The 144,179-nt window shown below is 38.2% G+C and overlaps 1 protein-coding gene across 1 annotated transcript; it reads right to left on the reverse strand.

Moving 5' to 3' along the window:
- Positions 1 to 25,991: 25,991 nt before the first annotated feature.
- On the reverse strand, positions 25,992 to 106,685 carry IL15 (interleukin 15). The gene is made up of 7 exons (XM_039248221.1): positions 106,602 to 106,685; positions 40,060 to 40,158; positions 39,001 to 39,098; positions 37,346 to 37,430; positions 32,105 to 32,149; positions 29,574 to 29,711; positions 25,992 to 26,399 (listed from the first exon to the last, which is right to left on the reverse strand). Exons 2-7 carry the CDS (start codon positions 40,069 to 40,071, stop codon positions 26,289 to 26,291), a joined length of 489 nt encoding a protein of 162 aa, XP_039104152.1. The 5' UTR covers positions 40,072 to 40,158; positions 106,602 to 106,685; the 3' UTR covers positions 25,992 to 26,288.
- Positions 106,686 to 144,179: the final 37,494 nt, after the last annotated feature.

Here is a 144,179-nt window from a genome sequence, read left to right on the forward strand (position 1 = left end):
TTATTAGGAAGCAAAGATTCCCATATGTTTCCATGTAAGACAGAATGACTCAGGCGTTTTATATTTAATGCACCCTTGGATAGCTGCTTTAGATTTTATATGCTGGTACAAGAGCATAGCAATCAACTGTGACACCGTCTGTTGATGAAATGTAGAGAATGGCCCTGGAGACAGAATTTTATGTTCTGGTTGAAAATATGCAGAAATCTGAAATCTGTTCAGTGCTATTATTTGCCAATATCTCTCAAATGGACTTTTGGTTCCAGCGCTAAATCTAATCAAATGGGATTGCTTTGATCAATGTAGAGATGAGATATAAGTTGCCTATCCCCTAAAACTTCTCATCAGCCAGCAACATGTTCTAGGAATTTAGAAACAGCTCTGAAAGAAAGAAGTATATGAGAGAACATCCATTTTTCTCAGGATGAGGTCAGCCAACAATACCTACAACCACTTTCTTTTCACTATAGACGGTACCGTCTATACATTCAGGGAAACTTGGAGGTGTGTGATTTGTACAGGCCTCCAAATATCAACCCAGAAAAGAAAGTTAGGAGAAAGATGTAATTATCCATCTCCTTTTTCATACACAAACTTTTTATTCTCTTCATCAGGATTTTTAGTACCTTTCACCCAGTCAGAAGTTTGATTGTTCACTCATGTTTTCTGAGATTCATTCTCCAAACACATCTTTAAAAATCCATGGTCTCCAAGTCTTCTAGGCTCTACTCTCTATGTATTCATTTCTGTGTCTTCCTAATTTCTTAAGGGAGTTTCAACAGCTCTGTCTGGATTATCGAAATAGATTCATAATTAATCACTTGCACCCAATACCCTCTCCCCCTTATCCATTATTTATAGAACCATTGTCAAGATTGGTGTCAAAGTAAAGAACTGAACCAGACAAAGTTAACAGGAAAGGAAGACTTTATTCAAGACTATTTCAATAAGGAAGAGAGACTGAATTCAACTCTGCTAAAACAAAAGCCTGGAGATTTTTGAAGAGCTGGGATGGGAGGAATTGTTTGTCACCTTGTCACCTGGGTTTGCTAATTGGCCTTACCCCCAAAGAAGTAAACTTTCTCTTACCTACTGATAAGAAAGGTTTCACAATTTGGAGCAAGTAGCCCATGGAGACTGGGAGATAGGGGAGCAATCTTCCTTGAAGATTACATTTCAAAGCGATGGCTCCTAGGTCCTTGAGAAAAACATTCTCTGGATTGTAAAACTGGCAAGAGGCTTTTAAGGAGATTTACATACATTTCAAGGGGACAGAGAAAGAAATTCCACAATTACAAGTTTTCTAAAGTAAATGCTCCAAGAAAAAGGAGGTCAGGGGCCTATAGAGAGAAAAACATCAATCTAAAGTTTAGTCAGGTTAAAGAACTCTAAGTCCTTCTTGTGGCAGTGGAGTGATGTTTCCAAAATATAAATATGGAGATGGGAGCTCTCTGCTTAAGAATATTTGCTTCTTGTTCTCATATAGAATAAAACTGAAACTCCTAACTTGTCTTATAAGACCATCTTCTACATCTCACACCCTAGCTACTTTTATGTACCCCCAGGCCCCTGACATTGGAGTCTTTTCACATCTCTGAATATAGCATACTTTTCTTGGCTCCTTGCCTTCATGCCATCATACATGCTATTCTCTCTGTTAGGGACCATTTCCCCTGCCTTGTTTGCCTACCAAACTCATAATCCTTCTTTGTTACTGCCTCTGTGAAACTATCCCAGATTAAATTATTTACTCCTTCACTGACCACATAGCAACTTTTATGTAATTCTAGCATGGACATATAAAATTATATTATGATGGGGTGTTTCTGAATCTCTTGAGGGCTGGAACAGTTGTAGGTAGAAGTTGTGTAGTTTTTATATTATTTTCCTAGTACCCATCATAGTGCCAATTACCTTGAAACTAGTTATTTAATATTTTCAACTAAATTAAAGATGTAGTTCTTAGAAATAACACCAAAACCTACAAATGGAGCTCTTAAGTGTTCTCAATAGGAGCAAATCACCATCTTTGAAGGAGACTATTTTTAAAAATAATAATCGGATATAATTTGGAACTATATTTGGATAAAGCATATAGTTAACCCAATTGTTAAAAAAGCTGTAATAAGTATTTTTGTGTGTTTTTTCAAGATTTTTTTAAAAATGTAAGACAGTGTTTACCAGATTTTCTTCTTGTTACTGTTATTTTTTTAATTAGTGTTCAAAATTTTAAGCAAAAACATATAATTTTAAATGGGGACCTAGAGCCAAGGACTCACAAGGACAACACTGACTTAGATAAATGAGATTGATATGTTTATTAACAAATTAGTCTCAGTGTTCTATTGGTGTTTGCAAAGCAGCCCTGGGTAGGGTTATGTCCTTTGTGAGTTCTCATCAAAGCTATGTTGACTGAATATTTTGGATTATTCCATTGTTTAGGCATCACAGAAAAACAAGGATTAAGTCCTCTGGCTGAAAGCTTAACACATTTGCAGCACCGTGAAATCATGCTCCATGAGATAATGAATGCATTGGTCAAGCTTCTTGTAATGCTCAGATGCTTCCCCACTGGACAGCTGCCTTACACTTGTTAGTGAATGAACTTCAATTCACTAAGTGGGCTTAGTTCAATTTAAAGTTGGTTCATATCTGTTAACATGAGTTATTTAAATCCCTAAAGTCTTTGGGTGGAAAGAACAGTCATTAAATTTCTTTAAAAGATAACTCAAATTTGGCTACATTAAGTTAACTCCATAGAGTGGAAAGTGTATCGGGCCATGTCTATTTGATAAAAGATACGAATGAAAAACTTAAAAAAAAAATGTTGTTGTTGTTGTTGAATATAATTTACATCCAGTGAAATCTTAAATGTACATGTCAAAGATTTTGACAAATGCATACATTAGTGTAGTCCACACATCTATCAATGCACAGAATATTTTCATCACCATGGACATCTCCTTCATGCCTTTTCTCAGTTAAAGCCCCACCTAAAACAAATACCATACATTATTTTGCCTGTCCTAGAAGCTAATTTAACTAGAATCTTCCAATAAATACTTTGTTGGGTCTCTCCTCTTTTATTTTAGCATAATGGTTTTGGTGAATTTTATAATGATGAATCTCAAGAATTATTCATATCCTTGCTCATTTCAGCAATTTGTTCTTTTTAAATTACTAAGTAGTATTCATTTGTGTGACTATACCACATTTTGTTGAACTGTTCTCTTATTGGTAGACACCTGGCCTGTTTTCAATTTGGGACTATTGTATATAAAACTGCTGTAAAAATTACTATAACAAAGGGGGCAATTGCTGAGTTGTTTGAAAAGTATATCCTTAGCTTCATAAGAAAATGCCAATTTGTTTTCCAAAGCTGTTACACTATTTAACACACTCAGAGCAATAAACAGAGTTCTAGTTGCTCCACATCCTTTCTAATATTTGGTGTTACCATTCTTTTTCAATGTAACCATTCTAATTGGTATATGGTAGATTCTCATTGTGGTTTTGAATTGCATTTCCCTGATGAGTAAAGGTATTGAGTACCTTTTCATGTACTTATTGGCCATTTATATATCTTCTTTGGTGAAATGTCTGTCAAATCTTTTACATGTTGGATTCTTTATTGTAAAAGTTCTTTATTTATTCTGGGGGAAAATCCTTTGTCAAATATTTGCATTAAGAATGCTTTCTCTTATCTAAGACTTGCCTATTTATTTTCTTAATGGTGAGTTTTCATGAGCATAAGTTTTAGTTTTGATGACATGCAGCTTATCAATACTTTTATAATTAATGCTTACTGAATCTATTCTAACAAAGTTTTGCCTAGGGGCACCAGGGGGGCTCGGTGGATTAAGCATCCAACTTTGACTCGGGTCATGATCTCGTGGTTTGTGGGTTCGAGCCCCATGTCAGGTTCTGTGCTAACAGCCTGGAGCCTGCCTCAGGTTCTGTGTCTCCCTCTCTATTCGCCTCTCAAAAATAAACACAAAGCTTTAAAAATCTATACAAATAAAAAACAAAACACAGAAAAGCTTTGCCTAGATCACAGTAGTGAAGGTCCTCCTATGGTATTTTCTAGAAGTTTTATAGTTTTAGCTTTAGGTCTAGCTATATAATCCATCACAAGTTATGTTTCCTTCATGATGTGAGATGTTCTTTTTTTGTATGTGGATATCCAGTTCCTCAAGCACTAACAGTTGAAAAGATTTCAGTTTCCGCATCGAATTGTTTTGGTCTCCTTTTCTGAAACCATTTGATCTATACCCAAGCCTGTTTCCTACCTTGACAGTGGTAGAAGCCACTGCTTGATCTCCAGTGTCAGAGCCGAAATGCTGGGGTTCTCCTCAGTTTCCTCCTTCACCATAGTGCCTCTTCACTGAGGGTTTCCCTCAGCCCTTGGTCTTCCTTCAGAATTTGACTGACATTCCTTAGAACTGGTAGGAGGTTTGGAGTTCCTGTGAAGTTTCTCTCAGATCTTTTCCCCGTCCTCATAATTAGGAAGGCTCCATATGTGCTACCTCAGAAGAGTCTTTTTCAGCTATCCTGTTCCTGCCCCCAGAAATAGTTTGCTATCATCTCAGTATATTCAGTATAAGGGTTGGAGTGTGGGAGATTCCCTCCCAGTTCTTTTGTTTTGTCCTCAGACTACAGCAGGCTGGGGCACTAGTACCATAGAGGGTTCTCGCCATTCTCCTGCCTTGCCACCAATCCCTCTGCTGAGCACTCAGTGAAGGCCTGAGTTAAGGAGATGGCGAGGTAGTGTGGATTCACCCATGTATGCGACCCTCAAGATCTCCAAACTCTTAGACCAACCGATACTCAACCTTCAAAAATCCTTATAAGTTCACTTATTTTCTTCCCATTGTTTTATGGCAGTTTTCTCTTCTCCTCTGCTGGAGATGAAAATATCCATGGGTTCCAACTCTCCTAAAGGAACTTGGCATTTCTCATATTTTAATTGATTATGTTATTTTGAGAACTTAGGTCTTTGATGGGTTTTAAAAAAAATTAAGTTCTTTTTTTAAGATGATCTGAGTTGATCTCATTTTGTGAGTGATCAATTTCATCAAAATTAAAAATATGATACAGGAATAGACTTCTCCATCAATATTTTTTAATACCAGAGGAAATGTCGTCCACACTTAGCTTCCCAAAATACTTAATATAATTTTGTTAAAAACTGTTGAAAGTTTAGCAGTTCTTGCACCCAATAAACCAGCAACTTCTTGCTCCAAAAAAAGGTATTTATAGGATTCTCAGTAGTTTTGTGAAGTACTTCTGTTATACTGAGGTTTTGTTTTATCTGTGAGTTTACCCCTTTTTTTTCCCTAGTGGTTTCAAAATATTAATATTCTGTGACAAATATCATATAAATCATATGACTTCTGAGTTGTACTGATATCATTCACCTGTTACTGATGCTATTTGAGCTAATTTTCCTCAAAACAAACAACAAAACATGCTCGTTAGCAAAATAGATTGCACTATTGACTCTTCAGTGAATAGTGTCTACTTAGTCATAAGAGTTAAACCCTTGTTATTAATTTAACCAAAGATTTTGGAATGCTGTATTTGTATGAGGAGAAGTATATGGTGGGAAAATGAAAGTGAAAAATTCCACCTTCCAGAGAAAAGAATTACTAGATAATATCTAGATTTAAAAGTTCTATTCTATTTATATATACCACATTTTCTTTATCCATTCATCAAACGATAGACATTTGGGCTCTTTCCATAATTTGGCTATTGTTGATAATGCTGCTATACACACTGAGGTGCATGCATATACAATGGGATATTACTCAGCCATAAACAAAGAATGAAATTTTGCCATTTGCAGCAAAGTGGATTGAGCTAGAGTGTATTATGCTAAGCTAAGTAAGTCAGTCAGAAAAAGACAAATACTATGTGATTTCGCTCTTATGTGGAATTTAAGAAACAAAACAGAAGAATATAGGGGAAATAAAGTAGAGAGAGAATGGGAGGCAAACCATAAAGCACACTTATAACTATGGAGAACAATCTGAGGGTTGCTGGAGGAGAAGTGGGTGGGGGATGGGCTAAATGGGTGATGGGTACTAAGAAGGGCATTTGTGCTGAGCACTGGGTGTTGCATGTAAGTGATGAATCACAAAATTCTACTCCTGAAACTAATATTACACACATGTTGACTAGTTGGAACTTAAATAAAACTTTAAAACATTTTTAAAAAATCCATTCTTAGAAATAAAGTATAAATTTAGTACTTAGAAATATGAGAAGAAACATAAAAGTGTTAAAATTATTGACAGTGGATGTGACCTGGGAGCAGGACTCAGGCATGGGCAGGGGAGAGCATTTGTATCAATCATAAGACTGTTTGTGGTATTTGGCTTGTGAAAAAAAATATGTCCATAAATTATTTTTATTAAAGAGAGAAAAAAACATACATACACACGTATTTAATAGAGTAGAACCTTCAGACAGGGGTCTTATAGACAAATCTGTATAAAGTTACTTTTTTCCCTGATAAATTTTGTGCCGAAACATAATTTATCAAATTCTGATATTAATGAAATTTTAGTACATTATTTGAAACAAAAACATGATCTATAGGGAAAAAAATACACAAACAGGCTGAAATGTACTTAATTTTGTAATACCACCTCCCAAGATTAGATAATCACAAATAACATATCACTCCAAATAAATGGTCTCCTCTTTTGAATACTTTTGTACAGGTGAAAACACACTCAGGGTAACACTGGAAGAGAAACGAGCCATGATATTAGCTGAAAAGGCACTCAATATGGGGGTGGGGAGTAGACCAATCATCTTTGACTTAGTGAGAAGAAAAATTAAATAGGTTGGACAGAATGAAAAGAGAAAAGAGAAGGGGTAGTTCATTATCTAGTGAGAGACTTTTTCGTGTCTTCTGGGGATACTAACCTGTTACAAAGCACCATCACTCCTCTCCCCAAAGTTTAAGACCTAAAGGAACACATCATATTTCTTTACCCTCATAACAAATCTTTAAAAATAATTTCCACTTTTAGCAGATCACAGAGGAAAGAATTTGAGAGAAGACATTTACTTTTAGAGCCATCACTTCAAACTAGATTGTCTCAAGAAGAAAAAAAAAGATTTGCAATGAAATTTCCATTTTTCTTCTCTTCCGACCTGATGGATGGGGAATTGCTAAGTCATTAGATTTACTCATTTGATTTTCCAATCAAATCCTGAAAAACAAATTGAATAGGATTCTTTTACATATTGAATCCAACTTTTCTTTTTTTGAGTGGTTCACCAGTTTTTACTTAAACTTAAGGACATGAAGTTGATGCAATGCAAGTGGCCATGACCACATATGATTTCCTTGTTTTTGTTTTTGTTTTTTTCCGAGAGGTGTTAACACATTTTAAACTTGAGGATGCTTTCTTGGCTGTAAATAATTAATATCTGTGTCTTCTTATTTTAAATCTTTCTTAAAATCATTTGGGTGTCCCAAAGACCCTATTCTCTTGCCATTTAAAATGCAAAAATGTGGGAATGAACTGTAATTCACGGAAATAAAGAAAGTGTGTTATTAGGTATCTAGATTATTTCGTTCAGCCAAGACCAGTGTTGAATATTTGACTAGTATTATGTAAGTCTTATTAGCTCTGCTCATAAAAAATTACTTAGTTATTATGCTACTTCTATATGTGCAGACCCAAATTTCAATGATGCCAAACAAACAAGTTCAGAAAAGGACAACAGTGAAAAAAATTTACAATGAGATGTATAACTGCCAAGGGACCAGAAAAATGCATCCTCAGGCCAGCACCTCCTCTCTCTGTAGGCAAACCAATAGGAAGCCAGCTTTTATTTAGAGGGTTGCCTATTGAACAGCAGATCGGAGCAAGAGAAGAAGGTAAAATCCAAATATTTAGTGAAGTTCAGATTCTGAGAGGCTGGTACATGTCTCACTATGAGAGGAGTATAGTTAGTTATCTCTGACACTGATAAGTCAAGTCTTAAGTCACAAAACCCTTTTCCCAGGGAACAAAAACATGACCTTTCCCTGTATTTGCTTGTTTCTGTGGATCTCATCTTTGTTCCATTTATGACCAAAGCTCCTTTTATTCCCTCTCTCTTCTTGTATTTTTATTTTATTTTATTTTATTATTTTTTTTTACAAATAGTTTATTGTCAAATTGGTTTCCATATAACACCCAGTGCTCATCACCACAAGTGCCCTCCTCCATGCCCACCTCCCCCTTCCCCCCCAACCCCATCAGTCCTCAGTTTGTTTCTCAGCATTCAAGAGTCTCTCATGGTTTGCCTCTCTCCCTTTCCCCCACCATTTCCCCTCTTCTTCTCCCCCATGGTCCTCAGTTAAGTTCCTCCTAATCCTCCTATACGTGCAAACATGTGATATTTGTCCTTCTCTGCCTGACTTATTTCGCTAAGCATAACACCCTCAAGGTCCATCCGTGTTGCTACACATGGCCAGGTTTCATTCTTTCTCATTGCCATGTAGTATTCCATGGTATAGATAAACCACATCTTCTTGATCCATTCGTCCATTGATGGACATTTAGGCTCTTTCCATGTTTTAGCTATTGTTGAGACTTGCTATGAACATTGGGGTACATGTACTCCTATGCATCAGCATTTCTGTATCCCTTGGGTAAATTCCTAGCAGTGCTATTTCTGGGTCATAAAGGAGTTCCATAGTTAGTTTCTTGAGGAACCTCCACACTGTTTTCCAGAGAGGCTGCACCCGTTTACATTCCCACCAACAGTGTAGGAGGGTGCATGTTTCTCCACATCCTCGCCAGCGTCTAGAGTCCTCTGATTTGCTCATTTTAGCCACTCTGACTGCAGTGAGGTGGTATCTCAGTGTGGTTTTGATTTGTATTTCCCTGATGAGGAGGGATGCTGAGCATCGTTTCATGTGTCTGTTGGCCATCTGGATGGCCTCTTTGGAGAAGTGTCAGTTCATGTCTTCTGCCTGCTTCTTCACTGGATTATTTGGTTTTTTGAGTGTGGAGTTTGGTGAGTTCCTTATAGATTTTGGATATTAACCCTTTATCTGATATGTCATTTGCAACTATCTTTTCCCATTCTGTTGGTTGCCTATTAGTTTTGTGGGTTGTTTCCTTTGCTGTGCAGAAGCTTTTAATCTTGATGAGGTCCCAATTGTTTATTTTTGTTCTTGATTCCCTTGCTTTTGGGGATGTGTCAAGTAAGAAGTTACTGAGGTGGAGGTCGAGGAAGTTGTTTCCTGCTTTCTCCTTATCAGAGAGACACTCCTTTTTAAGTTATATTAGCTTTATCCATAAAGTTATATTCCACTCAGTTCCCCTTTAAACAAGGCTTTGCAAAACTCTTAATTCACCATTCTGTGCAGAGTGAAACTTGTCCTTAAATGTTCATGAAAATCTAATCTTTAATGTTATTTTTCCACATGTTTATTTAAATATTTAATATTTAAGACTAGCAGAATGTTACATGGCCAGCTCAAATAACAAAAATAACAGACAGAAGGGAAAAAAGGCAGAGAGAGAGTCTAGAAAGGGATCTAAGTATATATGTAAACGAATAATCATTTAATAAAAAGTGATTGGTTAACCTTCAGGGGAAATAATGATCTGAGGTTCTCCCCCCACCCAACTTCATGCCTTAAACCAAAATGAAGGTTCAAATGATTTCAAAACCAAAACGAAACCAAAAAACTATCTGGAGGAAAGATTCATGGACTTTCATTTGGGCTAAGGAAAGACTTTCCAAACAGGATACCAAGGGCTGAAACCATAAAAAAAGTATTTGATTGATTTTACCATGAGTACATGGACATTAAAAACTTCCTGCCAGGGGCGCCTGGGTGGCTTAGTCGGTTAAGCGTCCAACTTTCGCTTAGGCCATGATCTCGCGGTTCATGGGTTCGAGCCCCGCGTCGGGCTCTGTGCTGACTGCCAGCTCAGAGCCTGGAGCCTGTTTCAGTCTGACTCCCTCTCTCTCTGACCCTCCCCTGCTCACGCTGTCTCTCTCTCTCCTAGAAATAAATAAAACATTTAAAAAAGAAAACTTCCTGCCAAAAACATGACAAACGTACTTGATAATACACTCTGAGTCTTTCTCATGCCCATAGCATTTTCTTGAGGAAACAGACATAGATTTTTTTTAATTTAAATACTCACCTACTCTTTGTTCTAGGTTTTACTAATGAGAGAAGATGCACAAAAGAAATGATAGAGAAGTAAAGTGCTGTTCTATTTAATATTGGCCAGTGCTTAATACTACCCTGCCTTGATCCCCTTCACATACACATTGACACACTGGAACTAGAAAGACGGCTTCGGCCCGGAGTCTTAAGTAAGACCTCTTATTTCTTAATCCTTAACCTTTGAACCTAACTCTATTTATCATCCCAACCAAAAGAATCTGGAATCAAGAGATAGGATTAAGGTTTCAATTTATCCACCTATTCAGTCACAGAACAAAGAGTGTATGGCTGGGCCAGAGAGAGTTAGATAGATGGTCAGGCCCAAACCACAGTACAAGATACTGGAAGTAGGAGACAAGGCAAGGGGCATGATGCACTCAGATCTAACTTTTAATTTAAGAATCATAACTTCTAGTGGAAAGAGCCCTTTGTTCAATTAGAGTAGCCATTCTTCGTCCTGGGAGAGGGTGGAGAATGGGATACAGAAATGTCAGATGTATTTATATTTAAGAAGTGTACACATACAAGAATGGAACGTTAGAAAAATAATTGTTCATAGTGATTGTCTGTAAGTGGTAGTACTATGTGTGATTTTAATTATTTCTTTATTAAAACCTGAATTGTCTGATCTTCCCATAGCAAATATATAATATGAAAATTAATAAACAAAGAAGAGTTCGTTGGGACAATCACTATGAAAGACACAGCTATGTCACGAATCAACAGAGTATAAATATCTGGTTTATGCAGGAACCATTTCCCAGTAACTCAATAATTGATCCAAAATCCCCATTTTGGGTCTCTTATTAGAAGTTGCTATGTGTCTCTTCCATGGGTTTCTTCTAAAGTAAATGTTAACTGGTTTTGTCTTGCCTATTTGACCTTACATTATTCACTCTCCCCTGCAGATGAACTAATTTAGATCTGCAGGTTCATTCATCTATCTAGTCCCACACATTTGCAAGTGGAATGAATGCATGATTTACTAGTGCCCTAGAGATGCAAAAAAGATAATAATTCCTCCTGAGAGAAACTTTCTGCAAACTTGATGCCTATTCTGGGAAACAAATTTTACCAGCTTGAAATAACTTGATTACACTCACAAGATAATATGATAATGCGACATGATGCAGAAATTTTCACAAAGGACTGTGGAGTTGGACAGATCCAAATGTCCTACCAAGCCATGCTAAAAGATTCTTAGGGAAGAATCAACTTACCTTGAACCTTACAGAGTAAATGGGAGTTGAATTTACAGGAAGGAGGATTTCATTATTTTAGGGCATCAGAAACGATGAGGTTAGTGAAAGAGGAAGTTTAGAGAACTAGAGAAATGGGGCTGGAAAACTAAAATAGAACCATTTGATGGAAAATCCCAGAATCCAGACTGATGATTTTTTTTTTTGCTCTCAAATATTAAGAAATTAAAGAAAAAACTGACGTTCATAATTCAAGTCACTATAATTCTCCCCAAATTTGTCTATGGTGCCCATTGTTTGGCTATTTCTAGGCAATAGCAACCCCAACCAACAAGATCCTGCTCAGGATCACTGAAGAATGCTAAGCACCTTTCTCCAGCCATACAGGAACATCCTGTAAACCCTAAGACATAGCAGGTTTAGGCTCAAAGTTGTTATTTTAGACCATTGTGCTAAATAGGACTAGTTATGGGGGAGAGATTAAAGATTTTAGTCTTTGTGTTGGTGTGGGTGTAGAGGGAGGCCTTTTTGGCTTTCTTTTTTCACTAGAGACTCTCCACTTCTCATGGAACCAATAATGTTATTAGCAAGAATTCTATGACTAAGAGTAGTGAGGCTGACTCTCCTCTCTCCAAGGATTAAGGAAATGTTCTACCCCTTGTTTTTCATTATAGTTTATTTTCACTCTCTTGGCCTTGGTGCTGAGCTTTGAGATTCAGGGGATGAGCTTATAGTATCAAAAGCAAGAGCAACCATCATTGCCATCAAGTAGCAGAGGTCAAAAAGATTCCATACTGGGACTTGGAGCTGGCAAAACAAGACACAAGTTGTATCTTTTGTACATGCATCTATCTCAGAAATCTCTCTGGAAAAGGTAGCACTAGCCAGGATTTGTGTTCTGACACCATGGTTTCTAAGATGACCACATGATATAAAATATAAGTGTCAGGATCTACCAGTGGTTGTAAAATCAAATAGCAGCAGAGACCAGGGAGTTACACAGATGTAAAAGCCAGGGAGGCATGTGGAGACTGTGACAAAAGAGCGCCTATCCCACTGATGTAAGGAAATTTGGACTAAGCTGAGTATTTTATAAAACTATAAAGTGACTTCAAATCATCACCCAACTCTCTCAGAAATGTCTGAAATGTCAAGGAAAGACACAAAAGAATCTAAGTTAATCTCAAAGATGACCAGAAAAGACAGGAGTCATGCATTCTTGATAATTCTTTCCAAAATATTACAGCCCCTGTATTGGGTGAGCTACCAAAATTCCCTGGCAATTGTTTAGGATGAGTCTCTCAGTAGATTCTGCCTTATTTTTCAAACACAAATCATCATTTCAGTTGGATTAATTTTCCTTATGTGATTGCTAGGACATTAAAGCAAGATCATCCCAAGTAACAATTTTGTTCTTAAGTTTTCGGGAAAACAGCTGTACAGAAAAGGTTAAATTATTAGTGTTTGAGGAAAATGATGTGGGGAAAAAATGAAAAATAATTTTGTCTTTGTTCTAACAGAGAACAATCTGTGCAACATTTAAGAACAAAAGATCACAAAAACTTTCCTCTAATATGAGCCTGAAATGAGAGAGGCACTGAACAAAGTGTATACCTTCTTCCACCCTTCTGTAAGAGCGAGGAAGATTGAGATGGTCACAGGGGAGGGGAGAAAATATCCAAGAGGTGAAAGTGGTGGGGGGACAGCGGTGACAGCAAAAATTCTGAGGTCAGGGAAGTGGTATTGGCATGTCCTTGTCCATCCACCTCTTCTGGTCAATTTCTACTCATCTTTTCAAGTCTTTATATTACCTCTTTCAAGAGATATGTTTTAACCCCTGTCAGGCTCCTTTCAAGACTCTAGAGTTTTTATAGCACTCCCAAGAATATATCTAATGATGCACTTCCATTTAGTACTCTATTGAGATAGAGATAGATAGAAGTGTGACTCTGCCTCTTTTTGCCTCACCTCATCCTCCTTGAGGTCTGGGCAATTTAGCTGTGAAAGGTAAAAAGCAGAGTTATGACACCCAAAATTCTGTAGGACATATGGAAGAGACAAAGGTAAAATGCTGTGTGGTTTTGCATTTGCAAAGTATGTTCAATGGTAAGTTACCTATTCATTGGCCATGCAACAAATTCTATTAGCCATCTTAATGATGGTTTCCATAAACTTTACTTACTTCTAGAATAAAAGAATATTCCACTGCCCCAATTCATGACTAAGAGCAATCATCTGGTTCCTTCTTGTCATCAATTGGCATAGTGAGCAATTTGTATCCTTGCCTTATCAATGTGATAATTGTGTTACTGAAAAATTATATGGTATTTCTATAAAGTGTTTTATTCCTAGCGATTTATTCTTAAAATGGTTTTTTTTTTTTTTTTGAGGTTCTATCAATAAATTCTACTCTGTTGTATTTTTTTTTCTTTTTGTGTCTAGCTGCCAATGGCTAGCCACACACCTGTCCTCCATATATACATTAGGACCAAAACAGAGTTAAAGATATTCATGCAGAGGGGTCCCGGGATGACTCCATTAGTTAAGCATCCTACTCTTGGTTTCGGCTCAGGTCATAATCTCACAGTTCGTGGGTTTCCAGTCCTGAGTTGGGCTCTGTACTGACAATGTGGAGCCTGCTCAAGATTTTTTCTCTCTACCTCTTTCTCTGCCCCTCCCCTGCTCTCTCTCAATATCTCTCTCTCTCAAAATAAAAAATAAACTTTAGAAAGAAAGATACTGATGCAGATCTCTTCAATATATCTGATAGCCAAAGTCACTTGGGAATATCAAAACACCCTGGAAAGGAGAACTAACACCTAGGAATTGGGTAGATAAGTCAAATCCTTTCTTTTTAGACAAAAATGCTAAAATTAAAAAAGAAAAGTATTAGAAACAACAAATCCCTCTCCCCTGGATAAGCACCCAGAATCTCCTTCAGGAAAAGGGAGGAGAACACTCAGACCCATGTCCCAGAAAAAAGGAAATTAACTCTTTTTTTCTTTTTTGGGTGGTATCAATCAACTTAATGGCTACAGCTTCCAGAATGATCTCAGAGACAACAATGCATCATCACTGATGCGCTTGCTAGCCAAAGAGTCCCCATGGAAAGGGTGTTCATTTCGTAGCTAATGTAAATTACAGTGCCTGTCTTTGTATTTCAGTGATTTGAAGTGACATTCTATTAAAGGTACTCCTGATATAAACAGGATTAGATGGTAATGGGAGAATTAAACAAGAATTATGCTTGGCTGGTAACCTTGAGACTAACGGTCTTCAAGAATAACACAAAAGTCTTCCTTTTTCTCTATTTTTTTATACTGTGATTTCTCTTTACAAGTGGCAACTTCAAGAATTGAAAAATTATAGCTTAAGACCTATTTTCTATGACATTTATTTACTACCATCTGCTTAGAGACTTTATCAATAATGAGAATTTGATAGTAGGTCAATCTAATGTAAGTTCCATGTTAATCGCGACCTTGATACTTTGGTAATAAAAAAAAAGTACTGACCAAATTGCCCTGCCTTTGCTTAACGAGAGTATGAAATCGTTCATTAGCAAGGCAGTGAACTAAGCTATGAGAAAGAGTAACCATGACCTATTCGAAAGCATTTCAGCCTCAGCTTCACCTGGCACTTGGGAGCTGTGATACAATGCAACCTAGACATATTTGCTTATTAACAATCTGAGGACAAAAAAAAAAAAAGATGAGTAGCTAAGGCAATATTTCAGATCAAAAATTAATATAAATAATACAAGCAATTACATTCAGCAGAAGTGATGGGGTCAACACTGCAGGTCGTATGGTAGGAAGATGGGTGAAAACCAGCAGATAAAAGAGCTTGAAAATGAGTTGGGAGAGAGGATAAGAATTTGGAATATCACAGTATTCCCTGTAGTAGGTGACAATTAACCAAAACAATTTGCACAAATGAGTGTTAAAAGTTGAAACAGAATTAGGAGAGGACAATGGTCGAATTAGCTTAAAGGCAGCATTTCTTCAGGGCAACCAATTGCTACGCCAGAAAGCCTAGCAAATAGACACTTTGTTTTGAGACTTTACTGATGAAATCTGATAGGTATAAAAGATTGGAACTCTAAAATTCTGCTCTTTCAAGTCCAAGAGGTATTAAAATAGAACTCTTTCAAGGAAATTCTGGACATATGTAACACTGTAGGGGCTTTTTTTATCCTGAGGCTATTCTCAGTTTTGCTGATTATAACTCTGGAGTAATCGCTTCACTAGAATAACACGAAACCACGAAGTGCTCAGGGTAGGAGACAGGGAACAAAGTTATCTAGTAGTACTCGGTACCAAGAACTGTAGTCAGCAGCTAACTTAATTCACAACAATCCTGTCGGATAATATTGTTATTGCTTTTTTAGAAGCAAGAAAATAGGCTCAGAGCGGTCAGGCAACTTGCCCAGCATCAAAGTGACGACGAAGACCACATCTCCTTCCTTGACTCTGTAGGTGATGTCCACTCAGTAATGGCACCTGGAATGATGGCCTCCTGGAAGAGCTCAGAGGCAGAAGCTCTCCTATGTCACATTTTATGAGTATTATACCTTTGTTATTCAAAATGTGATCCTTGGATCACAGCTTTCACTTCCTGGGAGTCAATGAGTCACAATCTTCATTTTAACAAGATCCAGAGATGGCAGTAAATTACAGTCCAAGCTTTACAGGACATAGCACTGTCTGACCCCTTGGCTTAGTAAGGAGAAAAAAAGGTTCCTAGAGAGAGGCAATGTTAGCATCCTCTGATTCATGGAACACTCCAAGAATCTGATGAAAACTATAGACCTTCTCCTAAAAATCAATATATGCACACTGATAAACACACTTATTTCCTGAGTAACTATTTTTAGTGACTCCCTGAAACCCATGCATGTACAACCTAGGTGTCTGTAGATGCTAGGTTAAAAATGCCTTTGAGAGGTGATTAAAGTAACAGGGAAATCTACACAGCATGAAAAGTTTGGTAAGTGAAAAACCATGGCCAAAAGAAAGAAGTTTATTCTTTTAATCATCAGCAGTATGATTATATAAGTTGAGCCACATACATATTCCTAGAAATTGGCAGAACATTATCTTTAACTCACTTACATGGACACAATTGATTTTCCTAGAAATTTTGCCTCCAGTTCTTTATTTATTCATTTCTTCTCAATGGACTTGATCAATAGTTATTTGGAGTTTCACTCCCAATGCTAAGATCTTCCATATTGATAAAATGTGTTTTTCAAAGATGTTTGAATGTTACATTATTCTTGGGGACTTTTGGATATAGCTTCAACTGTGATTTCAAAACCTAATTTCCATAATTTTGTAATTATGTAATTTTGTATTTGTAGTTAGTTATAAAGCTGGATATTCCAGCTTTTGTATTATTAACTATAAGTCTGCAGCAAAAACACAAATAAATAGTAAATAAATAAATAACAAAAAAACAAAAACAAAACAAAAAACAAACAAAAACAACCACAAACAAATATGTATTTTTTATTTTGAATAGACTCTCCAAGTTCTCAACTCTTTTTCACCATTTTGTAAATATTCCTAAAGCCATAAGGTCATAAATGTTCTCTTCCTCCTTTACCCTTTTCTCCCTTTCCTTTGGACTTTAGAGAACAGTTATTTTTATCTTGAAGAGTTCAGTTCCTTCCTAGCCAGATTAAGTTTCAAGTCATCTGGAACTGCTTCTGGACAAATAGTAATATAAACATAGATTATCATCTATCCTCTCCTCTTTAATAAAGTTTTGGTCTTATCCAAGCCTTTACTAGTGTCTTGGCCTAGTCTTACTTGGCTTTTTCTAGTGCCTTTTTCTTTCCCATTAAAAAACAGAAAAAGAAAACAAAAAAGAAAACTCTTGATTTTGAATTTTGCTAACAGAGAGGGAGGGAGGCAAAATATAAGAGACTCTTACATGCAGAAAACAAACTAAGGTAGATGGAGGGGGGAGTGGGGGAGAGAGGAAAATGGGTGATGGGCATTGAGGAGGGCACTTGTTGGGATGAGTTCTGGGTGGTATAAGCCAATTTGTCAATAAATTATATTCATTTAAAAAAAGAAAAAAAAAGAAATAACTGACCAGAAACTAATCAGTAAATTTTAATGAAATTGTAACGTCTGCAAAAGACACAATTTTGACATTGTCTAAATAAATCATACCACGAATGACACTTTTTATTTTCTTCCTTTTTTTTAGTTTTAAATCAAACAATTAACATTTTAACAAAATCAAATTTCAAGGTTAAATATAATTAGTCACATTCAGAAAACTATTTACTGAGTGAATTAAAATCTGAATTTACTAAACTATTACACCTCACGGTTTGCTCTTTTCCTCAGGTTTAAATGCTAAACACAAATCAAAATTGAGGTAATATTTTGTTTCTGAATCTTCACAATCACTATGTTATCCTTGTTTATTTCAGTCTGCTTAAAGAATGTGCAAGACCAAAGCAATGAGAATACCAACTGCACTCAAAGCCAGTGTGAGCAAGCCTGAATACTCTAAAAGTGGCTGTCAATTGAATCCACTAGAGTTGATGGCCAGCCAGGTAGCTGAGGTCTCCAAGTTAGCTTCCATGTAGAATACAATGTTTATTAAAGGATAAGTAATAAATATGTGCCAATTTGCAGATCACATGTCTATTATTAAAAACAATGTAACCTGAACAATTGTTTAACACTTGGGCTTCCAAAAAATATTTTTCAGGGAAGGATATTTTACCATTGACATTGTTTACAATCACCGGCACACAGTGATCAGAAAACCAAACAGACTGTCAGTTTGATTATTGATTTTCAATTCTCTACGCACAATGCACCCACTTGAGGCCTACCCCTGGGGCTTCTCTGGGCAGCCTTAGGTATACTTTGCAAATAGTATACTGCCTGCAAATATTTATTCCTCTGAGCATATTTTATGTTTGTTGTTTGAAATAAAGATGACTAAGAAATGAAATAAATCGTTAGGGACAAATCAGCTTGCCTGAGAAACACTATGGTCTCCTGGGAAACCAAGTTCCTTCAAACAGGAAAAGTCTGAAGCCCAAATGCCTTGCAGAGTTATGATCTCATTGTGTTGACAGGCTATACTTCCTCTTCTGTCTTCTGGTTCAGGGTTCAGACGACTTCTCTGTGAGGAGAAAGAATTCCTCTGCTTTGTAAACCTACCCTGTCTTACCAAAGGAAAAAAAAATTCCTTCTGTATTAGCCATATTACCCATCAAAAAAAAAAAACAAAACATTCAACAGAAAAACAGGGAGTAGCATCATCGTGTCTAAATCTGCGACTGCCTGTTAACTTTCTGTTTCCAGGGAGAGTGTCTTTGATAATTTCCAGATGCTTAACCTGTGAAACACTGAAGAATCAGGGCCAAATGACCAGCACAAACAATAACCATTTAAAAAAGTACTGCCTTACATCTGCAATTTGAATTAAATCCTTCTTCTACAGAAGAAGTGTGATATTTTTCTTATCCTGCAGTACAGATAACAGGTCTGTGGTTTTCATAAACTCTGGGACACCAGGAGCTTATATTATATTGAAAATAGTGGATTTCTTTTCACATGGGATGTTTAAAGCAATGCTATTAATAATTCTGTGTATAACAGCTGCCTTTATTTATTCATAAATACAGCACAAACATCTTACTTGTCACAAGGAGAGGATTTTCTTTTACTATAAAAAGATAATTAATTCAGGCTGAATAAACTTAATGGTGCATTTGCCATCTGGGCAAAGCAAACAAAACACCAGAATAGAATTATGTGAGGAAAAAATAATCAAAACACGGAATAAAAATACATGCTTAAGCTCTGTTTTGATTTCTTTAACAACAAATAATTTTCTACCCCAAGCATTACGCTCCCACTTATTTGAAAGGAAATATAAAAGGCAATAGGGCATTTAAAAATACAGAGCTGAAACACGGACAAAATTTCAGGTGATTTCTTTCTTCCTTGGTTTTTCACACATCAGCAACATAAGCAAAGTGTTTCAGGGGCTTGGCATCTCTTCTCCTCTTTCCCCATGAGGGACAGAAACTCTTATCGAATAAAATCATATAGATAAAAGCATTTTGTGGATTTTAAAGAGCCATAAAAGTATAAGGGGATTAATATTATTTCCATCAGCCTGGTGTGCCCTTAGAGAGCAGAACTCATAGACACACTGGGGGCTTTGACTTTATTAAATCTACTCTGGAAAGTGAACTTTGCTGACGACCATGATCTTTAAAAACTCTTGAGAAGATGGTACTTGTCATGTGGAGCCATCACTATCCTGGCATTCTAGTCTCACCTGTAGGCTCTTAGCTGCTTATTCAGAAATTTGGCTTCTTTCTTATCCTCTCCTTAAACATCTCAGATTCGTCTCTACTCAATCCTTGTGCAGCCTAATCCCATGAAGCCTTGATTATATGTGTGTAGCTGTGCTTTCAGAAATCCCCCCCACCCAGGCTCACCTCTCCTGCACCTTTCCATTCCCTTTTTTTTTTTAATTTTTAATGTTTTTTAATTTATTTCTAGGAGAGAGAGAGAGAGAGAGAGAGAGAGAGAGAGAGAGTGAGCAGGGGAGGGTCAGAGAGAGAGGGAGTCACAGACTCTGAAACAGGCTCCAGGCTCTGAGCTGGCAGTCAGCCTTAACTGTGCCTTGCCACCAGACAGCAGAGGATCATTATTACGTCCTGGTGCCTTCCTCTATTCCAGTTTTCTTGCTGAAGATGATCGGTTTTTCTTATATTAAATAGTTCTCATTAAAAAGTGATTTTAGGGGCGCCTGGGTGGCTCAGTCGGTTAAGCGTCCGACTTTCGCTTAGGTCATGATCTCGCGGTTCGTGGGTTCGAGCCCCGTGTCAGGTTCTGTGCTGGCAGCTCAGAGCCTGGAGCCTGTTTCGGATTCCGTGTCTCCCTCCGTCTGCCCCTCCCCAACTCATGCTCTGTCTCTCTCTGTCTCAAAAATAAACTATTAAAAAAACATTTTTAAAAAAGTGATTAAAAAAAATCCTTTTTCTCAAAAAGGCTTCCAGGTGTGAAGATTCTGACCACAGATCAATTCTGACTGGCCTCAGAACCCAGCACAGGATTTACATGTTAATCCTGAGACCTTGGCCTCTCAAGACATATGTACTGCAAACAGGTTTGTTGTACTTGACAGTGAATGAATAATTACTTGCTGAAGTTGGTATCCTTTAGGTGTTGCAAGGAGTCCATTAATGACTACAATAATAAAGCCCATGGAAGATGATGCTATTAGAAATAACTTTATTATCCTAGGATTCAGCAGTAAGGAGATTTTGACTTCAACTCTTTTCTCAACAACAGAAACAAAGCCTGCTATATTTTTATACATGTCAGAGGAAGAGTCCCTTTCTTTTGGAGTATAAAACAAAATTTTTACCACCAATATACTTACCTGGCCTATGAGACCAGTTGATATTTATCTTATCAGCTTCTTTCATTGCTTCCCTTGACCTTACCCTAGCCACTCTGGCCTTCCTTCTGCTCTTTGAACGTGCTGTAATCCTTCCTTCCTCAAGGTTTCCGCAGGCTGTTTCTTGGATTGATCCCTCTGCAACAAGACTTTATAGTTCATAGCAGAGCTCAGATAACACTGTTTCAAAGAAGCTCTGACAGCCGGAATGAATTTGCCTCTTCCTTTATATGCTCACCTCGTGCTCTTCATAGAACTGATAATAACTGAATCAGCACGTGATTTATTTGATAACATGACCCTCCTCCTAGAATGTAAACCCCATGAGGGCTGAACTTATGGCTGCCTTGCTCAGACTTATAAACCACAGCACCTGGCAGAAAGTTTGAACACAGCGGGTTTTCAATAAATGGGGTTACAATATGGCCAGAAAAGTGAATTGTTTAATGATAGTGAGGATGATGAAGACAAATTGCCTTCAGGGTAACCCTGGAGTCCCTGGTAATGTTCTTAATGTGTTGATACAGTTTGTAAAACCTAAATGTACAATATTCAATCTGGCTTCTGTGTAACAAGTTTTTCTTCAATTCCTCTAGTAGGTAACTTATTTTGAAATCCAGGATTAAAGGGGCGCCTGCATGGCTCAGTTGGTTGGGTGGCCGACTTCAGCTCAGGTCATGATCTCGAGCCCCGCGTCCGGCTCTGTACCAACAGCTCGGAACCTGGAGCGTGTTTCAGATTCTATGTCTTCCGCTCTCTCTGATCCTCCCTCGCTCACACTGTGTGTCTCTCAAAAATAAATAAACATTAAAAAAGAAAAAAAGAAATCTAGCACTAAAGAGCTAAAATATAGGACTGCCAAAAGTTCAGAGATAACAGAAATAAAACCAGTGAATCACTGAAGTAGTAATTAGTAAAAGTTTATTGTGCACACACCAAAAAGTTTGCCTACCAGCAGCACTCAACCCAAAACATGGAAGGCAGCTTAGGGGTATATTGTGATAAAGCAGTTTGTTTAGCAAGAAGACAGACTATTTATTCTTTACAGTGATTGGCTATAATATTAGAATTTTCTTAAAAGATAGGGAATTGGTCAGTAGTTACCCATATCCATCTTGAGAAATAGCTTAGATTTTGCTTATGGTTTTCAGAGGCATAAGCAAGAATTGACCCATTAAGGTTAGCCTTGCAAAATAAGCTAAATTAGGGTTTGTTTGTATGACTAAACTGATTTTGTCTGCTCAGGGAATTTTCAAAGCTGGTCTCCATTTGTTTTTTAACAAGGGCAAAATCACAACTCTTTATTAACGATTCATTAGTTTTTCTTCTATGTTGCATTCGATGGATTATACAATTAGGGGACTTTTCAATGAAGCTAAAGTTTGCTTGCATAATAAATTCCTTAGTGAAGATAAAATTCAATCATCAGACACATTCAGAAGCATTGAACTAAATCTCTATGGAAATGGGATTTCCTCTGGGCAAAATATTTATACATGACATGCATATGTTAACTGTGACTCATATATGAATGCAGAGAACTTACCCTAAGCCTGATCTGACACAGACGAAGGAACAAAAATGCATTTTCTAGTATTTCTGCATGCAGGGAAAGGGATCAATCACATACTTCGTTTTCGTATTGTGTACGTTGGCTTGACCTTATGAGCCTTTGAATTTGATGGACAGGAGCAGTAACACATCAAAAAACATAATAAGGCTCTCTTAAAACAACAGTAATAGCAGCAAAAGAAAATAATTCCATCAATTCTCTGTTCTAAGGTAAAAAAAAAAAAGTGAGAGTATGTAAAACTAGGCTTGTTACCCAGTTTTTAAAAATCTCTGCACTCACAAATTATGTATTGGTTCAGTTTGCATTTTCATGTCCTCTGCCTTCTAACCCTTTTTGCTTATTGCAAGAGAGAGTGTAGAAATAATATTCTCTCATATCTTTTTCTTTCTTTATCTGAAATTTTTAAAAGGTAAGGATATAAGCCACCAAAATGATATTGGACTGTAAACCTAACTTTTATTAGGCTTGCCTTTTTTATCTAGGGTTTGAAGTCTATGGATTTGCGCTTGATTATATGTAGTGTAAGACCAATGCTCTCAGCATATAGGGCCATAGGTGAGACACAAACACTATAGGTTAGTCTACACAAATAACATTAAGCTGGTTTATTACAGAGGACAGTTTAAGAAGGCAAAATTTTGAAATATAAATGACAAACTGATTTTGTTAAGAATTCAGGCATGAACAAAAAACTTAAGTCGTTTTACATGATTAGTTCTTAATTTAGCTAAGAATGTTTTAAGAAGCTGCACATCTTTGCCTTGAGTTCCTTAAGATTAACTGAAGTGACCCATACTAAGTAGCTAATGTGGGAGGAATTCTAATTTTGAGTGCTGGAAACTGACAAATTAAAAAATTTTTAATGTTTATTAATTTTTGAGAGAAGAGTGCGAGCAGGGGGTTAGTGCAGAGGGAGACACAGAATCCGAAACAGGCTGTAGGCTCTGAGCTCTCAGATGAGCCGAAATCAGAGGCTTAACCAATTGAGCCACCCAAGTGCCCCTGGAAGATGCCAAATTTTAAATCCACTTGTGTGCTTACATAACCAGAATGGATCATTGGTCACTATAAAATATTGGTGATGTGACTACCATTATGATTTTCCTTCCTCATCTCAACAAACACTGAAGGAGGCTAACTTTTGTCTAAGGGTTGGATTGGCAACTTACAGTTAAAAATGGTGCATTTTTCCTATTCTCCATCAATAGAAAAGCCAGGAAAAAAAATAAAATGTAGAGTTTTAAAAACCCATTTCAGATGAAATTAAAACAAATAAACCAAAAGCTCTGCCACAGTCTCAATCTCAACTTTAAACTCTTTGAAAGTCAAACAGGACTTTCAAACAGGTTTCTCCAAAACCATCTGGAAAGAAATGCTTAAGCATACATTAACTAGAGCAATGGAGATACATGAGCATGGGTGGGGTATTGGAGATAAAAGAATGTTTCAACAGAAAACTGGTTTGTATTGTGAAATGGAGAGAAACTGAATTTGTAGATCAGCTCCTACTCTGGAGTCTATCAGTGAAGAACGGACCCACAAATATATGGCCAAATAATTTTTGACAAAGCAGGAAAGAGTATACAATAGAAAAAAGTCTCTTTAGGAAATGGTGCTGGGGGAACTTGACAGCAACATGTAGATAAATGGAACTGGACCACTTTCTTACACCACACACAAAAATAAATTCAAAATGGATGAAAGACCAAAATGTGAGACAGGAAACCATCAAAATCCTACAGGAGAAAACAGGCAGCAACCTCTTTGACCTTGGTCACAGCAACTCCTTCCTAGACGTGTCTCCGGAGGCAAGGGAAGTGAAAACAAAAATGAACTATGGGGACCTCATCAAGATAAAAAGCTTCCGCACAATGAAGGCAACAATAAACAAAACTAAAAGGCAACCGACAGAATGGGAGAAGATATTTGCAAATGACATATCAGATAAAGGTTAGTATCCAAAATCTATAAAGAACTTACCAAACTCAACACCCAAAAAACAAATAATCCAGTGAAGAAATGGACAGAAGACATGAATAGATATTTTTCCAAAGAACACATCCAGATGGCAAACAGACACATGAGAAGATGCTCAACATCGCTCATCATCAGGGAAATACAAATCAAAACTACAGTAAGATACCACCTCACACCAGTCAGAATGGCTAAATTAACAACTCAGGAAACAATAAATGTTGGTAAGGATATGGAGAAAGGAGAACCCTATTGCACTGTTGGTGGGAGTGTAGCCACTCTGGAAAACAGTGTGGAGGTTCCTCAAAAAATTAAAATTAGAACTACCCTACAACCCAGCAATTGCACTACCAGGAATTTATCCAAAGTATAAATTTTATCCAAAGGACACAAAAATGCTGATTTGAAAGGGCACATGCACCCCAATGTTTATAGCAGCGCTATCAATAATAGCCAAAGTATTGAAACAGCCCAAATGTCCATCAACTGATGGATGAATGATTAAGAAGACGTGGTATATATATACAATGGAATACTGCTCAGTGACCAGAAAGAATAAAATCTTGCCATTTGCAACAATGTGGATGGAACTGGAGGGTATTATGCTAAGTGAAATCAGTCAGTCAGAGAAAGACAGATATCATGTGATTTCACTAATATGTGGAATTTGAGAAATGTAAGAGATGACTAGGCGAAGGGAAGGAAAAATAAGATAAAAACAGAGAGGGAGGCAAACTATAGGAGACTCTTAAGTACAGAGAATAAAATGAGGGTCCTTAACCCATTATAGGAAAAATAAGCCTAAATCAGATCTCCCAGTTCTCCCAGGTAGAAGAGTGTGTTAAATGGGTGAGGGCATTAAGAAAGGCACTTTTTGTGAGGAACACTGGGTGTCCTGTGTAAGGGATGAACCACTGGGTTCTACTCCTAAAACCAAGACTACACTGTATGTTAATGAACTTGAGAAAAGAAAAAAGAGAAAACAATACCCAAAGTGAACTAGGTGAAAGAAATGGTGATAGGACAAAAATATTTCATTTTCGTCATAGTTTTATTTAAAAAAGACCTTGCAAATTTCAGACAGCATATTGCAAAAATATATTAACAATTACTTTATGTCAGATAACATTGGCTTTAACAAACCAGCAGATTTTTTTTAATAAGCATGGCAAAAAAATGTGAAAATAAAATACCCACCCTTGGGAAAGCATGGAGTATAGTTTCCTATAAACTATTCTATCTATCAGTGGAGCCTTATTATCACCAGACCCACCTAAGATTTGCTGAAGCACATTATCTTCCAGGTACGTGTGCCTTCTGCCTTTTATAACAGGTGCTTTATATACCAATAACTAAATTACAGAGTAAAACACCCATCCTTCCTTTCTCATTGGTAGTCAGTGCTTCCTCCTTGTGCTACGCCTAATGGAGAAGTGAGTGAAGGCTGGTGGTCAGTGGTCCCATGCTGGCTGGAACATACAGTTCCCTGCCCCTGGAGTGCTCAGCACCCCCACTTGTACAATGTGACTATTGCCCTTGAACGAATGTTCCCTATTTTCTTATAGGAGGCAAATATGAGTACAGTTTTGAAGGATAAAGTATAGGCACAACTTTATTCAATACTTTATAGTATGCTACAAATATGTACAATTTCAGTAATAAATTAAGAATAAATGAATGAAACAACTATGAAGACAGTTCATAGACTCCATGTTACTCAATGACATTTTTCTGCCTTCATTCCTGAAAGTTCGTGCGATCCAAGATTCCGGATCATCCTCTTGGTTAAAAAATCTGTTTGGCAGCACAAGTGAAATGCAGAGTTTCACTGCCTCTAAGCCACAGGAAGATCTTTGTTAACAGCAGAAGTGCTGAAGGAGATCAATGACAATTAAGAAGAGTTGATGAACATTTGTACAATATGTACAAAACTCTGCAGAAACTCTTGAATGCTTTTTTCCTCCAGTTCCTCGCATTCTTTGCATCCCGTTTCAGTTATATTCTGGCAAATGAAAAGAAAGGATTAGATTGCAAAGACTACTATATCCCCTTAGTGGGAATATCACATCACTTGAACCATACGGTCAGGTCTTGAGACATAAAAACTTCGGCATATTAATACATTAGGAAGAACCACTGGAAGAGAGAACTGGGAGATCCGTTTAGGCTTATTTTTCCTATAATGGGTTAAAGACATTGGAAAAATAAGCCACATCTATCGGACCATGGACTTCCTGCCTCAAGCCCTTCAGTATAAAGACCATGCCTCCCTGCATGGGACACAGGCCCTCCTTGAGGGGTTCTTCACCTGTTTTCTCACCTGTCCCCATCACCACACATGACATAACCTAAGTACAATGAGCTCATACCTTTACCCTCACATACACATCATGCTATTAGGTGCCCTACTGCCTTTGCTTTTCTCTCTGCATATTCCACACTTACTATTTTAGCTACCACTACTCAGGCTAAGATTACTCAGGTGCCATCTCCATTAGGAAGGCATTCCTGATCCTAAGAGTTTGCCAGCCTGGTCGAAATGTTCCATCTCTACATTCTCAGAACTCTCCCTCATCTCTATCATATATTATATTGATATTAAGGTCCCGTATGCTTTTTATAACACTAGCTTATAGGATTTTCTAAGAGCACAAGGGCATACATTATTGTTTCCCTAGCATTTAGCATAGGGCTTAGCACATAGTATTCACCCAGTCATTGCTGGTTGAATTAAACTATTTAGGTGAATACCACAAGTTGTAATTCAAACACAGTTTCATGGATAACTAGAATATTCCAAATGTAGTAATCATAAGTAAACTATTTAGGGATCATCCAAACCATGAAAGCTGTACCAGCAAAAATCAAAATTAGATTTTGTATCCATTAAGTATTTGAAATGCAGATCCACCAGCATTTATCAAGCACATACTCTATGCCAGGGCCTGTCATATTATATCTAGCAGTGCCCTATTTGAAAATAATCGTGTCAGATAGCAAGGCAGAGATAGTGCACAGTGCATCTCAGTTGATGTAATCAATGAAATGCTCCACGTCCAGCTCTTCTGACTGCTCTGTCTTGCCCACTCTTTCTACTGCACGTGCAACACACCTCAGGCCATGCTGAGGGTGACTGTGAACATACCCCCTGAAGAATTCACCACTGATGCTGTTGTGAGTTACCTGTTGCACGGCTCGGTCTTTCTAACAATAACACAGAGATAACCTATCACAAGAGTATTTTAAACATCAGTATATTCACTTCATAAATAGATTAAGTGTCTAGGCTATGCCAGGCATTGTGACGGGAGGTGGCACACAGCTCTAACACGTGCATGCGAGCACACACACACACACACATACACACACACACACAGAAATGCCTGCCCCTTAGAAACTGACATTCTGGTAGGGAAAAGAAGACAATATCCATTAAGTAAAATGTCAGATAGTGGGGCATGCAGAGAAGGGGACAGAGCGTGGGGATGGGTTGCTCCTGTGAAGAGGTAACATCACTGAGAGGGTGACATTTAAGCAAAGACCTAAAGCAACCTGGCATTTTTAGGGAAGTTCAGGGTGTCCAGCCATACTCACTCCGACGGTCTTGGCACATTCCGCTGCCTCTGCCTAAACATACTTCCCCAGATACGAGGCTCATTCCCTCAGGTCTTTGCCAAATGTCAGCTGAGTAGGTAAACCTCTAAAGTAGAAACCCCAGCCTTCTTACCTGCTTTTTTGGCCATTGATTTAATAAATAATTGAATTATTATTCATTTCCTTTTGATTGCTTTATTTATGCTTTATGTTTTATTTATGCCCTTAACAGCAGACACCATGTGTGTTTTTTCACATCTATTATCCTAAAGGCCTAAAACTCAGCCCCAAAGTTATTTGTTAAATTCACGAATTATTATGATGCTTTCTTTGTTTGTGAAACTTCTTTCTATGCACTCTGCTTTGGCCACTAGTGTTTTGCCATGAAAGCCATTGTTTTTTTTTTTTTTACTTCAGGGCCTTTGCACAGCTCACCCTCAGGCCTGCTGTGGGAATCCCTTGCATTTGCCTCCTAGAGCCATACTGCTCATGGTGCATGGCACAGCCCAAATTCTACTTGAATTTTTTTTTTAATTTCTTTAATGTTTTATTTATTTCTGAGATAGAGAGACAGTGTGCACAGGGGAGGGTCAGAGAGAGAGGGAGATACAGAATCCGAAGCAGGTTCCAGGCTCTTAGCTAGCTGTCAGCACAGAGCCCGAAGCGGGGCTCGAACCCACCAACCGTGAGATCATGACCTGAGCTGAAGTTGGACGCTCAACCAACTGAGCCACCCAGGTGCCCCTCTACTTGAATTTTTAATATATTTATTAGTATCTTCTTGTGCCATTTATCCTTACAGTGGCTAAGAAGACATCCCCTGGAGAAAAGCCACTTGAGTATGAATCAGGCCCCCCATTTTACCAGTTGTGTGAATGGGAAGAAATGATTCAAGCCCTTGGTGCTCCAATTTTTTCAGCCTTAAAACAGAAACAAGGAGGGGTGCCTGGGCAGCTCAGTCGGTTAAGACTCTTGGACTCTTGGTCTCGTCTCAGGTCATGATCTCACAGTTCATGAGTTTGAGCCCCACATCAGGCTCTGCGCTGACAGCAGTGTGGAGCCTGCTTGGGATTTTGTCTCTCCTCCCTTCTTCCCCTTCCCCTCCTGCAGTCTCTCTCTCTCTCAGAATAAATAAATAAACTTAAAAAAAAAAACAAAACAGAAACAAGGGTTCAAAGCTTCAAAGAACAGTGTCTGGCATAGAGTAATAACTGAATAAATGTGAACTATTATTGATGCTGAACACTTAACTATGAAATTAGATTGATGTCTATCCACTGTACCTGGTGATAACCACCTTGTGGCCAATGACCTCACTGGTTCACTGCTTTCACTCTAGCACTAAAGTGCACTGCCTGGCATCATGCAGTAAATGTTTGTTGAATGAATAAATTGATAGACCAGTTTAGGACTGTGTGCACGCTAGTGATGGTGCCAGTTCTGAATGCCACTCTGCTGGCCTCACCCCCTCCCCCGGCTGCCTCTTTGGAGGCTCTGCTTGTTCATTATATCCAGCTAATGACTTCTCCCAGCCAAGACAGAAACATCCGGTGTAGCTCTGTATGACCATTGGGTAACTCACCCCATTGGAAGGTAAACCGCTGTTTGCTAGGATAATGATGTTTTCTACTGTTTCCTTAATGGTTTCATTTTTGGACTCAACCGAAATAACATGTAACTCCAGGAGAAAGCACTTCATCGCTGTTACTTTGCAATTGGGCTAAAAAAGAAAAGGAGAGAGAGAGAGAGAGTTAGAAAGAGTCACTTTGAGGGGCACCTGGGTGGCTTAGTCGGTTAAGCGTCCGACTTTCGCTTAGGTCATGATCTCGCGGTTCATGGGTTCGAGCCCCACATCGGGCTCTGTGCCAGCTCAGAGCCTGGAGCCTGTTTCAGTCTGTGACTCCCTCTCTCTCTGACCCTCCCCTGTTCACACTGTCTCTCTCCTAGAAATAAATAAAACATTTAAAAAAAAAAAAAGAAAAAGAAAGAGTCACTTTGAAAAAAAATTGTCTTTCCATTATTCATTTTTACATAGGCACAATTTTGATTTTTTTAAAAATGTTTTATTTATTCTAAGAGAGGGAGAGAGACAGCGTGAGCAGGGGAGGGTCAGAGAGAGAGGGAGACACAGAATCTGAAGCAGGCTTCAGACTCTGAGCTGTCAGCACAGAGCCCGACGTGGGGCTTAAACCCATGAACCGTGAGATCATGACCTGAGCCAAAGTTGGACGCTCAACCAACTGAGCCACCCAGGTGCCCCACAATTTTGATTTTTTTTAAAGTAAATCCAAATATTTTATAAAGAAACACAAACCCTCTAATAAGTTTTACACAAGAGGCAATTTTTTTGGCTTTGAAATCAAAACCAAGACAAATGGACAGTAAAACAATCTAAAAGAATGGCAATGGTATATAGAAGAAAGAACATAAAGCCAGAAAACATGGAAATAACAGGCAACTTTTTCTCACCGAGAACATCTCCTCTTTGTCAAAGGGTGATAATACCAACCTGAGACTCTCAAAACATGAGTATAGGTAGTCTGCTAAAAGAATTTTTAGAGTCAGATTGTACTGTTAACATTTAATACAGTGACAGCTGCTGGTTATGCTAGTTTCACAAGTCCCAAAGTTCCAGGGACAGAAGTAATTCTAAGAAATTTATTAGAAAAGTCAGCAGAGGACTGTTGCCCATTCACTGGCTGGTCACACCAGAAAGGTACCTTTTAGATACCACAAAAATATGTTTCCCACAACAGTTACTTTAACAAAATCCTCAGCTTAAAAGAAAAGAAGCATTAATGAACACTTGAAGATTTGACCATGAAATGTCTGACTTTATGTTCTCACTGCCTTGTACGGGCCTACAGGCACTTCTTGGATGCTTACTGAATGGATGAAGGAAGGAGGGAATACACCCATGTGCAGCTGCATATCCATATGCATACATCCATAGCAGCTGCTCAGGATTGAAAAGGTAAATACTGTCCCCACATGGGTAGGTAGGTAGGTAGATAAAATAATAAATGAAACTGACGTTCAGAAATGTTTAGTGACTCCTGAGGAAAGCAGCTAGGAAGTGGCTGAATCAGAGTTTACGTCTAAATTTCAACCTCAGCTTCTTTCTGTAAGCCATGAGTTACAAGCTTATCTTCTTGTAAAAAAGCAATCTCAGGATGCTGAGTTTGGGTGGTTAATTGACTGCTCTCTACCTTAAAGAAAAATGGAAAGCATCCTAAAGCCTAAGGAGGAAGACAATTTGTATGTGTAGTACCACTATCTAAATAGTTGATGAATATCTGTTTTTTCTAGTTTGTGGTGAAGACCTCTTCTCAAAGCTGAGAAAGGCTTCACAGAAGCAAAGTCTTCTATTTCAGAGAAGTTCTAACTGAGCAAACACTCGGAGTGGACTCACTGTTCTGCTTACACATGACATAGAGTTTGTTTTCCACGAGGTAAAGAAGTCAGGGATTTGTTTCTTGTGTTTTTAGTAGCCAACCCAGAGGGAAAAACCAGAAACATAGCTAAAATTACACATGCCTTAGGCAATGCCAGTGCATTAATGAAACAAGTTCAAGATCATTTTTTAATTCTGATAGGTTTTATGAATTGTGGTTATTTCTTTTCTCACATCAAGAGTAACCAGCCATAATTCCTTCTGACAATTGTAGAGATTCATGCAAAGTGTAGAACATGAGTGCATGTAAGCCATTTGTAGAAAATATAATTAAGGGTGGTAATACACTTCAGGACTGGACACAAGGGTTATGGTGGATAGCTTTAAATCGAATCTGTTAACCTGATTTTTGCATTTAATTGCATCATGATCTAACTGCATCGCAAAATACATATATATTTTGTTTGGCACTGATGGAAAAGGCTGTTTTATATTTTGATTTGGTAGCATTATGAAAATAGCACCTATATAAGCTCTTTGTCCCCAAGTGCCACAACCTCAACAATTACTTACAAAACGCATTGATCATATGTTTTTAGGACACAACAAAAGTTAGACTTAAAAACTATACATCCTTCAGTAAATTTATGAAAATATACTTCAACTTTTGAAAAGTGGAAAATATATTAAAAATATTCAAAAAAAAACCCTCTACTCACACGAACATCACTTTCAGTATACAAAGTGGCATCAATATGTATGGACTGAAAGAAAACAAAATTAGATAATATGAAAAATTATGACCTGCTTTAGATATAGTGAAAACAACTTACTGAACATTAAAACGTTTTAAATTACATTTTTAAATTTTGAGATAATTTCAGCTTCATATGCACTTGTAAGAGAAAATGCATAGAGATCCCATGCACCCTCTGCCATTCCCCTGATGGGAATATCCCAAATGCCATAGTACGATATCGTAACAAGGAAACTGATACTCATACAATCCACATACCTTGTTCAGATTTCACCAGTTCTACGTGCCCTAACGTAGTTATGTAGTTCCACTCAATTTTACCAGATGTGTAAATTCATGGAACCACCTCCAGTCAAGGTACAGAACTGTTCCATCACCTTTAAAATCCTCCTCCATGTCTACCATAGCCCGAACCACTTTTCTCCCTACACATTCACCCTTCACCTTTCTAATTCCTGGCACCCACTTCTCTCTTCTCCATTCCGGTATCATCTCAAGAATGTTATATATAAGTAGAATCATATAGTATACAACCTTTTGATCGGCCTTTTGAAAAAGTTAATAGACTATTCTTTGGGCAGTTGTAGTTCTGCTTTGAACATGAGCAGAAAGTACAGAGACTTCCCAAACTTCTTGTCTCCCTGCCACAGTTTCTCCTACTACTAATATTCGGCATTAGCGTGGTACATCTATTACAATTGATGGTATTACAATACCAATGCATTTGTAACAAGTTTATAGGTTACATTGGGATTCACTCTTGGTGTTGTATATTGTACGAGTTTTAACCAATATATAATAACATGTATCCACCGTTACAGTATCACACGAAATAGTTTCATTATCATAAAAATCACCTGTGCTCCCGCTAGTCATCTCTCCTTTTCCTCTGACACCTGGAAACCACTGATGTTTTTACTGTATCCATAGTTTTATCTCTTCCAGAATGTCATAGAGTTGGAACCACAGCATGTAGCCTTTTTAGATTGGCTTTTTTTTCTCTCAGTGATATGCTTTTAAGGTTTCTCCATGTCTTTTCATGTCTAGAAGCTCATTTCTTTTTATTGCTGAATAATATTCTATTATATGGATGTACCCCAGTTAGCTTATTCAGACTGGCTCTTATTCACACAGCATAATAATACTTTGGAGAGCCATCCAACTAGTTGTATCAGTAATTTTATTTCCTTTTATTTGCTCAGTATTGTTCCATGATTAATATATCACAGTTAATTCACCTGTTGAATGGCATTTGGGCTGTTTTCAATTTTTAGCTATTATAAATAAAGGTCTATGAACATTCATGTGTCTGTTTTTGTGTGGACAAAGGTTTTCATTTCTCTGATAGAAATGTTCAAGAGTGCAACTGCTGGATCACATGGCAAATGTATTGTCTGTTTTATAAAAAAAACAGCCAAACTATTTTAGAGTAGCTGTAAAATTTTACATTCTTGTCAGACATATGTGTGATCCAGTTTCTCCATATCCTTGCCAGCATTTAGCATTATTACCTTTAATTTAAATATTCTTAGAAGTGCATAGTGATATGTCATTGTAGTTTTAATTTGCATCCTCTAAATAATGTGCAGCAATTTATTGGTACTTTCTTCTAGAAGTCTTGGGGTGATTTATAATTTCTTCTTTTCTAATCTGCACACTTTTAGTTCTTTTTCTTGCCTTTCCAATTTAGCTACAGTTCCAATACTGTGTTGAATAAGAGTGGTGAGAGATGACATATTTGCCTTGTTTCTAAGCTTAGCAGAAAAACATTCAATCTTTACCCATTATGTATGATGTTAACTCTAGGTTGTTTGTACATGCTCTGTTTCAAGTTGAGAAAGTTACTCTTCTATTCCTGGTTTGCTGAGAACTTTTCCTAGGAATAGGTATATTTTAAAATGCTATTTCTCCATCAATTGATCTGATCGTATAATAGTCTGCTTTAGCCTGTTGATAAGGCGGGTTACATAGACTGGTTTTCCAATATTAAGCAGATCTTGCATATATGGAATAAATCTCATTGGTCATGGTTTGTAATTTTTTTTAATACACTGGTGGATTTTATTGGCTAATATTTTATTGAGAATTTTTGCATCTAGGTCATTAGAAATATTTGTTGCTTTCTCTTTTGGTACTGTCTTTGTATGGTTTTAGCATTAGGGTAATACTTGCCTCCTAAAATGAATTAGAAAGTGTTCCCTTTTCTTCTGTTTTTGGAAGAGATTGTAAAATTGGTGTTCATGTTTTCTTTAAGTGTTTGGTAGAATGCTCCAGTGAAATCAGCTGGGTGTGAGGATTCATTTGGGGGAGCTTCTTTATGGTAAATTCAGTGTCTTTTAAGAGTTACAGTAGTTTGAGGATTGTTTATTTCACCTTCATTACATTTTGGTAGTTTGTGGCTTTTGAGGAGTTGGTCTCTTTCTTCCAAATAGTCAAATTTAGAGAATAAAGTTGTTTATAGTTTTTCTTTATTATCATTTTAATGTCTGCAGATTCTGTAGTGAGAGTCTCTCATTTCAGTCTTGATGTTAATGGTTTATATCATCTCTCTTTTAATCTTTGTCAGTCCTGCTGGAAGTTTATCCATTTTATTGATTATTTTCCCCTAATAATGAGCATCATGTTTCATTAAGTTTCTCTGTTCTTTTCCTGATTTCATCAATTTCTGCTCTTATATTTACTTTTTCTTACCTTCTGCTTGTGTTAGGTTTATTTTGTTCTTCTCTCTCCATTTTTTTTTTTTTTTTTGAGGTGGGAACTTACATAGTTGATCTGAGATCTTCCCTCTTTCCTAATATTATCACTTAGTTTTATAAATTTCCCTCTCAGTAATGTTTTACCTGAATCCTACAGATCTTGGTACGTTGTATCTTCATTTTCATTCATTTCCAAGTAGTTTTTATATCCTTTGAGACTTAATCTTTGACCCACAGAATACTTAGAAGTATATTATTTAATTTCCAAGCGTTTGGAGATTTTCCTGCTATATTTATGTAATTGACTTCTACTTGATTCCACTGTGGTCAGAGAACATACTCTGCATGATTTCATTTCTGATAAATTTGTTAAAGTTTGTTTTATGGACCATGATGTTGAGTCTTGGCGAATGGTGCCTGAAAAAGTCTTAATTTCCTATTGGTGGGTGAAAGGTTTCATCTATGTAAATTAAATATTGTTGGCAGACTGTGTTGACCAGTTCTTCTACATCCTTTCTGATTTTCTGTCCAGTCGTTCATTTGTTACTTAGGAAGTGGTAAAGCCCTCAACTATAGTTGTGAATGTACTATTTTTTCCTTTCAGTTTGATTAGTTTTTGCTTCTTGACTTTTGAGGCTCCGTTGTTGGGTGTGTACACATTTAAAATCACATTTTCCTGGTGGTTTAATATCTTACCATTTTGTAATATACTTCTTGATACCGGTAATTTTACTTGCTGTGAAGTCTACTTTATCTGATATTAATACAGCCACTTCTGATTTTTAAAATTACTGCGTGCATGTGCATCAGTTTCCTAGAGCTGTTGTAATAAAATATCAAAATGAGGGCTTAAAATAACAATAATTTATTCTCTTATAGCTCTGGAAGCGAGAGGTCCAAAATCAAGAGGTCAGTAGGGCCATGTTCCCTCTGAAGGTTCTAGAACAATCTTTGTTTACCTCTCCCAAGTGTCTAGTGGCTCCTGGCAATCCTGGGCCTTCTGTGACTTATAACTGCATCATTCTAGCCTCCTTTGGCTTGTAGCTGCCTCCAATTTCATAAGGCCTTCTTCCCTGTCAGTCTATGTTCTGATCTCTTCTTTTAAGAACAGCTAGACATTGGAGTTAAGACCCAACCCACCCCAGTAAGACCTCATCTAACTAATTATATTTGCAAAGACCCTATTTCCAAATAAGGTCACATTCTGAGTTTCCCAGTAGATATGACTTTTTTGGGGGGAGTGGAGGGACACTATTCAAATCATTCTAAGATGATATTTTTTTCTCTTTTCAATTTCAACCTACTTATGTCATTGTGTTTGAAGTGAATTCCTTGTAGACAGCAAAATGGCAAAATGTGGTTGGTGTTTTGTTATCAGTTTGGCCAATCTCCCTCCTTTAACATATTCTCTTGCTCATCGCTTCTGAGATGCTAATGATAAGAATGTTGTATCTTTTATTGTCCCAAAGATCCCTGCGGCCTTTTTTTCCCATTCTGTTTTTTCTCTATTACTCTATCTTCAAGTTCACTGCCTTTCCTCTGTCATAGTCCTTCCACTCATGCATGGCTCTCTCCAGTTTGTTTTGCGTTTCAGTTATTGTATTTTTCAGTTCTGTCATTTCCATTTGGTTCCTTTACTTGTTGCATTTCTTTGCTAAGACTTCATTTTATCTGGTTGTTTTCAAGGGTATTTTGTAATTGCTTGTCGGTACATTTTTATGATGGCTGCTTTAAAATCCTTGTCAAATAATTCTAACATCTAAACCATCTCCATTTCAAAGACTATTTCAGAGTCTTTTCTCATTCCAGTTGTGTTTTTCCTGCTTCTTGGTACAATGAGTGATTTTCAGCTGTATTAGGATATTTTAGCTTTAGGTTAGGAGACCCCAGTTCCATTTAAACCTTCTATTTTAGCATCCGGGCACCCTGTTTGGGTTGAAGTTCTGACTTACATATATTTGCTGTGGTTCCCATGACAATTTAGTTTTCAGAATCTCTGTGGAGCTAATTGGAAATGCGTGGTTCACCTGGTGCCCCTGGGATTCCCATGGGCCCTTGCTCTATCACACAACCGGAGGAGGAGGTCGATTCTCTGGCCAGTTGTCAGCGGGGCTCTTGTTCTCCACCCTCTGCTGGTTCTGCCAGGCCAGCTGGTGTCTCTAGGTGAGAGATGAGGTTCTTTAGCCACAGGACAGAGAGCACTTTCCTGGGCCAGGCCATTCCCCCTGTAAGTGCCACCTAGTTGCCCAGTTTCTTTGGTAGGAGTGGGAGTCTCTGGCTTGTAGTGACAGAGAGCTCTTCATACTGGGTCACTTCTAAATTGAGTTTTAAAGATAACTATGACCTGAAAATTGTTAAGTAAAAGCACTGAAGGTTTTCCCAGGCTCATGGATTTCTACAAAAATATTGTTTCAAGTGAGATTTCATTAAGACTGACAGCAAAACACAGGGAGACACATACTCCACGGCAATCATACCAGAGAGCTTATGGAAAAATGAGTACTCACTTGAATAAGCTTGTCAATTAATTTCAAATCACTTATTACATACTGCCAGTTTGCCTCTGTTTTAGGAAGAGCTGCACTGATACAGCTGAAAGCAAAACCAAAGAGCAAAACATTTTGAATAAGCATAATCCAGGCTTGATGAATACTATAGGCAAAAGAGCAATCAAGATTTTCTTATTCTGATCAGTGAAAGGATAAGTGCTATCCTTGCCTTTGTGCATCCAACAGCTCTGTAGATGAATATAAACACCAAACATATAGTACAACCCCTTGATACTTTAGGCTAATTTAAGAACTGACCAACAGGGATTAGGGAAAAACTCAGTTTGGAAGGATAACTATAAATAACCTGGTGCAACTTATCACAATGGAAAACACACAGCACCTGATGTGTCATAGTGCTCAGTAAATGTTTTTGAATAAACTGCTGATTTTCTTTAAGTGGAAGATCCATCAGACTTTAAGTGTATTCAATAGGTGCAATTCTTTTTTATTATTTTTTAATGTTTATTTATTATTTAGAGACAGAGAGAAACAGGACATGAGCAGAGGAGGGGCAGAGAGAGAGGGAGACACAGAATTCGAAGCAGGCTCCAGGCTCTGAGCTGGAGCCTGACACGGGACTCCAACTCACAAACTGCGAGATCATGACCTGAGCCAAAGTCGGATGCTTAACCAACTGAGCCACCCAGGAGCCCGAGGTGCAATTCTTAAAATAAGCAATCATCGTTTTCATGGAATTACTTTGATAGTAAATATTCTTTACCATAGATTCAACATGCACCTTGCACATTGCTCACGCTATGACTATGCTTGCACTAGCTTTCTTCATAAATATTACAGACTTATGCCAAATCTAGTCTTGAGTGATCCTATACTTACTCATTTTGGTAAAACTGAAATTTAACATCAGGACAAAAGACTCATCATACACTGACCAAGTGACTGCGGAATGAGTCTTCAAGCTCCAGGAACCACTAGCTGTCCCTGATGGATCTTGTACAGAAGCAAGATAGCCAACATGAATCTTTCCTGAAAGCGAGATGAACTACCCACATCCACGGCTCCTCACACCAGGAGGGCGTTAGTAGGGGAAAGTGAGCTGAGAGTCATATTACATAACTACAGGTTGGGTGCTTTGGGCCAACTGTGTACAGTGTGTTAGCTGCATCTAAGAGAGAAGAAAAATAAGCACAGAAATGTCTGAGTGTTTACGAGGACGAAAGTCAGAAGGCCTAAATAAAGAAATGTTTCAAATTGAAGGAGGATAAGACTCAAAGGACAGGAGACATCAGTGCCAGGGATAGATAACAAAGTAACATGGACATGCCCTACGTATCTATTTTTTACTGTTGTGAAAATCATGTAAGATGTTAATACGGAATGTACTTCCAAGTTTAGGTAAATATTAAGAGGTCCAATTTATTGGAAGCATATAATACTCATCTGGGATATTATCAGAATGTAGAAATGTTCAACTGGGTGTTTACCAAACCTCTTCTTAGTGTTCAAGATCTGCCCTCTACCATTACCCAAATACTTAGAGCCTAACGATTTAAGCGAACTGAACACAAACCAATTTAATAGAGAAGATACTGAAGAACAAAGATCATAGCCATTAACATAATAATACTTATGCTGAATGATAAAATTACCCCAAAATGAAGACATGAATGCAAGCTTCAGTTAAAAAATGGCTGTTCAGAAGTAAACACAAGTAGCACTGGATGGAAGTACTTCTCAAATATGGTTTCTGAAAAATAGAATCATACACAAAGTGGTTAAAACATTTTTAGGTAAAAAATGATATACATTTAAAGTAATATTTTATCATATTTTAGGTTACAGAAGGTAAATTGGTCAAAATGTTAGAATTAATGCTCTTTATTAGAATTAATGAAGCTAGAATTTCTCTTTCCTGCTTTCTCCCCACCTCCAGCTCTGTCTTCTATGTGCAAAATTCTTTAATATATGTTTTTCCAGATGCATTTCAATGATGATCATTTTAAGAAAATTCTTGTATTTACTAATTTACATATATACTAATATCACTACTTTATTTCTATTATCCTTATTCTCACTCTCATCTTTTGTTTACTTTTTAACAGTTCAACATACATAATTTTTGGTTTGCCCTTAATTCTCTATGGCATGTTCTTTTTTTTAAATTTAGGTGTCAGTGACAATAGTTATAGACCTAACTAAAGATACTCCATGCCATCCTAACAGATGATTTATAATCATTTTTCTTGGTGATTTAGAGAAAGATATATAAATATTCATCTTAGAACTTCTCAGAGTTTTGATACTTTTGCCTGCCTCTCTCACAGTGTCAACGCCTTTACAGTTTAGGAGAGCCCTTGAACCACTAAGAATCTGTGCTTCATAGAGTCTACACTGAGAGGATGAATAATACCAAGACCTTGCCATCAAAGACTACACAATTCATTGAGTAGAGGAAAATTCAAAGAACCAAATAGGGTGAGAAAAGTGAAATGATACATTTACAATGGCATGAAGAGCCCATCTGGGTGTTAACAGATTTCAAACACCTATTCCATTGACTTTCAAAATAAGAAGAGTCCACACATGAACAGACACCTAGGACACCCCAAGATCTTTGGGGAATTGTCATATAACTTATTATGAAGTATCTGAGATTCAAGTGATCTTTTTGAAAAGTCCATATACTATCTCTATCTAATTTCTCTTACCGAAATTCTCATTACTCAATGCCAGGATAAATCCTTAAGTGTTGAAGAAGAGCTGGTTATGACAGTGGGTTTCCAACAGCCATCCATCCAGAATACTTCCTACAATACAATCCAGGGTTAGGAATGATCCATTAAAAACACAAGTGGACTAGTGGGGGAAAGAAAGAAAGGAAATTAATATTCACTGAGCACTCACATTTTCGTGGGTACTTATCAGTCACTTAATATATACACCACCATCAATCCTCACAACAGCGCTATGGGGTGGGGTTAGCAGCATCTGGGAAAGCTGCCCAGGCCCCACAGCAAGTCCAAGACAGTCAGGATTTGAGACCAGGTCTGTCTGATGACAAAGCCCAAACACATTCCACTATAGTATGTGCTCGAATTGGCAAACTCCAAAGTTGCATATTTACTTAGTAACCAGTAGAAGTCACCAAATACCTGGCTTCATATAAACTGCTGTTAATTTAATTTACAACAGATGTATCTACTTCTACAGACATTGAACAGCTGTTTTCAGTCTTTGAAATAAATCAGAGTTAATTGAAACGTTATTTGAGAATTTCATAAGTAACAAATTCTATTTTTTCTAATTCAAGGCAATGAAGAATGTGAGGTTTACACAGTCCCATATTCAACTCCATTTTATTAAAGTAAAAATTAAAACCAAGATATATAAAATATAAACAATTATTTTTGCCATCCTTTAAAAATAGTATGTATTTGTTGACTTAATCTGTCATGCCCCTGACATAAATATTCACTGCACTTAAATTTTGTAAACTCAATTAATTAAATTATTTTATTTTTCAGATGACTGTTTTATGATATATGATGTATAAATCTTTATTTATTTAATGTTTTATTTATTTTTGAGAAAGAGAGAGCACACGCATGAGCAGGGAAGGGGCAGAGAGAGAGAGGGAGACAGAAGATCCAAATCAGGCTCCAGGCTCTGTGCTGACAGCAGAGAGCCTGATAAGGGACTTGAACTCATGAACCGTGAGATCATGACCTGAGCCAAAGTTGGACACTCAACCGACTAAGCCACCCAGACACCCCTGATGTATAAATCTTTAAAACAAAAACTAGCATTTATCTCGCTGTTAAATAAGACTATGTGAGAGTACATTCAACAGGAATGCCTTTCTTTCAATAATAACATAGTAAATTGAATCCTTCTGTTGTAAATTGAATCCTTCTGTTACATATGACCTGAATCATATGTATGATTTTAGTTGAAGCAAACTGCTTATTCCTCTCATGTAATAATCATTCTCTTTGTCTATATTATCTCAATGCTTCAAATGTTTACAAAACTTCATAATCATCGAAAGCCTCTTAAATTCCCTCCATCTTTTTGAGGAGTGGTATCCCAAACTTTACATTGTTCATGTAACAGTATTTATTGACTTGGGACTGAGCGGTACTGAGGGGGACAGAGGTGTTAATGAGGCCTGAATGAAGCTACTTCAGTAAGCAACGAGGACTTCACTTCTGGGCTAGTGTGGCAGTGAGCCTCCACGCATGCAGGCTGTCAGGCTCTTACTAGTGTCCAGTGGACTTGGACTGCCTGGCCCAACCACCTCCAGCTGGCGTAGGTCAAGGAAGACTAAGAATGGTGCCCAGAATGCTCCCGCCAAGCATGGTGGAATGCAGCAGAAAACCACCTCCAAAGCTTCAAGTGGAATCATAATGATAGAGGCCAATGGAGCTGAAAAGGAAAGTTTTACAACTTTGCCACCAACAAAAGACCTGATGTGGTTTCCTAGGCTAACAGCAAGGAATCTGGCTTTCATAGCAGCTTTGGAAGCATTCAACCTGCCACTTAGTAGTTCTGTGGGCCAGTAATTTTATTAAAATATGTGTGAGTGCAAGCGTGCATGTGTGTGGGTCAAACATCAGTGTGGATCTTTAAAACTGAAAAGGTAAAATACTCTATTCCTTTCTCTTTAGCCAGGACTCAATGTTAACTATTAAATAATTAATATTAATGATGGTAATATCATAATACATATTGTTACTTGGTGCTTTCAGGTTTATAAAATTATTTCCTATAAAGTACTACATTCCATCCTGGAAATATCATATAGTGAGAGATATAACTCTTATTTTACAGTGACAAAATTGCGCTTCTGAGAGGTTAAATGACTTGCTTCGGGTAAATGTCATGCATGTGGCCATGAAAATTTACCTCACAATCCAAACTGGGCAGAAGGAGGAGGGATGCAAGACATTGAGAAGTGTAAGCCCCTTAACATAGGAAGTAGCTGGGGCACCTGGGTGGCTCGGATGGTTAAGTGCCTGACTTGGTTTTGGCTCAAGTTATGATCTTGGTGGTTCGTGGATTCAAGTCCCACATCCAGCTCTGTACTGGCAGCATAGAGCCTGCTTGGAATTCTCTCTCTCCCTTTCTCTTTGCCCCTTCCCTGCTCTCTCTCTCAAAATCAATAAGTAAACATAAAAAATAATATAAATAATTATATATATAATATATTAAATATATTAAATACTATTAAATATAATAATATTATATTTATAATAATAAAAATACATATGTGAATATATATACATGTGAATAATAAAAAGCCACTGCTCTCTGACAGTTTATAAACAAGTCTTTCACATTTCTTGTGTAAAACAGAACTCAAGCTCTTCCACATCCATTATCCCATGAGATTCTCATAAAACACTTGTTAGAAGTGGCTGAAACCCAGTTAATTACTTTCTGAGACATCAAGTAAATTATCCACTTGCCTTTATGTCATATTGTTGGAGAACTAGGAAAGCAGTGTTTAATCCTGGCATACTCACTGCATACGGTCATGAAATGCCCTCACAATCAGCGTCTTTGGTTTGTCCTTCATTCAACTGGGTGTGTGAATTCAGGAATTAAAAATAAAAAAAGACTAAATCCCAGCCCTACATTCAAGTTGCTCACAAAGTTTGAGCAGGAATTTTTTTGTGATCTTGTGATTGGGTGTCACTGCAGGGTGGCTGTTTTGCCATGCTAGCAGAATGGCACTGCCCAGGGGTAAGACACTGGGAAGAGCTAACAAACCAACACAGTTGGGCAGCTCTAAGAGCTCTAGTTCTGGATCGACTTGTAGAAAATAACTGTGCACATCTTGCATTCCATACCAATATTGTCATCCTTCCTGGTGAGGAAATACGACCTAACACACTGCCATTTTGTCTTGTTTCATTCTGTTTAATTATTTACTCACCTCGTCACACATATAAAGTAAATTTTAAAAGGCTTAGCACACAAGAAAAGCTGTAAGTATTGGTTAATTTGGTAAACACACTAATCTATTCACTCAAAAAAAGTCTGAAAATGAGGGCGAACCAATGTTGCATGTATATGTGGAATATAAAGAATGGAAGACAGCATTGCTGCCCCTTACTCATCCAGTAAATATTTATTGAGCAGTTACTATGTGCTAGGCACTTCTCTATGACCTTGGGGTGCAACCTTGATTTTAGGGAGAAAGAGACCATTTATAAACACATGAACTAGTTAATAATATATTTTATTAGAGAGAGGTAAGTGATATAGGAAAATGAAAACACAAACTAAGGCAAGAAGGATGTGGTCACGATTCTGAGTAGGTGGTCAGAAGAGACTTCAGAGAGATTAAAATCCGATCAAAGATGTAGGGGCACCTGGGTGGCTCAGTCGGTTGAGCCTCCAACTCCAGCTCAGGTCATGATCTCGTGGTCATGAGTTCAGGCCCCACGTTCAGGCCTGCTTCAGATTCTACGTCTCCCTTTATCTCTTTCCCTCCCCCACTCATGCTGTCTCTCAAAAAAATGAATAAATGTTTAAAAAAAAAGAAAGAAAGAAAATCAGATCAAGGAGGTAAAGGCAGGAAGGGAATGCACCCTAATACACCTGAGTAAAGAGCATTCAAAATGCAGGGAGCACAGGCACATTGGCAGCTGCATGTCAGTGAGTCTGAGGATCAAAAAAGAGGCTGAGAGAGTGAGCAAGGCGTATTCTGAGTATAGTCTGAGATGGGGTCAGAAAGGGAGACAGGCAGGGGAGGCTCAGATTGGGCCCTTTCAGCCATTATAAGGGTCTGAAGTGAGAAATCACTGCAGCATTTTCAGAAGATAATTAATACCATGTGAATGACATTAAAAAACATCTGTCTTGGTCCCTGTGTTAAGTACAGTCAAGGATGGAGGCAGAGGTCCTGGGACTATGGGAATGCCGGCGAGACACAGTGGTGGCTGCAGTGTGGCAGGTGGCAGTGGGGACAGGGACATGTATGTGGAGTCTGGACACATTGATACGACAGAACCGAAAGGATTTCCTGACAAACGGGATGCAGGCCGTAGGGGAACGAAACACTCCCAAGTCTTTTGCCCCGAGCACCTGAAATCTGAAGCTGCCATCAACTGAAACAAGACGGACTGTGGGCGGAACGGATGCTCTGAAAGGAGGGCACAGATCGGGAGTTTCATTTTGGACACGTGGAGTTTGTGAGAGGCCTCCTGCACAGCCACACAGAAATGGCAAACAAGCCATTGGATGTAAGAATCTGGCATCTTTTGGATGCAAGAGTTCAGGAAAGTGGTTTGAGCCTGAAATTGATATGGGATTCATGATGCTGGTGGAGTTCACCAAGGGAAGGTAGAGAAGAGGACCGAATCTGAGCAAAGGTTTTTTAATATTAATTAGTCGGGGTGGGGGTGGGGAGGAAGGACCAGCGAAGAAAATCTCAAAGGGAAAAGGGAAAGAGTGAAAGGGGGAAAAGGGAGAGAGTGAGATGTTCTAGAAATCAAGGAGAATTATATCCAGGAAAAGAAATGATGATCACATCAAAGGTGCTGAGAGGTCAAGGATGACACAGACTGAGCCCTGACCAGGGAGCTTGTAACCTGGGGGTCACGGGTGACTCTGACAAAAGCACTCTCAGTGGAGCAATGGAGACAGAAGCCTGCCTGAAAAGGGCTGAGGAGAAGGAGGAAGGAAAGAATTTATGAAATGCTAACTATAGTCAATGTTTTGTCGAATACTGCTCCAAAAGGGAGAAAGAAAAGATGGTGGTACTAGGTATTAGAAGGTAAAGGTGTGCTGAGGGAAAAATTGAGGATGTTAATGGGAGAAAGGACCATTTCCAAGACCATTGCCAGATGATGTTCTTGAATAGGCAGGTGAGGATGTTCTTGAAAGGGACTTCATGCACAAGTGGGGTGGTGCCTGGGTCACCCATTGTCGTGGGAGGAAGGCCGAGGGTCAAGGTGGTGCAATGGCTCCGTGGTAGATAACTGTGTATGTCCTCCACTACTGCCTCAATATTCTCAGTGAATCAGGACAAAAAGGCATCAGCAGAGAGTGAGGACAGGGAAAGGGGTGTTGGGGTTGAGGACAGAGGAAAATATATGACACAGGAGAATGACAAATGTGAGTACGGTTTGAGAACCAAGCCTATTGGACATCCACGGCTGTGAGCGGACAGAAAGTGAGATTCATCAGCATGTGCGTGTTTTTTCCAGCTGCATTAAACTGCAAGGCTCAGGCAGGCCTGCAGCAGGTGGAGAACTGTATTAAATCGTGGTCACGTATGCCAGCAGGCACAAATGAGAGAGAGGCGAGGGACTGTAGAGTGTATGTGAGAGAGTGTAATGGAGATACGTCCAGGAAATCTCATTTTCTGTTTTTATTGTAAGACTTCACGGAGGAAGTGTTCCTGGAATTATACCTTAAAAATGATTAGACTTTAGATATGAGTAAAGAGACAGAGACAACATTCTAGGTTAGGTAGAGGAAAGTGGCTGAACAAGGACATATGCAAACAACTGCAGTGTGTATTCAGAGGAAAGTGTGTTGTTTGATAACAGTGTGAAAGCGGTGATAAGGATGAGTAGACAAAACTGTTGTGAGTATATAAAGCAGGGATTGACAAACATGTTCTCTAAAGGGACATGTCAGCATTTGTCTTGCATTCTCAGTCACAACTACTTAAGCCCGCTATGATAGTGGGGAAACAGCCAGAGATGATGTATGAATGAATGCACTCAGAATAGACAGTTGGTGAATTGGACACACAGGCTATCGTTTACAGACTTCTGACTCCTGGGGAGCTCTTAATCAGTCCCAACCGGAATACAGTTGAGAAAGCAATATGTTTAAATGTCTCAAATTGCCCTATCATTAACGGTACCAGCATTTTCTTCAGTAATTGCTTTTTAGCTGTTTTCAGTAGACACTAATATGAAATTTTTGGATACCAATTTTCATTAAACATGGTCTCTGTTCATTAGTAAGATTTAAAAAACACCCAATATGAACTATGTTACCATGGGTTACTGCTTTTTTTTTTTTTTTTGAGAGAGAGAGAGAGGGAGAGGGGCAGAGGGATGGAAGGAGTCTTAAGCAGGCTTCATACTCAGCACGGGGCTGGATGCAGAGCTCAATGCCACGACCCTGGGATCATGATCTGAGCTGAAATCAAGAGTCAGACACTCAACTGATGGGGCGCCTGGGCGGCTCTGTTGGTTAAGCAGCCAACTCTTGATTTTGGTGCAGGTCATGATCTCATAGTTGTGAGTTAAAGCCCCACATCCAGGTTTGCGTTCAGAGTATGGAGCCTGCTTCAGATCCTCTGTCTCCCTCTTTCCGCCCCTACACTGCTCATACACTCTCTTCCCACCCCCCTCCCTTAAAAATAAATAAAAGTTAAAAAAATTTTTAACAAAAGTCAGAGACTCAACTGAAGGAACCACCTGGGTGCCCCATGTAAGGTTACTACTCTGACTTTTAAAACTTAATTCATATAAGATCTGAAGCTGGTATTTAATTCTCTCATAAGGCCCCACAACATGTTAACACAGAGCCTGCATATCTCACAATTTATCAAAATAACAAAATAAATGATTAGGTAAGATGTTTCTTCTTAAAATACTACTTCATATAAGGGGTTTTTTTTTTAATGTTTTATTTATTTCTGAGAGAGAGAGGCAGCATGAGCACTGGAGGGTCAGAGAGAGATACAGAATCCAAAGCAGGCTCCAGGCTCTGAGCTAGCTGTCAGCACAGAGCCCGACGCGGGGCTCGAACCCACAAACCGTTGAGATCATGACCTGAGCCGAAGTCGGACACTTAACTGATTGAGCCACCCAGGCGTCCCCATATAAGGTTTACAAAATACATATTTTTAATATATATTTTTAAATAAAACAATGTTTAAATTTTCAGGAATACAAGACAAATTGGTTAATTATATTGAAATGCTTCCCATTGAAATGCATAACCATTTAAATGTCTATACTGCTAAGAACAAAAGCAGTAATAAAATTTGGACATCTTAGTTACCATGACTACTCAAAAAGCATTAATTAAATAGGTGGTATAAAAAATGAATATAGAAACACTTCAGGTAGTTTATCATCTAAGAAAGACGATGATGCGTATATGTAGCTGGAGGGCATATACGTCCTTCCCATTCTCTGATCATAGTTCCATGTAGCAATATGTTCATGTGCTTTTTTTAATCATATGGTGCAAATGTTCTTGAAAAATGTGTTGTGTAAGTGTTTTTGAAAAATGCTAGCTAGTATAATTCTCTAGGGCAGGTACAATGGACAGCTTGCCCAGAATAGCACAGCTATAATATTTAACCTACTGCTTGGAATAGTTAATGAGATCTAATCCTCTAGCCGACTTTCCAAAAGTACTGCATTCAGAATGCTTGGGAAAGGTAAATAAATTCTCCCAAACCAGAGCATAAAAGGACAAAAAGATGGAAATTATGAGACAGATTTAGAATCCAACATAGTACTGTTACTACAATACTTCAGAAAGAGCAAAGAGAATGGAGAGGAGGGAATAATTACAAAATGAATTTTTACAAATTCTACAGAGTTGAAAAAAGACACTAGCTTTTACATTGAATGGAGCATAAAAAGCATAGATGAAAAGTATGTTATTTTTAAATTAAATTCTCTAATTCCAGGATAAAGAAAACCATGCTAATAGTATTCATGGAGTAATACCAAAAATCAGAATGAATCTGATCATGGTACTTACAAGAAAATAGAACTAACCTTCAAACTTTAATGGAAAATGGATTTGAACCTAGGAAGATATTATTATTTAAGAAGGAGGGCAAAAAATACTCTTTCATACCAAAACCTTAGAAAATGTAAGATCCACAGAATGTGAAAAAATAGCATGAAATGCATTTTGGGACAATAAAAATGTCCAAACAAAAATAGAAAATGATGTGGGATGTAAAAATATGAAGCATGAAATGAATAACATTTATATTTGGGTCTAAATAATGGTCTAATAATACTTATTCTGAAGTACGTGGTTTTTTATCTACTTTATTCATTCATTTATTTTGCAAAACTGTGAGATTCTTGGGGCACCTGGGTGGCTCAGTAGGTTAAGTGTCAGACTTCGGCTCAGATCATGATCTTATAGTTCATGGATTCAGGTCTGCGTTGCACTGTGCTGACAGCTCAGAGCCTGAAGCCTGCTTTGAATTCTGTGTCTCCCTCTCTCTGCCCCTCCCTTACTGGTGCTCCGTCTCTCTCTCTCTCAAAAATAAATAAACATTAAACAAAATTAAAAAAATTTGAGACCCTTGTGATAGAAACCCTATTGATCTTGTCCGTTGCTGTACCTCCAACACATAAAAGTATACTAAGTACATAATAAGCACATATTCTATGTTTGTTGGATTTGATTTTTCATTTGTTTGCAATTACATTGTTCTTGTCCTCATGATCATCAACCTCTTCAAAGCACTGGCTTCCCCATCCAGATGTCCCAATTAGTCAGTCTATTAGTACACTAAATGGCATCCTAAGTTCCCTCCAACATTTCATCTTTCTGCTATTTTTATTCTGCTATTTCAAATTACAAGCTACAAAGTACTGCTGGAAAAAATGCACCACCCTAACTTGAGAGCCTCTGATGGGCCTTCTCTACCTCCTGCGAATAATCTCTTGCTCTCCTGGACATTCTCCACCATGCTTTTAAAATCTACCTTATTGAGGTATAATTGCAGCATAATAAAATACACCCAGTTTAGGTATACAGTATGCAGGGTTTTAACAATTGTATACATCTAAAATCACCATGGCAACCCTAAAACACACGGATAAAAAACATATACATATAATCACAAAAGTTCCTTTCATGCCACTTTACGGTCACTCTATTCTCAAACCCAATACCAGGTAACTACTGACCAGTAGGTACTTTCCCAAATAGTGGTGTGGAAGGAAAAGTACAGATAATCTTTACATGGGAAAAGAAGAGGAAGTAAACACATGTTAGGATTATTATTTTACTTAGAGAATGTAAAACACATTCATGGTGACTAATTACAAAAAAAAAATCAAGATAAAAGCTTACTACAGAAAAAAATATATACATTATCATTATAATTTCCAAACTCCTCCCTCCAAAAAAAAGAAAAATAAGGCAAAGGAAACTTGAGGAATCTAACAGAAGACAGTGGAGGCAGAAAAGGAAAGAAATAGAGGAAGTATAGTAAAAAATACAGAGTACAGTGGCAATAGTAAGTCTAAACATACAAGCACATACCTCCATGCATGCAAAGATGTGATAAAAACTACACCTGCTTTCTAAAAGAACACACACTTCGGTTGAGTTTAAAAAGTAGAGAGACAGAAAGACAGACAAATTTTAAAATATGCCATTTATAATAAATGGAACAAAAATAAAATGGCACAATGAGCTTGAAAATGAAAGAACAAAAAATGATATGCTAAGCCACTATGATTATAGTAATAATAATTACAGAAAAATTAGAATTCAAGTGACAACTACTAAGCAATACACTGGATAAAGGTTATAATCTATAAAATATATAATAATCATGAACCTTCATGCGCCTAACAACATAGTTATAATTTGTATAAAGGAAAAACTAATAGAAAAACATAGAGGTTATTAAAGATTTTAGAACACTTTTCAGAAATTTAAATATGAAAATGAGTAGGCCTATGGTCTGTGGTGTACAAGTAAGCTGGTTCTTAAAAACAAACAAACACAAAAAAACAGTGATTTGTAGCATTTGCCAATTTCTGTTGTGCAAATACCCAATTGTTCTGATTTCAAGCCAGCAGTGGTTTAACAACTAGCTCACTAAATGCCTAACTGGTTAACCACTGGTGTTCACAAGCCAGTTAGAGTTGTCTCCAGCACACCACTGCCTATGGCAGAATTTAAAAACACAATGAATAATGTTTCATGTAGTATTTATGTATATTAGATTAAATAGATATAGATAGATGAAAACATTCTACCCTATAGAATAGCACATAAAATATTCACAAAAGTTGTCCGTGACCTAGATCTAAAATGTCTATGTGCCAAACCTAAAATAAAGCCTCAAAAATTATAAAAATCTGAAATCATACATGCCACATTATATGATCACAAATCAATAAATGTTGGATTACTAAAATGAATCTTATTGAATTACAATATTAGTAACTTCAAATCAAAATCAATAATAAAAAGAATTCTAAAATCTGTCCACTAAAAAATATAAAATAATACTTTTAAATAATGCTCGTATAAAAGATAAAGTACATATGAAAAGTACAGTTCATTAAAAAATGGGGGTACCAAAATCTGATGTCAATACTAAGTAATAGTATCCCAAAAACTAAAATTATATGGAAATCTCTTGTGAACACAGACCCAACTTTCCAAAATAAAAAAAAAACTAACCAATTCAGGGGTGCCTGGGTGGCTCAGTCAGTTAAGTGTCTGACTGTTGATCTCAGCTCAGGTCTTTATCTCATAGTCATGAACTCAAGCCTCACATTGGACTCCATGATGGGCATGAAGCCTACTAAATAAATAAATAAATAAATATCAAATTCATCAAGCAGTTTTTTAACAGAGTACAATTAAATGGCTAAGTAGTAATTCTTGAATTGAAAGGATGATTAATATCAGGAACTTTATTAGTGTACTTGATATATTAATAGACTAAAGAAGAAAATTCATATGATTGCCTTCATAGATAGGACAAAATTCAGCATAAATTCCTAAAATAAAAAATGTCAAAATATTCTCCAACTGATAAAGACTGTTTAACACAAACCCGCAGGATTCCTTTCTGGGGTCATTTTCATTATAGGCACAGAACAAGGAGGCCCACAATCAGGACTGCCAGTCAACACTGATATGTGATCACAGCTATGTGGGTTCAAATCCTGGCTCTCTCACTTACTATCTGTGTAACCTTAAGACATGTATATACCTTGGTTATTTTTTTCTAAGTCAGTAAAATGGGAGATAATCTCAGAACATACCTCATATGATTATTGTGAAGATTAATGCTTTACATGTAAAGCACTTTAGACATTGCTTGAGAGAGGAAAGATTCATGAAAATATCTATTAATATTACCTTGGCAACTCATCAAGAACCTTTGAGAAAATATGGCAGTCATCATTATTACAAATTAAACATTTTTAAAGTAAATCACAAATAAAGAAAGTAAAACTCAGAAGTTAAGTAATTTGCCCAACATCACACATGCTACGAAGGAAGTTTCAGAGTTTAGTTTTGGTTCCTTCATTCACTTATACATTTATCAAATATTTACTGAGTCCCTACTATGTGTCAGTAATTCTTCTTCTAAGGACACAGCACTGAAAAAATAAAAAAACCAGAAACAGAAAATGTATAATTCTAAAGTTTGACTGACAATGCCCTCCATTACTATGGAGAAAAATAAACACAGCTTGTGTGAAATTAATCTCTATTTTGCACAGGATGGCAAGAAAGAGCTCACTAGTATGGTGGCATTGCATTTAAAGAAAGAGAGTCAGCAAACAGTATGTGAAGAAGTAGCTTTCTAGGAAGAGGCAACAAGAAATGCAAAGACCTTGTGAGAGAAGTATGCTAGGAATAGCAAGGAGGCTAACTGAGACAGAAATTCAAGAGGTAAGGTCAGGGTTAGGGGAGCGGAAGGAAGTGTGCCATCAGGTAAGGACTTGGGTTTAACTGGTGTGTGAAGCATCTTGAGCACTGGAAGGATGTGAATCCACTTAGCTGTTAAAGGCCACACTCTGGTTGCCATATTGAGAAACGCCACACAGGCAAGCATGGGCACAGGGAGACAATGTGAGAGGTTGCTACAATAATCCACGGTAATAGTAATAGAGATGCAGAGAGATGTATATCCTGATGAACGGAATGTTAGGTATAAAAGAAAGGAAGGGTCAAGGATGAATCTGAAGGCTTTGACCTGAAATGGCAGAGGAGCGTTACCATTTACTAAAACAAAAGAAGCTGTGAGAGGAACAGGTCTGAGAAAAGAGTTAGGAGTTTGGTTTTGAAAAGATTGTTTCCTGGTTATTAGATATTCAATTTTATCAAGGCATTGGGAGGACAGCTGGATTTCAGCCAGAGATCCCAGAAAGAATTATGGGAATATTGATAATATACCAAATAAGCAATGAATCAGTGAATGCAAAGGAAACCAGAGGCCTACTGGTCTGAATAGTAAAGGCTATTCAGTTTTGTAGAGCACACATTTACTGGGTGTTCCCTGTGAGTCTGGCACTAGGGTTCCAAAGGAGAATAAGCATAGTCCTTGTTCTTCAGGAAGTTACAGAAACACACGCATACATCCATTATATCATAAATACTAAGACAGTTGGGGTGTCCAGATTTTTAGGTTGACATAAAACATCCTAGAGGAGATGACAAAAATCGATTCCCTGAGAGGATGAATAAAGTTGGCCAATCCAAGGAAGAAGAAAAGGACTTTCCAGGCAGAGGGGAAATAATGGGCAAAGGCACAGAGGTGTGAAACAATAGGAAGCATGCGGGTAAACTCCAACACTATGATTTTCCTAGCACATCAAGTTAGAGAAGAGGAGTGGTAGTGGGATAGTAAATGATAAACGGGTTAGGTCACGGGGACCCTGCCTGACAGAAGAATTTGCTGTTCGCTGTGTCCACGAGCGCTGCGGCATGATTAAATAAGCATTGGATATAGATCATCTTGACCACCGTGCAGAGGGTGTGTAAAGGAAGCAAGACTGAAGGTAGGACAATTAGTCCATTATTATTACAGTAGTCAATATAAGGGCCTAAACTGAGGAAGAAGTAATAGGAATTGAAAAGTAATAATATTAGTTATCGTAGTAATACTTCCTGCAAAACTGGCAGGTCCTGTTGGCTGTCCGAGAATATAAGGCGAGGCAGGGAGGAAGCGTCTAGGATGGCTAATGGGTTGTATGCTTTGATGTCTGAGTAGTGGGATCGCTAATTGAGAATGGACCCAGGCTGGGCGCATTTGAAGGGAAGATGACTCACTCGGTGTTGGAAACGTCAAGTTTGGAAGGCTGGTGGGATACCAAAGAAAATGTTCAGCAGACAGATGAATATGCAAATCAAAGCTGAAGAAATGGCAAGGCTGGAGACAGAACGTATTGGCTTCAAACTCCGAGTTCGGAGGAGAGCAAGCTAGGAGAGCATGTAAGGAGAAAACCGCAGTGAGAAAAGAGAGAACAAACATCTTTAACCTTTCTTTAGATAATGGCTTCAGTGAAAGGCTCCTAATTGCTGCAGGTTATTGGTCACAGCTAACATGATCACACAGCAAGCAATTACAGTACTCTCACGGGCTCTGATGGCACATTTCCTTGAACGTAAGAAGCAAGTTTTTTCAATGTTTCTGAAGTAGGGTCACGTCTTATAAACGATCTCATATCCTCATCCTCAGAAGAGCTGTTATTAGAAAGATCGTGCTTAAAAAGTTGACAGTGTTTCACTGCCAGTACTCTGGAAAGGGGACTCTGAGGGATTTCTGTGCAGGACGTATATTGAGAAGTGCCTTTAGGGTCAGTATCTGTGAGGGAAGAGAAAAAAGCTCAATGGGGCAAAGGGAAAAGTAAGGCCATCACCACCTGGGCTTCATGGAGCTCTAAGGCGGAGATAGCTCTCTGGAGGAGCACCTAGTTGGGGAAAGGAGGGCCTTTATAACACTCCCTTCCTCCCAAGAAACCCTGGACGCAGGCTGTCCTTGGGGAGCAGGTGTGACCTTGGACAAGGAGAGTCTCTCCCAGAGAGGACTGTCCCCTGATACTCAAGCATGCAGCCCTCCCAGCAGCTAACGTAATAAACTCTTCATTCCTTAAGGTAAATATACTCCCGGCATGGCATCCATTCCAAATGATATTTAAGAAGGAAGGAAATACAGCATTTTTTTCTCAGTATGATTTGATCTTGCTATGATCATGAAGTATTAAACGTAAATTTTCTCTGGTACAATCCATTTCAAAATCAGGTTTACTCAAAATACAGGTCATCTGAAATCCTGCCCCGTTTGGAAATAAAGTAGAAAAAGAGCATTATTTCTGAAAATTAAAAAAAAAAATATGTAAGGTCGAAAAAGACATCCACTGCAAAATTCCTAGGGATTTCCCGAAAAAATATTTGGCAATGAAAGAGCAAATTAATAATGACAAGTGTTAACCTCCTGAGCACTTAGAATGAGAGGCAGATTTACCACGAAATCAGCGATGCTCCAACACCTCTGTCTTGCATTGCCAATGGTCCTCCCAACGGTCCTGGCCCTGTAGTGGGGGCACACAGCGTGGCCCCCGCATTTGGTCACCTTCTACCTCCTAGAAGTCATACAGGGTCTGCAAGCAGGTCCTACTTGCAGGCAGGCTGCCTGCACTTCCTTCAATCTGTTGGACCCTAATGATAATCTAGCCCCATTGGGCTAGTCCTCATGAAGAATCTGGACCTTATCTGTGACTCTAAGGATGTGAATGCCACGCATCAGGGCCACTGTGGGTCCCAGGTTCTCAGCCACTTTATATGCCTGCCTCTATGTCTCACAGCAAGACCTACCCACAGGGTAGGAATGGGGAGCCAAGTGGGAACAGAAAGGACCTGGCCAAGCTGTGAAGGCATTGCCTGTCTGAGATCATGTCAAGTGAAACCCAAAAGCTGGATTTCTCCATAGTTTCCCTCCAGACAAGAAGGACTGCCTGGGCATGACTCTGTGGAAACAGAAATATAGTATCTGGTAATATGTTACCAAGGGAAATGAATACTTCTTAAACCATCAATAATAAGAAACAAATTTCTACCCACTCTGCTATAGAAACAAATAAGTTTTCTATCTGCTTTATAAAAATATCAAAAATCATTATCAGATAAGAGAGGAAATCTGAGTGTATGCAGACAAAGCTTTGTAAGAAATAAAGTATATAAAGATGAGTTGGGGGGCCGCCTGAGTGGCTCCGTTGGTTAAGCATCCCCCTTCCGCTCAGGTCATGATCTCACTGTTTGTACATTCTAGCCCTGCATTGGGCTCTGTGCTGACAGCTCTGAGCCTGGAGTCTGCTTCAGATTGTATCTCCTTCTCTCTCTGTCCCTCCCCTGTTTATGCTGTCTCTCTCTCTCTCAAAAATTAATAAACATATTTAAAAAAAAGGATGAGTTAGGAAGTTTATTACCAATGATAAAATATTTTGTGATGTTTGTGGTACTTTTCTGTTTTTTAAAAAATATCTGTAATTTCTGATTCTTTTCCCACTCTAAACAGATACCAAAAAAATATTCTAGTCGATGAATTTTGTGTTCATAATTTAGTACTCTTTTTCTTAAAGAGGACCCGGACACTGTAAAAGCGTGAGGTCCTCCAAACCTGGATTCGCTCTTATTTATGATATGCTGGACACTTTTCCAAGCACTCAATTGTTTTAACCAGGTAAGTGTATGAGGTAGACGCCTTCGTTAGATGAGAAAGTTGAGGGAAAAGACTATAAGGACCATGCCAAACATGACTCACAGAGGACAAGGCAGTGTCAAGATTTGAACCCATTTCACTCCTGAGCTCATGTTCTTTAAACCCTATGCTATGCTGACATAAGCCATTTATAGATTCTTTTGATGCACCTTTATACATAGCATTTCATTTATCATTCAACATTCATTAAGCCCCTTTTTTCGTTAAGGGAATGTACTAGATGCTGGACAATATCAGGCAGATATTATATAGTCCCTACCCCCACAAACCATAAAGAGTAATAAGGAGACCCAAAATGCTGCAACAGAAAGCACAATAAAATGCAAGGTATTAAAAAGTGCTACAAATAAATAAAGGAGAAGTAATGAATTAAACATTCTCATCTGCCAAGTGAAAGAGTGTGAGCAATGGTGTATGAACATAGGATAAGTTTTCCTTTCATTCATGGAACATTGGGGAGCTAATGTTACAATATTTTAAAATTTCAACTCAAAATAGTGGATATATTTGGGTAACAAATTTTTAAAGTTTTGTTTCAGGACTAACAGATATTTTCTGAGTATCTATGATGTGACTGACATTTTGATAGGTATTTAGTGATCACATTGAGAAAAAAAAATTTATATCTGGAAACAATAACAGAAGTCCTATAATCTTCTTTTCTGTAATGAGGAAGCTGAGGCCAAAAAGATAAGTGGCATATATTCCAAGAGTTGTCTTTTTCGGGAAGCCTTTCCCTAAATGACCACAAGCAGCTATCATTTTACTTTTTTCTAAACTCAGCACAGACTATTGTCCTTCTATGGCTCCTGTCCTTTAGCTGGGTATTTGTTTTATATATATGGAGATCACGAGCTTTTAAAAAAATCTTTTTAATGATCAATGATACCTTTAGATACATAGCATCTAAAAGCTACACACTTTTTCCTCAGAAAAACGTGCATAAGCACATATCCAAAAACTTAAATAAAATCATCTTAAGATTACAAATTCAATACTCCAGAAGTCTCAGGATCCCAGGTTAAGGATCTTTCTTCTAGACTGTTGGCTTTATGAAATGATTTTTTCTTATCTATGCCCACATGCATGCATAAAATATATTTAGCTATGTAGCTCCTATAGTGCTTAATGTTGCAATCAATATGATAGAAGCTTAATAAATGTCCACTGATTTAAATTATCCAAGCGCTAAATTGTAGCCAACTGAAGACACAGAACCAGGCTCAATTTCCTGCCTGGTCATGTCTTATACTATTTCATGATTTCTCTTAAAAACGAAAAATACCTAATCATTGCCATTGTGGGCTCAGTTTTACAGTGGAGGTAAAATAAACATCCAAGTACCAACTGAGTGTAACTGCTTAGATATGACTATACATGAAATAACAATTCACATTTATGAAAAGACAGCACCTGTACCATAGAAAGTATTCAGTAAATATTTGTAGAGTGATTGTGAATCCATGAATAAATAAATAAGAAATAAGAACGAATAAATGCTGCTGCAAATGGAGAAAGCTTTCGGATGAGGTGGTGATTGTGGTTACTATTGAAGAGTGATCTGTGATGAGCACCAGATGTTGTATGGAAGTGTTGACTCACTATATTGTACACCTGAAACTAATATTACACAGTATGTTAACTGGAATTTAAAAAAAAACTTTAAAAAAAAGTGAATAGAATTTGAAAAGGAAGGAGGCTAGCCTAGCTGATATTGACCCAGCATAAATAATAACACCTGAATATGAGAAAACCTAAGAGGTCCCACTGAACAGAAAGTATCAAAGGGAGTCAAAGGAAACTGTAGAAAAGCAAAATTTGTCATCCCAAGATGTGTCTCTTTGGCATGTAGATTATTTTAAGCTGATTATTTTTAAGAAACAGAAGCTTCCAGAAAAATTGTTGGCCTTCCCCCAACTGCCTAAAATAATTTAGAAGATCCACGTTGGGAAGGGAGCTACCACCATAGACAACAACAGTACAATATGATCTAGGAGTGATAGACGGGGGAATTTAGCAAAATCTGTTGGAAAAATTCCTCTCTATGTCTCATTGCTTCTGCATGGCCTAGCAAATATTTGTTTATCAAACATTTGCTCTCTTTTCATCTCCTGTGAATTGTCTTCCCTCCCTTTGAAGTCCCAGACCTCATCTTCTTCTCCTTAGCTCTGGATGGCACATAAACCCAAGTGCCTGACTGCTATGGGCCTCATAATCTTATGGAACCCCCTTACATAATTCAATTTTATTTTCTCCTGTTAATTTGTCTTATGTCAACTTAATTCTTAGGCCAGCTACCAGAATCTTGAAGGGCAGGGGAAATTGTTTCACCAATAAAATACATTTGAATAGTCAGGTTGGTATAGGATTACATATGACCTACAAAATGAAGCTGAGGGATCTGATTTGATTTTCTAAGCAATTGGGACACTACTTTAGATTCTTAGACAGTAATGTTACCTAACAGTTGTCCCTGACAGGAATTAGTAATTACATGCAAAACTGAAGAGAAAAATGTCACGTGTCATTTTTTTTAACATCAGCTGGTATGAACACTCAGACCAGCTGTTCATCTCTTAAACTATTACCTTGATCTGATAAATAGTCCTACTTTAATAAATACATTTGTGATTCCTGGTAATTGACAGTCATCATTTTTACAGGAAAAGGAAAGACTTGATTTTTCAAGAGGGAGAATTTGGAACTGATTTAATGTTGAGCCCATGTGTTAATTATTAGCTGAGTAGTACAGGGCTGAGTCATAATTAGTTGGTATCCATATCTATATGAAATTTTCCAGCCTCCTCAGCACATATGCCTAATAGGTGCTCTCTTCTGGATTGTGGTCCTCTTTGGCTACTAATGCTCTTTATTATTTAGTCTCTCTACAAATCCATTCATGGTATAATTGAGATATAACCCCCTCTAGAACTCTAGGAAACCAGCATCCATCTTGCTAACCCAGATAGAAAGAGAGAAACACTAGAGATCCTATCACCCCCAATGCATGGCCAGACCAGCCAAGGAACACACAGGCCCAGGCTCAAGGAGCAGGGAATCTTACTCACCATTCAAAGTAGCTGTAGGACAAGTAGTTAATCATCACTAATGAAATCTCTCACATACAGAACGGAGTCTCAGATTCCAAGTTTATGAGACAGAACAGACCTCCCAAGGACCAGATGGAGTGGCACCAGAAGTTATTAAGTAGCATCTGCTAACATGACCCTCAGGGCCTCTGATCAACAATGTCCACCTTCTCAGGAAACCCTGCTCCAAATTTTGCCCTTAAAAACACTCACCTCCAAGGCATCAGAGAGTTTGGGACTTTTCAGCGTTAGCTCAAAATTTTCCTGGGTGCTGCCACACCAATAAAATGTTTGTTCATTGTAAACGCTCATTGTCAGTTTTGATTGGCTTGCTGGGCATTAAGTGGACAAAGTCTCATTTGGTTCAGTTACAAAACTTTGGTGGGAAAAAAAATCTGTAACTTTATTGAAATTAATTTTATGGGTGGAATTTAATATTTTCCAAGGTTAGACTCAATAAAGAAAATTCAGAGTTAATCACTGTTAAGTAAAGTTTCCCTAGTGTTCACATTTTATTTCAACAATATGGATTTAATTTAAGAAGAGGGAGGTATATATAAGAAGAACAAAGCTGGATATTAACCTATTAATAATGTATAAGAGAAGCTAATAGTTAAACTTGCCCTTAACTCTGAACAAATGTTCAGAACTGCCCCCCCCTCCCCCACAAGTTCAGCAAAAACTATTTTGAAGGAGGAAGGACACACAAAAAGAATAAAGTCTTGCCTTAATAATCTCTATGGCAGAGTACACACCATATTCAAATGTGGTAGCTACTGTTGTCTCTTCATCAAAATTTTTGAACAATTGTCTAGAAAAATCACTTCTCAGAAGAAATTACTTCAATATGAGCTATAAGTTTGTGAATTAAATTGAAATCCACAGTCTGTATGGTGCCAAAGGAAAATAATGAGTCTTGGCCTCAGGAACAACCAAATGAGTCACTTAATGTCTGGGAGTTACATACAGCAAATGGAGAGAATAAGCCTTCTGTACTAACAACCCTTATCAAGCCAATTAATGACAACTTGAGCACCCGAAGAGATTCGGTGGGTTATTATCTGAAAAGAAAGAAGGCTCTCTAGTAGGGTAAAAAGTCCATGCAGAGTAAATTGCCTTAGGAAAAAAAAATGTTTTCTCAGTTTCCAGTAGAAATACATGAAACATAAATTATATGGGAATGAGAAATATGTTAAGAATCCTGTTATTTCACTTTGATTCCCCTGGGCACCCATTATCATGCTAGAACTGAATATTTACATAAAATAAACATCATTAGCAGAAAAGAAGATAATAGAAAATTCTTTTCCCACTTAGAGCATTTCAACATCTGGGCTACCATGGGCCATTAAAGCACAATGAAACAGCCTGCCTGGACTGCCACATACCTTATTTATTTATTTTTAAAGCAAAATTTATTATTATTTATTATTTATTTATTTTTAAAGCAAAATGTGAGAAAACCTCTGTATAGTTTAGACTCCCTCTGTACACTGAGCAACCTGTTTCCAGGCAGAGCAAAACATTTCTATGACTTCTAGTCCTCTTTAAAAAATGTCTTCTCCTTTTAACTCAAGTTAATTAAACATGCCAACTTCTATGAAAAAAGAGAAGGAAAGAAACCATGTTTCACGGTGTATCTCATGTTTGAGTTCAGAGCAAGAATCAAAAGGTGCTTCGAGGAAAGAAGAAAAATATACAGTAATGGAAAACAGGCAGTCTCTCAGTCTCTGCCTAACTAAGGCAAAATAAGACCACTAATAAGTTCCAGAATTACAGGGAGAATTTAGGTGTGTACTGGCTGGGCTGAATATCATAGGAATACAAAGATAGGCTACTTAATAGCTTCTGGCCACAAAATGTGAGTGGAGAACAGAAAGTTTTAATACAGAAGAACTGGCATTAAAGAATTTTCCTTTTAATTAAAAAATCTCTCCAAAATGTTCAGTTAATACTCACTGAGGACTCCCATGTGTGAAGCACTTCTTGGGAGCGATTTATTCCTAGAGTAATAAAAGAGGGAATTACTGAACATAAAGGATATTTGGTCTTTGACAATGTAAATATCCAAGGAAGACACCCAGAAAGCTTGGTTCGAATGTACACCACGGATGAGTTGAACAAGACTGGAGTGTGGTGTTTTGGAGAAAGAAAGCAGAAGGATGAAGGATGTGTCCAAATATACTGGGTAAACACAGCTCTGAGTTAAAACTAACACTCAGGTTCTGAGCTTTTAATAGCACATGGGGCGGCAACCATAAAGATAATTTCTGATCACATATTATAGGACTTTCCTTTATAGCCAAGACATAAAGCCATCTCCATAAAGGAAACTTGGCAACAAAACTTTCCATCAAGTGTCTGACAGAAACAGAACCAAGTGACAAGTCTCTGATATTCAGAGAACAACGACAACAACAACAAAATAAAAACAGTAAAACAATATTCATTCAGTAGAATGAAGCACATAAAACACAGGAGATAGCTCACTTCTGGACATGGTATTGGTGGCATTAGGCTTCCTGCCTTGAACACTTAGAGTCACACTCTCCCTCCAGCTATAATAAAATATTGCTATCCAGATAGAAAATCAACACATTGGCTTCCAAAGCACATGGACTCGGTAGTTTCCTATCAGAATCCTACAGCTTTATGAAGCCACGTACTGATAGAATGGCAGTGTAAAAAGAAAATAAAACTGAAAGAAAAACAGACAAACAGCTGTTTCCCTTGCACTAAGGCATCACTGCAAACGTATTGTAGGATAGGCTCTTACATAGTGAAAACTCTTTTTGTTCTCTACGTACTGAATGACAGCATGAAGAGTTTTGTTCTGTTTTCGTTGCTATTTTCCAAACTTTATTACCAGAAAAATCATTCCCTATGTGCTAGTTGCCCATAATATCTTCCCTTCCAGGGAAAGAAGTTATAGCTCAGACCCCATTTCTAATTTAACTGTTCATTTAATTTTCTTTAACACTTTAAAATATCAACTGGATGCTTTGACTTGTCACAAGTGGGCCATCAAGTTGGAAAGAGAACCCGTAAGAATGACAATACCAGTGTTTCATACAACATAGTTCACAAAGAAAGGGAAAAGCAACTTTACCAAGACAAAGCATAACAACTCTGCGCATAGTCTGCTATCACGTCTGTGCTTTAATATTTTGGCATTTTATCCTAGATAGAAGAAGCATCTCATTAAAGAACAATCATGCATAAATTGTGACCAATAATCTTCCAAGTATAAGAGATTTCTGGTGAAATAAGAAAGGAAAAAAACAGAACACTTATTTAAGAAGACCAAAGTGTGCATAAAAGCTGGAACCCAACAATGTTTTCTTGTGTAAATCCTATAATTTAAGTATGACAAACCCCAAACACATGCCAATGAACTGTACTATAATACTCATGCAAGTTCAAGTGTAACATGTTTTCAAATGTCTTTATGAGATCCAGCAAACAAATTCCTAAGCAGTCCAACCAAAATAAATCAAAGATTTCTGGCAACTCAAAAACACCAAAATATGTCACAAATGTGTTTAAAATGTAATAGAATTTTAGAACTGCTTATTTCAGAGAGGTTTAGTCATCCCAAATTACTGAGCTATTGAGAAAACCAGGATTGGACTTTTTTTACACACAAACTGCACTGTTCCTGATATAATTTAGGTTATGGTCCGTAAGGCTCTGCTTGACCAAGTAAATCATGAAGAACAAGGAAGATGCTTATTAGTGTCTTGGGGGGGGGGGAGAGAAGATTCAAAGCTGCCAATAAAGAAATCAATGGTTCTCTATAAAAATGTTAACTTCAACAGCCTAAGAAATATATGACACATAATTGTTTATGTTCTTTAAAATCAACCGAATAACACTTATCTGTTTTCCTTTATTGTGGTATACGCCACTTCAAAGACTCTGCTTCATAAAGCATGCTTCATGTGTTCTTCAGTCAATGGTAGCTTTGTTTGATCAAGAATGGGATTTTTTTTTAATTGACTTTATATCTTCTGCAATTAGTTCCTTTAGCATATTGCTATAGGAATTATAGTCACTCAAATTAATTCTTAAAAGTATATAAATAAGGGGCACCTGGGTGGCTCAGTCGGTTAAGTGTCAACTTCGGCTCAGGTCATGATCTCACGGTTTGTGGGTTCGAGCCCCGCATTGGGTTCTGTGCTGACAGCTAGCTCAGAGCCTGGAGCCTGTTTCAGATTCTGTGTCTCCCTCTTTCTCTGACCCTCCCCTGCTCATGCTGTCTCTCTCTCTCTCTGTCTCTCTCTCTCTCTCAGAAATAAATAAAAAAAAACATAAAAAAGGAAGCACTGCTTTAACAGAAAAAAAGTATATAAATAAAAGGAAAAAACCATTATTGTGCTCAAATTTCCAAAAGAAACAAAAATGAGCCTGACTCTCAGTTAACCATATCTTTAAAGTGTGTTTATAAGGTACACAATGGGAATACAGGGTACAAAGTAGAAACCAAAGCTTGAAATCAAATAAGGTAGACTAAACAGACATTAGTGCAAACCACAGAAATATGTAGAGCATAACAAAACCTAATTTATGTGATTCTTGACCATCTGCATCTCTTATTTTACAGGACCAGTGTGCATGTAAAGCTTGTGTTGGAACCCTCCAAGGCAGTATTTTTTATAGCAGTATGTGACACCAACACAGTCTGGCTCTACAGCAGTATGACTAGTCTCCATAATGCCTATGAATAAATCAACCCTATGATCAATGTGATATAGGGACAAAGGTCTGTCATTCAGCCAAAACCCAGGCTTGACCTTCAAATCTGTTAATTACTGTTTTGAGTATAGGATGTGGTGACCAGAATTATACATCCCACCCTACTCACCCAGATCCCACTCCAGATGAGTATATGATGAAATAGCATATCCAGAAGTTGTGTTACATTATGTGGTCACAGTCGACCTTAATAGGGAGATTATTGAATGGGACAATGGTGTGGGGGGTGAGTGGGAAGGAGGGAATGGTGGCTAATCTAATCATACGAGTCTTTAAAAACTCTTTCTGCCTGGCATAAGAAAGGGAAATCAGAAAGTCTCAGATCATAAGGACCACACATGCCTTTGCTGGCTTGAAAATTGAGGGAGCCATACAAGAGGGAATACTCAGGGCACCCAGGTTAAACGTCTGACTTCGACTCAGGTCATGATCCCATGGTTTGTGAGTTCAAGCCCCATGTTGGGCTCTGTACTGACAGCTCAGAGCCTGGAGCCTGCTTCAGGTTCTGTGTCTCCCTCTCTCTCTGCCCCTCCCCTGCTTGTGCTCTATCTCTCAAAAAGAAATAAACATTACTGTGGAGAAGCTTTTAATCTTGATGAGGTCCCAATCATTTATTTTTGCTCTTGATTCCCTTGCTTTTCGGGATGTGTCAAGTAAGAAGTTGCTGCGGTGGAGGTCAAGGAGATTGTTTTCTGCTTTCTCCTCTAGGGTTTTGATGGTTTCCTGTCTCACGTTCAGGTCCTTTATCCATTTTGAGTTTACAATCCATAAAACTAATAGGCAAGCAATGAAATAGGAAAAGATAGTTGCAAATGACATATCAGAGAAAGGGTTAATATCCAAAATCTATAAGGAACTCACCAAACTCCACACCCAAAAAACAAACAACCCAGTAAAGAAATGGGCAGAAGATATGAGCAGACACTTCTCCAAAGAGGACATCCAGATGGCCAACAGACACATGAAACGATGCTCAGCATCCCTCCTCATCAGGGAAATACAAATCAAAACCATACTGAGATACCACCTCACGCCAGTCAGAGTGGCTAAAATGAGCAAATCAGAGAACTCTAGATGCTGGCGAGGATGTGGAGAAACGGGCACCCTCCTACACTGTTGGTGGGAATGTAAACTGGTACAGCCCCTCTGGAAAACAGTGTGGAGGTTCCTCAGGAAACTAACAATAGAACTCCCCTATGACCCAGCAATAGCACTGCTAGGAATTTACCCAAGGGATACAGAAATGCTGAGGCATAGGAGCACATGTACCCCAATGTTCATAGCAGCACTCTCCACAATAGCTAAAACATGGAAAGAGCCTAAGTGTCCATCAACAGATGAATGGATCAAGAAGATGTGGTTTATCTATACCATGGAATACTACATGGCAATGAGAAACAATGAAATCTGGCCATGTGTAGCAACATGGATGGACCTTGAGGGTGTTATGCTGAGCGAAATAAGTCAGGCAGAGAAGGACAAATATCATATGTTTGCACGTATAGGAGGATTAGGAGGAACTTGACGGAGGAACAAGGGGGAGAAGAAGGGCGGAAATGGTGGGGGAAAGGGAGAGAGGCAAACCATGAGAGACTCTTGAATGCTGAGAACAAACTGAGGACTGATGGGTGTGGGGGGAAGGGGAAGGGGGGAGATGGACATGGAGAAGGGCACTTGTGGAGATGAGCACTGGGTGTTATATGGAAACCAACTTGACAATAAACTATTTGTAAAATAAATAAATAAATAGATAAACATTAAAACAATTTTTTTTAAATAGGGAATACTGATGGCTTCTAGGAATGGTGCATGACCCCTGTTGACAGCCAGCAAGGAAATAAGGACCTTACTCCTATGACCACAAAGGAGTAAATTCTGCCAACAAGCTGAATGAGCTTGGCATGGATTCTTTCCAGAGCCTCCAGATATTAGCCCAATCTGGCGGAAACTTTAATTTCTACCTTGAGACCCTGAATAGAATACCCAGTAGAACCTGTCTGACTTTTTATCCCCAGAACTGTGATATAGTTAATGGGTGTTACTTTAAGTCACTAAGTTTGTAAATATTTATTACACAGCAAAGAAAACTAATATATCCCTAGATATTTATTTATTTAACTTCCAGAGCTTCTGAAAAACATAATAATACAAATAATAAATGGTTGTAATGAGAAGTAATGAGGTCCTGCATGCAATGTGCCTAACACAGTATTTAAGATGCAATTACTGTACCTTTTTATATACTTTATTTTATGAAACGTCAGAGATTTATGACCCATTTTATAAGTCAACCTTTCTGAAATCTGCTGCAAACTCATTTGGGTAACACTTCTGCCTTCATTCTCCTATACACTGAAGAGATATACAGATTTTTGAAAGCAAAATGAATTTTAATAGGAGATATCACAATAAAATAATCAGAGGATTCCACAAAGCACATGTGAAAATCAGTCTCGTTAATTTGTATTGTGCATCCTATGCATGCTACATTTCAGTTGACCATAAAACAACAACAACAACAAAAAGGATTCACATCCCAGTAAGTAAACAGAGGTCAGAAGTGCTCTAGGCTGTGGTTTTATACCACAACAAAGAACACCCAGAAGACCACCTGAAACCTAACACAAATCTAGTATCAACTATGCTGGCCCCCAAATAGGAAAGACCAAGTGCTATGTGAATGTTCAATTTACTCACTTGTTCAACTGACCCACATTATTTGGAGCAACAAACAAACAAAAAAATCCCTCCCCATTTCCACTCTATGCTCTATAAGCCTTAGTTATGCACTAAGATGGAAAAAAAAAGCTGAATTAAAATACATTTATCTTTCTGTCATTGAGCAATAAACGTGACAGCTATTAACAGATGGCATTTATTTCCTATTGCTAAACCACTGAAGATAGTATAATGATAGCAACTAAGACTTTGAATCTCTCCAACTAGTACACTTCCTCATAGACACAAAGAGATCATTCACTCAACACATCAGTTAGAAGCAGCTGCAAGTTTTTTTTATTTATAACCAATTACTAAGAGCTGTACAGAAGGCCACTGTATCTTATCTCACATTATTATTTGCTAGTAATGATTACTGAAGTATAGAAAAAAATATACAACTGTTAGCCATTGTATATAGAAAAATATTTACATTTTATCCAATGTGGAATGAAAACGCACCATATTACAAACATGGTACTAACAATCCCTCCTGTCCCTGTGCCCTTATTTCAGCACTCCTCCCATCAAGAGCTGGAATCTATTTTCCCTCCCATGAATGTGGGCTGGTCCTGTCCTATAACTTTCTGTGACTTAGAAGATGTGGAAGAAACAATGGGTAGTCTCCAAGGGTAGGTGCTAGAGGGCCCTGCTACCCTATTGCCGCCATCTTGGAATGCCCCTGTTCATATGAAAGAAAATCCAGGGAAATTACTAATGAAGCAGCTACATGGAGAGAAAAACTCAGACCACAGCCAGACTCAAGTTCCCAGACATGTAAGTAAGTAGATCATGAATAAGACCGGACAAGACCAGCAGAAAAGCTGCTCAGTCAACAGACAGAATCATGAGAAATAATAAAATGTTGTGGCTTTAATAAAGCTATTAAATTTTGGATGTTTTGTTATATAGCAACATATAACTGATTCACTAAACATAAATTTTTCAATCACGAGATTTAGAAAATATGAGTTAGTAATTTCTTGTCAACATACCCTTCAGACTACCACATGAAATCACCTAACCTTCCATAGCACTCTGAAGTACTTTCCACACCCTCATTTTTTCCTCACATAAGCTATGGGCTAGTTATTATTAATATCCAGATTTAAGGAGGAGGAAACAAAGACTGGTTAGTTTACCTAGCTAGTAACCCACAAAACTGAGTCTCCCCACTGGTCTGTGAGCTTCTTTAGGTAGGGGTTGTCCTATGCATCTTTGTATCTCAAGCATATGCATGGTGACCAAAATAAAGAAGGTTAGTTTCAAAACATTTGATGGATAAATGAGTGGATAAATAGATGGATGAATGGATGAATGCATTCATCTGCTGCTTTCTCTGCTATTTTAAATATTTGAGAAAAATGATATACAGGTAGCCCAACCCCACACCCAGCCCCTCCAAGGTTTTTCTTTCCCATGCTAGTTGTTTTGGCTATTTTTCACCCAAGTTAGTACCTAGATACTTTATATTCTTGGTTGCCTTCTCTAAGTCAAATTCTATTTATCAATGTTTCCCTCAGAAGTTAGAACCTGAAATTGAACACAATATTGAGTTTATCTAAAAACTATTTTTTTGCAATCTGAACTCTGCAACTGCAAGAGAGTAATGTTCTTTGTAGATTTCAAAAGTTTATCTGAAATAAAATATCACCTTAAAGAAAACAGAATAATTTCTGGATTTTAACAGGAAAAGATTCAATCTCTCTAGAAATCCATTGTAAAATGCAAAATGCCTTGGCTAAATTTACAATCAATCAAATTCAGTTAGGAAAATGTACTTACTCTGTGGTAATCTACTTGAATCAAGGGAATAAATGGACTCATTAATTTTAGCTATCTTAAAAACATTCTTTGGATTATACCATTGATTTTGATTAATTTGTATATAATAAAAAAATTCAAATTATTTTATTAAATTCTTTCTATTATGCACTTATTTTGGTTAGTTTTAAAAGAATAAAGCTCCTTCCAACCCCACAGTTAAAACATAAATAATCCCAATGCCTTGAAGCCGAATGCACCTAGTTACCATCCTTATGTCCTGTTTCATTCTATAATTTATCATGATAAGAGGCAGCATAAACCAAAAGCTTCACTTTTCATCTCTGTAACACACAGTAAGTCAAACATTATTTTGCATCAATTTCCATGGAACTATGAACTTAAGAATTCTCTGAAACAGTTGTTTAACTGTTAAGTCCTAATCAGTATTTTAAAAACCTATTTATATTAATTAAACTGAACTTACTTTTGGATATGTTGATAGACAAGTTTTTACAAAGTAACTTTACAGAACTCACAAAATTTAGAACACAATTTTGTAAAATCTATTTCTAGGCAAAAGTTTTTTCACACTAAATATTTATATAATTTTATTTTAACAACAATGTTCAATTTTAATTAGAATACTATAGATAGTATCCATGCTCACTAATGATTTCTCAAATCACATCATGCTAAAGATGAAGAAATCTTAAATCTCTAACCCCATCAACTCTGCCAGGGTTCTGTTATTTTGCAGTAAATTATAGCAGGGGCTGGCAAACTACATCTTTATGGGGCAGATCAGGTTGCAACTTGTTTTTGTTCTACATTTTTACCTTTTAAAAAAAATTTAAAAAACTTAAAAAAATTAAAAAGATTATATGACAGATTCCATATCTGGCCTACAAAGACTAAAATAAGTGCCATCTTGCCCTTAACACAAAACGTTTGTCAACTCCTGCCCAATGGATATTTCTACCTGAATAGCCTATCACTATCTCAAAATTAATCTAAAAGCAAAATTTGGGGGGAGGCTAGGTGGGTCAGTTGGTTAAGCATCTGACTCTTGATTTCAGCACAGGTCACGATCTCACAGTTCGTGAGATCGAATCCCACATTGGGCTCTGCACTGACAGCATGTAGCCTGCCTGGGATTCTCTCTCTCCCTCTCTCTCTGCCCCTTCCCTTCCCTCTCTCTCTCTCTCAAAATAAATATATAAACTTTAAAGAAATAATAAAATAAAATAAAAATTTTTCTGCCCAGGCCTACAAAAACTCTTAAGAGACTATAGCAGAGAAAGGAATACTTCCCAGCATACCCCTCCCCCCGACACAAAATTCTTCCAGACAATATCCTCTTCTGACAATTCTCCATTTGTCTGAAATTCAGCATTGGCGAGAACCTCTCCCTGACCCCAGATGGCCCATCTCTATGTTTTCCTGTATCCCTGCTGCTATTTGTAACAACTTAATCTAGACATGTGTGTCCTGAAGACTGAATTGCTTTAACTACAATCTCTCACTCTTTGCTTCTATTCTTTGTATTCTTTATGGGTTCATGTGAAGCAACATTACTGTTACCCAAATTTTATCAAATATTTCTACTGCTTACTATTATATGTCTAAATTCTACGGCACTTCCAAAGTCCTACTTAATCAGGCACCTGAATTTCCAAATTTTCCATTTAGTTTCCAATCAGAAGTTACTTATCTCCCTGCAGTTAGGTTGATCACTTTACCAAATTATACTTATGTTCCAATGCCTTCAAATATATTAAAGAAGGATAATTTTTGAACTGTGATTAACAATATTAAAATAATAATTGCTAACAAATATCAAGTACTACTTGATATTCTAAGCTATGCATATATTTTTAACTATTTTTTTTGGTTATGGAAACTTTATAAGGAAGGTAATGCTATTATCATAATTTTATTTTATTTTATTTTATTTTTTAACATTTTATTTATTTCTGAGAGAGAGAGACAGCGTGAGCAGGGGAGGGTCAGAGAGAGAGGGATATACAGAATCTGAAACAGGTCCAGGCTCTGAGCTGGCTGTGAACACGGAGCCCGACGTGGGGCTCGAACTCACAAACCGTGAGATCATAACCTGAGCCGAAGTCGACGCCTAACCGACTGAGCCACCCACGCAGCCCAATTATCATCATTTTGAAGATGAGAAATCTGAGGAACAGAAAAGTTACATAAGATGCCCAAAGTTACACAGCTAGTAAGTGTCAGCACTAAAGAGCAGGAAACCAAGCAGCCTGGCTTACAGCCCTGTTTTTACCACTAGGCTACACCCTTCTCAATTAAACCAATGTTTACTCCTGTTTGGAAGATCCCTACCACCTCGCTTTCTGGAGGCTTCTACCTTGAACATGAAACTTGGTCTAGATAGAGTTTCTCCAACAGTAAAGAGTGAAAACACTATGCGTAAATGTCAGACAACAGGTTGACCTCGGGATCCGAAAGATGCGATGCAAGTAGAGGTTTCAATCAGGAGGGTAAGAAGGCTAAGAGAAACAGAGGTTGAAGAAGACGTGTGTGCAATAAATTCTCCAGCCAGGGTTAGATATCTTTGGGAAAGTGGGTTGAGAGTGCTCTTGGTCTTACCTCCATGCTTCGAAATTCCTCATGGATACCAATGTGAAAGGTAGCAGCATTCAGGGTGCAGCCCAATGTGACGGAAAAACAAAGGTGAGGATTAGCTAGGCAGAGAAAAGCACTGAGGTAACACAGCCAAGCCTCCTCTCTGGAAGGAATTCAGAAGTGTCTGCCTAAACCCACAGGGGAACACAGAAGCTGGCTGAGAAAGAGCCAGCAGCTTGCTCAGGAGAGGCAGTGTGGAGGCAGCTCGCCCCAGTACAACAGAGATGGCTTAAAAGCATGGCCCGGTAACACAAATGGAGGCTCCAAGGATCTGTGGCATCTCTCTTTCCAAAAGACTTCCATTTTATTTAATTTATTTAATTTTTTAAGTTTACATCCAAGTTAGCTAGCATATAGTGCAACAATGATTTCAAGGGCTTCCATTTTAAAGAAAATATCTCTCTGCAAGGGCATGCTTATATTTTTGGGAAAATGTGGCACTAAGTATTATCTCTATCTCAAAGCAGTCACTTAGCAAATTTTAATAAAATTACAACCACAGTTTTAAAATATGTATTAATAAAAGATATTCATACATCCTATATACTCGTTTAATGTACAGATTCCATCTTTGTAAAGTGAGTTCTACTAACAACAAAGACAGCAGATCAAGCTTCATCTCCCATAAAATGTTAACGTCAGGTTAGCTTTTTCCATAGAATATTTAAATAACCTATTGCATCAGAGAATTAAAATTGAGATAGAGAATTAAATGAGCTTACTAAGTAGGTGATGAAAATGAGGTTCATGCTAATATACGTATATGACCAGCCCTCAGTATATATGTGTATATGGCTAACCCTCAGAGTGTTTTTGACAACTTTCTAAATTATGTGCACTATAATACCAAGACAAAAATAACATCTTTCCCAATATCACCCACTATACGAGAACTGAAAGAAATAAAAGTGTTTGGAAGACTAGTATTTGATTTAACTCCATCCTTCCTTCATATAACTCAGTAAACAGAGTCCTGAAAAGTAGAAGACAAACTTGTTTCCTAATCCTGCTGACAAAGCAAGCATATTTTTTTTTCCTAAGGTGAGTGGCATGTTGAGAGTGAATAAAAAAGGGTGTGAGTCAAACCACAGGTGTGCAAACACAGGGTGGGCAGATGTGTGCTCTCTAAGGTCACTGCTATCTAAGATTCTGATCAGACTCGCTTTGCACAAGTTCCTTCACTGTAAGTTATCCCATAGAAATATCACACATCATCTCAACAAATGGCGATAATACTCATTGCTTACTGAGTGCCAACTATATTCCCAGGGCAATAAAAAACACATTAAAGGCTTTAGCTCATGTGTCATTTATAGAATGCCTATGAGGCAGGTAGGACTGCTATCTGCACTGAATAAATGCTGACACGATTGTGTAAGCAGCTAGCCCCAGGTTGCAATGCAATGCTGTACTAAGCGGTAGAGCAGGGCTTCAAATTCCATCAGTCCAAGCTCTTAAACACTGCATCAGGTGTGCCCTAAAAATACCTTTGACAAAATTCACTACCCATCCTTTTTAAAAAAAAAAAAAAAAAGTAAATTTTAGTAATAGGAATAGAATAATTTCTTAATATAATCAAATCTTCCTTAAACTAATATCAACTTCAAGCCAATTAGCAAATCACTGTAAGTATCCCCATTGTATTCAAGAATAAGAATAGATACTCTGGTGGTTATTTTTTGGCACTTTCCTGAATTTCTAATTAATACAAATAAGGCGTAAAAATAAGAAACTACAATTCAAACTATTCAAAAACATAAAAGCATTACTTGTAGATTATATAACTATATTTTTAAGTTTTGGGTTTTTTTTTTTTTTTTTTTGAGAGAGAGAGAGAAAGAGAAAGTGGGAAAGAGGCAGAGAGAATGGGAGAGAGAGAATCCCAAGCAGGCTCTACAGTTATTGCAAAGCCAGATTCACGGCTCAAACTCACAAACCATGAGATCATGATCTAAGCCCACACCAAGTCAGACGCTTAACTGACTGAGCCATCCAGGCACTCTTCTACAATTTTTTTTTATTCTACAATTATTTAATTGCGAAAGCTAAGCAAATTACCTGAGACGTCATATTGAACTAAAACAGCAAGTTTTTTTTTTTTAATGTTTATTTAGAGAGAGAGAGAGAGAGATAGAGAGTGAGATAGAGTGAGCAGGGGAGGGACACAGAGAGAGAAAGAGAGAGAGAGAGAGGAGAGAGAGAGAATCACAAACAGGCTCCTCACTATCACCACAGAGCCCGATGTAGGGCTTGAACCCAGGAGCCATGAGTTCATGACCTGAGCCAAAACCAAGAGTCTGACGTCTGACTGACTGAGCCACCCAGGAGCCCTTAAAGTAGCAAGTTCTGTGAGACAGTTTCTAACAAAATGAACGAAAAATAAAAATGAAATAACTACTTATTTTCATGCTCATCATTCTATATCTTAACAAGATAAAGAAAAAATTATCTAATTCACAAATTAGATATCTAAATTCATTTAGATAAAATTCAATTTTATCTAAATTCATAATTTAGACAAATTCCAGTGTGTAAAAAAAAGACATCTAGAAAAAAATATATAAGTAAGCATCTTATTTCTGGATGGGCTTAAAGCAATTTTTAAAAACTCAACAAAATAAGATTGATAGATTTGACAAAATAAAAATAATTAAGTTCTATAAATTAATGCACAATGAATAATAGGGTAAACAGACTAAACATGTAGAAATAAATATGTTAAAATGTAATGGTTCCTTATGTATTAAAGGATTATAAAATTTGGTAAGAAAAAATCTCTACATAACAAATGAACTCTTGAAAGAATTCAATCTACAGTAATCAAGAATGAAGGGTAAAATGTGATTAAATTTCTCACCTTACATATTCTAAGAAAATTACACTTTATTTTTTCTAGAAAGGTAAAATATTCATATGGTTGAATAATAAAACAATATGAAAAGGTATTCAGTTAGAAATTGTACTGTGATTCTTTTCCCTGTCTACTCTATAGTCCCTCCACTTTCTTCTCTTTATTTAAACAACCATTTTTATTAGCTCCTATGAATCCTTGAAAGTGTCCTAATGAAATGCAAGCAAATTGAGAAACATATACTTATATTCCCATATTCCTTGAATAAAATTAAAAAAACAACTAAAAATTTGCTTGAGGTTACATATTTTTTATGAAATGAAAGACTACTTAAGGGGTGCTTGGGAGGGTCAGTCGGTTAAGTGACCGGCTTTGGCTCAGGTCATGATCTCACGGTTCCTGGATTTGAGCCCCGCGTTGGGCTCTGTGCTGACTGCCAGCTCAGAGCCTGGAGCCTGCTTCAGATTCTCTGTCTTCCTCTCTCTCTGACCCTCCCCTGTTCTCACTGTCTCTCTCTCTCAGAAATAAATAAAACATTTAAGACATTTTTTTCAAGAAATGTTCTAAAAAAGAAAGACTACTTGCATTTCTTGTTATGCAAACTGTCTATTCATGACCTTTTCCCATTGTTTTATTGTTTTTATTTCTCCCCAACCCCACAATTTCTAAAATACATTAGAGAGACAACTCTTGGTGATTTTTTCCAACTTTATCATTCTTTTTCAGAGGAATGATAAATACTTTTGCCCAGTTTATTATTCTTCTTGAGAATTCCTCCAGAGTCGCTGCTTTTCAGTTTTGTTGTCAACCAAAGGATTAGGTAAGTCATATTTGCCTCTTTTTTTCTCCTTTAGAGGTTAGAATCAAGTCATAGTTAGAAATCTTTTTAGTTACATTCTTTGGGATTTTCTAAGTCATCTACAAATAAGTTTCTCTTGTCTAGTTTGGTTGATTAATAACTCTGGCATACTATTACAAGTAGGCGTGAGAGCTGTGTGCCATTGTCTTATTTGTCTTTTAGCAGAAATAGCAGAAGTGCCTCTAGCATTTTGCCATTAATTATTTTGCTGTCTTTGGGCTGAGTTTGTGTGTGTATGTATGTGTGAGTGCATAAATAGCTTGTCATGGTTACAAAATGTTTAACTCTTACCGTGTTAAGTTGTCTCTTTAAAAAAATAATATCCAGAATGGCTATTGAATTTTGTCAAATGTACACTCGGCATCTATAGAGATCAACATATAATTTTTCCCTTGATCAATTAATATGATGAATTATTTTTAGTAGAGGTCATCATTTTTTGTTCCTGGAATGATCTCTCCTTCATCATGATATATTACTCCTTGAGTGAGTTGCTGGAGTCTTTCTCCTGATAATTTTCTGAAGAGTTTGCATTCCTGTTCATAAAGGAAATCATGGATAGTGTTCTTGTGAAATTTTGACCAAGCTCAGGTGTCAATGATATTATCGCCTCATGAAAATTAATTTAAAGTTTGTATTACTGTGAAAGAACTGAAATCATCACACTTCTTGAAAAAAATCACCAGATAGAATATTATAAAAATGAATATCGGGGTGCCTGGGTGGCTCAGTTGGTTAAGCGTCCAACTTCGGCTCAGGCCATGATCTCACAGTCCATGAGTTCGAGCCCCGCATCGGGCTCCGTGCTGACAGCTCGGAGCCTGGAGCCTGCTTCAGATTCTGTGTCTCCATTGCTTTCTCTGCCCCTCCCTTGATCACATTGTCTCTCTCTGTCTCTCAAAAGTAATAAATAAATGGTTAAAAAAAATTTAAAAAGAAAGACGAATATCATAATACCAAGTTAATATCTAGAGTAACAACTTTAAGAAGATGCATGTTGTTGGGGTGCCTGGGTGACTCAGTCAGTTAAATGTCTGAGTCTTGATTTCAGCTCAGGTCATGAACTCAAGGATCATGAGTTTGAGCCCCATATTGGGCTCTACACTGACAGAATGGAGCCTGCTTGGGATTCTCTCTTTCTCCATCTCTGCCCCTCTCCTGCTTGCTCTCTTTCTCTTAAAATAAATAAATAAACTTAAAAAAAATAAAAATTAAAAAGGCACACATTATAATATTTAAGGTTCCATATAAGAGTAAAATATTAACAAATTAATAGAGGAAAAATGGATAATAAAAGCCACCCAAGGGCAAGAAAGGAGAAAAAAGCTACATGAAGAGATGGGTCAAACAAGAAACCATAGTTGGATGGTAGCTATAAACACAAGCATATCAGTAATTATCTCAAATGAAAATGGTCTAAATACTCTAAGAAAAACTAAGATTGTCAGGTGGAATTAAAAACAAAAAATATAAAACACAACTACATGTTGTTTGCAACAGACACACCTGTAACATTAGGACAAAAACATGCTGAATGTAAATGGAAGGGAAAATATAGATCATGCAAATATGTTGGAAAAAGCAGACGTTAAGCCAAATAACTTTTTTAGAAAGATAAGAGGGCATTTCATACCCCTGGAAAGGCCCACCCACCAAGGGGATATCACAATCTAAAAGATAACCTTCTAAAATCCTAGCTTTAAATTTTATAAAGAAAATTAATAGAACTAGAGAAAAAAATAGGCAGCTGTACCATTACTATGGTTGATTTTAAAATACCTCTCTCACAAGTTAATAGATTAACAAGAAAATAAAAATTCTGGAAGGATAGGGTAGGTCTGAAAAAAAAAAAAAACAAGTAATAAACTATCAGACACATATGGTGCATTGTGCCCAACAGTGGCAAAATTCACACTGTTTTTCAAGTTACTACTGGAATATTTGCCAAAATTTACCATATGCTGGCCCATTCAGCAAGTCATTACAAAATTAAAAGGACCAAAATTATTCAATGTTTATTCTCTGATAGATTTCTGGCTGCAAAATCAATAACAAAAAACAAAAATAAAGATAACCAGGGAATTCTTAACTACTTGAAAAACAAGCAGTATGTTTTGTGAGTAACAAGTGAATCAGAGGAGAAATCCCAATGGAAATCAAACAACGCTGAAATGACATCATCATTAGGCACAGAAAAAGTGTGCCATTAAAGAGCGCGATTCCGGGCAAGCGGGAGGAAGTGAAAATGGGAAAGAAGCAGGAGGGTGAAAAAGCCAACACAAGGGCTACCGTGAGGCGGCCATTTCTAAGTGCACACAGTGACACAAGCCATATCTTACAGGGTTATTCCCACGCAGAGAAAAAGGGCAAGAATCTGTTATTAACCCCTGAATCACACTGATCAAAGATGAGCTACAGAGTCTGTTAATGTGCTCACATTTTCATGTCAGGAGGAAAGCCCAGACAAGAAGCCCCTGCATCTTGGGGAGTCCCTAGGAGTTTACAGGAGACGGCCATGCATCTGTTCTGAGCTTCTCCAGCTTCCTCACTGGAACCTGGCACGGAGTCACACTGCCCCTTCCTTCGGACCGCATTCCACTCCCTTTTGAAAGATGTGCTCTATGAGATCTGCTACCAGTGGAACAAAGAATCTTTCTCCATTTCGTACAGCAATGACTTCTTGCTGGGAGCTTAGTTCCCACTCAGAACAGGGTTCTTTCCTTGTTAGCCTACTAATCTGCCAGTGACTGTTGACATCTGCCACCACAGGGCCCCTCCCATATTGCCATTCCTCTGTGTCACTCAGCAGGGCTTCCTGAACAAAATTCTGCTGGCCTCAGGTGCTTTTGCCTATACCGATACGTGATTTATTTTACGATTTTTTGGCTTTTCACGGTCTTTGGGGTTTGGGATAGACTTAGTTTGTGAGTCTCCCTGGCAATTACATTCCATATGATTTCCAGGAGGAAAATTACCTTAGACCCAAATTACTGCCCTATTCGTCATGGAACCAGAAAGAATTGTTTTAAAACTTAAATGTCAGTGCTTGCGAGGATGCAGTGTCACTAAGACTCACAAAATGGTGACAAAGGTCTAAATTAGTATGTATTTATTGGAATATGTGTTGAGGCCCGTTAAAATATTTAAGATGTCAGACATCTTAATTCTCCTCTTACGAAAATTTTTTAACACAATTGTCAGAAATCTGGACAGCATTTTATTCAAAAATATATTCACATAAGTATTATTTTTAATAACCACAAATTAAAATCATAATGGATTGTGAACATTTTATGTCATTTTATTTATTTTTTAAAATTTTATTTATTTATTTTGAGAGAGAGAGTGCACAAGTGAGCACAAGCAGGGGAAGGGCAGAGAGAAAGGGAGAGAGAGAATTCCAACCAGGCTCCGTGCTGTCAGCACAGAGCCTGACATGGGGCTCGATTCCATGAACTGTGAGATCATGACCTGAGCTGCACTCAAGAGTCCAATGCTTAACCAACTGAGTCACCCTGGTGCCCTTTTTTTAAAACAGAGTATTATACTCATATTAAAAATAATACTTACATTACTTATGTAATGTCACAGGTAAATGTCACTATCTGTTGTTAGAAAACAAAACTATAAGGCAAATGTTCAAACCTTTTTATATCAACTATGTAGAAAAAAATAACGATGCAACAAGTTGCCTCTTAGTAATTGCCTTGCTGGTGACATTTCCCCCACTTTACAGTTTTCTGTAGTGTTCACTCTTACTATAATGAGCACATATTACTTTGATAATCAGAAAAAACAGTAAGAAAAATTTTTTAACTTGACATAAATTGAGTTAAATGATGTTGACTCAATACCACCCAAGCCTGGAGGTTGCAGCCCTGACCAAAGTAAAAGAGGAGGGGGCTTTGGGTGAATGCATGCACAGATGACATCCTACCTAACCTAGTTTGTACACAACTTCATTTTCCTAAATGCGTTTATTCTCAGAACATAAGAAAGGAAACAAAGATATGATAAATACTACAAGAGATTCAGTTAGCATAAACGTCAATGCAGCCCAAATCTCTTGAGCATAGGGTCTAGTATGCTTCCCAATGGATTATCCAAAACAAAAGCTACCTTCAAAGGAACATCCCATAGAAATAAAACCTCTCTGGATCCTTGTTACAGTAACGCAGGTGCTCATAAAGGAGCTTCTGAAAATTGATGGTCTTTCTTTTGCTATGCAAATTGTAAGAGACATACCTTTATTTCTACCTAGACGTGTATTCTTCTCAACCCTCCCTCACATCAGACAAGAACATCTGTCACAGGCCTCCACAAAATACCCACATCAAAATGCTTCTGTTTTGATGTACCCCGAAAGAAGCCATCATTAAAAAATCTAGGAATCAAGGAGAATCAGAAAAACAGAAAGCACATGACACTTTGCTTATGATTTCAAAACAACTGAGGGGGGATGCCTGTTTAGTTTCTTGCATGCTGAAGTATGATTTCCTTTATAGAAAATTCACCTGTTTCTTGCCCCAGCATTGCCCATAATGGCATTTTTAAAAATAATTTATTTATTCGTTTTCAAATATCTTATAGTGACAAGACAACTGAGAGCTATGTTGCTACGGTAAGAATGTCACAAGTTCTACTTCTCAACATCCAAAATGTTCTCCTGCTGCTTCTCTGAGCTCCGAATGGTGGCAACACCTACTATGTGTCTACCCTAAGACTGTCCGTAAGTTGTTTCTTGAATTTGGGGAACTCATTTTTTTTAATGTTTATTTGTTTTTGAGAGAGGGAAACAGAGCACGATCAGGGGAAGGGCAGAGAAAGAGGGGCAGACACAGAATCCAAAGCAGGCTCCAGGCTCTGAGCTGTCAGCACAGAGCCCAACCAACATGAGGCTCGAACTTGTGAACCGTGAGATTCTGACCTGAGCTGAGGTTGGACGCTTAACTGACTGAGCCACCCAGGTGCCCCTTGAATTGGGGAATTCATAATAATTCTAGGAAACAGAGCAGTTTCAAGGAAGCAAATGAAGCATGCCCTTCTAACTTTTTCTTTCAGTTTACATTTCCTTTAATTTCTGACGGCAGAAATGATTGCACAAGAAAGGAATTACCTTTTTCCTCCTAAGATTTTTGTAGAGTTGTAAGTTTTATAATCATTTTTACTTACTCTATTGTTTATCCTGATCTGTACACATGCCCCAGGATTTCTTCTGAAGGAATAAATGTAAATTATGACTGAAAGTAAAAATGAAAGGTGTGCTTTCACTTTATTCAAAAAGAAGTCAGTTCCTTGAATTTCCATTTCTGTGACGTTCTTTTGTTTCATTCCTGAGACTGAATTTGACTTCACGTTATTCTCAATATTTTTTCAAAGGTTTCACTGAGTCATTCAAAAAATCTGATCTATGTTACTGTATAATTTCCTTACATTAGTGAAATCATTCAGAAATTGGGTGGTTGGATTACATATATTGTCTAGTTTTGAGAACCTCAGTTCCTTTAAAATTAACCTAATACTACAGCAGAAGGTGAGATACAGAATGTCTTATATGCTGAGGTTAGGCAAGCTATGACCCACAGTCCAAACCTCATCCCCCACTTGTTTTGTAAATAAAGTTCTATTGAGAAAGAGCCAGGGCGCCTGGGTGGCTTAGTCGGTTAAGTGTCCGACTTTCGCTTAGGTCATGATCTCGCGGTTCGTGGGTTCGAGCCCCGCGTCGGGCTCTGTGCTGACTGCCAGCTCAGAGCCTGGAGCCTCTTTCAGTCTGTGACTCCCTCTCTCTCTGACCCTCCCCTGCTCACACTGTCTGTCTCTCTCTCTCTCCTAGAAATAAATAAAACATAAAAAAAAAAAATTAAAAAAAAAAAAGAGAAAGAGCCACACGCATTCACGTCTATTGCTCCTTTCCAGGAATAAAAGCAGAGTTGAGTAGTTTCCATTGACCATTTGGCTCATAAAGGCTAAAATATTTACTACCTGGCTCTTTTCAGGAAAAAACCTGCCTGCCTTTGTTAGGTGCAGTGATTTCTGTCTTCGGAAAACGCTTTAAACATTTTATGACAGACAGCATTTCCTGATATAACCAAGATGTTCACGTTTAACATTCTGAGGGTTCTGTGTTTGTGTGCATGTATAAAACTTCAACTGGTTTTTCACATCTTCCTTATTATTAATTACATTATTACATAAAGGAATCTATATTATATGACATAATTCTTAAAAATTTATTTACTTATCCTGTGGGCAGGCTGTGTGCTAATATTGGTTTATTTGCGTCCTTTGACAAAACCACATGGCACATGATGGGACATTGCTTTAAAAAGCCATGTGGCAATATGTAGGAATGCATTCTGTAGGTGTCAAAGGTAAGGATTAGAAGATTTAAAATTACATATTGAATACTACTTCTTTCTTTGGATTTATGATTACCATACCTGATCATACTAGAAAATACAGGAAGTCTCATATGGAGAAAGCTTCAGAAGTCCACAGGAATTTTTATTAATCTTTCCTAACATCTTCAAACTCCCCAAATTTAATTCACATCCACGCTGACTATAGATAGCTACTATATTTTAGTAGACAAATAATCATGCATCATTTAAAATAAGCTATAATTTTTCATGTAGTTTCTAATAAAAGTTTTTCATTTCCCCAGAGCACAAAACAAATGATGCCAAATGTATCTGTGGACTTGATACCAAGTCACTGACCAACGCCAAGGAAGATACTGAAAATAAGTTACAAATATCTATTCTAAGAATCAAGTAACAAAGTCTCTACTGGGATACCTCAGTAGAAAAACACAACCATATAACATCCTATTTTCAAGGGATATATGATTTTGAAGGGGTCTGAATATGCCAACAGATTGCATCATCAGAAAACCTTAAAGTAAGATATTTCCTAATAAAAAAAAAAAAAACAGGTAATCAAACTTGTGTCATTTTTAAAAGTTAACCAAAATTCAGTATGGCCTATAATGTAAAAGATATTTATGTTAATAATAATAATAAAATTATCTCTATCTTATATTTTACTATTACTGATTTAATAAAAATTTCATTAAATGTAAGTTAAAGGTTTAATCACTCAACATACATGCCTGTATGCTGGAACCTTCCTGTTTTCTTTAAAATATTTATTCAGGGGTGCCGGGGTGGCTCAGTCAGTTAAGCGTCAGATTCTTGGTTTTGGCTCAGGTCATGATCACACGGTTTGTGAGCTTGAGTCATAAATCAGGCTCTGCACTGGCAGACAAAGACTGCTTCGGATTTTCTCACTCTCCTCCTCTGTGTACCCCTCCCCCTCTCACACTGTCTCTCAAAATAAATAAACAAACTTAAAATAAATAAATAATAAAATATTCATTCAAAACTTATCATGTTTACGGACCTAGTAACCGGTTTTGATTCTTGAGGAACTCACCAACCGGTGGGGAGAAAACTGCGAACAACTAATCGTCTTTGTGCTTGAATAGAAGAATAAAGAAAGGCCCATGTTAAAACACAGTGTGAGGTAATTAATTCTGAAGAGATGAGGGAGATGAGGGATTTGGAAAGACTTCAGTGAGTGGAGTGGGAACCTTTGAGCTAGACTTTCTGAATGAGCAGTGTTACTCTAACAAAGGGAATGCTGCCTGCCGAAGCTCAGAATTCAAGAAGGTGGGTGAGGAATGATATTTTAAGAGGATTTTGAATGTGTCTTTACTCTTGCCCTGGAATTAGTGAATAGAACCCAATGTTAGGGATAAAGAAGCATTATGTTACCTCCTGTTCTAAAGAGAGTTTTACAGCTAGGTCCAGACATTCATTCCAGTGCTAACTCAGAGGTGGACAAACCCTTACTACTTTTACTTCCTCCAAACCACCTACTCCACCTCAAAATCCCTTCCCAAGTCCATATACAGAAGACTAAAATACCAGGAAGGAAGAGAAAGGCAATGGTTGGAATCACCAGCCAGGGGCATAATGAGAAATGCTTTTGGGACTATACATAGAGGAGACTATGCTATAGTCTGAATTGTTTCCCCCCAAATTCTTATGTTGAAGCCCTAACTCCAATGTGATGGTGTCTGGAGATGAGACTTTGGAGATGTAATCAGGGTTAAATGAGGTCATAAGGGTGGGGCCCTCATGATAGGATTAGTGGCTCTCTAAGAAGAGACACCAGGGACCTTATTCCCCCTGCCACTCCCCCCCTTCACCATGTAAAGACACAGCCAGAAGGCAGCCATCTGCAAGCCAAGAAGAGTCCTCACCAGGGAAGTGAATCCACTGCCACCGTGATCTTGGACTTCCCAGCTTCCAGAAGCCCAGTCATGGTATTTTGTTATTATAGCCTGAGCTGAGTAAAACAGACTGGCATCTCATTTCCCGGGTACACATCATATCAGCTCAAGGGATGCTGATTTGCTGTTAAACCTACCTGACCAAAGGGAAAATACAATAATGAAGAAAAGCATCAGATTTTATTTCCAGTATTTCATTCAGCAAAGCTGTGGATCCAAGCTGGCCTCCTTGCAATGGGGCCCAGATCATCAGACCTGGTGGGCCATACCATTAGAGGAGGGGGGTGAGAGGGTAGGAAGATCTTAAGGCTAATTATGTACCAGGGGCCCATGTAGAGACCACTGTACATGTGAAGAACTCACACATGTCTCATAGAAATGACCAACTTTGGAGCCCTCCTACACAGAAGGTATCCATGGTTAGTTACCATCAGCAGGAAGAGAAGCAACAACCAACAGAGGATGACCTCAAATCAGAAAATATCTGGCCTTTTGGCCCTTGCCCCCCTCTCAGTCCCAACTTCCATCAGTGAAAAACAGAAGGAAGTTAAAAGGCAAGAAAACATGAACCACACTCTCTTCTTCCAACTGGCCCCACAGGTCTAACTTCAAAAGGCAGAACGTAAGAAGATGACATAGACATTTTTTAAAATTTTGTACAGTTTATTTATTTATTTTGAAAGACAACATATATGTGAGTGAGGAAGGAGCAGAGAGAGGGAGAGAGGAAAAGAAAATACCAAGTAGACTTCAGGCTGTCAGCCCATAGCCCAACCCGGGGCTCAAGCATAGGAACCATGAGATCATGACCTGAGCCGAAACCAAGAGTCAGATGCTTAACCAACTGAGCCGCCCAGGTGCCCCAATGACACTGGCATTTAAAATGGACTCCATAGTTGAATAGTTGGAAATGACCAGCATGCTATAGGATCTGACACTTTGCAAACAAACCACTGCAAATGGATGATAAGGGCAGTGGTTCTAGAAACATTTCACAGTTAGCATAAAGAGATCTTATATAGCATCTCTTAATAGAGGAAAAGGAAAGAGTCAATAATTGGTCAGAAAAGATTAATTTGTTTTGGATCTATTTAAGGCAAATTCCTTTTTAAAAATTTTTTTAATGTTTTTATATATTTCTGAGAGAGAGAGAGAGAGAGAGAGAGTGAGCAGGGGAGGGTCAGAGACAGAGGGAGACACAGAATCTGAAACAGGCTCCAGGCTCTGAGCTGGCTGTCAGCACAGAGCCCGATGCGGGACTCGAACCCACGAACTGTGAGATCATGACCTGAGCCAAAGCCGAATGTTTAACCGACTGAGCCACCCAGGCGTCCCTATTTAAGGTAAATTCCTATTCCATCATTTCCTTCCACCCTCTAACAATATCTTTTCTAGTTTGTTCCCCTTCAGATTCCCTTTTTAACAATCTCTCACCTGATCCATTACCATAGTAATAATAATAAGCATAATATAATAAGCATAACAAGAATTCTTATTATTGTGTTAAAGGAAAAGATTAAGATTTTTGAGAAAAGTGTTCAATTTGAAAGTTAATCTTAGACACAGCCATCAATCTTAGAGTGTTTCCTTTTTTTCTTTTCCATCTTCACTTGTGCATCATGTTCATATAACAACCAACTCCTTAATCTTGGTTTTACTTCCCGTATCACTGTCTCCTCCATTATCTTGTAACAGCTTCTTTGGGAATTTTTCTTAGCTATTTTTCCATCTTCTCTATGAAGCTCCATCAACTCTCTCAGGCACACCTAAGAGAGTCCATACCTTGGACCCTCTTCCCTCTCTGATCAGAAAACAAGCTTCCGTAAGAGCCAGCACAACTGATGAATCCGGCATCAGGCATGAGAATGAAATTAGCAAATCTGCTAACAAGCACAGGACGGGCACTCAGACCCATGTGATTTTCAAGCAGAATGCCTGTGGGAAACTGACATGGCTTTTTGGCTATATCTGGGTACCCCGTGAGCTCCAAAAGGGAGGATGAGTAAGAGCTCCTAAAACTGTGGTTTAAAGCTGGTTGTATGCCTGACAGTCTAATCTTTCAACTATGAGCAACATGGGCTTAATGTTTCTAGGGAGATGGCGGGCTAGCTTCTTCAGGAAACACCTACCAAGAGGTAACAAAAATATTTAAAAAACAAAAGAAACTAACTCAGCTCTCATGACATTTTGCCCCAAGAATCTGCCTGAAGTTAAGTGGCATACTCTTAACAATGCTTCAACAATGAATCTTCTCCATAAATGCACAGCAGTGATACCAGATGATTAGGACTGACTAGCCAGGTCGATGGCCTCTACGTGACCAAATACATGCTTAGGAAAACTTGCCCCTTCCCTTGGAGCCTAATTAGTACATATTTAAATGGAATTATAGGCAAAGAATGTTAGATATCCCAAAAAACTTTCAGCTGGGCATCCATATTTCATAGAGAAAGAAAGCGTTTCACAAAGAAATCAAGAGACTTATTCTGAACAGCAAAACTATGAAGGAATTGATACTCCTTTCCACAAAGAATGTGAAGGGTGCTATGCAGAGTTGTAGTGAATACTGAGGCACTCATCACCCCAGCTGACAGCTCAGAGCTGGGTCTCTCCCGAGAAATGCCCCTCCCTCAGTGGAAGGGAGCTGCCCAGGGCAAGGTCACAACACCTCCCTGCAGGGGTCTGGCCTCCTTCCCTGGAGTTGGACCATCCCTAAAGGGCCATCCCAGCTTGAGGGCACACACTCTCCATAGCGCCCACTGTCTGAGGCCTCTGTGCTCCCTCTGCCTAACTTACTTCTATCCCCACTCCCTTCCATCAGGTGTCCTTCCTGAGAACACGCCTGGGTAGATCTCTTGCATGTACATTTCTAGCTCAGAGTCTAAATCCCAGGGAACACAACCTACAAAAACAGTCTATTCTACTGCTTGAGAAAATTGAAGCCTGTAAACACTTGGATTACATTGACATAGATTACTATGGGATGTTCTTCACTTCAACAAGGTGCACTATGGATCCCCAATGAATATCCACAGTTACCAGAAGAACAGTTAGCCAGAGAACCCTCTATTTATATCGAACATCTTCTCAGACTGTTTGTGGAATCTGCTCGGGGAAACATGAATGCAATTCACTCTAGCTCACATTAGAATATAATTGCTAAAGTTACTCTTGTCAATATGTCCTGTAATAGTAAGAGACTGGAAATGACTTAAATGTCCACAGAGTACTGCTTAAATAAATTATGATATATCCAGATAATGGAATATTATGCATCCATAGGAAAAAATGAGAAGGTCTTTAAGCACTAGTAAGAAAAGGTATCCAAGGTGTATTATTCTAGGTGCAAGAAGCAAGGTTACTCAATAGTGCATATCTGTTTTTAAAAAAGAATTAACCATATGCTTTATTTCCTCGTGTATGCACAAAATATAAAGTCATGAACTAAGAAGTGCTAACAGTGGTTGTTTCTATAAAAGGGAATTAAAAGCAACTTGGTGCCCTCTGAATTTTCAACCATAGGAATGGATTCCCTTTTGAAAACATGTAAATTTTAAAAATTAAAAGGAAAACATTGCAAAGTATTAAATAGCAGGTATTTAAAAACTTTGTCTAAACATGTGAAGAGGCTCTGGAAAAAAATGTATAGCATATCTACAAAGTTACTTAGATTATGAGCTCCTTGAAGACGGGAACTGTATCTTCTTATTCATTTATTCGTAATCCCCAAAGGCTAGCAGAATGCCTGAAGCAGAGAAGGCAGTCAATAATTTGTTTCTTAATCCTGTTGATTCCACACAGCAACAGATGTAAAAAAACTTTTCTTTCTTTCTTTTTTAATATTAAACGTTCTTTTTTAACGTAGGACGCATGGGGCACATGGGTGTCACAGTGGGTTAGCATCCAACTCTTGGTTTTGGCTCGTGTCATTCAAAGTTCATGAGTTCGAGCCCAGGTTGGGCTCCCCAGCTGTCAGTGTGCAGTCAGTTTGGGATTCTCTCTCTTTCCTTTGCTCTCTGCCCCTCCCCCGCTCATGCTGTCTCTGTCTCTCTCAAAGTGAATAAATAAACTTAAAAAAATGTAGGATCCAGGGAAACTCTACAAATGTGAGAAAGAATATCCCATTCTTTTACACCTGCTTTTGGTTAGCCTGTAGTCAGCAACATCTAAAAAGTACCTGGAGTTATGCTGTCCAATATAGTAGCCGCTAACCATATGTGGCTGTTTAAACATAAATGTAAATTTAAAAACATAAAGCAAAGGGGCTCCTGGGTGGCTCAGTAGGTTAAGTGTCAGACTTCTGCTCAGATCATGATCTCACGGTCTGTGAATTCTGTGAACTCCAGTCCCATATTGGGCTCTGTGCTGACAGCTTGGGGCCTGGAGCCTGCTTCAGATTCTGCCTGCCTGTCTCTTTCTCTCTTTCTCTCTCTCTCTGTCCCTCCCACGCTCATGCTGTCTCAAAAATAAACAAACATTAAAAAAAATTAAAAACAGAAAGCTAAAAATTCACTTCCTCAGTGGCCCTCGCAACATTTCCAGTGCTCAAAAGCCACAGAGGGTTTGTGGTTACCATACTGGACACAGCGTCTCCCACTGCAGAAATGTCTTTTGGACGGCACTCATGCAAGGTAGGGTAGACACTTTGGTCTCAGCCATATCTGGATTGAGGTCCAACTTAGCCAGTTACTAACAATAAGGTTTAGAGGAGATGAATTTATCTCCCAGGGCCTCACTTTCTTCATCTGTAGAATGGGGAAAATGATAGTGCCTGCCCTCACTGGGTCATTGTAAGGGTCAAGTCAGCTCATTCCCCAAACCTACAGAGAACAGGCTCTGACACACAGTGAGCCCTCAAAAATGTGACCTTTTAGTGATTATCACCATGAATGTGACTCCTCACCATGAACCAGTAATTATATCCCTCACAATCAGGCTGCTCCTCCCCTCCCACAGTTCCCACAGAACAAGGAGCCATTAGCACCCTTAGTGTCTAGTTCAGTGTTATTAAAGCACCTGTTTACAGTGAATAAGACTTACCCTAATTCCTCCTCCAGCAAAGACTTGCTGTGAAAAACATGTCAGGTGAACTAAACATGTGTGCTACTGATGGGGTGAATTTACATTCTGGTGCAAGCTCTGTCCTGGGTCAAATACTAGAAACAAACACTTCCATATTGTGGATTTCAATGGTCTAGTTGGATAGGTCTTTAAAATTCTCACAAAGAATACAGCTGTCACACTTCGCCATGAAAAGGGTGACAACTAATACAGCAAAACTGAAAGGGCAGAGGCAGCTGGGTCAGTCAAGGTGAGGTTTTTATAGCTGGCTAATGTGAACTAAGTTTTGGAGAACATAAATCATGATCAGAGAAGAGAGACAGGGAGAAGAATGGCAAAGGAACAGTAATACCAAGAGAAAGGAAAGAGAAAGAAAGGAAAGCTTGTAGCTTTAGGCCTTCAAAAATAAAGAAATATTCCCTTTTATCCCAAAAGCCAGGCCATTTCCTTGTTTACTTGTGGCTTCAAACAACAGAAAACCAGATAGACTGGAATCTACTGGGGGACAGTTTGGGCCTCTTTCGTGCTACCGTGCAGTACCTTCATATAATAGAAATATTAAATATATATAATTTTAAACTCTAAAAATACATATGGAAGCTCTTGTGGTAACTTTCTGATCCTTCAAACATTTGCAGTTAAAGATAAATGAGCCATGGGGCACCTGGGTGGCTCAGTCAGTTAAGCGTCTGACTTCAGCTCAGGTCATGATCTCGTGGTTTGTGGGTTCAAGCCTCGCATTGGGTTCTGTGCTGACAGCTCAGAGCCTGGAGCCTGCTTCAGATTCTGTGTCTCCCTCTCTCTTTCTGCCCCTCCCCCACTCATGCTGCGTGTTTCTCTCTCTTAAAAAATAAATAAATATTAAAAAAAAAGGTAAATGAACCAAAAAAAAAAACAACCCAAAAAGTGCCCATGTGTGTTTTAATTAATGTTCTTGTTTTTAATTCTTCAGGTATTTATATAAAAAGACATATAAAAATTTATCTTCATCATAAAAATCAGTCAATTATTACTAACCAATTTTCTAGTACAGCCACTATAGATAATTGTTTAACTATTGAAGTGTATGTTATTATTTATAATGGCCATAATGGCACCAGTTTCTACATGATTGCTCAGTGTTGCCACAGAAGACATACCTTATCTGCCGTAGCATGAAATGTTGTATGACAGTTTATAATGACACGCACTTCTTATTACCTGCTGATAATAACCTATCAGGAAAACAACAGCTTAATTATATAGCATATCTCCTGCTGGCAAATAACTGGATTCAAGCATTTCTATGGCTTCTCACAAATCCCTTATAGAAGCCACGAGGAACGATTAACACAATCCTCAGCAATAACACTAATAATTAAGTTAAAAAATCTACAGCAAAGTTGATCTTTTATTAAATACAGATGCACTTTAGCCCACAAATCCCTCAGTCTCCCGTCTCCAGACAGCTTCACCAGAGCTGACTGTCATTCTTTCAATGTTTTATTTCTCTTGCTCATTAGGCCTTTGGTATCTTCCATTCCAAATAGTGGGCTTATTATGAGATGCATCAAGCGATTTACTCTGAGCACTGGATCTCTGAATCCACACGGTGGCCACAGATTGGCTGGAGGAGTCCCAGATGTCTTCTTGCTAAAGCATTGCTTGCTGAGCTCCTTCCAGACAAGTAAACTAAACTTCTCAAGTCTCCACAGCAAAGCAGTAAGTGTTTATAAAACTGGTAAGAGGCAGACTGTCTCTATTAATAAAAGTTATTTCCGATTAGCAGGGCGCTTGGATTCTTGAGTTCCAGGCTGGTCCATGTCATGCCTGGCTGCAGAACTCAGCTGTCTTTTACAGCGGTACTGGTTCCCTCCTCTCCACCAGGGCTCCGTGTAATTATCCAGGACACAGCAAACAGAGTGCCTGTCCCCAGATTAGGACACTTCATCAGTTTTAGTTCTTTATCTCCTCTTTCCCTGGTCTCACTAAATATTCTTATTCAAAGAGTAGTTACCAAACTACTACTACGACTAGATTGCCCTTCCTTTATTCTTTCTAATCTTTGCTTTTCATTCTTCTCTGCTTTTTATCACTTCTTCCACGCTCCTCAGCTTTTGTGCAGAGAAAAATGGGTTATACAGACATCATCGAACACTCAGTGTGCCCCATTTCTTTCTATGGGATTACACGTTTGTTGCAGTGTTTAACATCCTAGCCCTTTCTTTTGGGTGTGTTTGTCCAGAATACCCCCAAATGGCTGTATTTTTGTAGTCTACAATGTCCCATTTCTTTTGAAGTTTCTTTTCCCCCTCAGAGGTGGTTATGGAAAGGTAATATAGGTGGCTTGCTTCTTTGACCAGAGCCATCTCTACATGACAGAGACTGTCCTATTAACTTAAATGACCACATTACTAATGAGAAGATTTCTGACAAATGTGGAATGGGAACAAATAAAAACTGCAGAGTCTTATAGAACATATCATCTAGGATAAGAAAACAACACAAGAAATCATCTCCATTCAATTACAGAACATAGCCCTCCAGGCAACTACCATTAAATGTGTCACTCCATGTGCTGGGACCACAGACATTCATTTCTCTAGACAGAATTTCTCTCTTTGGACTTGTGTAAACAATGACAGTGGCATTCACCGTCTTTTCTTTTACTAGACTCTATGCAGACTACCATCTTTACAAACTATTCATCGTTAGAAAATGACAATTTCCAAAACTATGGTTCATGTAACATTGAGATTGAGGGCTTCCTGATAAAATTGGGAGCCTCCCTAATCTTACCAAAACCACGGAATGGACTGTCAGCTTAGAGAATCAAACTCTGGGCCTGGTTGTTTTTAGACAGCTATGTGACCTTAGCCAAGTATGTCTTTATCTTTAAAATAAACAAACTAGACTGGAAGGTGTCCAAAGTCTTCCCCAGTGTCAAAGTACACCTATTAAGGTCACAGGTAGCTATGAGCATATGGTCAAATTCATCCATATTATGTTAATCATCTTTACTGTCAGATTTGACACCTGAGAGAATTCCTCTGCTTTAATCACCTTAGTTTTTCAGAAAAGGGGAAAAAAGCACAGAGAAGCTAAACATAGTGTCCAGGTTTACACAAAGAGGTAAAATGGGGGTTTACAGTGTGTCCTGGGTTTCCAGTTAATTCTTCACTAGTAGTCCATTCAGTTAACAGGAAGCACAAGGCACGTGTTAGCACTGTCCTGCCTCTCCCTGTTAGTTTCTATTTCAGAACGGGCTTCTTGTCCCTAAAATCAAGAGTTACAAAATGCTTGGGACTCACAATCCCGTATGTCTTGATTATAACTAAAGGGCAGTATTAGCAGAATCTGAATTGTTTTAATTTCATACCTTAAATCTAACTATCCTGTACCAGCACTACCAGCAAAATGCTGCTATAATCCAATTTACTTCACTCTACTGATTTCCAAATAGCTACTTTCTAGGTCTGAACAACTAAAGTAAACATGCCATCCGTAACAACTCTGTGTCATCTAACCCACTACAGCCCAACTGACATCTACCTTGGAAGAATGGGAAGATGGAAGTCTCATAATCTCCTTACCCTGTGGCTAAGCCACCACACTCTTGCTTTTACCCTGGGATTCCTGGGATTTTTTCCCATGGTTTGATGATAACAATCATAAATATATTTACACATCTATTATTTCTTGGATGAATCACTTGGGAGAGGGGAGAGCAATTAATCCCAGGTAGTTCCTAGTTAAATGAAGAACCAGCAAGAGCAGATAACTTTGTCTTTGGAAATACACCCTGTAAGTTCCAGAGAAATAAGATAGTTTGTGGAATGCCAATACATCTGAGGAGCTAGATCCAAGTCTCTAAAAATCCCTTCGGAGGTAGAAGGAAATTGTATCTTAGTTTGGCAGACCAGACAGGGGCAGTTGGGGGCCAGAAGTAGAGGATGGGATGAGGAAGAAGGTGGTAGTTATTGTATCCTCTTCCCTCTTTACCTTCCCTGAAAGGTAGGATTAGGGGATCTTGTTTTCCTGCACATGTTAAACTTGACTGGTACTTTCTGGTTGGGCTTGGATTGTGGGGCACTCAGAACCTAGAAAATCAGCAGCATAATTGCATAAACCCATACCGAGGATCCAAGTAAATTCTTCCCATCATTGCTACAAGACAGAGGGGTACCTAGAGTAAGAGGCTGGGAAAGATCCTTGACAAACAAGGTACTGGAATTGTGGAGAGTCATGGAGTTTTTAAATCCAGAGTGCAACCTGGAAGGGTACCCCACACCAACACACTCGGAGGATATAGGCTAGAGCCAAGGGTTTTGTCTTCTGGCTGATACTGCTAGCCATGATGACCTCCATCTAAGAAAAAGAAGTGTACAGGGAAGAATATATAGTGTGTTCTCTATAAAAGAGAGACACAACTGAAAAAAAAATGTATACCAGACAGGAAAAGCCTAATGAAACAGATCAAACAAGAATTTTTTTTAAAAAAATGCTTTGTAGAATGTAAGAAGGAGTTTGGAAATATGAATCAGGAGGAAGAAGTATGAAGAAATAACTGGGTATAATAAATATAAAAAACCCCATAAGTGATAAAGTAAAAAATTAAGTAGACAGCCAGAATGTCTGAGACAATACTGCCGGAAAGTGGAATGAGCTGCACAGTTAGCTTGGGCACTATCCTGGAAGTCATGAGTAACCAAAGCTTAGCTAGGGAAAAATAAGGAAGAGTGAAGTGTACATGGAGGATGAACGTAGGAATTTCAACTCTGTCTACTTGCAGTCTGAAAAGTAAGACAACAAATAAAAAGATAATCGAGATTTCTCCAAAATTCTACCCATAAGACCTCAAAAATAAAGAAGAGAACAGAATAGCAAGGAAACATTAAAAACACATCCTACTCATAGTCAGGTCAATTTAAAGCATTCACACAGATGTAAGACCTCCAAAGAAGACATACAAATGGCCAACAGACACATTAAAAGATGTTCAACATCACTGATCATCACAGAATGCAAATCAACACCACAATGGGGTATCCCCTGGCACCTGTCTGAACGGCTAAAACAAAAAAAATACTAGAAACAGCAAGTGTTGGTGAAGATGTAAAGGAAAAGGAACCCCCATGCACTACTGGTGAGAATGCAAACAGGTAGGGCCACTGTGGAAAACAGTATGGAGGTCCTTCAAACAATTAAAAATTGAATTACCATCTGATCCAATAATTCCATTACTAGGATTTACCCAAGTACCACAAAAACACTAATTTGAAAAGATACGTGCACCCCTATGTTTACTTCAGCATTATTTATAATAGGCAAATCATGGAAGCAATCCAAATGTCCATTTATAGATGAATGGATAAAGAAAATGTGGTATATATGCAATGGAATATTACTCAGCCATAAAAAAAAAGAATGAAATATTGCCATTTGCAACAAAATGGATGGATCTAGGGAGTATAATGCTAAGTGAAATATGTCAGTCAAAGAAAGATAAATATTATATGATTTCACTCGTATGTGGAATTAAAGAAACAAACCAGAAGAAACAGACAAACAAACAAAGAATCAAACAAAAAGATTCTTAACTATAGAGAGCAAACAGATGGCTACCAGAGAGGAGGCAGTTGGGGAGATGGATGAAATAGGTGAAGTGTACACTTAACCATGATAAGCAGTGAGTCATGTATAGAACTGTTGAATTGCTATACTGTATGTTAACAACACTGGTATTAAAAAAAAACCATTCAAGCCAAAGAGAAACTGCAACAATATTCATTAGAGTGAAAGCAGACAAAGGTCACAATGACATCAGGCTTCTTGAAAGAAACAACAGATACAAGAAGATAATGGAGCAGAGTCCCCACAATGCTAAAGAAAAATAGGGGCGCCTGAGTTGCTCAATCATTTAAGCATCTGACTTTGGCTCAGGTCATGATCTTGTGGTTCATGAGTTCGAGCCCTGTGTCTTGGCCTGCTTCGGACTCTGTGTCTCCCTCTCTTTGTGTCCCTCTCCCACTCACGCTCTGCCTGTCTTTCAAAAATGAATAAACATTAAAAAAAATGTTTTTAAATACTGAAGAAAAATAACTTAATACCTAGAATTAACTATCTGGACAAACCATTTACATCTAAGAAAAATTAATATATTCATAGGCACATAAGATCTCAGAAAATTTCACCTTTGGCAGCCTGGTTGAAGTAATTTTCAGAGGAAGCAAAAAGGTATAGGAAGCTAAGAAGTACAAATTTAATGTTTACTATTGTTTAAATAAGCAAAACTTACAAAGCACTTAGAATACTGCTTGGTACACATTAAGTACTCAGTAAAAATAAGCAGCTATTATCTTTGTTTTAGGTACTCTGTTAAGTAGTTGCACTGATAGTGATGTTGTAATCATTTTCTAAAACTAAAGGAAATGCTTTCTTTTTTTTTTTTTAATGTTTATTTTTGAGACACAGAGAGAGAGAAAGCATGAGCAGGGGAGGGGCAGACACAGAATCTGAAGCAGGCTCCAAGCTCTGAGCTGTCAGCACAAAGCCCAATGCGGGGCTTGAACCCACAAACCACGAGATCATGACGTGAGCCCAAGTTGGAAGCTTAACCGACTGAGCCACCCAGGCGCCCCAAGGAAATGCTTTCTCAAGTTCTGTATTAAGTATGATGTTTACTAGAGATTATTTAGCAAATATCATTCATTCATTCATTTACCCATTTGGAAGATGCCATTTAATCTTGCGAAGCTCTTATCAGAAAGTTCGATAATAACTTTTTCTGCATGCATCCATTAGAATTATATTAATAGATTTTCTCATACTGGACCATCCTTATGATCTGCATGTAAATCCCATTTGATTATAATGAGAGTGTCTTCCTGGCACGGGCAGTCACTGTGTTTTACTCTTATGGAAGCTAATATTTTATTTAGTATTAAAAAATATTACTGGGGTTTTGTTACTCTGTCTGGCAGTCTTGAGGAACTTGCTTATTAGTTTTCATAGTTTGTTAATTTTCATGGCTTTCATTTATAAATAATGATAATTTTATCTCCTCCCTTTTCATCTTTGTGCCTCTTCTTAGTCTTTCCAGTGAGGTAGCACATACTAGGTGAAGCATACAGGCTCTGGAGAGAGACTTAACTGTGGAGCCTGGGCACAGGGTCTTGGTGCTTCTGAGTCATCTGAAAAGTGGTTAGAAAAGCACCTCAGGGAGTTAACGAGGGCTCCACAAGTTAAAGTGCTTGGCACATGGCCAACAATAAATGTTTGCTATTGAAATATTTACTGAGTTAAGAGCAAGAGATACCTAATCCAATCCTGGAAATTTAAGAAAATATCCTCGGAAAAACAATATCACCACCTGGACCAGGTGGGTGAGTCAGGAGAAAGGGGCGAGGAAGAAAATGGATGGAACGATGCACTCCGGAGGAGAGTCACGCATGTCCACATGCTTAGTGATGACAGAAAGCGTAGCATGTTTAGAGAATGGATAGCTGTTCAGTACGAGCACACTGGATGACTCAGCTATTCATATACTAATATTCACTGCTCCAGTAGATAACAAGTTCCTGAATGGAATCATGTTCAGTTCAGCTTTTTATCCCTCAGGGCACTTGGCAGAGAGCCATGCACTGAGAAAATGCTCAATAAATATTTGTATTTTTAGGAAGGTTTATGGTCCGTTGTTTGTCTGCCTGATTCATAACCATAGTGTGGAAACCAATACTTTATAAACTGCAAAGGCTAAGAGTAATGCATCTTGAATTAAGAAAGGTCAAAGTTCAGAGGAGAAATACCTCAATATCTAAATTAGTCATCATAAAACTGTATGTCTGAAGTTTTAGAGGTTCTTCATACAACAATGAAAAGAGGATCTTGCTTCCTAAGGTTAGAGTGTAAAGGTATAAAATATAGATCATTTTCACATTTGGGATTACTGCAAATTTTCAAGTGACATCATAAAACTGTTACAACTATATATCTGTTTCCTAGAATTCTCAGGAAAAGGAGCACTAAATGTGTTAAATATTAACAATTCTACTATTTTTACAAAAATGTTCCCATATCTTTTGTACTTTGAAATCATTTTTTTAAATACTTGACAAATAGAATTAAGAAAATTTTTTAAAAATTATTTAAAGAATTTTAGAGAATAGGGTGTATCTTGTTTCATTTCATATACTGAAGCATTTGCTTTGCATTTATAAAATCATCCCCTCAATAGAAACAGGAACAAAATATTAAACCGTCCCCCCTTCTGTTTTAGTTTTACAAGGCTCATGCTAATCTACAAAGCTCATAAGCATCATCCTAAAAATGAATGCAAGGATTCTATCAGGAGCCTGGCCCAAATTAGATCATCAGGAAATTCTATTTTCCTTCCTGACCTTGACAATGAATCTGCTGGGAATGGTTTTCCAGCACCGCTGTGATGATCACTGGTGATGAATTTCCCATCCAATCTAGTCAAACTCTTTTTCTCAAAACCTTATATCACTTGACCTCTCAGCAATATGTGATCGATTTTTTTAAAAATTTTTAATGTTTATTTTTGAGAGAGAGAGAGAGACAGAGACAGAGTGCAAGTGAGGGAGGGGCAGACAGAGAGGGAGACACAGAATCTGAAGCAGGCTCCAGGCCCTGAGCTGTCAGCACAGAGTCCGACACGGGTCTCAAACTCACAAACTGAGAGATCATGACCTGAGCTGCAGTCAGATGCTTAACCGACTGAGCCACCCAGGCGCCCCTGTAATTGATTATTGACAGCAAAAGTAACATTATTAAAGGTCTACTATGTGCCAGGCAAGGTGCTAGGCACACAAGGATGCAGTGTCTCCCAAACTCCAGCCCTTCCAACTCTATGATCACAATTCTTGTCATCCTTTGTCCCACCTTTATCTTTTATTCAAGAGGAGAGTCAATATGAATACAAGTCAATATGATAAAATGTTGCAGATACTATTAGAGAGTTATCCATTGGGAGAGGAGAGAACAAAGGAGAAAATGTAGTCAGTATTTCCATGAGTACTGGAGGGGAAGTAAAGTTGGGGCTTTGCTGGGAGAACTTCGCAGAAAAAGTGACTCTATAAAGACTGGTATATTTAAAAAATGAACTCACAGATACAGAAAAGAGGTTGGTGGTTGCCAGAGGCAGGAGTTTGGGAGAGTGGGTGAAATGGATAGAAGGTGTCAAAAGGTACAAACTTCCAGTTATAAAATAAGCCATGGGAATGCAATCTACAGCCTGGTGGCTATAGTTAATGATACTATACTGCATGTTTGAAAGTTCTAAAAGGATAAGCCTCTCTTGCCCGGGGGTCTTGGGGTAGTGTGGGGAGGGACATACAATTCAGTCCCTAACGTTACCTTTCCAAAAACTGAAGAAAAAAAAATCTGAACTCCAAACACATCTGACCCTAAGAGTTTGGGATAGGGTCCTATAAACCTGGTACCATGTCAGATAGTTATAAGTGTATGGAAAAGAGTTTAAACACAGTGCTAGTGGGGAGTGCAACAGGAAGTACATGGGTTAGGGGATATCTCACTGCAAATGGGATAGTGAACCAAACCAATGAAGTAAGAGAGTGGCTATATCTGAGAGAACAGCAGTTTAAGTAGGGGAACAGCAAGTTCAAAGACCCTTAGGTAAGAGTATGGATGCTGGATAGAAAAGCTGTCAGTGTGACTGAAACAGTGAGCTAAAGGAAGAATAGTAGAGTAGATGACAGAGATACAAGTCACTTAGGGCCTTACTGACCATTGTAATGGAATTTGGCTTTTACAGAAGTGAGATAAGAAGGCAATAGTGGTTTTGAATAGAGTAGCATGACCTGATTAATGTTTTAACAGGATCACAACTGGATACACCTAGGTGACTCAGTAGGTCAGACTTAGGCTCGGTTCATTATCTCACAGTTCTTAAGTTCGGCCCCACATCAGGCTCTCTGCTGTCATCTCAGAGTCTGCTTCAGATCTTCTGTCTCCCTCTCTCTCTGCACCTCCCCCATATGGCCTTCTGACTTGCTATGAATGAAATAAACGTTAAGTCCTGAAATTCTGCACCCAGACCTTAAGAGGATTTGCAATCCCTACCTTTGCACCCCACCCCTTCTCTTTTATGGAAGCTGGATACTATGCAAGGCGTCTGACAACTCTGAGGCCATCACCCTAGGAGAAAGCCCAATCTTGCCATGTGAAAAGGCCAAGTGGAAGTGAATGAAGGAACCCAGCCAAAAGCCAGTTCAGATGTCTTGAACCATCTCAGATGGTCCTTGGACAACTGGAGTCAAATCAACTGAGACCACATTCACTGCGGAGTAGAGACAAGTCATTGTCACCGTGTCCTGTCCAAATTTCTAACCTCGAAACCTTGAACAAATAAAATGGTTCTAAATTTTGGAGGAGTTTACTGCACCTCAATTAAAAACTGACACTAAACTTGGGGTGAGACCAGGTGGTGGGTAGACACCTGAAGAGTATCAAGGACACAGTTAGTGAAGGCCAGAAAGGCAGTGATGAACTTCTTACTGGAGGCTGGAGAGGGCAACTCATTATGTAGTGGTAAAATGTTTGGTAACACTGCAACGATATGGAAGAATGAAAACATACCTGATGAGTTTGTGGACCTGTCTAAGATTTCTGAACATGATAACTGGCTTCATTTAGCTACCTAGGATTAATTATGGGAAGAGAAAGATGAACTGAAGTGTTCTAGTAGAAGTTAGAAGAAATGGTTCAACATGGGACTTGCTAGGGTAGAAAATAAAACTTTTTGTCATTCTTGCCTCTCCAGACAGCAGAAGATTCTCAGAGAAAGAAGCAGTCTTAGGACAAAGTTCAAAGCCAAGCTCTATTAGCACAATTGCTCTCAGGTTAAAGATCAAATCAAGTATGTGGCTGGAAGATGCCTGATTAAGACCTCATATTAAGATAGCACCTCAGGGACATAGTAGGACAAAGAGCTTTTTTTTTTTTAATGTTTATTTTTTATTTTTGAATGAGGCAGAGACACAACACAAGTTGGGGAGGGGCAGGGAAAGAGAAAGATGGAGAGACACAGAATCCAAAGCAGGCTCCAGGCTCTGAGCTGTGAGCACAGAACCTGACATGGGGCTTGAACCCATGAACCACAAGATCATGACCTGAGCGAAAGTCCGCCGCTCAGCCGACTAAGACACCCAGATGCCCTCAAAGCGCTTCTAAAAACAGTAAGGGTTTCTCCTATAGCATTTGGATTTGCAGCCAAAGTAAAGAGGAGCCTGTCATAAAAGCCTTGGGTATATAAGGTTTCCATAATGGAGTGAACCTCAATAAAATTTATAGGAAGCCCTTAAGGTTTATAAGAAAATTGTACTGAAAAGACTCATCACCACATAAATGAAAAGGAGGACACAGAAGATCACCAGATCCTTAACTCAGAGCAGGAAGCAGTTTATACAACTGCTGACAAGGGTTATGTCTCATAGAAACAGAAGAAAGACTCAAAGGAGGGGCCTTTAACTTTCCAGCCAGCCCAGCCAAGGTGCCAGACAGAGGAATGAAGAAATCTTCCGGGATGTTTCATCTCCAGCAACCGAAGAAGAGCCAACAAGCTGAATGTAGCCCAGATTACAGAATCATGACAAATAACAAATTACTGTTTGTTAAGCTAGTGGGTTCTGGGTGTTTCTGTTTGTTTATTTTGTGTATTTGTTTGTTTGTTTAATGCAGGCAGGGCAATTAACAGAAGCATTCTGGATGCTGTGTTGTGTTAAGAACAGGCTGGGCGGGGGGGGGGGGGGGGGGGGGGGGGGGGGGGGGGGGGGGGCACGGCAGTATAGCAGCAGGGAGATCGATTCTTGGAATAATACCAGAAGGCAGGACAACAGTGGCTTGGCCCCGGGCGGCAGCTGTGAAGGTGACAAGAAGTCAGATATGGGGTATATTTTGAAAGCACAGCTTAAAGGACTTAGTGGCTGATTAAAATGTGGGGTATGAAAAAAAAAAAGAAGTAAGGAGAACTCCGAGACTAAGTGATTACCTATGCAACTCAAAGAATAGAATTGCCATCAAGTGAGATAAGGGGGACAGTGGAAGAAGCAGTTTTGGGGTTAAGTCAGGAATCTAAAGAGTATGATGCATCTACTCAGGAATGCGGACTAGACTGTTGTCTAGAGGAGTCTGGAGGTCAGGAGGAGGTCATGATCAGAGATACAAATCCCCACTCTCAGAAGGCCTTAACAACCCCAGGCAGGATGCAATCACCAAAGGAATGAGTGTACATAGAGAAAGGATCCAGGGACTGAGCAGCGGACTCCTCTGTTGAGAGGACAGGGAATCAGAACCAGCAAGAGACTGAAATGGGTGATGGGGAGGCAGAGAGACAATGAGGAGAGGGGGACTGCCTGGAAGCCAAATGAAGAACTCGGGTCTTGCTGAAAGAGAACCCAGCCCTAACCACTGGATTTAACACGGGGGTGGGGAATCTTGGTATCTCTGATGAGTTCAGTTCTAGTGGAGCAGTGGGGAGAACTGGCTGCCTGGTTTAAGAGAGAATGAGAAGAGAGAAACTAGAAACCGAAAGTAGAATTGACTTGGAGAGCTGTCCTATAAAATGGGGACCAAGAAACCAGGTGGTGGCTGGAGAGAAACAACACGAAGCCAAAGAGAGTTGTTTGCTGTTGCTGTTTATGGGAGGAATTGTAGTCATGGAAAAGACCCAGGAGAGAGAGACAAAAATTGATGATAGAGAGAAGGAATGAATTGCTACAGCTATGTCCTTTAGCAGATAATAGGAATAAGACTGCACATCTGACGGACTGCAATGGATGTCTGGCTGGTTTCTTTATCTCTAATTATTTTTTCTTCAGTAAATCCTACCCCAGACTAATACTGTTTTTATTATAATACTCCAACATTGGGTTTTTTTTTTTTTTTTGCTATATTATATTTCCTACCTGTTTTACATTCCTCTGATTACTTGTTAAACTGTTGAATGATCTCTCATTGAAGTCTATACAAACCAGTCATGTGACCAGCCCTTGGCTGGGCTCACATGGTTACGTCTTTATTCAAAATATAACTGTAGAGACACATAACAAGATGAATTTACAGAGACAAAAGCTATTAAGGCATATAAGGAGAAATATAAGGAGAAAATAATTCTCCTGGGCAGTAGAAGGGGGCAGCAAAAGTTATGGAGGTTGGAGGCTTTGAGAAGGATGCAGAAAGAAGGACAAGAAAGGAGCAGAAAATAGCAATGGTGTCTAGAGTACAGAGTAGTGTGTCTAGAACTCATGGAAGAGGAGCCCAGACTGGGAAGGCTATCCAATCCCCCAAGTGGGGCTAGAACCTATTCCCTACCCCAACATGGCTCTCAGTGGGAAGTTGCTGCAGCTGACAGGTCTTTGCCATCCCCCCCAACCCCTCGACAAAAACACACACATTTGTGCTTAAGCACAATGAGCGATGGCAATCCAGAAACCAAGCATGGGGGGCAGGGTGGGCAACAGGTTGAACCAGAGCAAACTGAGATCTTCAAAGTGAAGAACAGGCACCCCTGGGAACCCCACAGCTTTCCAAGGTCTGTATGGGCATGAAGAGTTCTAAAGGAACCAATTTCCAGGTCCATTATTTCCATAGGAACCCCTTTTTATAAGCAATATGCCTGAAATGTGCTGACAGCAAGCATTTTCTGGAAAGTTCTCCTTTCCTACTTCTCGTTTCATAACTACCCTCACCCATTTTACCAAAGAAAGGCACATCTCTCTCCCATTCAGAATCTTACCATGTGCTTTGCCTTTGCAAGGGTGCCAAATAAAGGGGCAATTTGAAAACCTGGTGTTAGAAAACCCTGCCTTAGTGAAAGCATTGATATCACTACCACCCAGAGCTACATTTATGACAAACATTTTATGGATACAATATCATTTTAAGCCTCATAATTTCTTATCAAAAATCAAATGAATTACTTTGGTTACCTGTGTACTAGTAATCTTTACAATAACATAAAGAATAATTTTAACAAAATTATTTTACAACTTTCAAATGTATACACTTTTTGTTGCTGACGTGTATGAAGAGCAAAGAAGTTGGAAAAATATACTATAAAATTTTTAGCTACAAAGTGTTCAATTAAAGAATAACTGGGGTCAGTGCTAACAGTGTACAAGGAGTCCTCTATTTCTTGAGTTTTTATTAGAAGGTGTATAAGCGAAATGCCCGGTGGGAGTGAAATGACACAAGGGATCAAGGAATGTGTCACAGGGCTGCTTTCCCATGTCACTCTGGTAAGTAGAGCTTCCTCCCCACCAACCTTACAACCATCATATTTTCTTTTGTAGGATCATTTTCAGTTTCAATTCCTCTATTTAACAAAATACTGTCTGTCACTCTCCTGATCCCCTCTGCACGCTGTCAGCACTTGGAGAAACCTTAGTATTTGGAAAACAATCAAATATGTATTCTTAGAACATGATGAGCTAACAAGCATTCAAACTTTTTAAATCCATATTTATATGGTCTACATACAAAATGTACATGGAGATAAATAGATAGATAGATGACAGATAGATGATAGACAGATAGAGAGATGATAGATAGATAGATAGATAGATGATAGATAGATAGATAGATAGATAGATAGATAGATAGATAGATGATAGATCGATCTATGTATATTGTGATCCTTCCAAAAATGACCTGCAAGACACTACTAGACTCAGTGGAATAAAACACTGAAAATATATGTATACATACGCCCTGCCTTCAGATATAAAACATATACAAATAACACTGCTCGGGGCACCTGGGTGGCTCAGTCAGTTGGGCATCCGACTTCAGCTCGGGTCATGATTTCACGGTTCGTGGGTTCGAGCCCCGTGTTGGGCTCTGTGCTGATAGCTAGCTCAGAGCCTGGAGCCTGCTTCGGATTCTGTGTCTCCTTCTCTCTCTGACCCTCCCCTGCTCATGCTGTCTCTCTCTCTCAGAAATAAATTAAAAAAAAAACAACAACAAATAACAAATAACACCACTCAACTGAAATGGGATCGAAGAGCCTATTTCCTACTTTTCATCCCAACACTGAGTAACTTGAAAAAAAAAGTGAAGTAGTAAATAGTAATTAACATATATAATTAATAATAGTTAATTAGTAAAACTCACCATTAAATAGCTAGTAGTAAATACTACTAAAACCACACATGCTCTCTCAATGTCTCTAAGGAATTTGTCCATTCAATCCACTCAAACAGACAGCAGCAAGCACTTAAGCATTGTTCAGCCTCAAAGCCTCATGTGGTAATCTGCAATCAATGGCTAAGTAAATCTAAGAGCTAATATTGAGCTAAAGAAAGAAGCTGGCTTCTTGCCAACCCTCATACCATTGAAGCTTATGAAAAGGCTTCTCAAATAGTTGACTACACCACCTCGGTTGTGATAATTGGGAAAGGCTTCTGTTCTGATGTCTCCATGAATCCCACCTTTCTGCTTGAATGGGTGAATAGATAGTTTGAGCGATAGATACAGACATATTGATCAATCCACCTGTACCTATGTCATGCTCTATCAGCAAAAACTGATGCAAATTAAACAAGGGTTTTCATTCAGGAACCATAAGGGAAATTTCTCCAAGGAACCAAACACAAATAAATACTCATGTGAATATTATTTGATCATAAGGCTAATCTTTAAATGTATAATTAATGAAGTCAATCATGCAAGTCCTGTATAAGCAGTCGTACTTGAAAACCAACATCCTATCATAAAACTGCATCAAAATAAAGTAGTGGGTAGTTGTCATTGCCGCATTGTGGGAAATGCTTCTATGGAAATGTCATCCTTCATAAACACCAGTGATCTTAAATTTGTCCAGGTTCAAATCCCACCTCTACCACTTTACTAGCTCTGTAACTTTGGGAAAGTAAATATTTAATTACCCTATGCTTCAATTTTCTCAGGTATATAATACAGTCCGTACGTACCACCACATAAGTTTATCACGATGATTTCTAAAAAATGCATACATACTTGGAACAACATCCAGTACATACTAAGAACTCAACAAGTATTAGCTATGATTCATATTATTTCCCAGAATTCAAGTTGCTGGCTGAAAGATAGCATTCTGTATTATCATTAACTAACCTTCCAAAGAATACTTATCTAATGGACAAACTTAACAGTAAACTCTAAGAGAGAAATGAAGAAAAGGACAGTTTTCTAAATTTTAAAATGCTTTAACAACTATTTTGGGTACAAGAGACATTTAAAAACCTAATTAGAGTTGTGGATTTTTTTTTTTTCAGAAAAATCCACTTATATACAACATTTCAGGGTTTCATTCACATCCTTCCTGAAATCTACTCAGAGCTAGCAAACCTGAGATAGAGATTTTTGGGGGGCTTAAAATCTTTCAATTATCAAATTCTATTTCAATAAACTTTAAATCACGGATTTTCCCCATCCTCCAAAAAAGATTATCAACATGTATTTCATTGACAAATATTATGTCTTGCAATATAGCTGCTGACATGCATATATGGATCTCACCAATGAAAACAAAATCATCAAATTGTTTTTCTTAAGCCCACCAATAATGTGCAGTGAAGTTCCAAACTCTAGGACAACAGCTTCAAACCAGGTTCTAGAGTTGCCATTCCAAGTCGGCAGAGAATAGTGAATCCAAAGTATGGGAAGGGGCACCTGGCTGGCTCAATCCATAGAGCATATGACTTGATCTCATGGATGTGACTTCAAGCCCCACACTGGGTGTAGAGTTTACTTAAGAGAGAGAAAGAGAGAGAGAGAGAGACAATTAAAAATCAAAGTATAGGAACACTGCCTACTAGAGGTTCAGGATGAGTGACCAGCCTAACTCCTCTGTGTCACTCTGTCCCAGAGCAGATGATACTGCAGGAAACGGTCATTCTGAGTAGGACTAAAACTTCGAGAGGATAAAACAGAGGGAGAGATGTAAGCATGTGACCTTAAAACACAATCACAACAGGGGCGCCTGGGTGGCTTAGTCGGTTAAGCGTCCGACTTTGGCTCAGGTCATGATCTCGCGGTTGGTGGGTTCGAGCCCCGCGTCGGGCTCTGTGCTGACTGCCAGCTCGGAGCCTGGAGCCTGTTTCAGTCTGTGACTCCCTCTCTCTCTGACCCTCCCCTGCTCACGCTATCTTTCTCTCTCTCTCCTAGAAATAAATAAAAATCTTTAAAACACACACACACACACACACACACACACACACACACACAATCACAACAAACCTTTAGAACTTTCTGAGATTTCCTAACCTGATTATGTAAAATTTTAAATTCTTCATCACTTTTTAAATCTAAGAAGGCTATTGCTTTATCTTTAGTTCCTTCTTTTATGTATCTTTTCTTTTCCTTTGTGCCTCCTCCCTCTGTCTACCATGCCCACCACACTGCTTTTCAATAAAAGAACAGTAGTTTAAAATTTAATCCATATTGTACCTTGATGCTTTCAGTAGAATAGTCCACCTAACACTCCCTGCGCTGCTGGAGGCCACAATCATCCAGAGCTAATCTGTTCATTCAGTGCAGTCAATAAAACCTTTTTAGGAACACTGACAACATGAGGAAGCCTATGAGTTACAAGCAGATGCCATCCCCTGTGTCATACTATTAGGAAATAGTTTTAAAAACATAATGGAAAAAATAGCTAGCAACAACCACTTTACTTCCAGCTTTGAAACTTTTGGCTCATCCTGTTTAAGAATCTGTCATAAGCATCGTTTAAGAATTATCTTGCCTTATGGATACGTTGAAGTTATCGAAATCTTAAATGCACGGAATTACGTAGTTGAATTAAAATGAACTGTAAACATTCGCAAAACACAGTCTCAGTAACTTTGGAAAAGATTATCTATCTGGTTGTTCATAAATCCATCTTGAATAAGGATTTTACTGCAGTTTAAATCTCCTGTATCTCTTCCAAGTTTCTAATACTGCTTTTCTAAGAGATGAGTGGCTTGATGAGGGTTAGAAGTAATAGTGTAGACCCAGGCCTGAGTGCCCATCAATAACCATTTGTGCAAGTCCTGATCCAAGGAGGGGAAGGTAACTTGATTTTGCCAGCTAAGGGAGAGACGAATGCGCAGGGTCCTAGACACATTTGTGCTGACTCGCAAGGAGTTTGGGGGGGGCGGGGGCGGGCAGGGAAGAAGCGGGGAGCTTCGGTACCTTTCTGGGACGCTGAGCTCGGTTGGGCGCCGAACTCAGCGCTCTGTGGTGTCAGACTGCGTCTTCTCCGAAACGCGCAGCCTGGCGGGGAGGCAGGCGCGCGTCCCGCGCGCTCCGCCGGGTCAGCTGCGAAGTGAGCGGACGAGACCCCGGCGCCAGGAGCTGCCACCTGCTGACCCGCGGCCCGCAGCACCGAAGGAGCCAGGAGCGCGCAGGAGCCGCGCGGGACCCGCGAGCGGACCAGTCTGCGCTCCCCTGGAAGCGGAGGATGGCGAGAAGAGCCCACGAGAATAAAGGGTCAGGAGGGGGAAAACCTCTGCACGTCGTGCAACGGAAAACTGAAGTCACGGTCCAGTATTTCCCCGTGAGAGGGCGGGGCGGCCCGGTCCGCAGTCTATGGGGGGAAATGGGTAGGTCCGCCCGGAGCGGGGATTGGCCCGAGGCGTAGACTGTCGGGGAAAATTCCATCGCCCTTTCACCCACCTCCCCCCCCCCCACACACACACATTGGCGAAGAAGCAGAAATCTGTACCTCCATCGAGTCCGGGCTGCGGGTCTCGGGTGCAGCGAGCGGCGTAGCCGGACGGGCGCTGCCACCTGGCTCCCTTCCCTGGCGTTGGGCTTCGACTGCAAAGAGCGAGTCAGCTGGGGTTTCCCTGAGCGCCCTGAACCCAGGGAGTCCCAACCCTCAGCGAAAAGAAAAGTGAAAGAGAAAAGAGCAAGGAGCAGAGGGCAAGACAAACATCCCCAGCGGAGGCTGGGGGAGGGGCGGGATGGCAGCAGCCCCCGAGCGACAGCCCAGGTGTTGCAGGTCCACGCCCCCAAGGCGGGGACGCCCGGTTTCCGCCACTACCCGGTCCCAGGGCGCAGACTGGAGGGAGAACTTGGACGAAGTCCGGGAGCGCCGGCCCCACCTCGAAGAAACTCTGGCTCTCGGTTTCGGCCTTTACTTTCTGGAGCACCTGCCGGGAAAGCGAGAAGTCTCAGAGACCACCCGCTGCACCCACCCAGCCTTGCTTGGCACGGGAGGCTTCCCCAGAGAAGCCTGGAGATCTGGGAGCGTGGCGCGCACCCCAGTGGCCCAGAGGCAAGGGGAAAATGTAGGAGCGAGTTGGGCGACTCTTCCAGACCAGCCCGTCAACCTGCGCTGCGCAGGCTGGAAGAAGGAAAGCTCTTTGGTCTTACCAGAGAAAAGGAACGGAGTAAGACACCTGGATGACTACTTGGTCCAAGGCAGTTAGGTAAACTGGAAAGAAGGAGCCAGCCTGTGGATTACTTTTCCAGTCTAGTCCTGCACTGCACATGGTCCCATTCAATAGGACCATGAGAATGTTCTAGTATTTTACATTTGAAGGGATTAGGTTCTCTGAAGCTGAGTGATCTTTATGCTACACAGAGTCAGCAGAAAAGGCCTCATGCCCTGTTTTGGAAGCACTTAGAAGAGAACCTCGAGCACATGTACATTACTGAAAATCCCTAATAAAAAGTGCTTCCCCAAATTTTCCAGTCATGTCACAGAAAAAAATGATATGGCTCTTGGAGTTTAATAAACACTTAACTATCTTGTCTTTACAACCGAGTATATGTTAAAAAAAATAGAAATATATTAGAAGTGATTTAAATATTAAATGTGCATAAAATTCCACGTAAAATAATTTCATATTTTTATGAAAAAGTTTATCTCTAGTCAGTATCAACAAAATAAGTTATATATAAACACGTAAAAAACTTTTTTACAATTCAAAAATTCACTGTCGTTGGAAATTATATTTAAAGAAATTGAGCATTGTTTTTTGTCCAAGACAATGTGGTGCTGAATTTTCTTGTAATAATGCCAACGATCTCAAATCTAATCAGACTCATTCATAGCGATGGCTGAAGCTCTGATTTGCAGAATGGGCATTCATTGTGAGGGCAGGCTTGCAGCGGGATTGGATTCTGCTCCAAAGATGGCAGCCACAAAAGGGGGACGCTACCTGTATACATGAATATGCAGATTAGGAATGGAGAAGTGGATCTGTGTCCTGTCTTCAACTTGGACTGAAGCAGAGCCACTTGGACTCCTGCGAAACGAGCTCCCGGCATACCTCCTTCAGCACCCTTACTGATGCTGTGTGCTTGGCGGCTGGTAGCCACAATAGATGTCCAGACATTAGGACAACTCATTGCTACACCCAGCATCAGACAGCAGAGCCAGAATTAATGGCTGCCAGAGGACACATCATCACATCTCAAGCCCTGCTGTGCTCAGGCTGCGGAGGAGCCCTAGAGAGAGCTGCTTTTAGCTGGAGCTTACTAGCCTATAGGCTCCAGCTGCCCACACGGCTGAGGGGCATCAGTGTCTGACAGCACGCTTTGAACATGTGACCACCATGAGCTACTAGAGAGGTTTTTTCACAATGCTCAGAAAACCGATGGGGATTTCCTTAATAAACCTGAGTTTTAAAGTATAATTTGAGAACACAAGAATAATAAAATTGGTCTACAAATACTGATCAAACTTCTAATACATGTGAGTTCTAAAACAAGATGGGCTGAATGGGTTATAAAGCATTTAGTTAAACTGGGGAGATAACAAACATAAATAACAATAAAGTGAAAATGAAAATGACCATAGCCATAAGATATGCTTTGCTCTACTATTTGCCTCCTAAATACGTAGGTCAAATTTGTTTTCTTACTTACAGAAAATAAAAGTTATAAAAGTGCCTGCAATTCAATGATGCTGGGTTTTTAGCATAATTTGTTTTTGTTGCACTGCACGGAAACAGAAAAGTCTAATATATGCAACTTGTATTTTCAGTTGCCACAGGCTGTTTGGCAAGATATTGAAAATTGCTCACACCAATGAACAAGTAAATTCCACTGTATAAATTAAAAACAAAGACCAAGATTGATGAAATAATTTTAAACTACCATAAGATAACTCATAAAATTATAATGTAGAAAGAAGTAAAAATTAAACCTCATAGAAGTGACCATAATAGCCTTTCTTTGAATTTAAATAATTAACAATAAAATCATATGTCAATACATTTTTAATATCTGATTTTTCATTCCAAAGGCAATGTTTGCTAACTGGATAGTTGTCTTTTTATTACTTTTTATTTAACTTTTAGTTACTTAGCATACAGTGCAGTAATGGTTTCAGGAATAGAATTCAGTGATTCATCACTTCTATACAACACTCAGTGCTCATCACAAGTGTCCTTTTTAATACCCATCACTCATCTAGCCCATCCCCCACCCACCTCCCTCCATCAGCCCTCAGTTTGTTCTCTATCCTTTTTTTAAAAAAATTTTTTGGACTCTCTCCACAGTTTGGCTATTGTTGATCATCCTGCTATAAACATCGGGTTGCATGTATCCCTTTGAATCTGTATATTTGTATCCTTTGGGTAAATACTGAGTAGTGCAATTGTTGGATCATAGGGTAGCTCTATTTTTAATTTTTTGAGGAACCTCCATACTGTTCTCCAGAGTGACTGCACCAGTTTGCATCACCATCAATGGTGCAAGAGAGTTCCCCTTTCTCTGCATCCTCACCAACAACTGTTGTTTCTTGTGTTGTTAACTTTAGCCATTCTGACAAGTATAATGTGATATCTCATTGTGGTTGTGATTTGTATTTCCCTGATAATGAGTGATATCGAGCATCTTTTCATGTGTCAGTTATGTTTGAATGTCTTCTTTGGCAAAGTGTCTATTCATGTTTTCTGCCCATTTTTTAAAAATATTTTATTTTATTTTATTTTTTTACAAATAGTTTATTGTCAAATTAGTTTCCACATAACACCCAGTGCTCATCCCCACAAGTGCCCTCCTCCATGCCCCTCCCCCCTCCCCCCCACATCCATCAGTCCTCAGTTTTTGTCAGCATTCAAGAGTCTCTCATGGTTTGAACACAGGCTTATTCTATTAGAGACACTGGAGTGAAGCTGTACATTTCCAATTGACCTCCTAAATAGCTATGGATTTTGTCTACATTTTTTTGGACACAAAACATGTGAGGCTAGAACAGGACTATACTGGATATCACCAATGAATGGCCAATTTAAAGGTGATTTATAAAAATGTTGAGAAAGTCATGATCATAAACTATGACTTTCTATCTATAAATAGTATATTTGTTCTTGTTTATATTTCATTATACTACCCATTGTTAACATGTCTTTCAGGTTACTAACTTACTATCTATATTTAACACATCTTACAAATTTGCCTATGCCTCACAAGCTACTCACTTACGTACTGTTTGTATTTAATACACATCCCATGATTTTTGCCCATATCTCCAAAGGTGCTAGCACATTTACTATCTATGATTAACACTTCTTAGGAGCTTTTATCCATCTAATAAAACAATGAGCTATCTTGTCCTGTATAGAAGAATCAAGTATTCTTTATAATATATTATAGTAATTCTTTGTGCTAATGTGTTTTATTTATTTGGGACTGGTATGCTTGGAAGCTTTTATCACATTTGTAAGTATTCGTCCTGCATCAGGAATGACGTCCTTAACCTAAGGCCTTCTTGACTTATAGGATCATGGCTGCTCTGATTCTGAAGCTATATCCTGCACACTTACACCATTCTGTCTTGGGTCTCAGTGACTCCATGGAATGAAACCAAACCTGCCATATTCCTTTGGGATATATAAGAATGTATATAAGAATAGACATATTCTTAAATGTTTTGGTGCTTAGTAGAGGGGGAAAAGAGTTTAAATAGAACCAAGAGATGATTTAATGTACTAACAATACTATTCTGAACAGTCTTTTAAGGTTGACCTTATCAAAATCTAGTACAAAAACACACACCATACTTAGATTTATAAGTATATTTCATATATCTAAACACACACATATAAATATAAATATGAGAGTGTATATGTATATATAACCCACCTATGAAGCTATCTTCTACCCATGCTTTACATTCCAAGTATATATGTCTTAGATGTAAAAAAGTAGTATTTACCAGGTTTGACAATTTACCAAATTGAACAACAAGCTTCTAAATAAACCAGTGATTAAAGAAGAGATCACTGAGGAAATTGTAAGATTCCTTGAACTGAATGATAATGAAAACAAAATATTCCAAAACTTGAGGAATGCAGCTGACATAGTTCTTATATAAAAATTTATAATTATCAATACTTATATTGCAAGTAAAGAAGGTAAAATCAGTAGAAGAAGCTCTACCTTAAGAATCTAGAAAAAAAGCAAAACAAAGTTAAGAGAAGGAAGCAAATAATAAAGACAGGAGATAAAATGGAAAAGAAAATCAATGAAAACAAGTTACAATGAAAAGATCAATAAAACTGGTAACTCTCAACCTAAATTGATCAAGAAAAAAGAGAGAAAGTAAAAAGTTACCAATATCAACTTTGAAAGAGGAGCTAACACAGTGAATACTACAGACATAAAAGAAAAATAAATATTAAGACAATTTGATGAGGTTTTTGGGGTAATGATGGAGATTCAGAGCCGACGGCCAAGAAAGAATTCTTGAAGACATCTTTGGTGCAAAAAAGGTGAGTTTATTAAAGCACGGGGACAAGACACGTAGGCTGAAAGAGCTGCACTAGGGTTGGGAAGAGTGATGGATTATATACCTTCAGGTTGGGAGGGGGTTAGTAACAGCATAAGTCTCTAAGGAATTTTGGAAGCAAGGTTTACAGGACCTTGAGGGGCTAGCTGTTGTCAGGAAAACACCATTTATTACTGTTTAGTAAAGTCTCAGTCATGAGACCTTCAGATGTATATCAGGGGCCATATGCTTGGAGTATAATTGCCAATATATACTTGGGAGTTAAAGATAAAGGAAGTTTGCAAAAGAATTTTTGTGTTTAAGGAGACCCACGGGATCCTGGGGTGAGGTGGGGGGTCAGGACTCCCTTTGGCCCCAAGCAAAGTGTCATCATCAAGGCAGCTGAGCTCCTAGAGGAGGGTCACTCTGCCTGTTTCAAGGACTTGTCAATGGACCGTAGGCAGAAAGGGAATTTAATTTTTCATTTGCCTTTGTTTCCTACATCACCTTGGCAAGCACTTAAACCCCCTTACATCTTGATGAAAGTGATAGTAAGGCTCCAGGAAATGGAATCTATAGGTTTCTGGAGATTAAGCTACAGATAAGATTGCTTTTATCTTGCAGTTTACTAAGTTATCTATAAACTAAAGGAGACTCCTGTCCTGCATGACTGATATGTATCAGTCAACCATTGCTTTCTTTCCTTTCTTTTGTTCTTGGGCAGCCTGGAGTATCTAAGGAATATCACACATATCCCACCTGGGGCAGGGATGGGTGTTCCTAGCCTGTACTTTGCCCTCAGTTCACCTTATGCTCCTTCATCAAACTTATGGCAATAAGTTTATCAACTTAAAAGAAAGAGACAAATTCCTTAAAAGCCATAAGTTACAAAGGCTGACATACAAAAAAATAAAATGTTTTAATTATATCAATTATAGAAACTTAATTCATACTGAAAATTTTTCCCACAAAGAATATTGTAGGTCCAAATGGCTTCACTGGTAAATTCTAATAAAAAATCATGAAAAAATAATGTCAACCTTACACAAGGTTATAAGCAAACCTTGAAGAAAATATAAGAGAAAGAAACCCCTCTCAGCTTACCTTGTGAAGGTAGAATTATCCTGTCAAAAACAAAGATATTACATGAAGAGAAATCTACACAGATATATCTTTGAAAGCCAATCAATATAATTCTCCATATTAATTGAATAAAGGTTAAAAAAAGGCCTTTATCAAAATTCAACATTTAGCTATAAGAAAACCTCCCATCAAACCAGAAATAGAAGGAAACTTCTTGAACCTACAAGGCTACAGCTAATATCTTACTTTATAATAAAAGATAAATGCTTTACTCCTAAAATCAGCAAATACACCTGCTCAATTCAGTTGGTACTGGAGATCTTAAGCAGGGCTATAAAATTAAAAAAAGTCACAAATATCAGACAATAGATTGCAGACAATAGATTCCTGAGGGACCCATAAAAAAATATTTGTAGAAATATAATTGAATTTAGCAGGTCACAGGATACAAGATAAATATACAAACATAAATTATATTTGTGTATACAGCAATGAATAATAGGAAATCTAAAGTTTTTAAATATAATTTGCAAAAGTATCCAACATAAAATAGTTAAGCATGCATTTACTAATATGCACTCTGAAAACTACAAAATATTGTTGGGAGAAACTGAAAATATTCTAAATCTGGGGTTGGCAAACTGTGGCCGACACCTTTTGCCCTGTTTTTGTTTTTAGCATATAGCCACGCCCATTTGTTTACCTGTGGCTAAGACTGCTTTTACAGGCGAGAGGTTGCAACAGAGATCATAACATTTAGCAAAGCTTAAAATATTTATGACCTTGACCTTTATAGAAAAGTTTGTCAACCCTTCCTCTAAATATCTGGAGAGATACTATGTTCATGAATTGGGTGATTTGTTGTTAAAATTACAGTTTTCCCCAAATGTTATGTACAGATTCAATGCAATTTCAGCAGGCTTTCTTTTACAACTTGGTGAGCCAATTCTAAAATTGATATGCAAGTACAGAGGAGCTAGAAGACGCAAACCTCTTAAAAAAAGAATAATGTTGGAGGTTCGATAGTCCCTGATGTCAAGATTTACCACGAGGCCATAAAGGCCAAAGCAATGTGGTAATGGCGTAAAGATTGACAGACAAATCAATGGAACAGAGGAGGAGTTCAGAAGAAAGTCCAGCTACATGGTCAGTTGGACTTGACAGTTGTGCCAAAGTGAAAAAAAGGAAAGGATCATCTTTTTAACAAATGAAATAGGAACAACTGCGTTTTTAAGAGTTTCAACTGGGTTAAAAAAATTATTTACATAAATCATTCGTAAAAATTAACATAAAAATGTTCATAGACCTAAACATAAAAGCTAAAAACACAAATCTTTAAAAGAAAAAAATAGGATAAAATCTTTGCAATCTTGAGATCGGTGAAGATTTCCTGGACAGAACACAAAAAGTACTAACTAGGAAGGGAAAAAAGGATATAATTAGATTTCATTAAAATGTAAAATTTTTCTCTCTTTAAGTTTCACAATGACTACTAATATACTAAAATTTCTGGAGAATCCTGCAGTAAAAGTTCTGTTTAATATTGTTTGACTTATTTCACAAATTCATTGGTTTAAGAACCATTTTAAAGTATAACACCAAGTAATCTTTTACAGATTTGGGTGGGTTTTTTTTTTTTTATCTTTTACAGAATTTATATTCCAAAAAACTATTGAAGACACATTACTTTCTTCTGGAATAAACTTTATTTACAACCAAATTTATTTTTTTATTAAAATTAAGAAGTCCTTGGAGCGCCTGGGTGGGTCGGTCGGTTAAGCGTCCCACTTCGGCTCAGGTCATGGTCTAACAGTGGGTTTGAGCCTTGCGTCCAGCTCTGTGCTACAGCCAGCTCAGAGCCTGGAGGCTGTTTCAGATTCTGTATCTTCCTCTCTCTCTCTCTGACCCTCTCCTGATCACACTGTCTCTCTCACTCTCTCTCAGAAATAAATAAAACTTAAAAAAAAAAAAAAAAGTCCTCCTGTAAATTTTGGCTGGAGAATTTCAAATTTAAACTCAGGTCACACTTGCTCTGGTTAAAAGAGTCTAAAAAACATCGCCAAGAAAAGACTTTAGTCCTACAAAATCCTAAAAGGAAATTCACTATATTTCTACTTTACTTTGAGAGATACTGGGGCATACTAGGTAATTCATATCTAATGACATATCCAAGTAATGGCAGGCCTCAGACAAATGGCTTAAGATGTGCTAAAAATATTACTAAAATTCCTCAGCTGTAGATCTTAAATTAAAAGAGACAATAATGATTATATTCCAAAATATTCTGAAGAAGGACCCATCAAATACCAGCATTAGTCCAACGTAAGAAAGTGCTGTCACAAACACTGCATTAATTGAATAAACCACAGAAGCAACCACTCTTCTACAGCTAAAACAGCGAAGCAAATTTTAGATCAGAGAAATCTGGTATCCATTTGGATTCCTATCCAATATAGCACACAGAAAATGTGCTATATTCCAAGACAGCATTTCAAAATTTACTATAGATTACATAAAGTCAGAAATTCATGCAAACATTGAATGCCCATTTTCCTGAAAGATGGCTTACAAAGGGAAGAGTTGGCATATTCAGTGTAAAACATGAATAAGAAATGATGTTATAGATCAGGCAAAGGAAAATCTTACATTCACAAATCTTAACTTTTATGTTCAAAGTGGTGAAAACAGAAGAAGTGTTGGAAATAGTTACACATGATGTATGCAGATACTTTCAGGAATAAGTAATTCTGGTGTGTAAATTGTGTTGTTGCTTATCTCACCACCAAAATACAGGTCCTCTCTTTCAAATATATTTGTTTGCATTTATACCTAAGTTTAGTTTGTGAAATTGAAGCCTTGTGGATATTTGAAATAGGATTTACTGGACCTAAAACTAATGTCATCTAATTATCCCTTCACAAGCATGTGTGGATTACACAGAGATGTAGCCGGGTCTAGCCCCTCCTTTCCAAAGGGAAAATATATGACATAACAGTTACAACTGAGAAGTTTGCAATGTTTTGTGGTTGATTTTGTAGATTAATATAACTGCAGATAGTGGTTTACAGGAAACCTTATATGAAAAACTTTGCTAGAATTTTCTATTACAATTACTTTGAGATAATATTGCAGTATCATTTTTGATTGGTTAACTTTTTTTTTCTGTGATTGCCTCGTGGGAATTTTCATGTGAGGTGTGTGCTAATTCTTATGCACTCAAAAATGCATAAGAAATTCTGGGATTAAAGTCTCAGAAACCGATTTAAGCGAGTACCGTTAGTTATGCAAATATATCTCACAAATGTGGACTCACTGAGATAAGATATTGTTTTGTGTTATCAGCTTGATGGAACCTGAAAAATATAAAATTGTGAAACAATCTACTGTGGGTATAAGTGGGTGTTTTATTCATTTGGAAACTGAAAATCAGAGATAAACTAGTCCAGGGTCACATAGAAATTAAGTGGTGAATCCTATGTTTGAATCCATCTTTATTAGCAAAGCCTCATCTTCCCTTAAGTGTTGCGAGCTCATTGAGGATTGGCCATATAATTAACAATTCCTCTATCATTCACTGCCCACCCCATGGCTTGCATAGTCTTGTGGCTTAATAGTCAACTAAATTCAACAAGGTAGGAATTATCATCTCCAGTTTATGCATGGCAAAACTCCGGTTCAAAGACATTAAGTTATTGCTAAAGGACATACAGCTAGAGAAATAGCATAAAATGCCATTACCTTAGTTCTATTTGTGTTTCAATAAAACACACACAGACTTACATATACTTTCTTGGAGACTGAAACAATAAACAACCATGGTTGTGGGGGGACCAAGCCAATTAAAATGGTCTTATAATATGACTTTAACATAATTATGAAATGAATTTTTCTGTCAACCTAAATTCTGTCAATTTAGCTTTATAACTGAGCCATCTGACTCTTTGTGCAGACTGAATTCAATATTCTTTAATATACGGAGAAAAAAAATCACATCTACACCTAAAGTTTCAACAAAAAACCTTTCAAAATTAATGGTAAAACACAGACTTTATTGGGTAGCCTTTTGAATTAACACAGAGAGAAATGGATGATAAAGTGTTCTTTGACTTGCAAAGGAAAAGATCAAACACCAACTTTACATACTGGATGTCAACCACAGCTGAATCTTAAGGTAATTGCCTATAAAATCAGATACTAACTCCTTAGACTGTTATTTAAAAAGCCTCTCATTAGCTGTTCTACTGAGTTTCCTTTCTCTTTTTAAGCTTGTGTAATTATATTTACTCTAAAAAGAAGCATCGCTTTGCTGCCTCCTCCTCCTGTCACTTCAAATAGACCACACTAGCTCTTTTCCTGGTGAATCCAGCCAAATCCTCTTTCAAAGGCCATTTCAAGAGGTTTCTCCTTCAAGGAGACTTTCCATATTCAATTTGTGTTCCAGTTCCTTTAGTACAATTCCTTTGCTCTTGAGCACTCTTGTTTGTGCATTGGCATGTGTTCGTTTTCAAGTTGTGTTGGGTGTGATTCCATTTCCTCAGGAAATGGTGGTACCAGCTTGGTGATGGATGGCCTTCCAGAAAGCAGATAAATAAATGTGTCAGAGCTGGGACAGACTGAAGAGAACACAGGGATTTTGTTTGTTTAATAATCCCTATCTTTTGGTGCTAGTTTTAGGATTAGAGATGAGTGCCTGGCATGTGGGAGGCTATAAGTATACATTGGGAACATGGGGCTTTGGAGAGAGATGGGGGGTTGTGGAGAGGTGGAGGGGAGGGAGAGAGATCTGGGTTCAAATACTGGATTCCCCATTCATTTCTGTATTATCCTGGACAGGTCCTTTTTTATCTGCAGTTTCCACGTTTATAAAATGATGATAAGCAAACCACAGTTTTTAAGTGTTGTGAGAATTAATTTAAGATATTTACATGATAAAGTTTTCATTACTGTGAACAAGGTGAGGTTGCGCTGTCCCGAACAGAGGCCAGCTGTTTGGTTGTCCGGAGGCCTCACCATATTAAGTTCAACAAATTTAAAATGGTCCAGCCGTCTGTTATATGATTTGAATGTTTAATAATATTAGGGTTAAATAATATCGTGTGTCAAGATTCTCAATAGGCCAATCAAATGACTGCTATTTTTATCAAAACACTCTTTTTCCCGGAAGGTGTAAAAATGGGCAACAAGTCCCTTCCTCTCTGTTCCCATCACCCAGCAACCTTCTCTGTGTTTCTTTCTGAAGGTATGATTGTGATCAAATGTAGCTTTGGCCTGGGAAACCCCTCTCTCCTTGCTCTTTCCTTCTCTCGCCCTCCCTCCTTTCTCTCTCTCACACCCATCCTTTCTTCTATTTGAATTGAATACAGAAATACGTAAAGACATAAAGATCACTTGTCATCTTAGCACTAAAGGACAATAAATGTTAAGTGTAGCACCAGCTTTTTCCTTTGTAATAAGTATACTGTACATGGAAGATCTTTCTGAAATGTATTTTTAAATTACGTTTTTCAGAGTTTAAAAATAATATATACCCTTTGCACTTATATTGACATCCCACATCATTTGACATCTTTCAAAATCCAAATTTAATGAATATGTAGCATAATACTTCAGTTAAACTTTAGTTGGACATTTAGAAGTATAAAATTTTTCGTATTATACAATCGACATCAGAATAATCATCTTTAAACACCCATAATTTTGTACATCTTTTGGTATTTTTAGTATAAAGTCCTAGTAGTCATTAGTCACAAGGCTCTTAATTAAACTGATAAGTTTCTTCTGAGAAACTTACCACCCATGAGCATTCATGGTATATGAGAGGCCCATTTCCCTATACAATGCCAATACTCAGAAATATGAAACATTTCAATTAATTGAATTAGAAGCTGTTGTTGTTGTTCTAATTGGTAATCATACCAATTATCTGCATGTAATCATAACTCTGTATACATTTTCCCAAACTACATTTCTTAACATTTTTCAAGACTTATTGAGTTGGAGTACAATTCCAGAATAATTTTAAATAGATACTGGTGCTTTGCGTCTTGATTTTATAGTGAATCACTCTGGTACTTTAACCTTCAATATAATTTTGGTTGTTGGCTAGAAACAAAAAAAAGAGAAGTCCTCATGTAAAATTTGGCTGGAGAATTTCAAATTTAAGCTCAGGTCACACTTGCCCTGGTTAAAGGAGTCTAAAAAACATCGCCAAGAAGAGACTTTAGTCCTACAAAATCCTAAAAGGAAATTCACTATATTTCTACTTTGCTTTGAGAGATACTGGGACATAGAGAAGCTAGGTCATTCATATCAACGTCAGGGGCCAGTACAAAAGTCTAGGATTGTTGCAAAGGAAGCTGGACACAGACAATGGATTATAGGGAACGTCTACACAGATAGACGGCTCAGTGCTGAGTCTCGAGATGATGACACCATCTCATTTACCCCTTACCTTTTGACTGGGTCCTTCCTTTCAGTTCTGTCTGCCTTCTCCCTCCTCATCCCCAATCATATTTGGTTTCTATAAGCAAGAAGAAAAATATTCTGCAAGAGTACACGGTAATCTTTCTGTGCTAATGGCTTCTCTGGGTCATTATTTTTGCTTCTGTGTTAATTTCATCATAGAGGTGGGGAAATAGAGAGGGGAAATTTACCTTTAGAGTATCATTGAGACAACAGAGATAGAGAAAAATGCACGAAAATATGTAGATAAATTCTTCAAGATATTAGACAGGTACTTAGATAGTGTGGCTTTCTCTGTGGGTGAGTTGGTAGTTTTCTTTTTCTTGGATCTCACACCAATGATTTCATGCCAATAATTTATTTTATTCTGGTCCATAACTATTGTTTTCCAATTTCCTGTGCTCAAGTGTGTAGATTCAGTTCACTCAACCCTACAGCGTGTCTTTTGCCTACGATATTTGAGGTGATCACTTCACTGCAATTGTACAGTCTCTGCCCCACCAGATCAACAGAGCGCTGTTGCTTAGCCCTGGGACTGCCCTAGTGACTGGATCTGTTCTAGCATTTTGTTGTTACCTTTACTGTTCCGTGAAGACAGAGTTTATAGACACAATACTGCTCAATAAATGTGTGCTCAAAGCCTCCGGTAAATTCATGTGTTGGTCGCAAAGGTACTCAAATGTGATATGAACTCTCCTCCTTCAGGCAGACCTGAAGCTTCTCTAGTAATTATGATTTGAGGATTATATTTAAGCTACTAATTACATTAACTCTTCAACCAGAGCACAACTATCACAAATGATTTTCAAGCTGATAAGGATGAGAAAAACCAGTATAACAAGTTTTCTTTCACCCCTGACTATGTAGCTGTCATATTGGCATCTACTGATCCTTTCTCTCTCTTTTCTCTCTGCCTCTCTTCCTCTGTCCCTCTCTAAGTTGAGCTCTGCCTTCAGAAGGGAAATGAAAAATGCCACAGTTTTCAAGATCTCCTTGCTCATATTGGGAAACATTAGTTTGGCAGGCACAGAGTGAAAAGCTTCAGAAACTTGCAACAAGCTTAAATGGAGAAAAGAAGATTCAAGAGATTCTATCTTTTACCCTTTATATTGAGGAATAGAATGCTGTACTAAATATAAAATTTTATTAAATAAAAATATTCATATATAAATCATGTAATTAATTTTATCATATGTTTTAAAAGTATTATAACCAAGTTACCAATGTTAATAATTTCCGAAAGATTGCCATCATTTAATTCTCTGGACAATATGAAAAACAGAATAAATATAGTTTTTAGGTTATACTTTTATAAAATAAGTAGAAATTAATGCATAATTACTTTTTAGAAAGTTAATATGCTCTTAAACAAGATAGAATGTACTCAGAAAAATGATTAATATTTGTTTAAGGTGGCTCATAAATCTTTATTTTTTAATCTCAATCTCCTAATTTATTTATTATTTTTTCATAATATGGATTCTGAGTTTTGAGGATATAAAATAATTTATGTTTTGGACCTAACCACTTCCTTAGAAAGTAAGTATAAAATATTTCTTTTGGTCTAAGGGTGTTATGGAAAAATTACTGAGATACTAACAACACCATGAACTGAAAAAAATTGGGAATCTCTGATCTAGTCTAATATGCTGTACAACGTATATGGTAGTTCCTGAACAGAGTCAAAGACTTATAGATGAAATAGATCTATATAACAAAAACAGAAGTGAACTAGAAAATAAACAACGATGTAGTGACTTTAGTGCCACCAAATCATGATTGTTTCTTTAATTATGAAGCACAGCATATATCAAAGCCTTTATGGCTTCTTAAATTTACCCTGCCTATATTTGCTCAACTCAACAGTAGAGCATTTTACTATTCTTTCCACATTGAGAAAAATCTCCTTTCAGTTGTGGTCTCTCATTTGGTTCCAAAGCCCATACACAGATAAGCTTTGGGAAATTCATGGAGATGGGGAATACATATGTATAAAAAAAAAAAAAAAAACCTGTAGATTTCCTTTCATAAGTGAATCAATTAAAGTTTATATTTCTTCTTGTTGACATTGCCATCCATGTAATCTCTAATTACTAAGAGTCTATTGTTCATTTAACACATTTTCTTGAGTCCACAGTGGACAAGCATCATATTCTACTAGTGTTAAATGTTCCATAATGACAGCCTTTTTATTATGGCACATATGATAATCAAACTCAAACTTGTCCTCTAAAAAAATATATTTTACATAAATTGAAAACTAAAATCTTATTTTTCTTTATTTGATGAACTTAGGTGAAATGTTCTTTAAAAACTAGATGACTGGTTACTTGCAGATTAAATTAGAATTATATTTTGCTAAATATTTAACAAATGAGTGGCAATAAAAATACTCAAATTATAAATAAATACAGAATAAAATATACAAGCCCAATTTAGTACACTTTTTCATCCCCTACCCCTAGATCCCATTTTCTTCAGAAGTCACCTTTACCCTCACTGTGGGATATAGATTTTCATTATTTCAGGCATTTAAATACACACACACATTTAAAACAAATAAAAATAAATAAATACATAAATAAATACAGAGCGGGATCATATTATATGTATAATTTTTCTGTCTCTTGCTTATTTTTCCTCAGAGGTTTTGAAGCATTATATTTATATATATCTCGTGCAGATATACATTATTTATTTCCCCATTTTTATTGAGATATAACTGATATATATTGTGTTAGTTTAAGATGCACAAATAATCATTTGATATAGGTATATATTATGAAATGACTGCCACAATAAATTTACTTAACATCTATCACCTCACATAGTAACATATAAATGTTTATACATAGATAAGTTTAGATACACAAAAGATACATATATGTGGAAATAAAGAGGACGGAAGAGACAAGGTAAGGCAAGAGCAGTGCATGCTGAACACAGTATACGAAGAACACAGTAGCTGCTCAGCCAAGGGAAAAGCAGGACATGCTGAAAACAGCATACCCTGAAAACAGAAGTGTTTTTCCTTCCAAGGTGAAATGCTTAGGATACCAAAGAGTGTTGAGCCCGCCCTGACCCCTTACTTCGCCCCTATGTTCTTCCTAAGTTTGCTAACGTATACGCACAGACGGGCATGTAGAGTCATGGTATACTTCACATGATTAATTAACTTATTTTTCTGCTTTCATTTTCACATTCTATTGTTCACTCCCCAATAAATACAAGAGAGCTATCCAGATTGGGGCCACACCCAGCCCTCTCTTGCTTAAGGGAGATTTTCTGGGTGCAGTCCCTCCGGGCCTCTCTTTGTTCCAAGCCATTTGGACTCTGAATAATCCTTTTAATCTCACGTGGCACCGATCAGTGGGACATATATGTATATCTTTTTCATGATTCATATTTTTCCACACTATGGGTTTACCATGATATAGCCAATCTCCTGATTGTGATTTAATTAGATTGTTTACAGGTTTTTTGTTTTGTTTTGTTTAATGTTTTATTTATTTCCAGGAGAGAGAGAGAGAGAGACAGGGGAGGGTCAGAGAGAGAGAGAGGGAGTCACAGATTCTGAAACAGGCTCCAGGCTCTGAGCTGGCAGTCAGCACAGAGCCCGACGCGGGGCCCGAACCCACGAACCGCGAGATCATGACCTAAGCGAAAGTCGGACGCTTAACCGTCTAAGCCACCCAGGCGCCCCTGTTTTGTTCTCTTAGAGAGAGAGAGAGAGAATGTGGTGACCCGTCAGAACAATGTGACCCATAAAATGTAGTCATGGAGAAAAACAGTACACAAAACTATATAATGATTAATAAATGATTAATATAGCTCTAAGAAAATACACATTGTGATAGCTCTCTGAGAAAGTGACTGATTTATGACACGGGAGCCAGGCAGCAGGGAAGGCTGGCCCGCCCTGGACTGAACGCTGCCTGCTTCTTTGTGTTGACTTCTCTACTTCCTCAGAGACCACCTGTTCAGATGAAACTTACTGATTATGCCTGATCAACCATAACGTACCTGCCTGAGCAAGTTCTGTTTTTCTCACCAGATCACTCTCTGATCACTAAAAACAATCTCGGCATGATTAACTATCATATTCTCAATAAATATGGGACTGCGGAGTTGTTCCGGGAGACAGTTATAAGCTGTCGTCCCCTGCTCCCTTTCTTCCTTAGAGCAGACTTGTTTGTGCCTAATTCCTCTCCGGGGCGCTGGTACGGAAAGCGACAAGAGAACACCAGAAAGAGTGCAAGCCGGGGAGAGGAGTACAGGTAGAGAGAAAGAGAATCTTAAGCAGGCTTCATGCCTGGTGCACAGCCCAATGCAGGGCTCGATCCCATGACCCTAGGATCATTATCTGAGCCAGAATCAAGAGTCAGACACTCAACTGATAGAGCCACCCTGGCGCCCCTATAGTTTTTGCTATTACAATATATATCCTTCTGCACATATTGAGTAATTTTGTCATATATATTTCTAGAGACAAAGCCCTTTGGGAAAAAATATATGTGCATTTGAAATCTTGTTAGTTATGTCCAAATTGCCTTACAAAGTGGTTAGAACAATTTGTATTGCCAACTGGAGAGCGGCGCTACTTGTCGTGCAAACTTCTATGGGGATGTTTGCAAATTCATTTTTGGCCTATTATATGATCAACTGGGTGACTATTCGATCAACACTAGAAAATATTTTTAGGTTTAATGTCCAATATTATTAACAGAATTAGCCAGGTCATACATACTGATACGTTGTGTCTCTGTTATCTGCCAATTTTTAGGAGAACTGTGTTAAATGACTCAACTATGATTGCACTTTTGTTGGGTACTTTATACATTTCTAACGGTTTTTCTTTCCTTTAAAGGTATTATAATAGGTGCATAAAAGATTCATGAGATAGAACATGTTGGTAGATTGTACCTTATAACAATTTATAAAACTGTCTCATTGAATTTCTATTATGAATAAAGCTACAATAGACATTCTTGTATAAGTCTTTCTTGGTGTATATGCATGCTAAGAAACGTAAAGTCTGTGATTTCACCCTTTTACAAGTTTGCCTGGCACAGTTTCATGGATTCTGGCAGAAGGCTTGAGTCTAGTGAGTCAGAGACAAAAGACAGACAAAAGACAGCCTCAGGGCACAGCAAGCAGCATAAGTAGAAGTCTACTTGCATGGGTTGCCCAGGCCTCCAAGTCCTGTGGAGTAATATAGGGAGACCCAGGTGGATGTTATACATGCTGTGGGTTTGTGATACCAAATGTTGATGACACCAAATGCTGACAGGGATGTGGAGCAGCAGGAGTTCTCATTCATTTCTTGTGGGAATGCAAGATGGTGCAGCCACTTTGGAAGACAGTTTGGCAGTTTCTTATAATACTAAACATATTTTTACCATATGACTCAGCAATCACACTCCGAGGTATTTATCCAAATGAAATGAAAACTAATGTCCACACAAAAACCTACGCATGAACGTTTATAGCAATGGTGTTCATAATTACCAAAACTTGGAAGCAACCAAGATGTCCTTCAATAGGTGAATAACTATACAAACCACAGCACATCCATTCAATGGAATATTATCAGTGATACAAGGAAATGTGCTATCAGGACTGGATAAGACATGCTGGAACACTGAATAGGTATTGTATTGCTAAGGAAACCAGTCTGAAAAGGTTGCATACTGTGATTCCAAATATATGACATTCTGGAAAAGGCAAAACTATAGGAAAAGCGAAAAGAACAGTGGATGTCAAGCGTTCATTGGTAAGAGGAGAGGGATGAATAGGTGGCACACAAGGCATTTTTAAGGCAGTGTACTTATTCTGCATGATACTGGAATGGTGGCTACATGATATTAAACATTTGCCAAAACCCAGAGAATTGTACGACATAAAGAGTAAACCTGAATATAATCTAAGGTCTTTATTTAGTTAATAATAATACACCAATATTGGTTCATCCATTGTAGCAAATATAGCACACTAGGTCAAGATGTTAATAGAAGGGAACCCATGGGGTGGGATGATGGTAAAGGCAGTATATAGGACTCTCTATATTTGCTGTGCAGTTTTTTACCCCTCAAACTGCTCTAAAAAATAAAGTCTATTTTTAAAAATCCTTAAAAAAGAAGTTCAGAATTGAGGGAAATGCTTCTGGACACCTTACACAAAGAAACACAAAACCTGAGGGACATTTAGGCTATTTCCATAATTTTGCTATTGTAGATAATGCTGCTATAAACATTGGGGTGCATGGATCCCTCTGAATTAGTATTTTTGTTTTCTATGGGGAAATACCTATTCATACAATTGATGGATTGTGGGTAGTTCTATTTTGATGTTTTTGAAGAACCTCCATACTGTTTTCCAGAGTGGCTTGCACAAGTTTTCATTCCCACCAGCAATGCAGGAGGATTCCCCTTTCTCCATATCCTTGCCAACAGGTGTTGTGTCTTGTGTTGTTGATTTTAGCCATTCTGACAGGTTTGATATTTCAGTGATATCTCAATTGTCCCTGCAATGTGGACCCCTGCTTTTTATATCACATGACTTCTGGCAAATTTTCTTGTGAGTCCACCATCCTGTCAGTTAATCTGACCAACAAAAGTTAGAACAAAATAGGTTTAGTTGTCTTACACAACATTTAGTAAAGCTACCATCAACAGGACTCTAAACATCAGGGTAAGATCAGCCTACTGTACTGACCCCAGCCATGCTGGGTTTCAGCCAAACCAACTGAACAAATGCCATCAACCCTCAGGGCATACCCTGAAAATCCAGGGACTTTTTATATTTCTCTATTGATTTTTCCTCATTGGCCAGGGATGTCTTGATATATGAATGATTACACAGACTCTTGTCTTGGCCCAGAAGGAGGAAGTCTAGGGTAATTTTATCATACAGAAAAACGTCAGCCAGTGAATTGAGACAGACTTGAATCTTTTCCAGATTTGAAGTGGTGCCACTGATTACTTTGGCTAAAATCAGGGACAAATACCATACAACTTGGAATAGGATGACTTCCATCATAGGGCAAAAAACTAGATAGTTTTCCCTTTGGGGAACTCTCCAAGGTAACCAAGTTTAGTCTCATTTTGGAGAGATTTCTGAAGTCATCTAAGAGATATATGATCTACTTGTAACATTTCTTTAACTACATGAAGATCCCTTATAACTATCCTTGGTACAAATCACAGTGTTTTCAGGGGGAGATCAAAATTATGCCTGGCTTCTAGTATGCAGTACCATTTCAGGGGCACATATACTACCTGGAAAGAAACTGTTGCTGACAAATTTGGGTGGCCCTCCATGTGGGGCTATATGAGTTGAAAAGGTTGATAGTGTCTTCAGTGCAGTCTCCTATTTGATAGGTCTTAGGGTTCCCAGTTCAGTTCAAATAATTGAGTCTATTTCTTGTTTTTGGAGGGATTCTTCATGAAGACAGACAATCCAATCTGTCCATACCACTAGTCGGGCAACATTCATCTGCTTCACAGAATGACTAAGAAAGGAAATAGGAGATATCCAAATGTGATCACTAGTGTTTTTCATGGGAAATAGAGGACCTGGGTTTCATTCCCTGCTATTTTGGATACACTTTATAATAAGGTTAAGGGGAATGGTAACCAACTCATGATCAGAACCACCTAGTAGGACTTGACAGACTGCAGTCAGCTAAATGGAAGACATTTGCAGTAGTTTGGTAGAGTCATGGCAGGGCATTTCTTTTCATGAAGAAAGTTCCAAGAATGGTTCTGAAAGACATACATCGCTAATATGTGCCCTCCTTCATGCCACTCTGGATCTAAGTGCTGGGATCGCTAATCTCCATCAGTCATTTCTAAATTGATGCATTCCATTCTGGTAGCCATAATTTCATTTTTCTCTCCCCAGCAATTTCTTACTCTCACCCATATTTTCCATTTTTCTCAATGGGGCATAAGGCCCAATGGGGCACTAGGGGCCCAAGGGCATTTTAACAAAACGTTTGAAAACCCATTATGCCCCCCATTTGGTCTTCAGGGGTGCCTGTAAGAGGACTCAGTGAATAGTGTTCTCAGACAAGTGGTCATCATCCTTGTGATCTAGGACACTGTAAATTCAAGAAGTGAATCCAGATGGCAGAAGCAGAATTAAGTTTGAGTCCCTTAGGATCCCTTCTGATTGGTTTGCTACTAAGTTGTTATATCTACAAACCTGGCCTAGGTTTACTACAAGTAAAAAAGGAAAAGGGGGAAAAAAGCATCATATACAGAAATAATCAGGACAGGGTTCCAAATGTTCCAAATATATATCAGATCCTTTTTATCCTGATTATTTTTCAGCAAGTGGTTGAAAGGGAACTATCTCTTTCTGGGAACTACTGTATTTAGTGACCAAGCTCCCTACTAAGTTTTCTGAAGAAGGAGGAGATGAGAGATATAGAGTCAGAACTCTTCTTGAATCTACTTGTGAGGACCTATTTCAACACTCAAAAATACACGGGGCATCTGGGTGGCTCAGTTGGTTAAGTGCTGGGCTCTTGATTTCAGCACAGATCATGGTCCCACAGTTTATGAATTCGAGCCTGGCATTAGGCTCTATGCTGACAGCACGGAGTCTGCTTGGGATTCTCTCTCTCCCTCTCTCTGTCCCTCTCCCCTCTTGTGCTCTCTATTTCTTTCAGAATAAATAAACTTAAGAAAATACTAGATATCTGAGAAGGTAGGAAGTGTGGAAATGTCATTGAATATCTTGACCATCACCCATTGTTGAGTGGCTTTTGTGATCTAAAGTACATTATTTCCCAACTGCACATGGTCCAGAAAGTAAAAACCATGACATAGATTATTCTCAAGGGACACAATAACATGGCTAGAGTTGGTTGATTAGATTAGAAGAATAACACTGTAACCTGAAAATGTGTCAATGTCAGTGAGGCATGACTGATAGCCCTGAAAGGGTTCAAAGGCCTAATATGGTCAATCTTCTAGTAACAACAGGTGCAATGCTCTGTGTAATGTAGTCTCCCTGTGTAATAGGAGTCCTAGGTCTGTGAGTGGTACCCTCTAAATCAAACGCAAGAGTTCTTTACTCTGTGCCGAGTCTCTGATGGATAATGTGTTGCTATGTCTGTTACTACAGTGAATCAGACAGCAATGGTGGAATCTGAGTGTAGAAGCCTCCATTAGTAGCTTGATTCCATGCAGTCTCATCAGAAAACAAGCCCTTATCACGGGTGTCTATTTGTGTGACTCAGACAGTATCATCATTAATCATGATTTTGTTTCTATCGTTCATGGTCCCAAAAAGAACTATATTTAATTTGCTATGGGTAGTCTTCCAACTGACCAACCAAACAGCCAGTTCATTAACAAACACTGAAGAGTGAATAAAGTATAACAAAGTCAGGGAGGGTAGTTGTGGAAAGACCAATGAAAAATGCCTTGAGTCCTACAACTGAGCAAAGTAACCTTGTCTATCTTTGATCCTGCATAGCTGGGACTGAGGCTGCATTGTGGCTGCAATCCAGGAGACACCATCAGGTTTCAGTCTGGCCAAGCTATATGTGAAGTAGGCCCAGATATTTAGAGGAATCTTCTTGAAACAAGAATATCCAATCCAGTGGCTAAGCTTCAAGCAGCAGAATGGGGGATAAAGTTTCTCCCAAGGAGATAGCTTCCATTTATTTCCTGTAAAATCAAGAACCCACAGGAACCAGATCAATTTCATTTTTGGATACACCATTTCCATTTGACAAGTAGAGTCTTACATGATCTTCCCACCTTGTCCATTACGGAGTGTGAGTTGAACCTCCCCAAAATGGAAATAGGCTCCTTGAGTTGGGGACTTATTTTTTAAAAGAACGCCAAAACAAGCTAATAGTCCGATGTGACCAGGAGGTGGTGAATCCAAACCTCAAGGTGTACCTGACAGGAGGAGCTGCCCCCCCGCCCCCTTACCCAGAGTCTTCAACTGGCAAGATTATCAGTCATAGAGACTCACATCTCAAACAAGTCTTCACTATAGGAGGCTCCACTATAAACTTTCTTCCTTCATAGATTTTATTTTCCTTTGGCCTAGATCCAACTTTGTTAAGTCATACTTTCTAAAAAAAAAAAAAAACAAAACTAGGTGGTAAATTTCTTTGTTATTCCCCCTTTTCAATATCATATTTACTATTAATACTATTTATATAATTTAAGATTTATAATTATTTTTCCTAAAAGATTTAAAAATATGATTATGTACAAAAAGCACACAATATTAAATCACAAATCCCAATAATGCATTTATGCTAGAGTACTTTTCTAGAGAAGTATAAATAAATATGGAATGCTCATGTTGTTTTTACCTTCTCCACACCATTTAACAAAATAACATTTTGTCAATAAACACTTATTGAATTTTTTTCTATGCATCAGAGATATCACATAGCATTAGAGATTCACAGGGGCAGCTCCTCCTGTCAGGTACAACTTGGGGTTTGGATTCACCACTTCCCGGTCACATCAAGCTATTAGCTTGTTTTGGCGTTCTTTTAAAAAATAAGTCCCCAATTCAAGGAGCCTATTTCCATTTTGGGGAGGTTCAACTCACACTCCTCAATTCGTCTGGAAGTAAATGAGTGACTACAATATATAGTTGAAGTGTTTTTGGTGCTTTACAGGAGGCAGTGCTTACAAACAGGAGATACGGCAAAACCAGACTGACTCAACTTCCTAGGGAGGTAGTTGCTTAGCGGACTCTTGCTATAAAGAATCTTGGTTCAAAAAAAGAAAGAATGGTAATGTTTGTTCCAGGCAGTGGGAGCTGTACATTCAAAGACCCAGAACTTAAATGGGACCTCACAGGTTCTGGGAACCACAAGTACTACATTTCATATCATGTATGGCATATTCTGTAGAGCAGAGATTCAGAAGTAATTTCAGACTCAGATGCCCTTAGAGGCTCACAATTGTAAGGTGGTCAAATCATCATATATATACTCACATATATATATATATATATATATATATATATATATATATATATAGCAACTCAAGAAAGGATGCATGACAGAAGTAATTCAAAGAACCCACTTTCAAATACTGAAGTAGCTAAAAATAATAACATTAAGACATAGTTATGAGCCAAATTTAGCAACAGGTGGCAACTCTAGAGTCCCAATTTAGAAAAGAAACACCGTGAAACATTGTGTCAGGATCTTGCAGCTTACCCATGTGACCATGAACAGGTGATTAAATTTCTCTGACACTAATTGTTCTTATCTGGAGTCACTTCCAGGGCTAGATTCTCTTCTCACCATGAAGTTATAAAAATACTAAAAACTTAAACCTAAAGTGACATGATGTCATCGAGGATACAGACAGTAGCCACATTCATCTTCTTTTCCATTTCATTTTGATGGCATTCCTCTATTTTACTTGATATTATCTTATTTTTATGCCACTGTCCCTCCTACTAGAATATAATCCTCAAAAGGCCAGAAACCCATGCTTTTTTTTTCCCATCTTGATAGGTCCCTCAACATTTCATCAAAATGTCTCCCAAATAGGTAATCACGAAAACTGATCAAAGAGAATTTTAAACTTTAAAAAAGAGAAACATTTAATTTCTGAAGAAGAAGCTATGTGCATATTCAGCTAAATAATCTTAAGAAAATAGAATTTTAGATAGCAACCTTTTAATTAACAAAACCAAACCATAACAACAAAAAAAGGTACAAAGCAAGAAACAAAAGACCAAAAACCGGTTTACTTTAATGTGACACCAGGTCAAACACCTTGAAAGTAACTGCCCTTAATTATGATTTTAAAAAGAAATGGATATGGCTGGAATTAATTAGCTAATATTTTATTTAGGAGCTTTTGAGCCATGTTTGTTAGAGAGATAAGAGTATACTTTTCTGTTCATTTGTCTCATCCTGAAGTATTTCCTGGATTTTTCTTATTTGAAAACTCTAGTTGTTTTCAATAAAGTATGTATGTGGCAAGACTTCTGCATTCATTTTAATTGCTGTGGAACAATTTAATGTACAGTTAGCAGCTTAAAACAACACAGACTTATTATCTCAGTCTCCGTGCGTAGGAGTCTGCATGCAGACCTGGGTCCTCTGCTCAGGGTCTTCCATGGCTGAAAACAAGATGTTGGCCAACCTGAGTTCTTGTCTGGAATTCACTGGGGAAAAAACCCACTTTCAGGTTCACTCTGGTTGTTGGCAATATCTAGTTCTTGCTGGCTGTTTACTAAAAGCCATTTTCAGCTCCTAAAGCCTGTGTGCCATTCCCTGCCATGTCACTCTCTCCAAAACTTGGCAGTCACTTCTTCAAGGCGAGCAGGAGAGTGTTTATTGTTTCCGATCTCTGACTTTTTCTCTCTGACCTCTAGATCTAGACTTAAAGGGTTCGTGTGTGTACAAAAGGCCGACCTAGACAATAATCTCTTTCTCCAATTCAACTGTGCCATCTAACATAATTTCACCACAGGAGTAAAATTCATCATACTCACAGTCCAGGGGGATTATATGAGGGTATGTACACAATGTCAGTGATCTTTGGGGGGGGGGACATTTAGAATTCTGCCCACCACAATTTCTAAGGCTATTTTGTTGTTACATGTGACTGACAGTTTGGCCAGCTATAAAATTCTATGAACAAAAATATTTTTATTCAATATCTTTAAAGTGTTATTCCATTATCTTCTAACTTCCAATGATGCTGTTGAGAAATTTGATGTAACTGCAATTGGGTTTTTTCGTAGTTTACCTATTCTATTCTCTTGAAGCCCTTAGAATGTGTCTTTAATTTTCTTCAGTATCATTCTAATGTGCATAGATTTTGAGTTTTCTTTTTCTCTGTGAACCCTTTCGATCAGAGTCTCCTATCTTTAAAAAAATGTTTATTTATTTGAGGGGGTTGGGATAGAGGGGCAAAGAGGAATAAATAGAGAAAGAGAGAGAGATAGAACCCCAAGCACGTTCCACACATCATGTGGCTCGATCTCACAAACCAGGAAGATCATAACCTGAACTGAAATAACGAGTCAGATGCTCAACAGACTGAGCCACCCAGGTGCCCCAGAGTCTCTCAATTTTAATTTTGATGATTATTTCCATTATTTCTTCAGTTACAGCCTCTTTACACTTTTTTCTTCTTCTAAGATTCTTATTAGCCCAATATGTAGACTTTTCTTCCTGCCATCCGTATTTTTCTATTTATTATTACCTGGTGCTTTCTGGGAGAATTCTTCAATGCGCTATTCAACATACTATTTTCCTTTTCAACTGTTATCCATCGACTTACCTGATTTATTATTTCAATAATTTTATTTTTCATAGTTTCCGTTTTCTGTTTTTTATTTTTAAAATGCATTTTGATTCTTATTTTATCTTGCGAAGTTCTTCCTTTATAACTATTTGGAACATTATCAATGCTATGATAAAATATCAATCTATTCCAATATGTCTTTTTCACACCACGTCTTTGTTTTCCTTTATTTTTGAAGTTGTTTTACTTGTCAAGCGCCTAGTTGTTTCAGCCTGTGAGCTCACATTGTGTGTGCATGGCAGGGGGTGGTATAAGAGAGAAAGAGAGGAGAGACAGAGAAGAGAGAGATAATTAGCCAAAGTTTTACTTTGAAAGCTTTAGAAAGAAGTAGTGTATGTGGAAGTATCCCCTTTGTTTGTTTTTCAGTTTGTCAAATGTGATTTTTATTAGGGAGGAAAACTTCCCATAATTTCCCTATAGGATTCTTGTTGTCCAGGACTGAGTAATAATTCTATGTTCCAACTTCAAGGGAAGTTAAGAAAGTAATTACCTAGAATTATCCAGAATATTCACCCTCTATTATGGGAAGCTGGCTCTTCAAGCCAGGAAATTAAGTGCAAGGGACAAGAGTAGGATCCAAGAGTGTTTGCCAAGCAAAGTACTGGCAAGATGATATAGGCATATAAGGACTATTATCCTCACTTTACAAGAGGGAAACTAAGACTCAGCATTTATTATACTGAAAATGCCATGACTATTAAAAAATAAAGTTTCTTGCAGCCACTGAGCATGAAATCAGGCTGGATAGCTCCCAATGGGTCTCTAAGGGTCTTTTATGACTTTGGTGAGACAGTAGAGATTTGGATTTAGTGCCAGCCTCCTATTAATAGAACATTCAAACTGATAAAAGAGCTATTTATTTATTCAGAAAGTGAAACGCAATTTTCAAATGGACTGAAGTAACTGTACTTATAGGACCAGTGCATTCTTTTTCTACAGGCAGACAAAATGAGGATAGCCATGCATGAATACATGTATACAGATACATGTATCAGAAGATTGTTTTACATGCACAGAATCAACACAGAGGATTTGTTCATAAATCGAATGAATGGGACTGACTTAGCTAACTGACCAGGTAACTTAAAGCCTAAACTAGCTACCTTTAGTTACCAGGTAACTAAAGCTTTTCCCTTTCTGGATAGTGCTTGGATGGGCACTAACAATGCTGTGTCCCCTTGTGCTTGCTTCGGCAGCACATATACTATGCTGTGTCCCCAGCCTCCACCCCTTAAGAGATACAGGCACCTCATTAAGGAGTTTATACCTCCTATCTGGAACTATGTCTTGAGAGTTCTGTGCTTTTAGATAATGTCAAGATCCTACACTTTAATTATCAAGAAAGAATCATATTCCTATCATCTCATGTTCTTGGTGGGGAGTCGGCACCTCAGTGTCGCCTCTAAGTTCTGAACACTGGTACAGGTAGTTTTCAATCACTCATTTTTCCTTTGCTGAATGCCCTAGAAGCGATGTGTTTTCAAACTGTGCCTTGACTCTCTTATTTTTGTTGCTCTTCATTGGGAACACAGGGCAAGCTTAGTGAAATTGAAATAATTATTAAACCTGAATATTTTTCTAGTAAAAATAGTATAATAAAAACTTTACTATAATACTTAATCTTCTCTAAAAGCTCCACTCCAAAATCTGTTTATTTCAAATACATTATGTCTGGTTTCCAAAAAGGCTATTAGATAAGAGAAGTTTATATTATTGTATTTATGGTTATACTTGACCAGATAACAAATTCAGAGCTGTTTTTCAGTAAGATGAAAGTCTTATTACTTGAAATAGATACCTACTTTAAACTGGTAGCTATAATTCTTTAAAAAGACAAGTTGTTATGGCAAATGCATTCTCAAATCTTCATTTAAGGAAATTAATACATGTGTGATACAAAAACATATTCATTTAAACAAAGAATGGTTTGTATTTTTCCCCTAAGGGAACATTTATATGATAGTTACACATAAAAAGCCAAGTTAATGTAGAGAAAATATACTTTTGTTGGGATGATTTGTAGAAGTGAATACTTTACTAGAATTCTCTGAAAATTGTCTCAATGCAGCATTTGACTTCATATTTGGGACATAGTCTCCTTTTGCCAAACTTTTATCCATTAATATTAACATGATAGTTACATGATAAAATAGTATGCTCAATATACACGGACAACAGAAATACACTGATGTGTCTCCTCCCTGTGGGCACCAGGATTCCTTTATTAGTAGCTTTGAAGAACACATAACACGCCTTATCTGAAAGAAGGCTTAATGACTTTTATAACATTATTATACTAAAAATATCTGACATCAGTATATGAAATGATCTTAAGAATTATTTTATTTATAAATGAGCTTATGTAACAATGAAAACAATGTCACAATGACATACAGTATGATTGGGATTCTGTCACACTATCCTCAGATGTGAGGAAGACATAGAGTTTCTTTTTCTTCATAATTAAACTATTGTTTTTTTATAAGAACTGGGTGAAGGGGTTGGAATGAAGGTGCAGATAGAAAATTTGGTGTCATCTCAGAAATTTTCCCCAGAACAAACACTTTAATGGTCAGGTCTAAAGATAGTACTCAGTTTTGTTATGCCATCCCCTTGCCCTGTGATTGTCTCTGGAGGTTGACTATGCCCTTGTGGGTTGATCAGCAGGTGAGTGGGTTTAGGCACTAGCTTATTTCTAGATGTAATATCCTTACACCACTCTGGGCTCTTTTGGGATTCCTCAGCAATGTCCTCTCTCCACTTCATCACTAGATTCTCTGCTCATCTTCCTTGTCAGAGTCTGTGACTGGTGATCTTGTGGTCTGCTCTTTGACTCTGGCACCTCTCCTTAGGAACTCACCATCTGTCACTTTCTGACTGAGACCCATTCAGCTCTGATGGTGCCTTAACTCACTGAGGTCTGCTTTTATTTTTTTTAATTTTTTTTTTTTTTATTTCTAGGAGAGAGAGAGAGAGACAGCGTGAGCAGAGGAGGGTCAGAGAGAGAGGGAGTCACAGACTGAAACAGGCTCCAGGCTCCGAGCTGGCAGTCAGCACAGAGCCCAACGCGGGGCCCGAATCCACGAACCGCGAGATCATGACCTAAGCGAAAGTCGGACGCTTAACCCACTAAGCCACCCAGGCGCCCCTGAGGTCTGCTTTTTAATTCCATTTGTTTCTGATATCTTTCTTGCTCGAGGTCCAAGGCCTTTTCTCTCATTACTACGGTGAGTATTTCTGACTAACTTGTCAGCCAAGCTCGTGAGATACCTATCAAGTCTCCAGTCTTAAATATGTCATACATGGAAGACAAGACCCATCACAGTCTTAAATATGTCATACATGGAAGTCAAGAGGCAGTCAACCTGGAAGTTTCCCTCTACCTAAGTGAACTGCTGCATATATTTCAATTAAAACACCCTGAATTCGTGTGTGAGCAACCCTCCAATGTTCCCCACCCTCCAGAGTACTCATAAGAGGCACAGCAGAAACCCAAGGAGCTTCTTTACTTTTCTGGTGATTTCTAAAACCACTCTCTCTTAGGGGCGCCTGGGTGGCTTAGTCGGTTAAGCGTCCGACTTTCGCTTGGGTCATGATCTCGCGGTTCGTGGGTTCGAGCCCCGCGTCGGGATCTGTGCTGACTGCCAGCTCAGAGCCTGGAGCCTGTTTCAGTCTGTGACTCCCTCTCTCTCTGACCCTCCCCTGCTCACGCTGTCTCTCTCTCTCTCCTAGAAATAAATAAAAATATTTAAAAAATAAAAAAATAAAAAAATAAAACCACTCTCTCTCAACCTCTAGGTTTAATAGGAGACATGGGAGAAGAAAAATAATTTTCCTCCTTTACCCCATCTCGTTTCTTCTCAAAATTCACTGAGAACAGAAGATAACAGCTTCTTTTTTGTTTAGCATCTTTCAAATTGCTAATGACTACCCAATAGTCACCAGGACATGGAATTAATTTAATAGACAATTGTTAAGGGTGCCTGGGTGGCTCAGTCGGTTAAGTGTCCAAATTCGGCTCAGGTCATGGTCTCATGGTTTGTGAGTTTGAGCCCCATGTTGGGCTCTGTGCTGACAGCTCAGAGCCTGGAGCCTGCTTCAGATTCTGTCTCTCTCTCTCTCTCTCTGTCCCTCCCCCCCACTCTCTCTCTCTAAAAAATAAACATTAAAAAAATTTTTAAGGCAATTGTTAGTTTTTTAATGAAACAGAGTGGAAAATATCAAAATGCATTGCAAACTAGAAGGGTACATTGCAAACTAAAAGGGTATATGAATATTGTTTTGTGATACTTTTCTTGTGTGAGGGGTGTATGTGTGTGTGTATGTTGGATATCTAAAGAAAATAAGTTTTTTGTTGTGACTTAAAATATAAAACATTTTTTTAAAGTTAGGATTAAAAAAGTTTGAATGCCATGGCTTTTGTGAGATTATCCTTCCTAGGTCCAAAGTCAGAGAGGACTGAGATATCCACCCCCTTACAGAATGGAGGAAGCTTCATAATCAGTCCACTGGGCCCAGCTCTTAGGAACCAAAAGAATTTAGAAAAAATTTATTTATACAAAGGCTGGCTGTGAATACCTGATGGCTAACTAAAGAAGTCAAGTTTTTGTGACCATATTCCCATTTTTCCAGATATAGTTCTGGATCTCATATGTTGTATCAGTTTACCATTACATTGAATTTTCTTCTCTGATGTTTTTTTTTTCATTCATTAACAAAGTACCATTATTAATCATCGTATCAAAATAATCAGGGGTGAGTTTGGTAGACCTCTACTTTATATTTCCATATTCTACTCTGGTCTTGTTTAGAAGTGGTTGACATACAAATAGAGGGAATAGAGTTCTGATTTTAACTTATGTTTGACTGAACGATGACCAGCAATAGCCTGACTCTCTTTACTCAACCTATTTCAGACTGAATGGAATTAACATTTGTTTTACAGGACAGAATGGGTACAACATGGATGATAGAATGACTGGTGTTCCTACAAGAGTGGCTAAGACAGCTAACTCAACTTTCTCAACTCAGTAGGCAATGTGAGAGGTTGAAAAGAGTATACAATATTGTGGCCCTAGACAGCCACTTGGTGTACCACCTAGTTGTGTCGGGCCTATACAGAAGAGTGTATTATGCCCCAAACCTCTAGCCAGCACCTCCCCCCCCCATATAGGTGGTGCTCTTAGGTGGATCAATTTTATTCATACTTTTGGAAGTTGGGATAATATTGCTTATCTTGTCAGAGTATTTGTGAAGATTAATAGAGAAATGAAAGTATAGTATCTGGAACACTGAAATATAAGTTACAGCTATTACTGACAAATAAACTTTGCACTGTTCCCTTTATTACTATTTTATATGCCCTCAGTTAACATTTTCCTTTACTTAAATGAACTCTCAATTTTCTTTTAGTCATTTAGCTGCTTTAGGTGCAAGATAGGTATTCCTGACTTGCTTCCTTAGAAAGCCAACATTGTCCAGAATCTTTTGTTTCATACAGGCAGTATTATATCTCTAGCAGAACTGGCCTTAGAAGTTGTATTATGGCTACATTCTCTGATTGAACTGTACTGAAACGAGTCCTTTCTCTCTGTTGGGGAGAAAAAATTTTCCTATTATCTTCAAGATTCATTTGGAGGGTCTAAAAATTAAATTAACATGAGACAGACCAACAGGTGAAAATCAAATTTAATCACATATGTATAGGGGCTCCATAAGAATATGAGGCTCACAGACATAAACCTCAGCTGAGGTTTATGTGTCATCCAGAGCTAAGGACAAAAGGCCAGGGGTCTGGTACTTCAAAGGGAGGAAATTTGAACAAACAGATTTTGCTAAGTTCCTGCCCTCCTAACCTCTAGCTCATATTAAACTGTAGTTATCTATAGTGGTAGCTCCCTTCCCAGAGCAGATCCTATTACTAAATTATTTTATGCAGTTAAGGGGAAGGTCAAAGCCTTATCCTGAAACTTCTATTCCTTAAAAATAGTTGGCCTAAAATCCACATGCAAAGAGACACATTTTAGGGTGACAAATTTTGCTCTCCTACATCTTTAAATGTCTCCTTTCCTATTTGCACAGTATTGAAGTTATTCTGTTGCTACAATTAGAATCTTGAATTTGTCTTGAAGATGTTTAGAATTTTAAGAATAACAAGATTATTGGGTTGCAAGGGATTCCCAATAGACTTTATTGGACAGATGGGGAAACTAAAACCCAGAAACGTTAAGTAATTTTCCCAAGCTTATACATTTCAATTCTGCTGACTTTATTTTTATAGGTAAGGAAATGGAAACCAAGAAAGGTGAAATAACATAGGTCTTGTATCAAAATGTAAATATCCTTGGAACCAACTATGAAATCAAGCAATAAAATCTGCCAGAAGTAAAATCTGTACCTAAAGTTGGAGGTAAAATGTAATGGGAGTGTATTTTGTAAATATTAAACTGATGCATTTTTATTTCTCCATTAAATCATGTTCACTGGTAGCCTTAAATTTCCAGAGCTAAGCTCAAGGCTTAAGTCTCAAGGGAAGAAGAACAAGGATACTGCCTAAAGCAAAGAAGCTCAAAATCAACCTTGAAATTTAAACCTGAATTTCTCAGTCTCTTCAGCAATAGTTTAGTTATGTAAATCAGATGTCAAAAGAAGGATTTCTTAAGTTATTTTATTTCACTCTTTCATAACTAAAGAGGCTTTTTGATGGGCTTGATTATATGATATTGTATAAGAGAGATCCCATCCAGATCATACGAGGAAAGGAAGGGAGATGGCTCCTTAGGGTACTAGTGAATGGTGATGAGGTTTTTGGGGGTATTGGTTGTGTTATGAGCTGATGGCCAAGAAAGAATTCTTGAAGATGTCTTTGATGTGAAAACGTGATTTTATTAAAGCACGAGGACAGGACCCATGGGCAAAAAGAACTGCCGCAGGGACAATGAAGAGAAATTGACTATATATAGCTAAGGTTGCTTTTCCCTCTAGCAAAGCATTAACATTAAGACAGTAGGGAGTTCCTGGAGAAATATTTTACTCTGCCTGCCTCAAGTATTTATCAATGGGCTGCAAGTTTAAGGAAATTTAATTTTACCTGCCATTTTCTTCTTGCCTTTATTCCCCATAACACTATGGAGAAGGTGATGTTGGAGTTCCAGGAAACTGAGTCTACTAGGTTCTGGAGATTATTAGGCTATTGATATGATTGCATCTTTCTAGTAATTTACTAAGATATTTGTAAACTGATGGAGACTCATGTCCTGTATGACTGTGATCTCTATCAATTAACCATTTGTTTTCTTTCCTTTCCTTTGCTTTGCTTTTAGGCAGCCAGGAATGCCTGAGGAATATTACACATATCCCACCCAGAGAAGGTGAGGGGCATGTGCTAGCTTGTACTTTGCCCTCAGCCTACCTTATGCTCCTTCATCAAATGGTACAAAATTGAAACAGAGGAAGCAGAATAGGAAAATCCGACACCATGGCCCTGGTTTGCCCTTGCTCACCTCCAAATGTGTCTGGTACCAAGACTTGGGAAATTGCATCATTCGACTACATTACTTCATCTCTCCCTGTCTCTATACCCTTTCGCCATGTAACTCTGTAGTGCCTGTCCCATAGAGTGGGTGACCTGCATTGCCACTTGATTCTGAGATCAACCACCAGCTGGCTTTATCCAGTAGATTGAAACAGAAGGGGCAACAAGGCAGCCACAACTTCACCAAGTCTTCCTGTCTCTGTTGGCTTTCCTGTGCCTCTGTCTGCACCATGAGAACATGCCCAGACCAGTTTGTTGGAAGATGAGAAACTAGAGTATAACTAAGCTGCCTTAAACCTATCAGCAGCTTAGGTAAGTGAACACCCAGCCTGCCCCAGGCAGGTGAGTGAGCCCAGCCAAGATCAGTAGAAGTGCCTAGTTGACTCGAAACATGTGAGCAATAAATGTATAACTCTGTATAACCTCTAAGGTTTGTTGCTTATTTATTATGCAGCTTTATTTTTAGCAAAAGCTAACTGGGATGGGGTTTGAAAAACATTAAAATAGGTATGATAGTGATAGTGGTATGCTTTCCCAGAAACATAGGGCGAGGCTGTTAGGCAGGATAAGTCATTCAACATGGTTTTTGGGGCAATAGCAGCAGCTGAACACAATGATAGACAAGCCTGATTCTGTCCTCCATAGTCCTTACCGCCTGCATGTGACATGACAAAACTTGAGATGTGCCCGAATGTCACAGAGAGGGCAAGCAAAGGTGCTAAGAAAGCCAGTGGACCAGAAGGGTCTTCAGGTCTGGCAGCTGGAAACCAGCACATGATTTAGCAAGGTGCATATGGCCTCAGCAATACCAGCCTTGGGAGCACAAGACAGATTAGGGTAGGGCCTTTCAAAATAGCTTGGAATTTCCAGGGTCTTTACCTCAAGGTAGCAGAAAGTGATTATTAGATTGTTAATGAAAATGGCTGTTTTTTTCCCATCTACAGTTTTGGCTGACAAAGGTAGCCTTAACCCAGCCAGCTGATTGAACTCTTTCCAGGTCTTCACATAGGATGTTAGGAGTCTTGGTGCGGGCTTTCCTATACTCTCCATGTCAATCGCCCTTTCTTTTAAAGTTCATCACTAGAGAAAGACTTTTATCCTATTATTAGAAATAAGAAAACCAACAAAATACTTCTGAAAGCATAATTAAGGTCACACAAAGGTAGAACATGGCGGAAAAAGGAAACACATGTACAGAAAACAAACTTTTAACTTACCATTTGCCTCTTGCCCTTAGATTATCTTTTCCCAAATTACACCCTTTGGAACACAAGTTCCTCATGAGGTAATTCAAAACAAGTACATCGTAAACAAAACTCCTTATAGCAACATAATATGGAATTCAACCATGATAAATGAGGAAATATGTCTCTCAGAATTTACATTTTAAAAACTGTAAGATATTTTGCTGTTAAATCAAGTTTTTCAAAAGTGTTTAACTTTTACCAGCTCATCCCAACACAGACCTGCATTTTCATGATGTGCCCATTAAACGTACACATAGCCTGTTTGGGGAACTCTGCTTTGGGTAGATCTACATTGTCCTTACCACCCAGCCAATGTGCTGTATACCTCACTAGTAAACAGACACTGTGTTCGTCTCTCAGGACAAAAGTGGAATTGTTTGAAATAATGAATTCTATATCTTTTGCTCAAGATCAGCAGGTGAGTATTAATTTGTGACACCGAATAAAGGAAAACTCATTCAAAACAGAGTCAGGAGGCCAGGAGAAAGAGGAGGTCTCACACCCTACCTCTCTTTGTAGTCTTTTGCAGACCCACCAGGAAGAGACACAGGTTGTTCTCAACTGGAAGAAACCTATTCCACCAGCCCAGCAAAAGGAAGGAAGGTTTTCTCCTTGCCCAGCAACAGTTCAACCAATGAAAATCTGTCACAACTCAGAGACTAAAAAGCCACTAGACTCTGAACCTCCAGTTTACTCTAAAGGACTTTTTGTTTATAACAGCCCCTCCCAACTTCCCTCTTATACTCTAGAAAAGAGGTTCCTCTCCTTTGCTCTCCAGACTTGCCTATGGCTTTTACTATAGCTTGCTTACCCTATATTGTATTTCCTCTGCTATTCCTAAATAAACCCATCTTGCTGTAAAACAATTAGCTGTTTTACTTTTAATGTCAACATTACATAATTCTTTTCTGGCCAACAAGAAAGGAAAATAGAATTTTAAGAATGTGCTAAAATTTAAATTGTTGTTTTCTCTGTTCTTTAAAAACCGTTCCTTTTACTTTATGGTGAGCCTTCATGGCATTATTCCTACCATTTACATTATTTCTGATTTTTAAAAGAAGAATAAAGCTGGGGCGCCTGGGTGGCTCAGTCAGTTAAGTGTCCTACTTTGGCTCAGGTCATGATTTCACAGTTTGTTGTTTCAAGCCCCGCATTGGGCTCTGTGCTGACAGCTCGGAGCCTGGAGCCTGCTCCAGATTCTGTGTCTCCCTCCCCCCTCTCTCTCTCCGCCCCTCCTCCACTTGTGGTCTGTCTCTGTCTTTCAAAACTAAATAAATGTAAAAAAAAACATTGAAAGAAGAATAAAGCTAACAAACAAAATAGTAGAATTGAAACTTTTCATAATGTCCCTTTCTTGATCTTATATCAATTAAATCTGCAAATATTGCTTTAAGAAGTTTCCATATGAAAACTCAGACAGACAGAGTTTGGGAATGCTTTTGATGTTTTAGAGTGAGGAAATCACCTTTGTGGGGGAGAAAAATGAAGAGGAGGGAGAGGAAAGGAGGAGAAGATGAGGAAAATGTAGAGAAGGAGAAAAGGGAAAAAGAGAGGAAAAGAGGAAGAAAAAAGAAGAGGATGAGGGGGAGAAGAAAAGAAGAAAAAGAAGGCAGAAGAAGAGGAGAAGAAGGTCCTGTAGTTTCCTGTTCTGAAATATTGACTGATTCTCTACCCAAGAAGCCCCTACAGCGCACATTTCTGACTACCTTCCCTAACGATGGCCTTCCCTATGAAGACCACTAGCTATACCTTAATAATGTAGGTGGAGGGCAAATGGAGAATGGATAGTCATTGGAATATTGAGGAGCAGAGGGTAACTACACCTTCAGGAAAAATAATTGTTTTGGCTATAATTAGGTAAACTAAGCATTTGCTGTGATCAAATTCACAGTATTCCTTATGTTTTGAAATATCCACAGCTCTGGCCAGCAAGTGCCAAAATCTTAAGATACAATAAAAGTTTTATTTATGGGACCACTTTTCTATTTTAAAGTTTTATCTTTGTGTTCTGGGTTTTAATATAATGAGTGGAAATTGCACTATCGAATTTCTCTTCTCAAACGTGAACAAAACTAATTTCACAAAAGTCAAAACTCCTAATAGTAATCACATGAGTACAGGTGACTGAACAAAACACAGGATTCTAGACAGAGCAAGGAAATACTGATCAGCAATGAATCACTGCATTCCCCTAAAGATAACACGCTCCTGAGTCAAGAACTGTTTTATGTTCTCACTGAGACTCTCCAAATTTTGAGAAAAGTAACTGGATCCTAGTGCTTCTTAATTACTGATTATTGGCTAAATCACTGCTGGGAGTTGTTGCGGACGAAATGACACAAAGACAAGACACACAAAAGACAAAGACACAACTCCGGCCAGAGGGAGAAAACTCTCCGCAAGCCCCCTTGAGGTTTATTTTTATGCCCCGGTAGCTGGATACATACTGAAATCTATGAAATGCATTCTTTTACCAAATAAGAACAAAGAGCCAAGCACATTCCAAGGATGGAGGGGGGGGAGCAAAGGGAGGAAGCGACCACAACATGTTTACTAAGAGGCCTGCCCACAACTCCAGCCTCCTCCTTATTTTTAAGGAGGGCATGTTCCCTCATATGCAAGCGGATCATGAACCTTGGATATTGTGTGCAGACCTCTTGGCAGAACACCCTGTTTGCAGGCATGATCTGCCCAAGCAGAGAGTCCCGTTTGCAGGCACATCCCCACTTCCCTAACCACTCTTTCTCGTGGTCGCTTTCGGGCTCCCACAGGAGTGAGGGGGCGCACAAACAGGATATTTTCTAGAAGGAGTAATGTGGGTGACTCTGTGTCTGACATGAATTCCAGAGCTCTTCACTGAGTTAGGCAAAGCATTCAGAGTTTAAGGATTATCCTCATGAGAATGAAAATCACTCCCAACACCACCCTGAATCCC

Source organism: Hyaena hyaena, unplaced genomic scaffold (genome assembly GCF_003009895.1).
Source record: "Hyaena hyaena isolate Hyena2069 unplaced genomic scaffold, ASM300989v1 scaffold_304, whole genome shotgun sequence".
In the NCBI taxonomy this organism is placed as follows: domain Eukaryota; kingdom Metazoa; phylum Chordata; class Mammalia; order Carnivora; family Hyaenidae; genus Hyaena; species Hyaena hyaena.

Bases quoted from the DNA above. Each gene is read 5' to 3' on its own strand.
- IL15 (XM_039248221.1), bottom strand. The intron at 37,431-39,000 runs GTAATTTTATCA...TTTTGCTTTCAG, and splicing joins ATTCATGTCTTCATTTTGGG to CTGTATCAGTGCAGCTCTTC. The intron at 26,400-29,573 runs GTGAGTTACCCA...TTCATTTGCCAG, and splicing joins GCGGTTTACCTTCCAATGGG to AATATAACTGAAACGGGATG.